The sequence below is a fragment of the Grus americana genome, chromosome 13 (assembly GCF_028858705.1).
Source record: "Grus americana isolate bGruAme1 chromosome 13, bGruAme1.mat, whole genome shotgun sequence".
NCBI lineage: Eukaryota > Metazoa > Chordata > Aves > Gruiformes > Gruidae > Grus > Grus americana.
Genome location: NC_072864.1, coordinates 20,233,237 through 20,373,028, shown reverse-complemented (window position 1 = coordinate 20,373,028; position 139,792 = coordinate 20,233,237). Strand labels below are relative to the sequence as shown.

Sequence of the window (139,792 nt, the reverse complement as noted above, 5' to 3'; positions counted from 1 at the left end):
TGTCATTTGTCATTTCAGAAATGATTTCAATCTTTGGGTGATATTCGTGCTGTAAAGGTAGAAAACGTAATCAAAAATAGATCATTCCAGATGCAAAAGCTTAAGAGATGGGTAAATATCTCCTGGATCCACATAACAGCTGTCAGCTTTGATGTGCTGTTCTCCCAAAATGCATGGAAGATGTGCTTCACCATAGCTCTGCTTCTTTGTGGATGAATCTTGGGCTAACTATTTCTCAGGCATTAGCAATGAACTGACCATAAACTGTTAACAGTTCATAAAAAGACCACCTATTTCAGCAATTCAGCAGAAATTCAGTGTGGGCTCAGTGCTATTACTTTACCTCCAAACAGAGGGACCCAACTAACATCTTCATCTGACTTAAGAACGGAACACCCTTCGGAACGTGAGAGCTGCTAATGCATACTCCTTCAATAATCCTCTTTGTTCCCTTCCCTTATCTTCTGATTAATTGGAGGTACTGTTGGCCAAGACATTTTGCAACACTGTTATGAGTCTGTGACCAAAAGAGCCCTGACTGTAGGAAAAAGTTGCATTACCTTGGAGGGACTTGTAAAAACACGTACTCTATCAGCCTCTGTCTCCAGCAAGGCAAGTATGAGTCAGCATCAGCACGAGAATCGAAGCTGTGCTTTTATTCTTTGAGGGTTTCTTTTTTCTCATTTCTGTTTATAGGCTTTTGCCTAGAAAATCAGTTTGAGCACAGCACAATGCTAACATTGGGGCTGGAACTACTTCGTATCTGACCGGCCCCAAGTTAGGCAGAGGAGTTCCAATCTCTCCGTGTTTTCAGTTGAAAAGTCTGATTTTATTCAGTAGCAGGCAGTTTGTCCTATGTATTCAGTCCTTTGCAGCATATTAGTACTGGTAAAGTATATTTTAAGAGTAATCTTCATTAAAACACTACCTGCTACTAAGAAATTTATCTTATTTAACTGTTGCATTACTTGATCTTAAGTTTTCATTCTCCTATTTTTGCAACACAGTAATATAAAAAATCAAATTAAAACAAGATTTTCAAGTGGATAGAGAAGATCTGCTGAAACATCCATTTTAGTTGACTAAATGCATAATTGATTGCATCTCCCAACCAGCATTGCACAACTTAGATTATCCTCATTTTGCAAAACATTTGTAAATGCGTTTAGGGAAGCTTCATCACTGGAATTAATAAGAATCTTTTACCTTTTGAACAAAGATTTCCTCTTCTGGGGTAAATTCATTTACATCTATATCTTCTAAATCAGGCAGTTCCTGAAGACAACCACAAGATCGTTAATCAGTGGGAAAGGCTACTGTAACCAATAAAACACGACATCGCTGTCTCATTGGTAACCATTGGCAATAACCTTAATGTCAGACTGAATGCCATTTTCTACTACGCTGTGTGATTATGAAGGGAAGAAGGATAACCAGCAAGGCATTAACAAGATTTTAAAAGCAAACGTGGGTTATGTCTATTAGCTGGTTCTCTTCTATTCAATAGAGTTAATCTCAACTGCGACCTGTCTTTATGGGTAAGAGCCAAATCAAGATCTGCAGTCTACCTGAAACTGTTTATCAGTAAGCGCTGTTAAGCTAAATGCATCTAATAAACACTACCTTACTGTGAATTAAGGATATAGAACTGCAAGCCTGCTAAGAATTGGTTTTCCTCAGACAGGTCCAATTATTTCAGCTTTCTGTTAGAAAATGTTATCCAAGACAGCTATCGCTTGCTGACATGAAAGCAAAAATAGAGGGTGGGAATACAAAATCATAGGTAGAAAGTAATACCTTTTTGCCCCCCCCCCCTTTTTTTTTGATGTGTGTAGGTCAATCCTGGTAAAAGCATATCCTTTTGTTTTGAGCTGTTTTTAGAGCTTACTGATTTTGTAGCAAGCTGCTTGGCATGGTAGCATCAGGAACATCTAATCTCTACTGTTGTGCGTGGTGGAGGTTATTACAGAATTAAAATCAACAAAGGAAATTTCTGTTTCCTGATATGGTTGTAGCTAGTGCAGTACATCCTGAAGTCACATAGTTTTATAATAGCATTAACAATGTACAAATTAAGATTTGAGACTAATGTTAGTGGGTAGAACATGGCTTCAATAGGCAAGTGAAAGAGCTGTTAGTCTTGTTCCCATCGGCAGGCTGCATTTGCAGATCAACCCAAAATTGCTTACTAAAAGTTATCCTGGTTTAGGTCCACAGAATACAGTTCAAACACCACCAAGGCATGTGCAGCAACATGGGCTTGTTTCTGCTTGACAGAGGGATGTCCTAACCACCGCATTACAAATCCTCCTCCGCTCTTCTCCCTTATATTACTACTGAGGCCATCTACTGACTCCAGGACATGAATAAAGACGACTGTGCTGCTCCCGAGCTTCTCACCATTGGCATCTTCACTGCCCTTCCCTGCTATGTCAGCACTAAGTCTCTCTGGAAAATCTGCAATAGCGTAAGTATTGGAGGTTGTTCTGAGGAGCTCTTTCCATTACTAAACGTCAGTTGGAGAACAAAATAGGGTAGAACACTGAAATGTGTATTAATGTGTGTTTTGGGTTTGTTTTTTCTTCTGTAGAATTAGAATAGTCACACTTCTTATGTGTCAGAAAAAACCCCAAGCATGTATGCTGAAGAGTTCCTTTTATACTATGTTAAAGTTTGTGCAAAGGAGCTTGCTATGGTGCCATATAGCACCAAGAAAAAAGCAAACACTGGATCTGTGAGATCTTCACATTGTGAGTACTTGCAGTATCGCTATTTATTTAAAGCTTTTATTTCAGACCCTGAAAGATCTGCTTATAAAAATAATGATGTATATGCTTGGAATTGCTGCCAGTTCTCTCCGCTATCCTTAAACCTATTATTAAAAACAGCCAAACAGGAGGGTGCAGCAGTGAGCCCTCTACTGAAGCAGTGAGTTGACCCCTTCGATAACAGGATGGAATTTCTTCCTGGGAAATTAAAAGCATGGAAAAGATATAAGAGACCTTTCTAAAACATTCCAGTAAGAATTTAATTAACTGTGGCAGTATAAGGGATCAAAGAGTATATTAAGTGCTCTGGGAAATCACAAGCTCAGAAGTTCGTCATAATCTGAAACTGTCAGTTTAGCAGCAGTGCGATAATTAGGACACAGTGAATAGTTCTCCTGTGAAGTGAGATTGTGTTTTTTCAGTGGTATCCATGTCCTCTTCATGGTTAAATGTGGTTATACATGTTTAAATGTTTGCATCATCAGACAGAGATCTTAGATAATAGAAGATCGCATTACAAATGTCAATCACTTGTTATATACCTGAATGATGCACATTCTACTTTTCTTGGAAATACACCTAGAAGTTATATTTTGAGAATTAATTTATAATATCTAATATTGCTAGCTAACATTTACAATGAGTGGGTGGCTATTTCTTCCTTATGCTTTTTCTCCAATACATTTTCAACTGCATATTTCATTTAAGTTTTGCCTAAGAGGACGCATGTATCCAATAGATTCTTTTTGTTGTGATTTCTATTTTTTAAATGAGAGCCCTCATTAACTTCTCCAGAGAAATCACAGAGATAGATGATCAACTTCACGTGACTTATGGCCAAAGGACAAAAGAAACTTTAGAAGCAGTGGTAAATTCTTTACACGTGCTACGCTGGAGAGAATGAATACCCCTACAACTTTATTTTTTGGGTTCGTTTCCTTCTTTCCTTTTGCTTTTCCTAATAGTTGACCTTTCTTGGAAACCTGCCCGTGTAGTTTTATTAGCCAGGATGTTACAAGAATTAATTTGGGAGCAGACAAATACCCAAATCTGAACTTCTCAAAATCTGAATCCAATACCTACGTCAAGATAAAGTTTCTCCGGTGTTTCCAGTTTCACCTGTTCAACTTCAGTATATTCATCCAGTTCAGGAAGCACGGCCTTTGCAGTCGCTGCCTTCTCTCCTGGTAGATCTAAAGAAAAATCAATACTCAGCTGCAGAGAACTAGCTGAATAAAAGACTTTCGATATTGCAACAGCAAGCACTGCAAAACCAAACTGCTTGGTGACCTGATGGCCATTCAGAATTCAAAGCTGAATCCAGTGCTTTGTCTTTCCATCAAATTCTTGGTCTCCCTTATATTGTATAAATTAATATTTCCATTTTGCAATAATGTATTCCACAAATCTACAAAAGCGTTCATGGTGTGTGAAGGCACAAAACCACCTCTAGAGTGATGTCCAGCTTCTGCTGGCAGACACACTGCACAATTTCTGTGGGAGCAAGGGAAGCCTGTAAGCTCTCCTGTCCTGCCGCTAACCCTGGCATGCATGAGAAGTGGAATTCCACCTTTATGAAGCAGAAGTTGCAGCTTGAGCTCTCAGAATTTTGTTTGTTTGTTGTATTTAAAGAATATTTTATCCAGTATTACTCGATTTTCAACTAGTCATTGTGTAAGTCTAATGGGATGCTCTTATCTATGAATCAGTTGGTTTGAGTCACAGCAGAGGCGGTGTTATACTAAGAGTTTGGCTCATCGTCTCTGCATCCTCAGTTTGGTTTGGTTCTTCACTGTGTACATTACCATCTGCCTTCTTGTTGAAGTTTGAGTGTTTGTAAGAGTTTGATTCTTGTGCATCCTCTTGCATTCTAGCAGGAATATTTCCAGATGGGAGATCTGTGTTATCGTCTCCCCTATTTGGTACAAGCGTTATCACTTCATCATGAGCATCAAAACTTTCATTTCTAAATTTCTCAGTCTTCTCTTGAGTTTCTTCATCTTCTGATATTTTTGAAATCTCTGATGTATTAGAATTTCCATCACTATCATGTGAATTTGCAGGTGCTCCTACAGAAGAAACAAGTTCATTAAAACTGCTGAGTTAATCTACCATTACTCGTTCTAAATATCCAAACTTTACTACGTGGTCTTAATAGTTTGGCCTAAAATATGCATCAATACTTTGTTTGAGCAGCTATTTGTGGATCAGTAGTCCTCCCAAGATTGCAGCGATGTTGTGGGTTTTCCCATCTCAACTTCCTAGCACACACAGTTCCCCAGCAAAAAACTCATTTAGAGAAAACACTATAGTAAATAATTGTCTGGTATCTACAGTTAACTTTGAAAAGACTCACAAATGACTATATATTTAAATATATGTCTGAGCAGTCCGATGGCTCGGTGACAAATGCTGAAGGTATCCTCTCCTTTATGCAATCTACCTGCTTGCAGAAAAAGTTTTGCTTGTTAGTCAACCATGTTTGATTTCAGAGCCTGTGAAACCCCAAACCATACCAGATCGATAAACACTCCTCTGCACTGCAGTACGGCCTTCTGATTTGGCTTCAGTCCTGTTTATCCTGGAACACGCACACTTCTCTAGAAAGGTTAGGTAGGGACCTATTACTGGCCGTAAACATATGCCTCCTTGAATAATGTGACAGGAGAATTTCTGGCATAAAAAAAGGCAGTGAGTGAAGCAAATGATCAAAGACCTTCCTCCCTCTGCCTGTGTTACTGCTACTGTAGGCTCTAGGCTGAAGCTTTTATTGCTAGTGAACACAGCAGTGGGAGAGGCGCCTGGGGACTGGAGCGGCGTTTGTCACTGGGTCTTACCAGAGCCCATGTGCCCCTGTTCTGCCTCTTGGGGAAATACCACTCTTGGGGTGTAACTGCCTGCCTCCACCCACAAATGCCTGCTGGAACCATTATTGCCCTGGCTAGCACCTGGTTGCTCTGGGGAAGAGCACAAAAGCTTGAAATGCCAGGACAGAAAGTAGTTTGTTGGTTTTTTGTTTCGTCAGCAGTGAGAAAGGTGATGATTCCTTAAAATCATTGTGGTTAATGCACCAAGGTTAATAAAGTATTTAGTATGGGAAAAGGAGATTCATAAATATATTCCAAAAATTGCATCAGCCTGCTTCTGAACATTTAGGAACTATTAATTTATTTTAAACATTCAAACTGAAGCAGACACAGACATCTTCCAAAACAGTAACCACAAACCTTCTCGGATGTCTGTTGTATCTCCATTTCCACATTCTGCTCTTGCACCTCTTTCTTCCATATACTTTTGCCTTTTCTTTTCCTCTGCTTTTTGCCTGATTGCTGCTAAAGCATCGATGCTATCTTGGATTTTTTTCCTCTCTCTGGTTTCCCATTTTTCCCTTTCTGCTTTCTCAGCTTCAAGGCCTCCAACAGCCCAGGCTTCTGCACAGGCTCTAATGAAAACACAAAAGGTCGCTGTAATACAGCTATAAAAGCCCATTTTTATATTGAGAGAGAGATTTAAAATAGCTTGCAACAGCATAAAATAGCTGCAAAAGTAAAAAAGCGTATAGGAGTGACAATCCCTTACGCAACAGGGATGCACGTATCTTGTATGTGGCACTGCAACAAAAGAAACAAAGATATCCAAATGCTGGTGAATATACCACCAGAGATCTGCCAGAAGCGCTGATGTTGGCTCTGTTTTTCCAGACACCTATTCAGTTTCTTTTGAAATCGGGATTTGTCTCTGGTCTACAGACTTGGCATAAAACAATTCTCTTCAAGAATTAATTCTCTTGTGAAAAAATACTTTTTTTTTTTTTTGTATGTTAGATGTAGAACTCCATAGTATAATAATCTTGTACTCAAAGTCACCCACCCTCAAAAAATTATACTGGTCAGTCTTCCTTTCCTTCCATGAGAATATTGGCAAAAAATGGATAAGTGAGCATTAGCACTTGAGCTTTATTGCTGTGTAAAGAAGATGGGTCTGTTTCTTACCTGTCCTTTGGGAACACTGGTCTGTCATCCAGATATGTTAGTACTTTTAGTTGAACAGTAAGTGTTTTTCTATAATTAGCAATTTTCTTTATCACTTGATTTCCCATCAAATTCAGCACATGCTAGAGAAACAAGGGAAACAGTTGAATAGCAAAAAACACCAAAAACCAAACAATCTGGATGTGCACTTTCCCTATCATTTCAAAAACAAGAAGTGAATAAAACATCCTGGGTGCTACAGGTAATCTACAAAAAACAAATAAAGTTTAATAACATTTTTTTTTAGACCACGACAGTGGACTACCCAAGAAAACCATTTAATGGCAACCACTTAACCCATACACATGATACAAACCTTCAATTATATTTGGCTTACCAAATTAGGCATGGTCTCCAGAATAGTTATAATACTTGGATCACTTAGATTGTTGTGGGAAAGATCGAGAACAGAAATACTTGGGCATTCTTGCAAGTGCTGTATGTCTTCCAATGTTTGTAACTTGTTGTGAGCAATCTGCAGGGTCTGCAGGGCTTTCAGACAAGCTGTCAAACAAGAAGAGTACAATGAAAGCAAAGGTCAGAGCCACTTTACTGCGGGTTTTCTGGAGCAAGTAGAAAACTGCATTGTCAAAATACTTGTTTATGTGGAATTGGGAGCTTTTTTCCTGGGGAAAAAAAAAAAATCTAGGCCTCCAAAGCTGCTTTCTTTACCCCAGGAAAAACAGTTGTTTGGTTTCAGGATGGTGGTTGGTTTTAATTCGCGTTTCAAACTAGTCAGTTACACAAAAGCAAGAGCTCGTGTTGCAAATTACTCCCAATGTACGCAAATGAAAATGTAGAGGAATTCTTTTATATTTTCTGCTGAAGATGGAATAAATCCTTTAATAGCCATAAAAGATTTGGTAATCGTGTCTGCAACTGCCAAAGAACATCTTAACTGTAAAGTAAATGGTGAAAACTGGATTGTCAGCCTGTCTGCGGCACAGATAAGTACTGGGATGTTATTAAGAAGTGAGGAAAAACTACTGAATTGTCCTAGGTATCCACATGAAAGTAATTACTATGTCTTTTCTGTTTTCTCATCTAGTTAAATTGCAAAACACATAGGTTTGACTCTTATAGAGAAGCTTTGTGGACTTTGGTATGGGAAATTGTGCAAAATTTTAACATGAATAACCCCCCCCTTGAAACTAGTGCCACTAATAATAGCTTAGCTTAGTCAAAGCTTAGGAATATGGGCTTGTTATAAGTTAAAACATGTTGCACCAACAGTTCTTACAGAGGTTCTCAATGGTCTTAATGTAGTTGTTGCTAATATTGAGGGAATCCAGCTTTTGTAAGGGATCAAGGTTTTCAATTTTGTTAATTAAATTGAGTTGCAAGTAGAGGCAACGCAACTCTGTCAGAGCCTCCAAATTCTCAATTTTCGTTAAGCCGTTGCATTCCAGCCATAAACACTTCAGTCCAGTATACTCTTCAAGATTCTCCAGGTGGTCAAATCCTGCAGAAATAGATGTTTTAAAATGAAGTTGCATTGGCTGAAAACAAGCCTTTGGAAGAGTAAATCTCATTAAACCAGTACGGCTGAAACAGCCTGTGAGAACACTTGTACTGCCAATATTTCCACGGAATTAATGGTACAGTACCTGGTTGATATAGGGCAAAACCACATAGGTACCTATTCTGGTCTATATCTCATGCAGCCCTTTAGATGCTCAAATAACACACATTGAGAAAACAGCATAACCAAGGCCAAACATAGAAGGTAGATTTAGCACGTCCTATTTATTTAAAACGATTCTTATGCTAACCTGAACTAGCTAACTGTATCATGCAAAAACCTGCTCGAAGATCACAAAAGGATGGTCCATGTTCATTCTAGCAACTTCTTTTTCTTTCAGTAGTATTTGAGAACATGCAGCAAGTCTTTACTGTTCATTGTCTTCCTGACCATTTTTATTTGGCAGTAAAAAAGTCCCCAAAGCTGGAAACCAGCTTCTTTATATAAGCACATTTAAGAAGAAACACATATATTTTCATCTGAATGCAACCCAGACCATTATTTTAAGACACTTCTTAGAGGCTACTGGTTTTGGGAAAAAAAAAAAAAATAAAGTGTCCCTTGATTCCTAGTGATCCTTTGAATGACTCCACAAAGTGAATTAGAGCTATAATCAGTTTACTTCTCTACCTTGACTCATTTTGTTTCACAAGTTCATTATTATATAAAATTGAATTATGTTTCTAATGTAAAAGAATTATTAGATGCTTTACTTCAGTAATTCTCTGCTAAAATGCAGAGAATTCTCTGCTAAATAGATTCTTAGCTAAAATGCTATTTAGAATGATAAATCTAAACAGTCAAGTCCACATCTTACCTTTATAATGCAAGTAAAGCGTATCATTTAAGTATGGGGTCATGTATAATTTCTGCTGTTTACAGATGTCTCGCAGAATCTTTTTTGTCATTCTGAAATAATAATGGGAAGCAGAAGCAAAACAAAAAATGGATTTCAGTGCACATTCTGAAATCTTTGGTTTTTTAACAGATTTCAATGCAACACAATTAATCGTTCTTTTATGCAAGAGAAATCACTACAGCCTTCAAGACTATACTCCAAATAAAAAACATTCCAATTAATTCCATTCATAAAATGTGTTCCTTCACTAATTACTTTATATGCAGTTATTGCTCTCTGCCATCATTCTTCCTAAGAACTTAATTCTGAAGTGTGCCAGGCTGGTTAGCCTGGGATAATGAAATTTTCTATGTAAGTACAGTCCAATCTGCCTCCTGATAACTCCGTGAAAGTCTGTCTCTTGACTTTAAAGGGCTGTAACTGTCTCTAATACAGCTATGTTAAAGTTAGCAGCAACATAAACTTTGGGAAGTTTCACCAACATGTAAACAGGTACAAGAGTGGAAGATAAATCTTCATTGTTCCTTATATATCATTCCATAACTAGCCCACGCAACCAGACTTCCAACATTATTAAATAGTAGCAAATATGGTTTTTAATTGTATTATTTGCTTGCAATGTGCTTAATCAGAGATAACAGCAGAATAATCCCATTTTACAACTATTAATGAACAGCCATTGCAGTGCATGCTGGTTTAGGCTGGACCAAAATTAGAGCCAGAGCTTATAAAGAAGGTTGTACTGGGTTTGCATGGCAAGGTTTTGGTAGCAGGGTGGCTACAGGGGTGGCTTCTGTAAGAAGCTGCCAGAAGCTTCCCCCACGTCTGACAGAGCCAATGCCAGCTGGCTCCAAGACGGGCCTGCCGCTGGCCAAGGCCGAGCCCATCAGTGATGGTGGCAGCATCTTTGGGATAAAAGAGTTAAGAAGGGGGGAAAAAAAACCAAACCCAACACGAAGAGCAATTGTAGTCCAAGAGAGGAGTGTGAAAGGAGGAGATGCTGCAGGCACCAGAGCAGAAATTCCCCTGCAGCCCGCAGAGGAGACCACGGTGAGGCAGGCTGTCCCCCTGCAGCCCATGGACATCCATGGTGGAGAAGATTAAACTAATTTCCCAAGTTGAGTCTGTTTTGCCCATGACGGTAACCAGTGAGTGATCTCTCCCTCTCCTTATCTTGACCCAGGAGCCTTTCGTTATATTTTCTCTCCCCTGCTAGGCTGAGGAGGGCAGTGACAGAGTAGCTTTAGGGGGCACCTGGCCTCCAGCCAGGGTCAGCCCACCACAGAGTTGTATCTTATTGTTAACCATCTGAGAAGATACCTCTGGATTTTCTCTGCTAAAATTATCTCAACAACTGTAATAGTTACATTGTGATGAATTAATACAATGCATTGTCTGAATTGATGCTGAGAAATGGTCAAATCTACTGACAAATGACTCCCACAAGAGTTTGCACCATTTTCTCCAGATCCATTAAATAGACGACATCATGTAGATAGAATGTAGTTTGCTACTGTGGCCATAAAAAAAAAAAAAAAAAGCTGTATAGATGCTGGAAATATCATTAATTCCTGATTTATTGATTATACTCAAGTTCATCTTCAAAATTGTTCTCCTGAATTAACATGCAGAATGCCAAAACTCCCTTTGACTTCAATGATGCCAAGATTTAAATAAAAACCATAAACGATGTATTACCTTACACAGCCCCTCTTTTCTTCTGTCCTTTGTCTGAATGAGTTGGTTACCGATTGGTGATCACCATCTGATTTTTGTTCATCCTGTTGATCTGCTCTGGACATACAGTTGATGGCTTTCTCTTGAGTTTTGACATCTTTGTAAGAAAACAAGTTGCAGTTTAACAGCACGAGTGGGGCAAAAGTGTCATGTGGCCAATTACTTTAGAGAAATACGGAAGAGCATTTGAATACGAATGTCAAGAAAAGAAGTGTTCTAACCAAGATTTTTGCTGACATTTTTAATGAAAGAAAACTTAGCTTTTTTAGAAGGCAAAGTAGTAAAATAAGTAGTTGCAAAATAAATTGTTCATATTTGCATTTTATTTTTTTTTTAGATCTGGAAGTCAGGTAGTACCCACTAGCCTTAAGATTATTATAACGTACAGTGACAATAAAGTACTGGCACCAATGTTCTTACGGTCTTAGACAGCTACTATATATTACATTTAATTATCAATAATAGTTTACTATAGTATATAATAATAGTTTAGTCTTTGCATGTAAAGAGATTGCAGTAATGGCCTATCTGAGTCATCTCAAGCACTGTTTGTTAGTCTAGCTCTTCTACAAATTTACCCTTTTGCACTCTTCGGAAGGTGTCTCCAGTGCTATGCTCACTCAAGCTGTCTTTAGACTGCCTTTGATTAATTGCATTTTTGATACTCTTCTCTTCAGATTCTTGCTCTGCACCTTCTAGTTGCACTTGTTGCCCATACACTTAAAAAGAGACAGTGCAAACAAGATGATTTTAGAGCTCATTTAATTATAATTAAAACATGTAGAGGTCAGGCTAGCTGTATAATTGCAACACAGGAAAAGGTATCTCTCCAGCAATAAGAAAATCAAAGAAACAGAATGTTGTGGTTTAACTCGGCTGGCAGCTAAAACAACCACACAGCCGTTCACTCACTCCCCCCGCAGTGCGATGAGGGAGAGAATCAAAAAGAAAGAAAGAAGGTAAAACTTGTGGGTTGAGATAAAGACAGTTTCATAGGACAGAAAAGGAAGACAATAATAACAATAATAATAATATACAAAAGAAGTGATGCACAGCACAACTGCTGACCAACCAAAGCTGACAGTCAGTTATCAAGCTGAACTGCCTCCGGGCCCACCACCCAGTTATATATGGAGCATGATGTCATATGGTATGGAACATGCCTACGGCCAGTTTGGGTCAGTTGTCCTGGTCGTGTCTCCTCCCAGCCTCCTGTGCACCTCCAGCCTCCTCGCTGGTGGGGTGGTATGTGAAGCTGAAAAGTCCTTGACTGCTTGGCAACAACTCCAGCATCAGTGTGTTATCAACATTATTCTGATATAAAATCCAAAACACAGCACTATACCAGCTACTAGAAAGAAAATTAATTCTATCTGAGCCAAAACTAGGACAGAGAAGGGAAAAAAAAAAGCACAAGAAGATAGCAATGGAGCAAGTCTCAGCCTCAGTTATGGAAAGATTTTCAGTGACTTCAGTGGGAGAAAGAATAAATGCGTATTGTGTCCAGATAAGTAATGACAGACGTGATTTCTAGGCTCTATGTTCACTAAAGTTCCCTAAATTCATCCCAGCGAACCAGCTGGAAGGGCTCACCTGTGCTGACAGAATTGCCTTCACTTTCTGTTTGGGTAGCTTCGTTTCTGGTGTCGTTCACAGACTCCCCTGACACCTCTTGTGCAGCAAGGCCTTTGTCCGAGTCTCCGTTTTGTGATTGCATTTTAAGATTTGTGATTTAGACAAACGTCCGCCAAGTTGGTATTTGACTTACAATCCAACTTCCAGCCTAAATGCGTAAAAGCTTTAGTAGGAGAACCTGTTACAGACAAAAAAACCATGTGAGTAAATTATCAAGCCTACACGGAGCTAGCAGCTTGGGGCCATTCACTGTGGAGATACCAAAAGGCAGGGAGAGTTTATTTTAAATCACGCCCACCACGGATCTCGCTCAGAGCAGAGGACCATGGCCAAAAAGCCCCCTAAAACCACAGCAAGTCACTTCTTTCCTCTCACAGCTGGCACACTGAGGGTGCCGCGATGGTGCTCCTTCGAGGCACAGCCTGCTCCTGCGTAACGTCCGCCTCCTGCCCCGCTGCAAGCCAGGTGGACTCCCGAGGGCAGCTTTAGTCTCCTCACGAGGACTGCGGACGCTGTTACGTTTCAGCCCTGCACTTTTCGCTGCCGCAGCCCGGGAGCTCTCTGGACGAGACTGGTGCGCTAGAGCACACCGCATTAGAACTCCAGCTCCCTTTACCTGACCCGGGTCCGCGGCTCACGGGGTCGACGGCCCCTTCTGGCCTCGCCGCGGCGCCTCCCAGGGAGCAGGAGACGAAAACCGCGAGGGACGGGACGGGATCGAGTGACCCTGTTCCCGCTCCCGCCGGAGGCCCCTGAGGTACGCGCAGCCGATCCCGCTCCAGCCGCCCCAACCGCCGCCGTCGCCATGGCGACGCCGCGCGCAGGCCCACAAGGCTCCGCGGCCGCTCCCGGCGGCCCCGCGTAGCGGCGCAGGTGGCGGTGGGCGAGGGGAGCGCGGTGCCGCCGGAGGGTCCGGCCCCGCGGCCGCGGGTGAGGCGCGCCCGGCGGGTAACAGCGCCTCGGGACGCCGGCTCTGCGCAGGGTTTCTCCCCGTTGGTCGCGGCTGGGGGGGCTGGTTTCCCTCCGTTACAGCCCGGCTGGGGCCAGGGAGGGCCCCGGGCAGGGTCCGGCAGGGCCGGGGCTGAGCGGGGCGGCGGGGCGGGCCGGGCCCGCTGGGGTCCCTCAGCAAGGCCGCGCCCGGAGCCTGCCCTCCCTCCCGGGAGCGGTGAGGCCTGCGGCCCGCAGTGCGCTTGGTCTCGCCAGGCGCGGGGAGGGCGGTGTGTAACGGCCGTAAGGCAAGCGGCGGTAAGCTGCCGGCACGGGTTGTAGATCGGGTGCTGCCGGGGGGGCGGGCGGGTGGCTTTTGTGCTCGTTTTAAAAAAAACCTATTCACGAGTCAAAACCTTGTGAGGCACAGCAAACTTTCTGCTGAAAGCCTGTGTGATGTGACGTTAACGCACGGCACTGTCCCGTGGTTCAGGGATTTTCAAACCATAAGGACATGGTAGATGCGGTGCATTTGCTGGGAAAGGGTTAGTGCTTTGTGATAACCGGGGGCTGAAGTTATACTTCTGATTCTGAGCTTGCAGTGGCTCTCGTGTAGCTTTCTGTGCTTGGAAGTTTCTTCTCTCTCCTGCCGATTATCCTTGCCTCTTTTGTAGGAGGATCTTAATCTTCGAAAAACTAGTTTTTACACGTTGAGCTTCCCTTATCAGCTTGGACTTTAATTGTTTTCTTTACAGTATCATTGATCAGTGTTATTGCAGTATAACTGATGAGTAGCTAAATTCTTGAACAATGAAAAATGGTGCTTAGACTGTAATGTGCTGAATCTCAAAGATTATCCATTCAGTCTGAAGTTTACATGGCCCAAGAGGTGATTGTAATTGCCTGTGTCTATTTTTTTCCAGGCTTGTGATCACCATGGCTGCAGTGGATCGTTTCTTCCTCTTGTACAGAGAGATCAGCCGTTCCTGCAATTTTTACATAGAGGCCCTGGCTATAGTTGGAGCTTGGTACACAGTGAGAAAATGTGTCTCTCTTGCATTTGACACTTACAGCATGCTTAGGTTGCATTTAATTCCGAAGCTGGGCGGTGAGATTGATCTTGTCAAGCGGTACGGAAAATGGGCCGTGGTCACTGGTAAGAGACTGAAACAGTATATTTGCTTATGTGTAGATAACATACCATGCCAGTACTGTAAAGCTTGCTAGCTTATACTGCTGGGTGAGCTTTATGTCACGAGCTGAGGCCTGTATTATCTCCAGTTGCAAGTTAATCTGCTGGAGCAGTGACAGTTGTTCACTGCCTTACTAAATTCAATTCCTGAGGAGATGGGCATGCTCAGTGTGTTGACTGACTGCTGGGAAAGAATCACAGAGCAATTTTCCCCCAAAATTGCAAGGTACACCCCAAACGCATACAGGTGTAGAGAGATGCAGACAAGGTCCTTCTTCTGCTACGGGCTTTTTGCATGTGCTCAAGTTCTTCAACAAGCTTTACATCATGTAGCCCTGATATCCTTGCCTTTCATTAAGGTTCTACACAAAGCTCTCTGTTGCGTCACAGAAAATATGAAACTTGTATGAGGTGGGATTGCAGAAGGTTGCTACTGACAACGTTGTCTTTATTGCTGTGGTTTTGAGATCACCATATTCAGTGCCAGGTGACCTTCAGAGAATGGAATAAAGCTGTAATTGAAAGAACTGGCAAAAGGGAAAGCTGGGGCTGCTCCAAATTTTACCTGTTTTTTTTCTTTTCTATTACAGGTAGCACAGATGGTATCGGGAAGGCGTATGCTGAAGAACTGGCAAAGCGTGGTATCAACATCATCTTAATCAGCCGAAACAAAGAGAAACTGGAGGCTGTATCTAGAAGCATATCTGAAACCTATAAAGTGGAAACAGATTTCATAGTAGCTGACTTCAGCAAGGGGCGTGAGCCTTATCCAGCCATTAAGGAGGCTCTGAAAGACAGAGAAATTGGCATTTTGGTGAATAATGTAGGATTGTTTTATCCCTACCCGGACTATTTTACCAACCTGTCTGAGGATATGCTGTGGGACATGATCAACATAAATATTGCTTCTGCTAACATGATGATGCATATTGTACTGCCGGGCATGGTAGAGAGGAAGAAAGGAGCAATTGTGAATGTTTCTTCTGCATCCTGTTGTCAGCCGACACCAATGTTGACAATCTATGGAGCCTCTAAAGTAAGTTGGGGTCTAATGTTTAATGGCATGCACTGAAAAGTGGATGCCTTATAGGTTGGTTGGTTGTAAACACATTCAGCAAGGCTATCAAAATATACCTGAAAGTTTTCTTGGAATTTGTTCAAATATCGGAGGTGAATGTTACGTGTAATATGCAGTAAGCTCTTTATCCTCACCAATCCTGGGCTGTGAACCAAAGTCTGTGCTGTTTGGATTGTGTGTGAACTGTGGCATAACGGTAGTTCTAGGAAAAATGTTATCTTCCTCAGAGGAATGATGTGCAAAGCGGCAGTTCTGTGACCCACTGAAAGGGTCAAGAATTTCACCTCTCTCTCCTTCAGCTGAACTGTGCAGATGTACCTCAAGCTATTTACACACTAGTACTTGGTAGCAAGATGGGCTATGCTCATGCTCAAGCCACCACTGTGACAAAGGTGGTGGCCAAATCAAGCCATTACTTCACCTAACACCAAGGGGCAGAAGGCTTCTTACACCGTTGTCTGTGCCATATTTGGGGAGAAGCAAAAAGAACTTTTCCCCCCCTGTAATTATTCTTCCTGAGGAGATCCAGTCAATAATGAATAGGATAGTGCAGCTGGGGGGTGCTGGAAATATGAATGTATGTGGGAATGTGGATTTACACTGGATGACTTCCTGTTGAATTCACAAAAGGAACTGAGATTGTAGAAGGATCTCATCTCAATCCAGTGTCTAAACAGTAGTAGCTATTGCTCCCAGCTGTCGGTGGCTGCCCTCTGCTGTAGCCTGACCCCCGTGCAGCCTGGCTCCTGGGATAGCGAGTACTTCCTTTTGCCTGGAGAAAAAACAGTTCTTATTACCCCAAGGTATAAAATTCCTTGCACATTTTCTTCAGTGTGGAGACTGGCTTAAGATTCCTGTTTCTGTTGCAGAGCATCTTCCACCTTGGTTATGCTAACTGTATGTAGAACTGCACTCTGAACTAAATCAATTAAAAGGCCTGAATGAAAAAGAACAGAACAAAAGCAAATGTACCAAAATTTCTTCCTTTAGCTGGCATTGTTAATCCAAATCCAAGATCAGCGATCCAGTTCAAAGCCTGGCCTCTGAAGAGTTATGTTTGCACAGCAGTGGGAACAAGCTGCTCTAGCATCCTCAGCCTCTTTGTGTGTTAACAGTGCAGGGTGTTTGAAGTGGTTGGCTTGTTTTCCTAAAGCAGGTGTAAGAGCATTTGTAGAAGATGCTCTCCCAACAGTTTGCTGGGAGTGAGGCTTTTGTGAGGCTGTTTGGGAGCAGAAACCCGTTCACTCACAAGCTGAGTCTAAAATGCTCTTTCTCGGGGGTAATTGGCTGTGCGGCCCAGCAGTAGCTTCAGCATGGCATCAGTGTTGCTGCCTTGATAAGACTGAGGAAGCCTTATTTTTCCCATCTGTTTGGTTCCAGCAATCCCAGTTATCAGGCTTGTGCTTTTTTATGTTATTCTGTAGTAGTAACATGACCTAAAGGAGATAATACAGATACACGTAAACAAGTGCATGCTGAATTTTGCACAAGGGAGTTGCAGGAAGTAATTAAGCTAACTTCTGGGGAAGATCAGTTGAGTATGAAATTCACCTGTAAATGTATTAAAGAATGAGCCTTCATTTTGTCCTTTTGACAACAGTACATACAGTTAGCTTTAGAACGTCCCCTGCAATGCCCCCAAACTAAACAAGGTGTTTGTTTTGGATGAAATAAATGTTGCTGTGTTGGTTTTAAGTAGAAATTATCAGATTGTTTGTTAAATTCACATCAGAGAGTTAAGCAGTCGCTTTCTCCTGTAAGTTACTGTACCGCTGCAGGTTTTTAGCAAACAAATAGCAACAAATAGAAATGTTGGCAATGCTCTAGAAAAGTGTATTTTTATACTATTCAAGGTTCTACTTTTTTAGCTGGTGTATAAAATATGCTACAACTTTTCTGTAATTTTAATGAAATTCTGCTCTGAGACTTGATTTTTTAAAAAAAAAAAATATAAAAAGATGTCTCTTTCTGCTTTTGTTTTTCTAGACCTACTTGGACTACTTCAGCAGAGCACTACATTATGAGTATGCCTCAAAAGGAATTTTTGTTCAGAGTTTAACGCCATTTGTAATTGCTACAAAAATGGTAGCGTGCAGCAGTGCTGCATCGAAGAGATCATTCTTTTTTCCTTCTGCTGAAGAATATGCAAGTCACGCTATTTCTACTCTTGGGTTATCCACAAGGACTACTGGTTACTGGAAACATGCAATAAAGGTAATGGAATTCATTAAAGTATTCGTGTTTGTCAATAGAAGTAAATAAGCTGTTTAATTTCTTAGGAGTCTGAATGAAAACTATGCTCATATTGTGAAAAAGTGCAGTATATATTGTAGGACTTAAAGGCATTGTGCCATATTTTCTCAGTAATTCTGCTTTCAAAAATTTTGTGCAGGCATGCTTATTTTTAGAATGAGAGAGTGAATCCAATTCCTACTGGAAATGTGCAGCAAAAAATGGGAAGGAGTCAACTTTTTATTCAAAAGTTGCTGACTGGGCAAGCGTTTCACTGTCTTCTATCAACAGAAGTATTTTTTTTCAATCTTAGTTTATTGAGTGTATTTCTACTTTCGGGAAGAGTGGGTAAGGAGAATGGAATAATAGCAGAAAAACAAAAAGCCCACATTTTTACTCTATGCTATCTGGAAGCAGGTCCTTTGTATGTTAGGTTTTCATTTTTGGGGGCAGACTGTAGGCTCCGAAGTAATTTTATGAACACTGGTCATATCTCATGTGTCCTACTCCATGGTTTTCTGTAGCATTAGGTCAAGTAGAAGGAACTGAAGAAGTGGGGATTAGTCTACAAGGAATAAAAGAGATGGAAGGATTCTGGCAAGATGTGGCAATTAAAGGAAGTGGGCAATGTTGCTGTTGCAAACTTGAGCAAACCACTTCAGGATTTACTTGCAGAACCTAACAGTTCAGCTGTGTGCACTACTTCAAAAATGTCTAAATATATTTACTTTCAGGGGGTTGAATTTAAGACTTAGTTGCTGATGTTTGAGCAGGTTTTACCCTGCTTTAGTGGTAATTTGAGAAACTGTTTGTTTAATGGAATATATCTTAATCCGTCCCTTCATTTCTTCTTTTTCTTTTCTCTTGTCTCCCTGCGCCTCTCCACAGTTCACGTTGGGCGAGCGCCTACCTGAATGGATCTGGGCATGGTTTGCAATGTATTTTTGCAGAATTGTACGCAAGGAAGCTTTAACATGCAAAGGGAAGTAAGAATATCCAGATGTCTTGCGTAATGACTACTATATCCTGATCAGAGTGCTGCAAAACTGTTTAGTGAACCTTGGTGGACTTACTGTAACTTATCCATACCTCGATAAACAAGCTACGTGTAATCTGCACATCACAAGTCTGGATCCTCTCTGTATCCTTGTATTAAATAGCTCCTCCATTGCTTTCCTCCATGACAAAGAGCCAATCTTGTTGAGGTTAATCTCTGTTCACTTCTTCAAGGTAATCGGGCAGGAGCAGGTATAGTTTTAATTCTGACAGTATATGACTGTCTCTTGCATAGTGCTACATGATGTCAACTTGTAAAGTTGACAGAATTTGAGAATTCTCCAAATCTGTCAGAAATGGGCCCCCTAAAATCACGCTGTTCAAAAAGACAATCCTAGTCAACTGTGTTTTCTTCAGTATGTAGTTCTGTGTAACGTTCCTGTCTTCTAAGGGCAGATGTTTGTGTGTTTTAAGTGCAAATGTTGTTGCTTTTGAATTACATTATTTAAGGAACTTCTCAAAATTAAGATGTATGGCAACGTAATATTGACTTGGAGGTTGTCTAAGTTACTGAAAAGGTCTTACAGAGCTGTAAAGGAATTTGGAGATAAGCCTGTTTGCTGTCTTGTTCCAAGTGTGAATGATCTTGATAATACTTTAAATATTCCTTCAGCAATCTGAAATAGGGCTGGAGAATTGCATAAAGAGTGTAAAAACACATTAGCTAAAGAAAAATACTGAAGAAATAATGTTTTGATTTAAAAATACTACTGGGTTTCGCAAGATAATTTAAAAAAACCCACCTTATTGCAGTTTTGATGCTGTATGATTTTGGTGCTTTTGTTTATAAAAATAAATATGTTTATGTACTTACTACGCTAGGAGGTCAGTATACTATGCTAGCTTGCTTCCTGAGATCCCTACTGGAGGATGTCCAGCAGTTGCACTGTGTTGCTGAATAAGGCAGTCGTGATTATGAAGTGGTTATCTTCAGTAACCTCTGGACTGTTAGAAACTTTTATCAGTAGGTTTTGTAGAGAATAATTTAGTATTCATCCCCATCCACTAAGAGACTGGGTACAAATGTGTTTGCAAATAACTGAGAACAACTCAGAACTAAGTTGTGTCATGTGAAAATGCTGATTAGAGCTCTTAAAAAAAAAAAAAACAAAAAACAAAAACCCACAACCAAAAAAACACTAAAAAACCAACCAACAAACAAAAAAACCCCGAAAAAAAATCCAAACAAACCTGCCCCCAGCTTTCATGACTGAATACTCTGCTTGGCCACATAGGATGATACTGATGCTTGAATTTGTTGTCCAGGTTGAAATTCAGGCTGTGATTTTTATAATGAAGGAGCTCCCTACCTTAGCGCTTGTTCCTGTTCTGTTGCTGCAGCCCTCTATTCTCAGTTCTTGGGGGCAGAAGGAGGGAGAAGACAGGGCCCAGTCAGGGTTTTGGGGCAGGGACTTGAGCTGTCTGCCGCTGACCTCCTCTTCACTGACCGGAGACCTGTTTGCTTCAACTGTACAGTGTAAAAGTATGTATTAGGTGTTGCGAATAACGACTTACCCTTGTTTGCAAATGAGATTTAAACAAATGCATTTATTTTTAGCAAGGGCTTAAATGAAGCTTGAGAGCTGTGAAGCTGTATAACGTTCTACTCCTGTGTCTCCCTCACGCTCCTCAGGCCCTGCCTGCCCGTCCCTGTCGGTAACCTCCACATCTCAAGTTTTCCTGGCAGGAGTTAGCCACATCTGAATAACCAGATTCTCACACAACTTTCTTCAGAAGGCGGCTGCGGCGCGGCCTCCTTACCGGCTCCAGCGGGAAGCCTTTCCGCAACGCTGCCCGTTACCACCAGCCTCAGGCCGCGCATGCGCGCTCCCGCACAGCCCCGCCGTGCGCATGCGCCCGCCCCCAGGCCGCTATGGGGCTCTCGCGAGAGCGCTGTGGTAAACAGTACACAAAATGGCGGTGGCAGGCCCGGCGGCGGCACGGTGAGCGCGGCGGGGCCGGGGGAGGAGAGTGGGATGGCGGCGCTGCTCTTTCCGCCGTGCCGCTTCTGTGCGCGGGCTGGGGGGGGGGAGTGCTGTGCTGTCAGGCTTTGGGGGGCGCGGAGCGGGGCGGGCAGCACCCGGGCCTGCAGCACCCGGTCGCCGTTCCCGGTGCTTGCTCGCTTTCCCCTCGTCTCTGGGGCTGCCTCGTCCGCCGCCGTGCTCCGGTCGGCTGCTACGCGGGGCCCTCCCCGCTCTCTGGCCGGCTGTCGCTTCCCCCGGCCGAGGGGGCGGGTTGGGAGCGGCGGCGCTGCCTCGCACGGCGCCCGGCTGCTCTGATTGGGGCGGCGCTGCCGCCCCGCGGTAACGGGCACGGAATAGATGAGTTTACCCGTTCGCTGGCTGTGGCGCGCTGGGCGGGAGCAGCGGCCCGCGTCCCCTTCTGTGGCACGGGAGGAGCTGCCTGGACGGACGGGCTGGCTCCTCCGCTGCCGATGGTCTCCGAGTCTCTCTCGGCCGGCCATCGCTGTGGGGTTCCCGTCGCTCGATCTGGGGTACCCTCACTTCAGAAAAACCGGGCAGTAACTCCAGGCGTAGCTGTTCTAGGAGATGGACAAGCTGGCAAGCTTAGGGTCCTGTCCATCCCCGCACGGTAAGGGTGTTAAACAGAATAAAAGTCGTGAGCCTGTTGTTCCTTTGCTCTTAGTTTCCATCGTATTTTAGCATTGTGCTTAAGTACAATCTGTTATCAACCATAAGAATGTTTATTTTACTCATTTGCGTAGCTGATTTTTTATTTTATTGCTATAGGGGTTATAAGCCAAGGAAGTGATAAGGTAGGCAGAACTCAACCAAGATCAGCAGTTGTATTGTAACTGTGTCTAGTTTAGGAATGAAGAGGAAACTTTGTAATCACAAAAGTTCAGTCTGTCATGCTGTTGTCAGCTAGAAATAGAGGGGAATTCTATCCCTATTACAAGGACACACTTGAGAATGATAAATAAAGTTAAATAAAAATGAAGTAACAGCTGTCACATGCGGACTTGATTCATTCTGTTGTTGTGTTGTGAAGTCAGCCCATCAGCCTCCTCAATAATGTGAATCCCCTAATAAGGCTCCTACTTTTCAGTCCTGGTCACTGCAGCAATGTAAAGTTCTGCTCTGCTTTTCCACGTGTTGTGGCAGACCAGATGAAAATGTTTCTTTTCACTCATCTCGTATGGCTTTTTAGCTATCAATTGCTAGTTAAATGTTTGGAATTTAAAAAAATACTAACACTGCAATTTTTTTTGAGTGCTTCCTCTACCTTGGAACATAAAGGGAAGAAGCTTCCCTTCCATGTGCAAAACACTTTCAACACTTTCCTTTAACTTCACATTATTACATCCGTAATCCTAGCCCTTATTTTCTCAGGTGTCCACATAACTCACATTCCACCTCAAGAAAATTTGAAAGAGTTTTTTCCTGCTGATTTTCTCTTACAAGTACAGGGACCGAAAGTTTGCTTCCTGCAGTGTCTCTTGTCCTTACCAGCCCTTGGCAGCGAGTTTGAATTTGATTCTCCCTGTGTAAAATGATGTACTATAGCTGAATTTCTATTCGCCACATTTCTGGAAAAAAGCCACCATGCTTTTTTATGTGTCTGTAGACACTTTTTATCATGCTCATATTTTATTTTGCACTTTTTCCTTGCTGTGGGACTGGCATGTCGTTTTGTTCTCTTTGCTCCCCTTACACGAAGGGTGGTAGATATTGGTTGTCACTGTTGCCCGATCTATTGTCAGGTTAATGCCTGAGTGTTCCACACGTGCTCTGGGCGAACAAGGAGGAGACTTGAGCGTTCATGAAAAATTACTAAACGAAACATTTGAACAACTTTTTCCATATTGCTTCTAACGCTAATTGCCAGAAGTGTCTATTTTTTGTGATTTTGAGGCTATGCATTTGCGCAAATGGAATCTTAATTATTTTCTATATTGCCCTGCCTTACAGGTTGGCTTGCGATCAGCTTTGCTAATTCATCTAGGGAGTTAACTTTGCCATCAAAAATGGAGTACAGGACTCAGCTACCACATCCTGAGTGACCGAATCCTTTAATACAAAATGGAGAAGAAACGTAGAAAGAAATGAGCCTGTTTATAAGGCTTTAACTCAAAAGACCATGAAATCTCTACTTATTTTGGACACAGCTTTAAGAATATCCAGTTGATCAGCACAGTGAAAGCAATGTTTACTGAAATAAAAATGAACTAGTTTATAAAGAAGAAAATTGAGATTTGAATATATGGAATTTTTGGAATGAAACCATTTTCTTCTATGACCATGAAGTTTGCAAACATCTGGTTTATTCTGGTTGTTATTTTACTCTGTGGCAAAAAACACTTCGGTACCAGACTAGGGAATTCCTCTCATGAGGCTCACGTATGTCCTGGATGTTCTCGCCTTACTTTGAAAGTGGAATTCACTTCAACAGTCGTGGAGCATGGTAATAAAGAGTTAAGCAGTAAAAAAATAATACCCCTGTGAAGTTCAAGTGTATGTTACTGATTTGTGGTGTTTGTGCAATTGTAACATTCAGAAAGTTTCTGTAGAAGTATATAATCTGCTAAATTCTGTGTATTGAAAAAGAGAAATGGAATTTTTTCAAAGGTTCTTGGTTTAACTGGAGGCAAGATTCAAAGAATGAGAGAAGGAAGAGGGGGAAATAACGAGGCTGTTAAAGTGGAGTGTGAAGGCTCAGGTGACCAAGTCTGGTCACTTCTCTGTGTTTAGTAGCTGTTTTGTTTTGACCTGGCCAGCGGTATAGTCAAGGCTCTTTTAGGAAGTATAACCACAAGTGGGCCTTGAAGGGGTGAGAAGGGCAAGAAATTTCTCTGGGTTTGTTCAAGAAAAAGTTTGGAAGTGATAATAGCCGTGTGGAAAAATTGCAAAGGTAATTGTGAAGGGAGTAGACGAAAGGCGAAGTGAGGCAGATATCACCGCTGAGATGGCAAAGGATAGCAGTAGGGCGCTGTGACCTTGCATCCACTTACTGCCTCAGGTACCCATAATGTTTCCACAGCAAAGCTGCGTGTGTGCCTGGGTGTCTGTAGCCATGTTTCTGTGCGTAATTAGCCAAGGACTTAGTGGTGAGTGTGGTGGTATGGGTGAGGTCCACTCACAAATCACTAATCCAGATCAAGGGACCAGCTTTGTTCTCTCTGCATGTTGTACTTGGTGTCAGTAATTTGCACTAAAACTCACTACCGTATAGAGGTTAGATATTTTTTAATCATACGTGTCAAGAAGCATATTGAATCAGCATATCAAGCAGTTGTTTGTACTGCTGGATGTAACAGTAAGTCTGTTACCTCTCCCTTGCTCCCCCTGCCATCGTTTCACCTTTCTGTAATATTTACAATTCTACCTTCCTTTCAAAGGCTTTTATTGCATTTTGCAGGTTTCCTGATGAAAAAAAAAAAGCATTATCTAGTGCAGAAATAAATTACAGATTTCTAAAAGGAACAAAAAAGTGCCTCAAATTATCATTATTTATTCTGGATAAAGAAAAAAAAAAAGACATATTTTGACCTTTGCAATGTGAATGCATGAGTAAGCTGCTTAAATATCAGTTCTGATAGGTTGTGATACTCTTGTTCCAGAGTATATTGTGGCTTTTAATGGATACTTCACAGCTAAAGCTAGAAGTAAATTTATTTCAAGTGCACTAAAAAGTAGTGATATTGAGAACTGGAGGATTGTACCTCGCAACAACCCGGCCAGCGACTATCCTAGTGATTTTGAAGTTATTCAGATCAATGAGAAACAGAAAGATGGAGTCCTGACACTGGAAGATCATCCAAACATCAAGCGTGTAACACCTCAGCGGAAGGTCTTCCGATCGCTCAAATATTCAGAGTGTAAGTAATTTTCTGTGTGGTTGCATGAGATCTGCTTTGGAAAAGTCTTCTCAGCCTTATTTCAGACCATCAGCTTAGCATTGCACCACTGAGAAGTACCCTACAGTTTTTCTTTTGCCTATAAAATTATCAGGGTCTCATCATACCTTTGCTAACGTGTGGCAACGATTCCAGCTGCAACGTAGAAACATTTCTTTTTGCAGCAGTCAGTTACCAGAGACTATGGACCACAATATCCATAGTAGATAAAACGGAAGCTTTTACTGATTTTGATCAGAGAAAATGGATACTTGTTCATCTAAAATTTTTCTTGTATAAAAAGCTAATCTTTCGTGGTTTTCCTCATACTCTATTTTCTTCATCCTCATTCTGCATAGCTGATCCAATGTTGCACTGCAATGAAACCAGATGGACTCAAAAATGGCAATCATCTCGTCCCTTGAGAAGAGCAAGTCTTTCTTTAGGTTCTGGCTTCTGGCATGCAACAGGTCGACACTCAAGCAGGCGTTTGCTGAGAGCTATCCCACGCCAAGTTGCTCAGACCCTGCAGGCAGACGTCCTTTGGCAGATGGGTTACACAGGTATGCTTTTGTCTGTTGGCTTAGAACAATTACCTTTTTTCATAAAAACAAGTGAAGTGTAAGCAAAAGCTAATTGGGTCCTATGTGTTAATCTCTCATTGGGTGCCAGTTCTAGAAAGATTGAGAAATACTTTGTTTTGAGATGCACTGTGTACTTACGGAGTACTCTTCTGTGTATGTGTGTGTACTTAAGAGAAATTGCTCATCTTTATGATCTATGGTTGAATTTCTGAATTGGAATATGTTTTCTTTAAGATCTGTAACTTACTGAGCTTCTAAATTGCATGCTACATTAAACATAAAAGTTTTCTTTGACTTGATAGAATAGATTTGCTATGAAGTTGAATCAGAAAAATCAATGCTTTTTATTGTAGGTGCTGGTGTAAGAGTAGCAGTGTTTGACACTGGTCTGAGTGAGAAACATCCACATTTCAAAAATGTAAAGGAGAGAACAAACTGGACTAACGAGAGAACCTTGGATGATGGTGAGTTACTGTGCACAATTGTCCGACTATTTCTGACACAGGCATGCTCTGTTTTCCATTGTAAAACTGCCATTGCTGCTGTGGTGCTAACATCTGTTGAAACTGCATATCTTGAGATTGTAAGCTTAATTTTGCAGTGTCTCAAGCACTTTGTACTCATACCAAATTCAACAAAGAGTATTAAGGTTCCAGGAGGGTATTGCGTAAGTCTCCTTTGAAACATATGTGGCATTTCATCATAGCATTTGAAAAATGTCAGGGTAAGAAGACATTATGCAGGCATAAATACATTGTCAAAGTAGGTGGAGGTGAGAGCAAACCCCACAAAGCTGTTTCTTTCCTATTCCTTTTGATATATTCTGCTGTTTCACAGTGCATACGTATTTCCATGCTTACGAGGGAGACCCTTTTCCTTCTTTATTGTGCAGTCCTAAACTAATTGGAGTTTTGGCACCTTCCTGTAAAGTTTTTTCTAATCTATATAGTTTTCATCAACAAACACTGTGCTGGCTCATGCCTATCAACGTTCCAAAGAACTTTTTATTTTCTGCGGTATGTTTGTGTTCCTTTTTCATATGTCGACCCTAACTTGCCCTGACTGTATGGTTTCACAGATTATTAACTTCATACAGTCTGGGTCAGTGAAGCAGTTGGCATTTTAATTCCTTTAGAGTTCAAGGTATATCTATATCTTGCTCAGTCTTGTGTACCTCCACAGTTTTATCCTGTGCGGTATTTCTTTGCATTGCAGCACCTGCTTTTTGTAGCACTTTCTATTCCGTGCCCCGATGGTTGCTAAACAGGCAGATTTGGAGCACAGAAATACAATGCACAAGGTCCCATAAAACAAAAGCTAAATTGTTTTTTGAGGGGAGGAAAAAAAGTGTTTTCTTGTCTTATTTTTCATCCTTAACAAAATATGATTATTGCAGAGTCAGAATAAGAATTTCTTAGGAAATTTACTTAAAAATACATTGACCTTGTGACATGCATTTTCCAAAATAACTTTTTTCTCTCATGATTGCTTTGTGTGGCTCTTGATTTCTTTGGTAGTGATCAGGAGTGGATAGACTGGAGACTGTATCTCTCAGAGTTTCATCAGCTGGTTGTCTGGCTGGACAGTGCTGGAAATTCTGGCCTCACTAAACATGGTAGCAAATTACAATGCAAGAAGACTAGGACTGAACCTAGTATTTGCAGGTTGTTGTAAAGTCTGTTAGATTGACATCGTATTTGGTATACGTGGTGTTTAACAGTACAACTCCTTGACAATGAAATGGTTTGTCTCCTAACATCTTATTTTGTTTCCTTCTCCCTGTGATAGGTTTAGGCCATGGGACTTTTGTAGCAGGTGTGATAGCCAGCATGAGAGAATGCCAGGGATTTGCTCCAAATGCAGAACTGCACATTTTTAGAGTGTTCACCAATAACCAGGTAGCTATTTTATATGTGTTTCAATTTCTGCCTTTCCAGATTAATGCTCCATTAATCCTTTTTTTGGGAATATTACAAGTACTTGTAAATGTTGATGTATTTTCTTTGATAAGTGAGAAGAATACACCTTTCTATTTAAGAGACTTACTACAAGATGTCTTACAGTTTCCAAATCTGGTATATTTTTCAGAAATAATGTGTGGAAGTCTGATCTGTATAGTGTTGGAGCAATCACTCAAATGTACTGAGCACTAGAAATACTAGGAGACTTTTGTGCTTTATTTTGGTGGTGTTTCTCCTCTCTGTCCAAAGTCTGTATTGTCATGGAATCACTGGATTTTCCAATGATAGCTTTTTCCCCCTTCTTTCTTACATAGGTCTCATATACATCTTGGTTTCTGGATGCCTTTAATTATGCAATTTTAAAGAAGATAGATGTATTGAATCTAAGTATTGGTGGGCCAGACTTCATGGATCATCCATTTGTTGACAAGGTTAGTACGAGGAAATAAAGTGGTCATGGTGTTTATATCTCTTGCACGAATGCTGGACTTGCAGAGCTTCTTGTTTGCCACAGCTACTGACAGTTTTTGTGGAGTGTCTCTGTTCATGAGAGAAATTTTCTACAGTGTACAGGCTTATAGGAATATATTTAAGGAATGGATTTAAAAAAACCAAACAAACACAGCCCACATATTCAGAGAGCTATGGAAGCATGCCCTTTTTCAAAATGCTGTATGTACTGCTAGGAAGCGTGATTCCCATGCAGGCAACTAAGTGGGCCCTTAATAGAAGAAGCGTAACTGAAATCCACCCTTGTTTTTTTGTTTTTTTGTTTTTTTAAACTCTGCATGGTTAATTTATTTCATGGTAAAAATATGTATCGCTTGAATTTAGCAGCAAATTGTTTAAGGACAAATAGTTAAAAAGTACAGGTAGCTGATTCAGCTTTGTCATAAGAGATTTGTTTCAGGATAAGATGGAGTTAGGTTTTTGTCTTTGTAAATGTCATGGTTCCCTGAATTGTCGATCTGGCCTTCAAAAGCACTATGTTTTAAAAAAGGATATCATCTTTCTTTGTAAAGGGTAATTAAGGGATTTGAGGCATAGAAATTCTTCCATATTTTTTTATGACAACCCACACTGAAATTTAGTTTGACAGTGACTTCACTACTCTCCCCAGAGTATTACTGGAGGGGATTCAGAATAACTTGACTTTGGCATCCGGAGTGCTTTGTTGTGGGCAAGAGTTTTTCCTTTGGTGTAACCTAAATACGTATTATCAGCAGTGTTGCTGTCGAGGCTGAGTTGTTGGTCACATAATCTTAAGAAAGTTTGGAGCTTAATGCTGAATATACCAGTGAGATGTATTTTATAAGTGTCAGTAGGAAAGAGGGGTTGGACTAATCATTCTCTTATGTCTGGCACCATGGAGTGTATGTTTGTTAGAAAAGTCTTTTCTGTGGCAGAGCCGTATTGTAAACATTATTTTTTTGTAGGTATGGGAACTGACAGCTAACAATGTCATCATGGTCTCTGCTATTGGCAATGATGGCCCTTTGTATGGGTAAGTTTCAATGACCGCTTCAAAGAAAAGCAAATATCTTGTTGTTATGTGTTTTTGAAAGTAGTTGTGCTTGGTCAGGAAGTTTTCCCTTCTTTTCACTGTAATCTGTTTATAGAAAGTGACTTAAGTTAAACTCCCTCTTTCCACGATCTTTATCACTTGCTGTAGTAGTACAGCAATTTGTGAAGTGCTTAGCTAAGTATTTTTTATCGAAACAGTGGAAAGTCAGTAAAAGAAGAGTGGCAGTACTTCCAGCTGACATTTCTCTATTAGTGTGAGCAGACATCTTTGGGCACTGGTCTTGGGCTTAAGGAATATAGAAGAGTTCAAGCCAGAATGAATTGTCATCTATTTCTAAAATAAATGCCTAAAAATAGATTTTGTTTTATCTTCGAGTTGGTAATTACTGAGTTAGTTACTGAGTTACTAACTGCATGAAAAGTTTCTCTCAGTGGTAAATATAACTGTATCAGGGAGGACCAAAATTTGTTTCTGTGGAGGTTAAAAAGAGTGTCTAATAAAAATCTGATGGCAGCATGTCCGTTATCAAGCTAAACTTACAACTGTGTCTTGTTTTTTGGTTTTTTTGGTCTTCCTATCTCCCAACTTGTTCTAGGACTCTGAATAACCCAGCTGACCAGATGGATGTGATTGGAGTAGGTGGCATTGACTTCGAGGATAATATAGCTCGCTTTTCGTCTAGGGGAATGACCACTTGGGTAAGATATTTTTGACTATGGCCAGCCACATCTGCAGCCAAAATAAGGGCCTTGGAAAAGGAGCCTTTTTTGAAGGGGTAATCCCATGCAGATGGTACATGTTGGAGTAACCAGTGATAAAAGTTTTCATCAAAGATCAGAATGATTAGAGACTGTAAGTCTTTAAGCAAGAAGCTTAATGTTCGTTGCAGGGTTTCTCATTAATCTTGACCACTATCGGCATTCTTGATGTAATTGTACAATGTTCGGTACCTTTTGATTTACGGTGAGGACTTGCCTGTGTGCCTGCAAAAATGAAGGACTGCTCTTGTCTTTCCTTTAGTTTAAAAACCCTAGGATTTCCAGATGCTACATGTAACGTTGCACTTATTTGCCTGTTGAACTGAGGTGACAGGTACTGCACACATAATTTCAGATGAGATGGCATTGTGATCATGATTAAGGGGACTGTAACATGTTTCTGTTTGCTCTGCATCTCATTCATTAGCCAGGTAGCAGTGTGGTTATTGTTTTGTCAGCAGTTTGATATTTAGCATAGATACTAGAGTAATGGCACTAAAGTTAACGTTGAGACATGGAGAACTTGTCATAAACAGCTTGAATCCTTCTTTAGGTGTTACGTGCTATTCTGTGATGCTGAACGTCCGCTAATTTAGTTGATAATTTTACTGCAGTTAGTTTAAATGCCCAAGTGAAGCAACCAGTGTTCATTGTGTATCAGGGCAATAATCCATCTGTTTTCTTTCACAGGAGCTGCCTGGAGGTTATGGTAGAGTGAAGCCTGATATTGTTACTTATGGCTCTGGAGTGAGAGGTTCTGGTATGAAAGGTGGATGCCGCTCGCTCTCTGGGACAAGTGTAGCATCTCCTGTGGTGGCAGGTGCTGTTACTTTGTTAGTGAGGTAAGTCTTAAATAAGAATCTCAAAAAAGATATTGACACAGGAAAGTCGCAGAAGGCCCGATAAAGGAACCCACCAAATAAAACTAAATTGTGTTAAGATGTAGAAAAAATTAATACGGAGAATAAAATCATGGTTCTTTTGCCTGAGACATAACCTTGTCTGACTAGCTCTAAATTTCCTGGGAAAAACTTGAGAACTGTTTTGAATAATAGTTATTAGGGGGAGAACAGTACTAGGGGGAGAACTAGGGAGAACAGTACTATGAAGTAATTTTTTCACATTTTTTAATCATTTTGAATTGCTGAGCTCCTGTCAGTTGTGTTGTAGAAGAGCAGCTGCTCAAAGTAGGCACCTGTAGCAGATAATTATCTATGTACTTGTAAATTTTATAGGATTTAGGGTTTTATGGCTGTTATCCGGTTGCGTAAGTCATCTCTTGCATGCTGAAGAACTTGAAAGAAAGGTGGGAGTTGCAAGTCTGTACTTTGTCATTGCTACTACATAAGGATGAGACAAATCTTTATTTGAGAAACACTTACACCAAAAATTCAAGGCATCATCATATTTCCTCCATAAAATGGTGTGTTTTTCTTTGAACAGTAAAGCTATTCTTCCATCTCCCGCCCCCCAGAAGAGTCATGTTGTGAAAGATCCCGAGAAGTTTCCAATTACAGAGGCTTTGATTTTCAGAGTATTTTATTTAGCATATAAAGATACTGCCCTCATAGTAATGACTACTGGCCATGGAGCACATTTTTAGGAGAAAAATTCATGTAATATTAGTTTTTAAGAGAAATGCGTCAGAAACTTGTCACTCTTCTGCAGTGTTCCAGATTACTATATCAAGTAATAATAGACAAATATGGACAGAAGATGTTACAGCAAACTCATTTTTGATTGCAATGTCTTTAAATCAAATGACTGTTAGGGCAGGATGGCAAATAAATGTCATTTATTGTTTCCTATTTCAGCACAGTTCAGAAGCGTGAAATGGTGAATCCAGCAAGTATGAAGCAGGCGCTTATTGCATCAGCGCGTAGACTTCCTGGAGTCAATATGTTTGAACAAGGACATGGCAAGTTGGATCTTCTGAGAGCTTATCAGATCCTCAACAGCTATAAACCACAGGCCAGGTTAATTTTAATCCTTAATTAATCAACAATACACTGTAATTTGCTGTATTTCTTTTAAGAGAGCAGGTAATGCATGTGTAACTCAGTTGAGCAATCTGTGCTTATGCAACAAAGAGAACTTGCACAGATCTTATGCAATCCTGAAGCATGAATTTTGACAGGAGAATGGATGAAAAGTCAAAGTATTTTCTGCCTAAGTTATAGCAGTGTAGGGGATGAAGTGTCTGAGAGCTAAATTTACTTTCTCTTCTAGCCTCAGATGTTATGAACAATGTAACCTAGAACGCAACAGAAAAGTACTTAAAATTTAACTTTAGAGAATAAGAACATTCTCACTGTGCTGAAAAGTTTCTTTTTTTAATGTGAAAATCCTTTCACAAAACTTAAAATTTAAAAAAGGGAGGGGGAGGGCAGAAGATTTTGAGGCAGATTTTGGAAGCGGGGTGAGAGCTTGATGGAGTAACTATGACTGGCATATTTTATCTGTAATATTTTCATAGTTACATGTAGTGGCATGTTCTTCTCTTTATTGATTTATTTCTTTTTTTTTTTTAATTTTACTTCCTCCATCCTGCTGCAGTTTGAGTCCAAGCTATATTGACTTGACAGAATGTCCCTACATGTGGCCCTATTGTTCTCAGCCCATATATTATGGAGGGATGCCAACCATTGTTAATGTTACTATCCTTAATGGTATGGGAGTCACTGGGAGAATTGTAGACAAGGTAAGACTTAACATTGTTCCAAGTCCTAGAACAAATCAGATTTCTTACTGCTGAGAGCAAGAGATGCAAAGTGTTTGATTTTAAAGGACGCACCCAGATTAGTAACGTTTGTCAACGTGAGCTGTCTACAAGTGTTCAAGCAATGCATTGGTTTCAGGGGTGTGTAGTGTTTTATCTTTGTAAAACCAGTTTGGATTGATGGGTACTTAGAGATTTCTTTGTATTCTCTGGTAGCATTTAAAATCTTCTGGGTAAACTTTCCTCATCTTTCTTTTTTTTGGTCCTCTTTTTTTTTTTTTTTTTTTTTTTTGTCTGGAGCACAAGCAATCTCAATAAAGAATCGCGACATTATAAATCATGTCTCTTCCATGGGTCAAAATGACCCAAATGTATTGACTTACCAAGGTCTGCTGGAAAACCTGTTCTTTTACACCAAAGATATTGAGCATGTTGGTTGACTAGGGAGGTTTTAATTTTTAATTTTTTTTAATTAAGCTTTAAGTAAATTTAAATGTAGGGCAGATTTGGGAATTGGTGCAAGTTAAATAAGGCACCTATCCCAAAACTCTAGCCAATGTAAATGAGTTTAATTTCAGCATTTTAGTGTGAATCCTGAGGTCTGTTTTAGATTTAAGCTTACATTAAAGGGCGTTGAAGCTCTTAACCAAAATCATTAGCTTCTGGTAATACTCAGCCACAGCTGGCTGATGTCATTTGCCTGCATCTGTTACAGCAATAGCTCTCTTGGTTACCGAAAGGAAATTTTGTGTTCTTCCCAATAAATTTTTGCACAGGAACCCAAAACATTAAAACAGGTGCACTTAGGCAGCATATTATTCAGATAGCTTCTTAAGAGAGTCCTGCCTCTTAAAAGCCAGTAGTCCAGATCGTTAAGGCTGTCACGATTAGGTTGATTCACTGACACACCACCAACCTTTTTGGTTTTGTAGATGTTTTTAAAGTTGACATAATCTTCAGAAAAGCTAGGATTTGTTGTTTCTTTGTGCAGAGGAAGAGGGCTATGTGTGCAAAACTTAGTGACTGCAAATACTGTTTGTATTCTTCATTTTACAGCCAGACTGGCAACCCTATCTCCCCCAAAATGGGGATAATATTGAAGTGGCTTTCTCCTATTCCCCTGTGTTGTGGCCTTGGTCTGGATACTTAGCAATTTCCATCTCTGTAGCAAAGAAAGCAGCATCTTGGGAAGGCATTGCTCAAGGTCATGTTATGATCACAGTATCATCCCCTGCAGAAAATGAAGTAAGTTCTGTGCATTTTGTTTTTTCTGTGTTAATAATTATTAAAACTGCTTTCTTTTTAAGGGGTCCTGTCATTTAAAGCATAAGTTAGATTGGGTCAGGAAATGGAAGAGTACAAATAATTATAGTTGAGAGCAGGATTAACCTGCAAATTGGATTTGCTTTAGAATCAGAAAACCTCTGTCTGAGACCAGCTTCATAATTTCATTTGTTTATTGTGAATTCTAAGTGATGTGTTTTGAAAAAGAGATTACTTAAGCATGGTTCTAGAAGAAATATATTTAGTTGTTCCTGAGAAGTTTTTAAAGTTTTGGACAATTGAATCAGATCACAGTTGTAACATATTTTTAAGTATTTTACATTCTGAGCATAAATACAAACTTTTGAGTGCAGAAAAAATACTACGGTCATTTAAGGCAAAGGTCATCTTTTTGTCTCCAGAGCTGGTACTGGTGACCACAGGTAGATTTGATACCTTCATTGTTTTGGTCTTTTACAATCCACAGTTAAATGGTGAATGAATGTTCCTGTGGGGAAAAAGGATTTCACTGTAGTTTGTTCTGTCCTTCAGTCTAAGAATGGTGCAGAGCAGACTTCAACGGTGAAGCTTCCAATAAAAGTGAAGATTATTCCTACTCCACCTCGTAGTAAGCGAGTCCTTTGGGATCAATATCATAATCTCCGTTATCCACCAGGATACTTCCCCAGGGATAATTTGAGGATGAAGAATGATCCGTTAGATTGGTATTTATCTCAGGTTCTATTAAATCAGTATTTCTTGATTGTGTGTTAATGATTCAGGATAATGTTATTGAATGCCGGAGAGCTCTGGCCTTTTTCAGTGTGGCATGGGATTATCTTTTCTAAGAAATCCATGAAAAGCACTTGGACTCTGCATACTTTTGGTGCAGGATTTTTTTTGTGCTCTATGATTTTATTCACATGAAATGAAACACTTTTAAAATGCGCATTTAAGACACTGAGATTTTTGTTTGGCTTTCAAAGTGTAGCATTTTTCTTTTCTGCCCCAGTTTCTCCCAGGAAGTTAAGGGGGGGGCACTTTAATAGCCACTTCAGCGTTCTTTTATCAAAAAAAACCATGAGAAATTTGAAAGACTGAATCCTAAAGCAGCAGCTCCTTGTCTATTGAGGGAGCCTGTCTTTGAAGCAGGGCGAGGCTCAGCTGACCTGTTGGCTTTCATAGATGGAGAGGGAAGCATCCAAAGGAAGAATTGCACAACAATGTCTAAGTGAGGATTATTTGGGTCAGTGACCAAGACGTAGGCTTTTGGAAAGCTACTTTGAGCATGCCAATATGGCAAATGGACAGGAACTCTCTGCTGAGTTTCAGCAATTATTTACAGATGGTCCTGTGTGTAGTTACAACTGCTCTTACTGGCTCTTTTGCAAGGAGGAAGTCCTGTGAAGAGCATGTGGTTTTAATGCAGCAGTGTTTCTCTATGGTGTGATGCAAATATGTAGAATTGTGCTTTATAAGGAAGATGCTCCATCTGTGGCATTGACTGTATAACTCTTGTCTGTAGCACTCGGAACAGGTCTCATTTGTGATGAATTTTGCAAAGAGGAGATGGTGCTTGGAAAAGTACACATTATCGTTTGAAAAAAAAATGGACCTTTTAGAAAGGCAACTAGGAAGTAATCTATAATTAGAGGATTGAAATCAGATTTCTGCATGCCAGATTTTAATGTCTTCAATACTTTTCTCTTTTCCCAAGGAATGGTGACCATATCCACACAAACTTCAGGGACATGTACCAGCACCTAAGGAGCATGGGGTACTTTGTTGAGGTTCTTGGTTCCCCATTTACGTGTTTTGATGCAAGTCAGTATGGTAAGCATGAGTTAATTGCCTTGTTCTCCATACTGTTAACTTTTTCCCAAAATGGCCTGGTTTTTGGAAGACCAAAATGTTGTGGGGACACAAATTAAAATTGTCCTGGTAGTAGAAAAATATTTTAACAGTGGGTGTATTTATTATTTATATCGTGATATTTAGTTGTGTAAAGTGTCACTGCAGAAGGTTACTTGGGAGTCTAGTGGAATTAGTGCAGTTTTCTATCCTTATCATGAAAATGTGAGAGGGAAAGCCCACTTTGAGTGGGTTAAAAGCCCCTCTGTATTCAGTCCCACAGAGCAGAACTGTATTTCCAAAAAGATTTTGGCACAGTTGAAATGAAGCATGATGTGAATAGTGGACTAAAATCAAGTGTGTCCATTCTGAGGGTTTTTTGTCTCAGCAGTGGCATTTTAAAACACTGATCTTTCTGGATAGGTAAAAGAATGGGGAAAGTATTCCATCCAACCGTATGCGACAGTGAAGCAGTATGAGGCTTGTTCCTTCTATGTTCATCAGGAAGGAGATTTGATAGATTTACTAGGCAGGGAACAAACCAAGCTGTTCGTGCTCTTTTCTGCTCCAGTATGCCCCTCTATTTAACCATGATATGCTCTAACAAGACCCTCTTCTCTTTTGGGCTGCTCTTCGGTGGACTGTAAAGTGAGGGTACATTCTCCTGACAATTTTCTAGTTCTGGAAATGTTGTCAGTAGTAATCTTTTGTTTATCTTGATTCTTCAGGAAATAGTGCACCATTGCTTTTTGAGTTCAGTGGATGTGCAACAGGATACAGAAATGGTAGCCCTTCAAAAAGTGACAAAATAATTTCTCTTCTGAGGCCGTCGGTAGGGAGCAGCATTAGGGGACTTCTCTCTCCTCTGGTTCACCATCATTTTGTTGGAGAAATGGGTGGAAAAACAGAACCGTTTTGCTCCTATGCAGTATCCCACAGAAATAGTCTAGGATGTTTACTTTATGTTGCACTAAGTGGAGAAGAGGATTGTGTACACTTGATTTTTCATCTCTTTTGGTAGTCCTCCTGTGGTTACTCCCAACAGCTTTCAGGTGTTCCCTGTGCAGCTGCCATGTTGGTGATGGTATGAGCCCAGTCTTAGATTGTACTTCATTTCATGAGCAGTTGGTTGGGCCTCCAGAATTTCCTCAATGGGAAGACGTGAGGGGTGGAAAATGCAGCAATCTGTGGTCCAACTTTTCCCTAGTTTGTATTGTCTGCAGACTTGGTGAGGGTGCACTCTGTCCCATCGTCCAAGTCATTAACATGGTTTCTACAGGATCTTTATCAGAAGGATTTCCAAACACAGACTGCCCAGAATTGTAGAATTGGCCTGGTTGCAAGGGACTGTGAGATATGGGGCCACCATCTGTGGTTGTTATTTAGGAGCAGTTTAAAAGCATAAACATCTTTTCAGCAAATAAAAATATATTTTTATGGTTGTGTTTTTCAGTGATGCAGAGAAGGTTGTGCTTGCTTGTTCACAGGAGTGGCAAAGGGTTATATGAAAGCGGCAATGGCACTTTAGTCAGGTTCCTAAAAGTAGTTTTCAAGGTCTGAATCAAACCAAGTTTCAGAGTAATTGGTGTTGTCTACCTGGCTGCAAATCTGCAGTAGTGAGTGGAGTACCTTTTAAAATTGGAGCTGTGAAAAACCTTCTTACTAGGGTGCATCTGCATTAGCACTTTAGTTTGGATCAGCGGTGAATCTCCTGATTGTCCTCTTTGGCTACAGTTTGGCTCAGTTTATGGAGCATTTGGGTGAGACCAAACTGCAAAATATACAGCTGATGTATGCGGGCATTCGGTTCATGAGACCATACAAGCACGAGTTGTAACTAACACCCTTAAAAAGCGTACTATGCTGCAAACTACTTTTTGGATGCATTTGTAAACTGATTGTCTTATATTTCCCTTCCTTAAATGTGACTTCTTCAGGTGAGCTGCCAGAACAGGGCACATGGACCAGATACTGTACAAAACACGCACTTGTGTTGACTTTTGCATGGGTTGTGCGAATAGCAATAATGTCACAGTGAACAGCCTGGTGAACTCTTGGTTTTGCTTTTACACGCAGGGACCTTACTGATGGTGGACAGTGAGGAAGAGTATTTTCCTGAAGAGATCACCAAGCTGAGGAGGGATGTTGACAACGGACTTTCACTTGTAGTGTTTAGCGACTGGTACAACACATCCGTGATGAGAAAAGTCAAGTTTTACGACGAAAACACAAGGTGACAGTTCTTTGGGAAATAAAATGCCATAGAATTGACGTTTTATGCACATATTACCCTAAAAATCCCAGATGTGATAAACTGTACTTCAGTGCTTGCATGCTGCCTGTGAGAAGGGACTACCTTAATTGGCATTAAGCTGCAGCTTAAGGAGAATAGCTACCTATTTATCGTAATTGCAAAGGTGCCCTTGGTAATGTAATCTTCTTTTAAAGCCCAGAAAAACATTTACAATGAAAAGAAGAAAGAAATTGGAGACTGACAAAGAAAAACGTATATTTTCCTTTTTAGGGAGCAGAATATAAAGAAAATGTGGGTTGCAAACAGAATTGCCAGGTTGTGCACCCATTATTGAAATCATTCCAGTGTATTGTATAAAGAGAAAATACGCTAATATCATGAATGGTGATAAAGACCCTCTTAACTACTGTAGTTGTCAGCCTGTTTTGTGTTACTGTTAAGCTAGAAAGATCTGTTCTGCAGTTTGTGAGCAAGTAACATTTTACTTCATTAGAAAAATGAGAAACAAATGACATGACCATCATTTTTGCCTCATCTTAGCCAAACAAAGAGCATAAGACTGAATTTCTTTCTAGCAAATTGAAGTTTTCCATGGAACTGGAACGCACTGAGAACTTTACGTTAGTATTACTTAACTTTTGCTCGAAAGTGTAGGCCTCAGAGACAACTGCTCACTTCCCTCTGGAGTTAAACAAGGCTTTTTTTTGTTCCTTATTTGAGTGACTTTGAAAAAGTCTAGGTGTTGGAAGATACCTGATTTTTCATTATACACACTCTAGGAGTATATTCTGTATACTAATGAACTGTATTATGCCATAATTTTTATAGGCAGTGGTGGATGCCAGATACTGGAGGTGCTAATATACCAGCTCTGAATGATCTGCTTTCTGTCTGGAATATGGCCTTTAGCGACGGGCTGTACGAAGGTGATTTTACCATGGCAAATCATGAAAGTGAGTACCGGAGTCCATTGCCTACACAGGCTACAGTGTGTTGTTTGGAAAATAGTTTTCTGTGAGAATGAAATTGAGTGAAAGTCAAGGGACCCACTCAAAATGAGTGAAAAGTGTCTCGTAAGTATCCTTAAATTATGACTTCCTTGGTAGACTGTATCTGAAAAATTTTCAGACCAGGTAATGAATGTCCTCAGTTTAGGATTGCATTCCAGGTGTCGATGCTTTGAAGAGTCTTTTTGGGGTGTGTCTCTATTTGTCTGGACAAATTAATTAATATTAATTGCCAAGCTGAAGCCTTTGGCTTACTTGTGCTTTTAATTTTGCAATTAAGTGGAAATGTGAAGTTTTGGAGGAAGAAAATCAATGGGGACTTTTTCCTTGCAATAAGCCAATTTAGACATGCATCACAACATCCTGAGATGCTTTGTAAATTCCTGTTCTTGTCGTCTTTTGCATTGTTCCCCCTGAAATAGCCTGGAATGAATATGTTTAACTGGTTTCAAGTTCAAATTTTGTGGTTAGGCCACAGGTCTGTGACCTTACTGTTTTCAGACTTTCTAGGTCTAGGCAGTCCTTTTTATCTGACCTAGTCACTTGATGTTTTCATGCTTTGTTTCCAAATCTGTCTTCTGACTAGTTCACTCAGAAAGCACATGTGAAAAGAGAAGGCACCAACGCTAAGGTCTCTCTATGCTCACCAGCATTGATTAAAGGAGACAGGTTCTCTCTAGTATAATTAATGACTGTTAGTGTGAAATACTGTGTTTCTAATGGCATTCGATTAAGCTTTTCACTTCAAAAAAGATAACATCTGTCTTCTAAATGGAAAGATTTGAAAGCTGTGCTTAGAAATACCTTCTCTGTGAATACACATATTGGTCAAAATAAGCAAGTTCAGAGCAATATTCCTGGATATGTTTTCTTCTGTGCTTGTTTTAACAGCTCACTAAGGTGGGAAGGGAGTGTCATTTTTAGTCTTTAAACTGCAATTTTGTGATGTCTTTCAGTGAATTATGCATCAGGATGCAGTATTGCAAAGTTTCCAGAAGATGGCATTGTCATTGCACAGACTTTTAAGGATCAAGGTATGCACTTCCTTGTCTTTTTTCTGTGTTTTAAGTAGAACTTTGGAGTCGGTGCATGGACACAGGTACAAAGTATAAAGGTGTAAAAACAATGGAATGAAAAACGCATCAACAGGGTAGGTATTTTTCCATTTTGCTTAGAAGATGTAGTTGGATGCCTAACAGGCAGCTGCAATATGACACTCTATGCAATATTTATATAGTACAGCAATATCCAAGTGTATATATGCAGTCTTTTATTGTGTTTGCTGTATGTAAACACATCTGCATGTACAGAGAGAGAGTCAGTTTGACAAGTAGCCTGCTGGACCTGCTTTCTCTGTTGAATCCTTTTCATTGCAATCATGAAGCAAAAGAGCTCTGTGTCTAAAGTAAAGGAGACTAAATACCGAGTTTGATGTTTGTCTTATTTTGGTTTTTGAAATGAGTGTTAGAGGCAGGAAACCTTTAACCTAAAACCAGCTTTCTACAGACTTAATTTTAGTTCCTTCATGAACTGGGGTGTTTTCCCTCCTGCTGCTTGTGAGAGCTTTCAGTTCACAGGAGACAAAATGATTGCATGGATTTGTAAGCTACAAATGGCAGGTTTATAGCCAGGTGTCCTCTGGGTTTTGCTGCATGTACCCATTCACACTGGGAAGGTTCCTGTGCTTGCTTTTTTCATCTTCTCTGTTCGTCAGTTATGTCAGTTATAATTGTAAATGTCTCGCAAGCATGTCTTTTAGGTTGCCAGTTTATTCCTCGAATACTTGCAGTGCTTTTGGAGGCAGGCTTTTAAATGATACTCCTTCAAAAATTGCTCTTTACAATATTGGTACAAGTGTTTCAGAAAAGGCTGAGAAGCAGACCTCTGAACTGTGACAGGGCTGGATGTAATGCAAAGTGGTCTCTACCTGCCAGTTCAAAGAGTGGCTGGGATGAGGAGGGAGTAAAATTTGCCCAAGGTTAAAGTGGAGGGGGAAGGTGGGAAAACTCCCCTGAGTTTCTTTTTTTGGGGGGAGGTGGTGGTTTTTTTCTTAGGTATCCTTACTAAACAATACCATTCTTTGTTCCTGAATTGAAGGCTGAACAGACAAAGCGCAAGGGTAACTAGTAACTGCAGAGTTGCAGAGAGATGCAGCCCAGCAGTCTTTAAAATGAGCTTCCCCTGAACGACTGCTTTAAATGAGTTAAATCAAAGCCTTTGTCTTGCAGCTGCTGCTTAGAGAGACAGATGTTGCATTTCATGGAATGTCTTTATTCTCTTTGCTTAGTTCCATAGTCAATTTTCTTGTAGGAGTAGATAGGCATGGCAGCAAAGTAAGTTGGGGAAGAGCAGTGTGCATTGTGATGGCTGATTTTAAGTTACTGTTTCCTGTAGAATTCTGCAGAAGGACTAAACATATAGTGATTTGTAAGGCAGATCATTTTGATTTTGAACCTGTTGAAAATAATAGCTTTTTTTGTTTGAGAATGTTGAAGATAATCCAGGTTGTAAGGTCTTATTCTGTTTCTCCACCAAAGAAAGAAAACCATTGATATCAACAGGAAACTTCACAATCAGAGACTTGGAGCAGTTCACTTTTATCATAACAACATGGGGTTTTTGAAAATACTTTGCATAAACATGTGACATGAATTGTGGCATAGCTGCATTTGTAAGTTTGCAATGTGGTCTGTATTGATTTACAGGTAAATTGAAGTTGATGCTTCGCAGGCTATGAAATTTATTTGTGCTTTGCTTTAGGTCTTGAAGTTTTAAAACAGGAGACTGCTGTAATTGAAAATGTCCCGATTTTGGGACTTTACCAAGTTCCTTCTGAAGGCGGTGGCAGAATTGTTTTGTACGGTGACTCTAATTGCTTGGATGACAGCCATCGACAGAAAGGTGTGTATGCTTTGACATGCAGGAAAAGTTATTATCTTAAGCTGCCAGCTGTCCTATGGGGTTCTTACAGTTCCCATCAGAAGTAGCTGTTTTCTAGGGAATCTCTAAATATTGCTAACTGGGGATTAATCTCAGTTCTGCAGAGCTCTACTGAAAATGCTATAAGGTGCAGTTACAACAAAAGAGCACCCCGCATTAAGTAGCACTCTGATAGGTAGGAGCATTCACTCCCCCGGCTTGCCTGTTTTCCCATTCCACAAGCTTTGGGGGCTGGTTTTGGGGTGGGATTTTTTGCAGGGCAGTAGTGGGAGTGTTGGTTGGTGGGGTTTTTTGCCTCTTTGGGGTGTTTTTGTTTCCAGAAAGCACTAGCAGTTACACATGCTTGATTTGACGTTGTGAAGAGGCCATGAGGGGATCCCTTCACTTTTTCCCCAGTTGCAATTTCAGAATGTTTATGTAGTACGACGGATTTTATCTTTTGAGTTTGCTCATCAGCGTGCCTTGTTCCCTTTGCAGTGATTCCTGTGAGGGTTTATGGTAATGTTCAACATTTCAGTTGTGCATTACTATTTTCGTGTTACTCTACTTTGACACAAACCAGCTGGTGTAAATATGTCCGGAAGTAGGAATTTCTGTTCGGGTTTGCAAAGCGCTTGTTTGCAGCTCTAGGTGGCAAGTGTGAGGGGGGGGGTGTGTGTGTGGTTTCTGTGACTCCCAGAGAAGCTGTTCTCTCTGCCTACACACTGTGGTTGGTCCTTATAAAACCTTTTTCTAGCACTCTATCTGATCTGACTTATAAAATTTTTAAGAGATTGATTGGATTTCTCCTGACATGTAAAGCGCAGGCTGGTAGATCTGTGCTTGAGCAGCTGAAGATAATTCAGTATGTGAATATTTTTCTGCATTTTCACTGAATGCGATGTTCAGCCTGAATTTTCCTTTTGGGATGAAAAGTATATTTATAATTTTTTAAGCTTTTGTCACCAACATTTTAAAATATTTGGTTATTTAATCCATCTCTTAACTAATTTATTTATTAAAGGAACTTACTGCCTAAGGGAGCTCTTCATCTTTAGCTCATTTCTCTCTTTCCCAAACTTTTTCTTTAAAAGTTGTCTGGCTTCTCCTTACCTGTCTTTGGGTGGCTTCCAGTGAGTTGCTGTAACACCAACGTATCGGTGCCTTATGTGCCTGCTGCAGGTTATTGAAAGCACATAGCATAAGAGAAGATACATAGCTTGAAGTAATAGAAAACGATGCTTTGTGACTTCCCTAATGCTGTTAAATTCAGTGTGAAGCAGGAAAAAGTGGAAAGCTCTAAATAAATACTTTAAAATTAGCTTTTAAGTTGTGAACCAGGAGCTGTGTCTCCTGCAGAGACATCGGTGGCTTTAACTGAGGTAAATTCCTAACATTTGTGAATATAAATCCTTAAAATCTGATTGACCTCTTTAAAAATCAAAGGTGAGGGTTTAAGGGACACCAGGATTATGAAGATTAATTCCTATTCCCAGCCAACTGTTCCTGGAGGAGGAGAAGTTCTGAGAAAACCAGTTTGCTGTGTGGTGGAAATAGCTGATAAGACGTTGTCCCGCTGTCGCAAATGGAAGCTTTAGAGAATTGTGATGTGGACTCTTTGTTCCTTAGGGGTAGCTCTGGATTAAAGCAGTAGTAATTTAGGAGACAATCAAAGCGGGGGTTCATGTGCTGTTGAAGTGCAAAGGAAAAGCACCATCAAGTATATTGTGGCATTGGTTCCCAGCCTGGTCAATACCACAGCTGCTGTAGGTAGCTGGGATTTAGCTAAAACCTTTCCCCTTCCTTTGTTTATCTTTTTTAAGCTTAGGAAAGCAAATGAGTTCTAACTTTCCACTGAAAACACTACCTTGTTCTTAATTTTCTTTGCAATGTATTTATTTTGTCCTTTCAAAAAATAGTTGGTTCTTTGTTTCCCTCTTAGAAATGATAGCGGAATCTCTGATCTTCCTGTGTTTCCACACTGAAAAACCTCGTAGTTTTTGCAGGGACTTGGACAGCCTCGCCCAACTTTGAATTCCCATATTTGAGATGTGTTATTTTATGTCCTCCTCACAAAAGAGCCTGATTTGGTACACAAGAGAAGATGATAGTTTTAAGACAGAACGGATTATTTTTGTGTTTGTGTATTGGGGAGGAGGGATTGAAAGTTGCATCTTTCTGAAATTGGAGAAGTCTCTTCAAATGGAGAAAAACAAGAGCCAGAAAAACTGATTGTACTTCTAAATGTTGTTGTATCCTTCTTAACAGACAGATAAGCTATTTGAAATGTGCCATAACGCATATTTTGTTTTGGGGCTATGAAATCCACAGATTGCTTTTGGCTCCTGGATTCCCTCCTGCAGTACACTTCTTATGGAGTGACGCCACCAAGTCTCAGCCATTCTGAAAACAGACAGCGACCACCGTCGGGAGCTGGCTACTCTCTCCCCGAGCGGATGGAAGGTGAGAGCCTTAATTACCAAACAGAGCCCACAACTGAGGGAGTGTCAGGAAGACCCAGGCTCTGTTTAGTCAGAGCCAAATGTCAATAACTCTTATCCTACCAGTCTTTTGGTAACCCAGTCTGTCTGTGCTGTGAGTTGCAGGTAACCATTTGCATCGATACTCAAAGGTGCTCGAGGCTCACTTGGGAGACCCTAAACCCCGGTCCCTTCCTGCTTGTCCTCACCTCTCCTGGGCCAAACCACAGCCTTTGAATGAAACTGCCCCCAGGTTAGTATACGTCTGTCTCATAGTTATACAATAAGTCTCCCTTTGAGTTCAGCTGAAAAATTACTTATTCCATCTGCTTTTCCAAGGGACAGCTGGAATGGCTTTCCTAGAGAAATAGCAGATTGCAAAGAGGAATTAATAATTAATGCCTCTTCAGTGAATAATTCTGACTCACCTTATAGCTACAGTATGAAACTGGAGGATTTTAAAAATAGCTTCACAAGTCAGTTCGTTGTTGTGATTGAGTGATCCCAACCTAGAGTGAATGGTCTTGCTTAAATTCATCGTCACTGCCTGCCTTTGAAATAGTTTTCTGAAGCAGCTTCTTGAACAGCTCACCTAGCTCTGCCTTCTTGGTGTATTGTCAGTCAGTCACTCGGAGGCAAATGCATCAGTATGTATATGCATCATACTTGTCTGCTGAGCTGCTAATGGTAACTTGTGATAGTCTGTGTGCAAGAAGAGTTGTTAGTAAATAGTTGCCAATCTAAGTGTGTCCCTGTGGCATCTGAATTTAACTTTGGAGGCCTGCAAGATGCAGAACCTAAAGAATGGATCAGATTGTCATTTGAGTCCAACCTAGGGAGGAATTTGTAGGTTTCAACTGTCACTTGCATTACTGAAGTAAGAAAGTCACCTCTGTCTTGAAATTTCTTCTAGCAACCTTTGGAAACATCAAAAGTTACTGTCAATTGACCTTGATAAAGTGGCTCTGCCCAGTTTTCGACAGAACCGACCCCAAGTGAGACCATTGTCCCCTGGAGAAAGCGGAGCATGGGACATTCCTGGAGGTAAATACTGAAAAGTGTCAAAGTGACTGTTTTGCTTTGCTTTTTGTATAAGCTTTGGAAAAAACCAAACCACCAAACAAATATGGCACAGCCAGAAGAGAGACCGTGTTTATTTTCAGTTGTGAAAAATATGCAAATAATAGTATGGCTGTGTTGTAAAAGGCTGACTGATGAAGCCGGAGAGAAATACTTTTGCATATGAATAGTTTATTCAGAAGAAAGCGTGTGTGGCATATCAGCAGGAAGATTTTTGGGTAGTCAAGGTTTGTTTTGGTGCTATTCAGACCAGGGTGTCAGCAGCAGTCTCCGTCCTTGGGAGCTGTGGCTAGATACCTCCTGCTAATTAAACTTCTGTGTGCGAACCGTTTCACTTACGGTGAAGCATTTGCACCTCTCTTCTAATGCAGAACAGAAGGTAGTTGTTGCAGGGGAAATCTGGGTTTATATTCACGTGCCCAAATAGGACAAGGTGGAAATGCTGGTGCATGTTAGCATCCTGTCTTATTTTCACTAGTCGGTCTGCAGTTGTTAATCTTCCTATCTGAAATGTAAGCTGATTAATAGCTATTTCATCTTTGAACAAGAATTACCGTCAGATCGTTTTGGTAGATAGCGTTAACGTTGCAAAGACATCATAGCTCATGCGGTCCTTAGTCGCTTCCAAACCTCTTTGCCTTTGCAGGTATAATGCCTGGCCGGTACAACCAGGATGTAGGACAGACTATTCCAGTCTTTGCTTTTCTTGGTGCCATGGTGGTTCTGGCATTCTTTGTGGTGCAGATCAACAAAGCGAAGAGCAGGCCAAAGAGACGGAAACCGCGAGTGAAACGACCGCAGCTTATGCAACAGGTTCATCCACCAAAGACGCCTTCTGTTTGAAAGCTTCGCTTGCCAAAGATAACCTCCTTTTACCGGTTGCTTTCCTGGGGGGATTGATCGGTTCCAGTGAACGTGCAGCGAATGTGGGCACTGATCGTACTGGTTATTTGCACCTGACATCATCTCATAGTCTTTGGTTTCTGGAGAGAAAAAAAAAAAAAGGACCTCAGCTGATTGTCTGTACATAAAACTGCAGCTTTAAGCAGCCGAAGCCACCAAAGACTTGAATACAGTTTAAATGGCTGCTTAGTCACTACATATCCCAAGAGGGGGAAAATGGACCTTTTTTTTAAGCTGACCAAACTAAAGTTTATTTGTTTAGAGGCTATTTTCTATATTTATTGTTGGGGAGGGCGGGGGGAAAAGTCACTTTAAGGACCTCTGCTAAGGAAAAACAAGTGCATTTTTTTGGACGGAATGCAATTTTCTAGAACGGTATTACGCTGAAGAGTATAACGTACACCATTAAAGGAGGGAGGGGGCCAGAGAGATCAGTACAAATCGGTGAGGCATACTCCTGCAGTTTATTTTTATAAAGCCAACTACCATGATGTTTTGTAATTTTTGGTCATGATTTCACCATTGTTGGTGAAGCAGATTTTCAATAAATATGTTATCTATATGAAGCTAAGACAATGTGCTAGATGGCTCTTCTTTCCGCTGCCAGTCAGAAAGAACAAGTAGTTGAGTAGAGAAAATTTCCAGATTTCCATATCTTTATCTTTCCCAGCAGCATCGCAACCCACAGACTTTCCTCTGGAGCAGTCGTACAAACGATGCTCGCCCCGAGTGTGAGCACAGAGTGCTGAAAACCTTCAAAACTGCAGAAGAAGTTAACAGAGAGCTCCTGAAGGGCAGCTAAGTGATGAGCTGTATAAGGCACTGCTGTGCGGATGGTACCTGACAGCACGGCGTGGTGTGTCACAAAGCCAAAACCCCATCTCCTTTGGTTTGTCCTGCCTGAAAGCCTACGACTTGTTACAGGCTTAAATAAGGACGCAGGTACAAGTTGCCCCTGACTGTGTAGTGTCTATTAATGTCACCGTTACTGAAATAGCTTCTCTCTTTTCTAGCGAAGCTGTGAGGTTTTCCCTGACAGCTGCTTTTTATCACTGCTCCAAATAAGAGTACCTTTTCCCAGAGGAGCAGGGAGCTGGTGGCTGGCTGTGTGGGTGAACAGCAGCAGTGCCAGGGCGGGGACGGAGGCTGTACGGGTGAACAGTCCTGGGTGGGCTCTGGGCAGCTCACTGGCTCCCACACAGCCCTGGGCACGGCCGGAGAGGGGAAGGTGCCAGGGACAGCCCTGCTGGGTGCTCCAACTGCACCTGCCCTCTTCGGGGCTTATGAGCATGGATGGCGGTGGTGGGGCTGGGGAAGGGCACTGCCTGGGGCAAACCTTCCACAATGTGGATGGGGTTTGGCAGTGCGAGTGTGCTGCAGAAAGGATTGGGCAAACCTGTTTTCCCTTATCAGGAGAGCAGTTGGCTTTCCCCCAGCCTGCCTCTTCCCCTCTGAAGATGAGGATGCACTGGAAGAGGCAGTGTCCTGTTGTGGTACCAGGGAAGGGACCGAGCTTTAGCTTGGGAGCCATTAGCGGAAGCTCATTGGGGCTGAGGAGATGGTCCTGAGGTTGGGCTGCTTGTGCCACCCCCGTGGGGCTGGGACCCGAGGTGCCCATTGCTCCTCCCTCTCCAAACACCCATGCCAACGGGGAGAGAATTTTGTACATCTCACCCATGGCATCAGTGTAGGACCAACCAGCAACAGCTCTACAAGTACTGGTTGCGAAAGACCTGTCACTGAGGGTGTAAAATCCTAAGGGCCAGAAGGAATTAATTGCAGGTAGCAAAGCGTAATTGTAGTCACTGTTTTCATTTGTCCAAAACAAGGACTGTCCATTTGCATCTTTGTACCTTTGCCTTCAAATGAAGGTAGCGGTGTGGAATACGTATCAGCAGTCCTTCTTCCATCAAAAAGAGGGCGGGAGGGCACTTGCCGAGGTGACACAGCAGCAGGTGAAGCTGCCAACCCACGGGGACCCTCGGGTTACAGCTCACAGTCTGGGGGCTGGAGCACGCAGATAAATGGGAGAAAAGGGGAAAAAATAGGAGGGAGGGAGCCAAGAGAAACCACCCAGGGCTGCTGCACCAGCATGGGAGGTGGGCTCTGTCCCTTTGATTTGAGGGGCTCCCTTCAGAGGGAGCCTGGAAAGCTTTGGTGCCACTGCTCCGGTTGGTGCTAATGAGGAGGCTCACTCCTCTCTTCACAGTGCTAATGAGAGATTACAGCTCTGCCGCAGCCTTGAAACCAGAGTCAAGCTGTATCAAAGCGCCAGTCCGAATTAAGAGCCTTTCCCGGTGGCTGGTATTTTACAGCCCAGTGGCCAATTTCTAAATCGTAGAGGCCAATTATTTCCAAAGCCTTTGGTGTGCAGCTAATGAAGGCCTGGAAGGGCCCTTTTAAATGGTTATAAGCCCCGTAGGCGGCAGAGATGTAATGAAGGTGGCAGGCACAATTAGCCATCCATAATTCCTCCTAGCAGCTGATTAAAGTCTCTTTATCCGTCTTACCAAGATCAGCAGGGCACATATTTGGGAAATCAAAAATGCATTAGGGGCTGTCAGCCAGCGTCGGGGGGCCCGTGCCCTGAGCCCCAAGGAGGTGGCATGTGCCAGGAGTGGCACAAAGCTGCTGTGTGTCCCCCCGGGTAGGAGATGGGCCCCTTGTCCCTGTGGGGTGCAGCCTTCTCTGTGGGGGTCCCCCACAGCATCAATCACCTCATCCTGTTATCCCGGCACCCTTTTTCCATGTGGAAAGGGATGGGGTGGCTCCTCGCTAAGGTCTCTGAGTGCAGGAGCACCCTGGTGGGCTTTTAGCTGCTGCAGAGACACCAAGGGGTGCTGGCCTCATCCTGCACCCAGCAGGTGGTGAAGCATCCACCAGCCAAATGGGCTGAAGGGCACTCGCTGCAGCCGCCTTCCCGCACCCTCCCTGCCCCAGGACGCTCTGAAATGCCCCGTGGTGGGACTTTCATGGATGGGACGAACCCAGACGGAACAGGGAGCCCCCAGCCTGCCCAGCCCCAGCCCCGTGCTGTTGGTTTCCTACGGTCAGTATTAGCTCTTTGAGACTTGGGGATGCCCACAGACAGCGGGACACGGACCGCGGGGCCCGACCTAGGGGGGTGCATGAACCGTGGTCCCCCCACACTGTCCGCGGGGGCTCGGGGACGATGCCCGCTCCCCTGTACCCGAGCCGGGGTGGGATCAGACGGGCCTTTCCTTGGGTGAGCTCGGGGCGGGGGGAGGATGGTTCCCACGGCCGGCTCCTGCCCCGGTCCCCCGCCGCCCCACTCCCCGGGAGGGCGGGTGGGTGGTCCGCGGAGCCCCCACGCTCATCCGCGCCCGCCCCCGCGGGGCCCGGCATGGGGGGGTGGGGGGGGGGGGGGTGCTGCGCTCCCCCTGCCCGCCCCGGCCCAGAGCCCTGCCGGGGAGGCGCCGGGATGGAGCGGGCGGCGGGCGAGGGCCGGCCCCTGCTGCCGGCGGCGGGGGGGCGCAGCGCCGGGCTCTCCTCCGCCGGAGCCGTCTTCATCATGCTGAAGTCCGCGCTGGGCGCGGGGCTGCTGAGCTTCCCCTGGGCCTTCAGCAGGGCCGGCGGGGCCGCCCCCGCGCTCCTGGTGGAGCTGGTAAGGGCGGGGGGGGACCGATCCGGGATGGGGCGCCGGGGGCGAGGGGCTGCGGGGGACTCGACCCCCCTTTGGGATGCTGAGGTACCTGCCGGCCCCGAGGGAAGGGGCGAAGGAAGGGTGAGGTTCGCCTGCCCCGGTGTTTGGGGGGGGCTGGCGGGGACCCTCCCCATCGCACGGTGCGCAGTGTCCGTGTCCCGACCCGGGCCGAAGGGAGACCAGCCAGGGCAGGGGGGCAAAACTGCTGCCGCCTTGGAGATGCTCTTTGCATCTGAAGCTGCGCTTTTAGCCGGCTTTTAGCAAAACGTAAAATAAAATCGGTGGCTGGTCCCCTACATGCCCAAAACCCCCAAATCTAAACCCAAAGTATTCACCTAGGGCTGTTTCTCCATCCTTTCGCTGCCCCGTGTTACCTGGGACCGCAAGGCAACCTGGCCGGTGACCTGGTCCCTGGCCGCGGCCTTGCTGGGTCCCCCCGGATCCGGGGGGGGGGGGGGTGACGGAGGGTCGGCGTGGTGCTTCTTGCCGGGTGCTGTCCCCGCAGGGCTCGCTGGTCTTCCTGGTGAGCGGGCTGGCCGTGCTGGGCTACGCGGCGGCCCTCAGCGCCCAGCCCACCTACCAGGGGGTCGTCCGGGCGGTGTGCGGGGCGGCGGCGGGGAAGCTCTGTGAGGTCTGCTTCCTCCTCAACCTCTTCATGATCTCCGTGGCCCTCCTCAGGGTGGTGGGTGACCAGCTGGAGAAACGTGAGTTGTGCGCCCCCCCCCCCCCCGCTCTGCTCAGGGCTCACTTGGGGCTGGCGACTCCCGGGACTGGGGGGAAGGTGTTCCTGTGTGGGCTGGGGGCAGCCCCGGGGTTTTCTTGGGACCCCCCCAAGGACACGAGGGTCCCTGACCCTGCCATGATATGATGCTCATGACCCCCTTGGGCCACCTTTTGGGGCACAGCTGAGCCCTGCTGTTCCCCCCCCCCCCCCCGCAGTGTGTGACTCTCTGTACCCCAACGGGACGCTGAGCGGGGTCCCCTCGCCACCCCCCTGGTACACGGACCAGCGCTTCACCCTGTCGGCTCTCTGTGTCCTCGTCATCTTCCCACTCTCTGTCCCCAGGGAGATCGGCTTCCAGAAGTATTCCAGGTACCACCTGGGCTACCCCCGTGGTGGCCCACCTCTGGGCACCCTGTGCCCCAGGCCACCTCCCCCCATGTCCCTGCGGGGCTGTGGGACCCCCACTCCCTCCCAGCTGCCGGGAGTCCGTGCACTGATGCTCTCCCCTGCCCTGGCAGCATCCTGGGCACGCTGGCTGCCTGCTACCTCACCCTGGTCATCGTCCTGAAGTACCACCTGCAGGCAGAGAGCCTGGGCTCGCCCACGCCCCCCCAGCCCTCCAGGTAGGGGGGGGGGTGTCAGCCCCACGTCCCTCCCACCCCATCCCCTGTGGCATCAGCAGTGGCATGGGGCAGGGCTGGAGCAGGAGGTGCCCCCGGGTGAGGGGGGGGGTAAGCTGGGGACAGCGCTGGCAGGGCACTGGGTGGGTGGCAGCCCCCAGCCCTAGCTTTCACCCCAGCAATCCCCCTCTTCTCCCAAAAATCACTGGATGGGGGTTCCCGTGGTGGCACGTGGGCTTCACAGCTGATGCCACCAAGGTCCCCCTCTGGACTTCCTCCCCCTGTGCTGCAGGGCCTCCTCCTGGGCCTCCATCTTCAGCGTCATCCCCACCATCTGCTTCGGCTTCCAGGTAGGTCACCCTGGCCACACTGTCCCCAGCTGCTGGGGTGGTGCTGGCAGCCTTCCGGGGTGTCCCGGACCCTGGGGACATCCTTTGCAGGGGGGCGGTTGTAGGGAAGGGGATCTGTGGCTGTCACCAGAGGTGGCTGCAGGGCAGGAGACAAGTCCCTGGGTAAAGGGCAGAGTGGGACAGGGCACCCATGGGTGGGAGAGAAGGGGGTTGTCCCTGCACAGGGCCCCAGCGCTGTCCCCCCCCGTGCCTTGCAGTGCCACGAGGCCTGCGTGGCCATCTACAGCAGCATGCGCAACCAGAGCTTCTCCCACTGGGTCACCGTCTCCGTGCTCTCCATGCTCATCTGTCTGCTCATCTACTCCCTCACGGGTAACCCCAGCAGCTGGAGCCTCCCCCCCGCTCTTTGCCCAGGATGTCCCCCGTCCCTGGGGCTCCTCCATCCTCCTCTGCGGCACGGCCACCCGCTCCCTGGAGGTTGCTGCCACCCACCCTCGCCTCCCTGTCGGCAGGGCTCTACGGCTACCTGACCTTCGGTGAGGCCGTGGCGGCCGATGTCCTGATGTCCTACCCAGGGAACGACCCGGTTGTCATCGTCGCCCGCCTGCTCTTCGGTGTCTCCATCATCACCATCTACCCCATCGTGGTGCTGCTGGGCAGGTGAGGGGGTGGTGGCGAGCTGGGTGTCTGCCCCCCCAGCTGGTGCGGCTCCGCCAGGTGCCGTCACCCCCCCCCCCCCTCCCCCCACTTACACCCTCCCCAGGTCGGTGGTGCGGGACGTATGGGCAACCCCCAAGCGCGGGGCCACGGCAGCGCCGGAGGTGCACGAGCGGCGGAGCCGGGTGGCACTGACGGTCGCCTGGATGGCCACCACACTCGCCATTGCCCTGTTTGTCCCCGACATCGGCAAGGTCATCGAGGTCATTGGGGGCATCAGTGCCTTCTTCATCTTCATCTTCCCAGGCAAGAGTGAGCAGTGGGAGGGAGGGAGGAAGGGGTCACCAGTGCCAAGAGCATCGCTGTGTGCAGGGGGCTGTGGTGGCGGGTGGCTCGTCCTGGTCCTGTTTTAGGGGTGCAGGGACATCCTTGTGGGGGACGCCGTGACGGGACCTGCGTGAGCAGTGCTGCAGCAGCAGTGCTGAGCCACTGTGTTGGCAGCAGGGCTGTGCCTGGTGTGCCTGACCAGGACCCGTGCCCTCGGGCCACGCAAAAAGTGAGTGTCTGCGGCTCGGTGGTGGGCAGGGGCAGGGGCAGGGTGCGGTATCCCAGGACCCATGGCCCGGGCAGGGTCCCCGAGGGGACACCCCAGCCGAGGTGGGAGCCCCGCAAGGAGGAGGATTTGGGATGGCTGTAGACACCGAAGCAGCAGCACTGACTGCAGGATATGGGGGTCTGTGCTGGGGCTGAAGGGTGAGTGTGGAGGGATGTGCCCAGAGATTGGGGATGTGCCCGTGTATCGGGGGTGTACCTGGGTGTCGGGATGAGCCCAGGCATCGCGGAGGTGCCCAGACGTGGGGATGTGCCTGGGTATCGGGGCTGGGGCTGGGTATCAGGGAGGAGCCCAGGCACCAGGGCGGTTCCTGGGTACCGGGCCCCTCTCAAGGCAGGGCGGCTGTAAAGGACGGAGCCTGCAGGGTTTGGTGGCGCTGGGGCACCCGGTGGGGACTGGGGTGGGGGATCAGGGTGGGGGTTGGAGTGGCACGGTGCCCCAACGTGGGCAGCTGTCAGGTGTTCAGCGGCTGTTGTGCCAGGGTGGTGCATCCCCATCACCACTCCCGGTTGGAGAGGCTGGGGCATGGCAGCAGCCCATGGTGGGGGGACTCAGTATGGTGCTGGTGAGTTTTGGGGTGAGCGTGTGCCAAAGCGTGTCTGTAGTGCCCATGGGGGGAGCAGCAGAGTCTGAGTGAGGGTAAAGGTGATGGCAGGGGTGGGGTGGCGTCCTGTTCTCCATGGTGGCTGAAGGGAGCGCGCCAGGACCTTGGGGTCTTGGCCGAGAGGGTGCCCGGGGGGGGGGGGGGGGGGGGGGGGGGGGGGGGGGGGGGGGAGGGCCCACAGCTGTCCAGGCATGGGGCGAGGGTGTCCCCACGGTGCCAAAGCGCTGGGGAGGGCCAAGGCCAAGGTGAGCAGGGGCACCCCGGTGGGTGACGAGGACCTGGAGCGGTCCCTTGGGGACACCCACCAGGGTGCGACCCCGGGAGTGCTGTCAGGAGGAGGGGGGACGACACGAGCCGGGGCGATGGGGACAGCCAGGGGACAGCCCCGGCCCGCCTGCAGCAGTTCGGGAAGGTGCTTGGTGCTGACGGCCCCATGACGGAGCGGCAGCGGGGTTTGGGGGTGAGTGCTGTGTCCCGGGGGCTCGGTGTCCGGCTGAGGCGGGGGGCTGTGTGCCCGGGGAGGGGGGGCAGTGGGGGTGCAGACCCACAGGTCGCAGGGCTGGGAATGGAGCCGGGGGGCGGCATGTGATGGTAGGGTGGGGGCTGGAGGGGTGTGGGAGCGGCCGTGCTGAGAACGGGGGGGGGATGTGGGTCTGTGTCCCCCACCCCCCGGCGGGGCCACCGGCACAGGCAGAACCGGGGACGGTCTCTTGGTGGCGGCTGCCGGGCGTTTGACCAGGTTTTGCGTGTCGTTGCAGCGGGCACCGGGGGGAGCCGGAGGGGCTGCCCGGGCTCTCCGGGCCGTCGGGCGGGAGCGATGCAGAGCAGCACGGCGCAGGAGGCCGGGACACCGCAGAGGGCCCCGCACCCGTGGGGGGCAGGGGGTGGCATGTTACTGGGGGGCGGCTGTGTCCCACCGGGCCCCTGCTCGTGTCCCCGCAGGGCTGCGCTCATCGCCTGGGGCGTCCTCTCCGTGCTCGGCGGCACCTTCGTCTGCGGGCAGAGCGCTGCCCTGGCTGTGCTGGGGCTGCTGCGCTGAGGGGCCATGGACACCACCCCCCCCCCATCGTGCCCCCACCATGCCCAGCCCACCATGCCCTCGCCAGCCCCATCGCCCCGGACACAGCTACACCGCTGCATCCCATCACGGTTTTATTTGGCGCTAATAAAGACAGGACAGGGTATCGGCAAGGGTCCTGCGCCACGCACCCCGAGGGACCCCTGGGCACGGGGGGCGGGGGGGAGGGGGGCAGGGCAGGCAGCAAGCGCTGCACACGCACAGACAGACAGACAGACGCACAGATGTACAGACCCTCCCCGGAATGGGGCGGGGGGCAGCCACCCCCACGCCTTGCAAGGCACCCGCTGCCACTGTGCACACGTGAAGGAAACCCCTCGGGACCACCCACACCCCGCAGGACTACGGGGCGCCCTGGGAACAGGGACACCCCCCTTTACCACCGCCCTGCCCCCCCCTCCCAGGGACACGGGACCCCTGTCCCTGCAGGCACACACACTGCGCTGGGCACGGCCTCCCCCCCCACCCCAGCCCCCTCCCCGGCTGGCACTGGGGACCAGCAGGGACCCCCACCTTATCCCCCCCCCGGGGGCTCCAGCCTCCCCCCTTCACCTGTGCCCCTCATCAACAGCTGCCTTGCCCCCTCCCCATCGCCCGGCTGCCTGGGGGCTGCCCCCCCTTCCCACACCCTGCCAGCCCCTCCCTGGCAGACCCCAGGGCCCCTCCCCCCCCTCCCGAGACCACCCCACGGAAAGGTGACCCAGGTGATGGGATAGCTGAGGGGGGGGCCCTATGGGGTGCTGGGGACAGACACGGGGGTTTCCTTCACTGCTGACAGGTCACACCGACAACTCCCGCCCCCCCCCCCCAAGCCATGTAGGGGGTCACGGCCCCCCCCGCAGCGGGGACGGGCGCTGGTGGGGCCCCCCCCGGCACCGGCGGTCACTCTCGGCTCAGGGTGCACCAGGCGGCTGTGGGGGAACCGCACCGGAGGGTCACCCCTGCCCGGTCCTGTACCCCCCCCCCACCGCCCCCAACCGCCCCCCCGTCCCACCCAGCCCACCGCGTGCCCCTGCCCACCCCTGCTCCCCAACAGTGCGAGGGGTGCTGGCCGCCCGGGGGTCCCTGTCCCCCACCCCGCGGGGCAGCCACCCTCCTACCTGGCACAGCCACGCTGGAGACGGTCTCGGGCTGGCTCAGCGTGTCCACCTTGACGTGCTGGAAGCCCTTGCAGGTGGCACTCTGCAGGTGCCTGCGCCCGGCAGGACAGGGTGGGTGACAACCTTCCCCCCCCCCCCCCCAAATCACCGGCCCGGCCCGCCGCAACGCTGTTGGCTCTGGCAGGGGCTGGGTGCCAGCAATCCCACTCACCCTCCCCTTGGGCAAAGGACAGCGAGACCTCCCATCCCCCATGTCCAAAGGCATCCCCAGTGGGAGATGCACAGAGACCTCCCAAGCCCCCTGTCCACTTTACAGTGACAGCCCCAGGACAGACAGACAGACAGATCCTTGCCCCTGCCATCGCACAGCGGACAGAGCTTGGGGCTCAGCAGCTCCAACACCCCTCCACGCCCGAGCACCCCACCCAAAAAAATGAGCTTTTTCCGCCCCTTCCCCTACCTCTTCCAGTCCTCTTCAGTCTCCCAGAACTCGTAGACGATGAAGGTGACCCCATCGGGCAGCTTCACTGCAGTGACACTGGTGAAAGCAGGGACAGGGGTGAGCCCCAAACCACGGGGCATCCCTCCCCCATCGGCAGCCACAGGCTGACCCCAGCCCCAGCAACCCAGGTGGGGGGAGGCCCCCCCCCCCCGCCCCCCAGCACTCCCCAGGCCATGCAAAAGGTGGCCGAGCATCCCCACACCCCAAATCCTGGCTGTTTGCCTCAGCCCTTCACTTGGTGGGGTGCCCCTTGGTGCATGGGCAGCTGGACACCCCCTGCCTCCCCGCCCCCCCGATGCGCGGCTGCCGGCGGTACCCACTGGAAGCAGTCCCGCTCCCCGGCCACGCTCTTCAGGTACTGCTTCAGGGAGCTGCAAAACTCGCCCAGGTGCTTGTGCGACACCGTCATCTCGTCCCGCACCAGGAGGAGGTACTGCCGGCCCCCCAAACACAGTGGCATGTGAGACCCGAAAAACAGGGTGACCCACCCCCCACCCCCACCCCCCAGTCCAATGCCACAGCGCAGGGACACCCCAGCACCCCGTGGGTGGTGGCTGGGTGCTCTCACCGTGCAAGCTGTGCTCTCGCTGTCCGACAGCCGCTGGTGCAGGTCAAACCAGAGAGTCTGGGAAAAGGGGGAGAAGCAGCAGGGGGGGGTGGGCTGGGGCTGCGTGTCCCTCCCAGGCCGATGGGTTTCTGTCCCCAGCACTTGGCATGCCAGGCTGCGTCCCCTACTCTGCAGGGGATGGTTCTGAGAGCCGTTTGCACCTTCGTGCCCTTCTGTCAGGACCCTCTGCAAAAGCTCCCCGTGCTCCCAGCGCAGCTGACATCCTCGACCCCATGTCCTCACGTCAGCCCCAAAACAGCGGACATCTTTTCCAGGTCCCTGTGCTGTCCCTGGGGCGGCAGGAGCAGGGGTACCCATCCCTCCTCAGCACCCACACGTGCAGCCCCAGCCCTGGGCACACTCTTATTTCCTCTGCAACCATGACAGACGTTTTTCTGCCCTCAATCTTCACGGCACCTCTCTGCCCTGACGTACAGCACCACCTTTCCCCTGTCCCCTTCTGCCCTGAAAGCACAAACCAGGAGGATTTCAGAAACATCTCTGGCACTGCAACATTTTCTCCTTCAGTCCCTAGATGGAGTAAGACTGCTTCTGCAAGAGATGTTGCCTTCTTCCTTAAGTTTTTTCTTGTTTAAATACATCCACAGTTAACAGTTCCACATTCAATACGTGCCACCAGCTCACAAAACATAAGCCCCTCCAATGCCACCACCCCAGCTCAGGCACAGGGATGGGCATGGCCACCTCTTGGTCACCTCCGTCCCAAGCAGGACAGGGAGGTGGTGGGGCTGCAGGGACACCCAAGGGACAGCCCCCACGCGTGGAAACGCTGGCCGTTACCTTGTCCTCCAGCCTGCCGATCAGCTCGGCCAGCCTGTTGATCTGCCCCTCCAGCCCCTCCGCCTTGGTGTCGGGGGAACCTGCACGGAGCCAGGAGGCAGCAATGGAGCAAGAGGCACCCCCGGGCACCCCAAAAGCCCCGCTGCCCTCCGGGGAAGTCGAGCATTGCCGCTGCGCTGCCGCCGGGACCGCAGCTCCCTCCCCTGAGCCACCCCCCGGCTGCCAGTGCGGCCACCACTCACCCATCTGGAAGCTCTTCCCGTGCTCCCTGGGGACCACCCGGCTGGTGGGCGAGTAGCTGGGCACGGGGCTGTCGTACCAGGCGTCCATCAGACCGTGGCCAGCCTTGCTGGGGCAGTGCCTGCAAGCAGAGAGCGTACAGGCCGTCAGGGAGGGCAGAGCCGGCCCCGGGAGCCGACATTGGGGCATCCTTTTGGGGAGCTCTGCCGCCGATGTCAGACCCTTTGGAGAGCAGCAGTGCCCGCACCGTGCCCAGGCAGCGCCAGCTTCCCTCCCGTACCGTCCTTCAGCGTCGCCGGGAGTGGGTCAGAATTAGAACATCAGTGGGCTGTTCCCAGCAGCCGTCACTTTTCTTTCCTGTTTATAAACCACTGCAGCAGCCCTCCCGGCATCTCCTGCAGCCCTCAGGGAATTTTTTTCTCCCCCAGACAGACACCCACAGCATTGGGCATTCAGGCGCTGGTAGCTGTGCCCAGCCGGCTGGCTGCACCTTCACGGGGCTGGTTGGGCAGTCGGATGGCTTTGGTGACTAACGCATGGGAGAAGTCGCTGTCACACGTGCAGCCCACAAGGTGCCCATGCCTGAATGGCTGCCTGAGAGCAGGGAACGCCTGCCGGCCTGGCCGTGTGTCCCACCAACAAGCTGCATCCACGGTTCTCCTGGAGAATGAAGACCCATCCACTGTAGCATCTCCTCCACCTTGCCTCTTCCTCTGGGACTGCAAAGCCCATTCGGTCTGGCTCAGAGAAAAGGAGAGAGTGTGTGTGCATGTGCGTACGCCTGAGACATCCATGACCATCCAGCCTCAGCTTCTCGGTGGCCCCCCCCGCCAGGCTGTCGTTCATTTGCAAGCTGGAGAGGACGCTAAGACCTGCCATCCCCACAAGGATTTGCAGCTGCCATCCATGTGCAGTGAGATGGGATGGGGTTTTGGGAAAGATGACCCTCTCTTTCCTTCCTCCTCCACCGATGGGAAGCCTGAGGCGCAGAGGGAGAGGCTGAGCTGCTCAAAGGGTTTCCAGCATTTCCTTCCAGCGAGAGCAGCTCTGGGCTTGCTGCCTGTTGACGGAGGTGCCCAGGAGCCCCAGATCCTCTTGGCATCTCTCGCCAGCTGGAGACAGCACGCTGAGAGCCGGGGAGCTGATGGGCACAACACTGGCCAGCATCATCCCTGCCCTCCTGTCCCTCCCCAGGCACCCGGCTCCCTCCAACGCGCAGCAGCCGGGTGCCCTCTCCACCCTCTCTGGCTATCCCAGGCAATTTCGGCTGGATCCTCCGGTGCCAAGGGAGCGATGTTCAGGCTGCTGTTGTCCCCCAAAATCAGCTGGTGTGGACCTGAACATGCACACAGGGACGTGATGAGCTGGTCCCAAAGAGCATCTCCAAGATTAGGAAGCGAGAACAGCGATAAAGGTGGCAGGAACATCCCCATCACTACAGGCTGTGTAATAATCCCACTGCCGGAGCTGAATAATCCCCCGTCAATAGGCAGGAAATTAGGCGAGAACAGACAGAGATTTCTTTTTAATCACAATTTAATGAGGTGTCTCAGGCTTGGAGCTCTGCTCTCCCGCTTCTTTTTTACAGCCCTTTATTTTGGTGCTTTTTAGGCCACCTCTTTGTCTCCATTTGCATGTGTGAGAGCATTTTTTTGTGGGGTTTTGGGTTGGGGTTTTTTTGGCTATTATCACCATGAGAAAACAACTACAGTACTTCTCATTATGAACTGGGCCCACGTGTCGGCAAATAAAAGCTGGCAAAGTCTTTCATGGGCTCTAATTGCTCCGTCTGATGTTGCGTTTGTTTCCTCATTGTTTCCCAGGAGCTCTTACTTTTTCCACGTGTTTTGTACAGGGTTTGCCACAGGCCAGCGGTTTCCTTCCAAAATGGGGAGAAGAAAGCGATGCGGAGTGATGAAACCCAGAGCATTCCTCCTAGGAAAGCTGGTGAGATGTCACCAGAGCTGCCCAGGGTCTCATTGTGTCGCAGGCAGCAACAGGTCCTGAGACCAGCCTGCTGCTGCCGGCGTGGACTGTTGCTGATGTTAAAACCCAAAACACCAAGACCTGGCTGCCACGAAGCGTTCGAGCACGTCAGCCCCTGCGGTGTCCCAGCAGGGAGCTGGGATGTTCACTCTCTGTGGTCCATATGCCTCGGTGCCCTCTGCCTGCCCATGGCTTGGGAAAGCCAAGGCATCCCTCCGAGCATCCCCTGGCCTCCTGGTTTGCAGGTATGGCAGGAGAGGGATTCGCTTCATGAGCATCTGATGAACAGTTTCCATGGCAACCTGTCCTGGTTACAGCCGGTGATGGCGGTACTCGGGGGAGGCAAGTGACACTGTGACACCCAGGGGGGCTGTGCTGAGCTTTGGGCTATGCTGCCCGGTACCCCTTATATTTTAGCCCTGGCAGCACTTGAGAAATCTTGAAACCATCTCCTCGGTCTTCTCCAAGCTTAGTAGGATGTGCCGGGCTGCTGGGATGGGGACGGTCCCCTCCACATGGGACCCGAAGATGGTGGTACCGGTCCCCAGTGCTTGAGCACCTTTTGCCTCTGCGGAAGATTTCACCCGCTGGGTGCCCAGGCAGGAGGGCGAGCATCCCCAGCACGGGAAGGTGCCCGCTGCGGGCTGTCCCCAGCACACCCCAGACACAGCCACCATGCCATGGTGCCCGTATCTCACCCTGGATGGGACCGGTGGCTTTGCTCGGAGAAGCAGCCCCACGTACCCAGCACCACCCAGCTCAGCCCTGGGGTGCTGCCCCCCCCGTTTTGCATCCCCCTCCCCACACCACCCGCAGGTGGAGGGGCTGGGCAGGACCCTTAGGGCTGCGGGAGACTCAGGGGCAGGGCGGAGTGGCGGAGGAAAGCCCCCCCCCCCCCCCGAGAGCTCTCGGGAAGGGAGGCAAAGAGAAGGGCAGCTGCTCACCTGGCTCCCCTTTGCTCCTGCACACCACCTGCTGAATTTTCCCTCGTCCCACAAAAGCATCCTCCTCCTCTCCCTCCACCCCCCCCCCGCACCAAAATCAATCAGGAAGCAGAGAGGAGGGCAGGAGGTGCTGCAGACCTGGCGGGGTTGGTTTGCTCGTCAATGGCGTCCACGGCGCTCTCCACAGAGCTCAGCAGTGACTGGGTCTGGTTTGCCGTCTCCTTCAGCAGGAAGCGGGTCACAAACTGGTCCACGTTGCTGCCGCTCTCGTACACCTGCCAGGGCAGACAGCGAGCGTGGTGAGACCCATCGCCGACCAGCCAGCGCCGGTGGGCACCTCAGCTGGTACAGCATCCATCCAACATCCCACGCACAAGCTGGACCGTAAGGGCCGCAGGAGGAATGAACATGTGCTGTCCCACCCCACGGGAAGCATATAGCCCCTCCAGCATCCATGGGTCACCCAGCATCATATAGCCCCTCCAGCATCCATGGGTCACCCAGCATCATATAGCCCCTCCAGCATCCATGGGTCACCCAGCATCATACAGCCCCTCCAGCATCCATGGGTCACCCAGCATCATATAGCCCCTCCAGCATCCAGCACCCCGGGACAGACCTGTAGGGCTGTGACAGGAGGCAGTGTAGGCAGCAAGGCACATCAGCACTGCTTCATTTATAGATAAATAAAAATACATAAAGAGGTGATTGCCCATAATTGCTGTCCGTGCCGTTATCTTAAATGACTTTACAATTGCCTTGCAGGGCACCAGCGGGTGCAGGTATGAAAAGTGGCCCCTCCTGTGCTTTGGAGATCCCAACTCCGAGAGCTTCAGCATAAAAGACATGGTTTAGTGTGGACTTGGCCGCGTTAGGTTTACAGTTGGACTCTATGATCTTAGAGGTCTTTTCCAACCTAAATGATTCTACGATTCTATGTTATTTAGTGCCTTAGTCCACCCGTTGGCCAGGTGTCTCCTTTAACGCTGTTAAACATCAAGCTCAATCTCTGCCTCGCAAGGAAAGACAGCCCCGGCCCTCTTTCCCTTCACCTCCTGACATTCACCAATTAAAACACGCTGAGATGAATCGGTGTCCCACCTTCCCATACCCCTGCCACGTGGAAAACCGGTACGGCCAACCCAGCGCCCAAGTAAAAGGGGTCTGGGGCGATTAACACGGCTCTCACCGGGGAGCTGCAAGCCGCAGATGCCTGCAAGCCAGCGGCAGAAAGCTCTGGCAGTGCCCACCCAGCCTCCCTCCTGTCCCGCGCTGTCAGACAAGACCCTCAGCATATTTTGGCATTAAGATTTTTTTTTTTTTCTGAAGAGGGAGAAGAGGAAAGGTCTGGTCGTTTGGGGCTGGAGGCAGGATGGAGACAGCCCGTGGAGCAGGAATGCCTTCAGCAGGAGGGCAGGGTGCTCCCAGGGAGCTTTGGTGGAGGAGGACGAGCTCCAGTGGCACAACATGAGTACCCCAAGCTCACCAAAGCAAATTATTCTTGTTTTATGGCAGAGCAGCTCCACAAGACCCCTGAGGGCCTTTATTTCCTATTTTAAATCATAAAAGAAGAATGAGCTGAAGAAAAACACTTCTGGGGAAACTGGTCACAGAGCTGATTTCTCACCCCTAATTTGGTAGGGGAGCATGAGTTTCTTGATGTCTTCTTGAGCAGCCAGCTAGCGCAGCTGTAAATGACTTTTCTCTAACACGAAAAACTTGCTCCCCTCCCCATCACGGCCGCGGTGCTTCTGGGGGACAGGCACGACAGGGTGAGCACGGCCGGACTGCCATGCAACGAGCCGTACTCTGATCTCCCGCAGCTGCTCGCTGTAGCACCGTCGGCCGGCAGGGAGGGAGGTGTAAGGAGAGCAGGGATGGATGTGCTGCGTTACTCCTTCCCCAGCACAGCCCAGCGCAGGACACTGGTCAAATGGGGACGGTACTGGCCCAAGGTGCTCGTGGGCTGCTACAGATCTGCATGAGGACCAAGCACCGGGATGCTCCTTGGGCTTGGGGGATGTACTCGGCAGCGTACCCGGGACCCTGCCACCTTTTGAGCCTTTCTCCAGGCAGGACCACGCTCCCCTCCGCAGCCCCGGCACTCCCCAGCACAGCCCAGTGTGCTCCAGCAGCACCACCAGTACCTGCCAGCCGTGTCAGAGGGAGCAAGGCCAGCATCAGTGTGGGCTATGGGGAGAGGCATCAAGGCCAGGCAGGAGAATGGGGGGGTTCTCCCCGGCTGGGGATCAGCAGAGCCTCAGAAACACAACCCTTAACACTGAGCAATAGCCTCTGAGTTATCTCCGTCCTCCACGGCCTGGTGATATTTGAAAACAAGGTCAGCCGGCTTAGAAAAACCCGCTCGCCTGGTGGTTGTTAACAGGGAGGCTCCTAACACCCTGACACCAAGCGCAGCCGGTGCTGCGCCACTCGCCCGTACGCGTGAGCGCAGGACGAGGAGTGCGATGGAGCAGTGTCCCCGTTGGAGCTGCTTCAAGACCGCCTCTGCCTCGCTGCGGGGAACCAAAGAGCGATGTCTCCCTTGCTCTCCCCTTCGGGATTTTGCCTTATTTTACCAGGGAGCGGAGCAGCGGGTGATGTGCCACGGGACCTCCCAGCCTCCCGGGGCTGGCTGCGCGTCCTTGCCTGCTACGGAGGGGATTGCTGCTGGGCTTTCTGGACCGGGACGCCAGTGCCGCCATGCTCAAACATCTCCTGCCAAGTCCAGCCCAGCTTTCCCTCGCCCTGTGCAGGCAGCGAGAGGGATGAACAGGCAGCCTGGGACCACGGATGCGGCAGCTGGTGGAGCACCCCACCAGGCCCCCTCCGTGGGAGGCACAGGCACCACCGTGAGACAAATAAACAGCAATAGAGCCAAGGGAGTGATGTGAAAACATTTGTTGAGCATTTGGATTGGGAAAAAAAAAAAAATTGAATGCAGTCACAAATATTCCTGGATAGCTGGACGATCTCTGTTCTCCCTAGAAAAATACTCACAACTTGCTCAGAACACGCAATATTCACCATATAGATACACGTGTATTCTTTCCAAGCATCACATTATACGTACACACGGACATACAAGTCCCATCTGAAGAAGTCCGTATAGAGCGTGTATTACATTCGCTGTCAAGGTACCTGACTCTCCATCTCCCTCCGCCGGCACGCTTCGGAAAGAGCCCCACACCGGGCCAAACGCACCCCTTCACCCAGGCATTTTATCATTTAATACATCTTCCACCGTCCACACTCCGGCTAAGGAGGGCGTATTAAATCAATAAATCTCCTTGGCAAAGACATATAATTGCATTTGGGATCTGAAACAATTTCTTTTGCGGGTTCCCCCCCTCCGCAGCTGCTCCCCCCGCCCCCCCGCACGCCCCTGCCTGCAACCAGCCGCCTGCCCGTAATGAAGGCGAAAATACATTAATCAGGCGCTCAAACAGGCTCTGCTATAATTACAGCTAGGTTTTGATTAACTCTCGCACCCAGCCCTGCTCTGATTGCCGGCACTGGGGATCTGATTGCCGCCTTGGCGGGGGGTGGCTGTTCCTGGGGGCTGGGGGCTCTGGCCCCCCTCGTGTTTAATATAGACCTGCAGGCCTCCAGGACCTGCCGCCGCCGCTAAACACAGAGCTGTGCACGCTCCTTCGAGTGGCTGATTGGGTTATTCTTTTAATTAAGAGCGATGGTTTTCTGGGACATGATTTGCCCTGCAAAGCGGGGCTGGCTCCGGGCTGGAGCTGGGGGGCTGCACCCGGGTCCCCGTGACCCGAGACCCCCACTGCTGCTCCAAGCACTACTGCACTGCAAAGACACAGTAATTCCCCATTAATGCCCTTTTCCAGCGAGATCTGCAATGCTCCTGCCTCGTCCTCTTGTCTGACAGTCGTCCAAACCACGGACCACCCCCCCCCGCCCAGGATGCTCCAAGCCCCTCGGCTGATTTCACACGCACTCCGTGCTGTTCATCCCACACCCAGTTGCCCTTCCGGAGGCGTGAAGAGTGCACCACTGCTTCTCCATTTCAATCCATCCATCAAATAAACGGGCTAACGTGCTGCTATTTACCTTCCGATCGCCCCTTCCTGCGCCTCGTGCGAACAGATCGCTCTCCCTAGCACGGGAGCCTGCTCCTTTCGGAAAATCGTATTTATGAAGGCGCAGGCTACGCCGAGTGTTGTCGGATCACACGGACTGGCTCCGGGTGCTAGAATAAGGCTGCGAGAGTATGCATAGCTAAAGGTTTGGATTTTGTTACTTTACTATAGCCTATAATCTTGGTTCGGCTTTAGGAAAAATCCTACAGGTGATTCCATGTCAATTTAAACCAGCCTGACTCCCTACACGGAGGGGCTCTGGATGGATGGATGGATGTTGGGTACAAAGCTACACCAACCACTGCAGAGGAATATTGGGGTGTCCGTGAAGATCTGATTTTTTTTGGCAGGCCAGTAAGTCCAATAGCTCTGAAATTAAAACAACAGTGGGGGTTTTTTTCCCCCCACTTAACCAGCTGTGGCCGTTGGCCAACCCAGCTGTGACATTTGCTCTCAGGAGCCGGGTCTGAAACGCGTGTGCTCAGAGGCTTTCCAGCGATCCCTCAGGCTCTCCTCTAGCAAATGTCTTACCTGGTGTTGCAAAAACAAGTCATTAAGACGACCAGCTCCAAAGGAATCCTTCCCACCATCTTATTAAAACATTTGTCAGTCTGTCCTAGGGAGATTTAATGAGGTTTGGTCTTATTAATTCCACCCTGAAGAGTTATTTCCTCCTTGCTTTTCTTGAGAAGTTAAAATATTTATGGAGATAATATAATAATTGCTGCTCAGTGAAGCTGCTCAGTGCCAGAAGCTCTTGGAGGGCTGCAACGCCAAGCCTGCTCTTTTCCATCCAGCTCATCCATTAGTTCAAGACTAGACAGACTTTGGAATCACAGATTCAACCCTGCTGCAGAGTGTTTTGCTGGCAAGCCTTGGTTGAGGAAGGAGCATGGTGGCCACCAAAGAAGCAGAGGAGGGTAAAAAAAAAGGCACCTCTCGCTTTGCTGCGTCCCCAGCCGGTTGGCCTTGAAATCTGCTGCTGCAAATGGGTAGCTGCGTGCGTCTGTGGTGAGGAGCAAAAGCAAAAGCATCATTTAAAGGGTGTCTTGAGATTTCTGCAGGGGATGGCTCTCAGGAGAGAGAGTTGCCATTTGATAGACCGGGGCAGGAGCCAGAGACATTGAAAAAATGAGAGAAGGAAAGAGTGGGGAAAGGACAACTTGCTTTAGCTACAGGTAACCGGGAAACATTTCCCAGTGCTGGGTCCTCTGGTCAGTCGGCTGAGGTCCAAAGGAAAACAAAAGGCAGCACCACGGGCTCTGTATAAAGAAGTGCCGGGCTGCGAAGCCGTCCCCCGGGACGAGGCGCCATGTCCCACGCACGGAAGCGTCTCCTCAGCCCAGCAACAGACCCCAGCAAACCAACCGGGGGCTGATGGCTCACACCCCTGTACCAAAACCGAAGGCTGAGACTAAAGCTGCTCCTTGTTTTGGCTTTTTTGCCTTTCCTCTGCTCTAAGACAACTGTTTTGCCAACGATGCCCACTCTGCATCTGGCCCCGTGCCCCAAATCCCACCCTGCTCTCCATGCTGCAGGCTTTTTGTGTGCCTGTAACGCACCTTCCCACGCTCGGGGGGGGGCACACGTGGGGCACAGGCTGCCCAAAGCCTCACCATGGTTCTTCCACCTTTCCATTTCCATATGCACCTGTCCCAAATTTACCCAAATTCCGGCACAGATTCCCTTGGGATGTGTTACCTGTGCAAATCCCAGCTGGGATTTTGGTGCCATTGAGTACTCGGACTTGCCAACATCGGCACGGAGCATCCCTCACCAGGCACTGCAAACCGATGCCTAAAACTGGGCTCTCATGGCTGCGCTGCCGTGCGTATCAGATGACTGAAAAAGGCGATTTTTTTCGATGTTGTCGAGCATCTCAAAGCTTTGTTGCTGGCATTTTTAAAGGTCACTATTTAGCTCGTTAAGACTACAGGATGTAAAATATAAATGATTCTGCATCACCCACAGACTCGGAGACCCCCCTGAGACACCCCCCACACCTTTGCCTTGCCGTGTTACAGCCCGACCAGCGAGGACTTCCAGCGCTGGTTCTCAGCGAGACTGGCCAAATTGGCTGACATTTCCCATGCTCGGGGACGTTGACGGCTTCTCCAATTTTTATTAACTCCAACCACCACTGAAGCACACCCACGGAGCGATGGCACCGAACCGAGGAGGCTTTTCAAATGGAAACCAAAGCCAATTCTGTTTCACCCACTCTTTTCCTGCAGTTAAAAAACCCCAACCCAATGACAAACCTATTGCCATGGCCATGAAACATCCCTGTCAAACCTCATCCCGGGATGACGGAGAGGTTATCTTCCACCCACTCACCTCTTTAAAAACCAGGCATGTGGCGCGATGTAACCTCCGAGTGTCTGATTTAAATTCATTGCTCATAATTGCCTGTTTTCTTCCAAGAGATATTTTCTTATAATTAGAATAACACTCAGACCTTTCTCTCGCTCCTTTCCCTCCCCTCGACTCTTAAATCCCTTCAAAAGCGGAGACCCAAAACTGATTGCCTGGCACATAATCGGCAGAAGAAACCTGAAGAGAACAGACACTTAAATAGTTGATAAATGAAAGCATTAACATATGAAAGACCCTCAGCTTTCCCAACACGGCTCTAAAAAACAAATGAGACACCTGTTCAGATAAAAAAAATGACGATGGCATCACATTGGTTTTAAAAGTCTTTTGCTGTAAAAAAATTTTGCTTTTATAAATCTCGGTGTTGGACCCTTCTCAGCTCATGTTTGCCTTGTCTGGTCCTGAAGGTCTCCTGCCATGGACCCTTCCCAAGCAATATATCACAGGACTTCCCTCTTCTCATTATTAGAAAAATCTCCTTGGCGCAATATAATCCTGTCGTTTCTCGTTGCAGCCACGTGGATGTGAAGGGCAGGTAACTGTTGGCCCATGCGCGCACTGTACAGCACCCCCCTCTGAGGTCACCTATGGATCGAGGCATATAGCACTTCTGCACCCTGGGTCACCTATGGATCGAGGCATATAGCACTTCTGCACCCTGTCCATTTGGGTAGCAGGCAAAGAACAGACTGGGAAACGAAGCGTGGCCTACTTCTGAACACCCTGGCTATAATTAGCCTTTCCCTTCACACAAGTTCCTAATTAGCTGAATTTAGTATCCACAAGACCTTCAATTAATACATACGTTATTTCAATTTTGCGAGGAAAGTACAGATTTTGTTTTCCAAACAGGACCTACTCAAGAGACCCCACAGACGTAATGGCGTGGGATGGTCAAGCTGCTGAAGGTTGTGCCAGCTGGTTATGTGTTGACTTGGTCCCTGCCTTTCCTTTTGGTGGCTCCTTTAAAGCTGCTCTCGGGTGATTTGGCAAGACCCCAGCATTGACGTCTGGTGGATTTGTTCCCTTCGCCATACAGTTTATCTAACCCCAGAAGCAATCGCCTTAAAATGGGAGGGAGGAAGAAGACGACCGTGTCCTCCATGAGAGCTGGAGCCAGGGCAGCACGAGCAGGACTTCCAGAGAAGACGCTCTTCTTTCTCACGGCAAGAGGAGGGACATGAATTTTGCAGCGAGAGACAAGCAGAAGAGCAGTGAATAAACATCTTCATCTAAAAATAAGCTCCAAGAGAGACCTTCTTAAGATTCATCTCCCTGGCAGCCCCGCTGTGCTCCCCAGCAGTCTGGCAGCATCTCACGCACAGCCCCGCGGGGCCGGCAGGGAAATCGCGCTGGATGGCATCGCACGGAGAATCAGTTTTCTGCTCTGGAGTCTGAACAGAAAAGTTGGGGAAAATTCAGTTCTTGCAGAACTAGAGTAGCACTTGCTGCTTTAATTTGCAGTGCAATGGTTTTTTACATTAATTTTGCAGAAATACTTTCTGAGGAGCTAAACAAATACGCCTTGTTTTCCTTTAGACTATTCTGAAATATAAAGTTCCATAACTTTTCCAGAAATCCATGTATTTTATTTTATTTTTTGCTATAGAAATTGATACTGAAATTGTTCAGGGTTTCTGACCAGAAATGTTTCATTCAAAATATATGGAAAGATGAGTCAGCCTTTACCGATTTGCTGCCCCATTCCCACTCCTTTCTTTTTTCAGACAAAACCATTCACCATGAATACACCTGTAATTGCATTATAAGAGTCTTTCAGAAAAATCACTCATCCAATAAAGGGGCAAAAAAGGAGCTAAGAATCCCTAAAACAATTTCCTCCCCCTCAGGGCACACCTCTCTGCTGCCACGGTGAGGATGGATGATGCTCTGAGTGCCCCCAGAAAAGGCAAACTCACCCCCAGCAAAGGGCCGCGCGAGCAAACGTCCTGACCCCTAGAGAACAGCCAAAGGCTTCCAAGGGGGGGGACCAGGACAAGGTGGGCAGGATCTCCTGGGGTTCAGCCAGGTACAGAGCACCAGGACATAAGCTGTTCCCACGTCCGGCGGTGGGGAAGCCGGGGTAGCGCTTTGCCGAAGGAGAGCCTGATGCGCGGTGGGGTCTGAACTCATCCAGGAGGAAAGATAAAACAACAGATTGGTACCCCGGGGGCGTCAAGCCCAGACGAGGAGACCTCAGCTGATGCTTGTGTAACCACCACGGCTCGGTGTGAGCCCGGTCAGGGCCACGTCGCGACATCGACGGGAAGCCCGGAGCAACTCACGCTGTTTGGGCTGGGCGCTACCCGGAGCTGCTACCACCGTGTTGCTGTTACACCCTGCCGTGGGCCAGCCTCCTGCTGCAGCAAACCACGGCTCCGGGGGCCTCGGACGACCTCGGTGTGAACACCAAGGCTGTTCAGCAGAGCAGGAGAAAACCCGCTCGAGTAGAATGAAAGGACGAGATAAAGGATTAGCTGGAGGGTGGGAGGAAAAGATTATTTTTAAGGATTATTGCTACTGACTATTTTATCTCGAGGTGTCATCATTCAAAAAAGAGCAATATCTTATTTGGCAAGCTTAATTTTGGCAGGTAAGAATGCAAATGAGAGCACTCTATATCGCTGTTCTGGACTCTGCTATAAAACAGAAAAAAAAAAAATCCCATCCATCATTTTTCGCATCCAAGACTGGTGGCAGATGGTGCTTGCTCTGGGGCTGTAACCGAGCTGCTCGAACAAGCGCTGCTTTGCAGCGTGCTGCTGGTGGCTGGAAGCTGGGGGAGACCCACGGCCACGCCGGCACCAGCAGTGCGGAGAGGAGGTCCACCACGGCGGCGGCTCCCGCCGAGCCCCAGGAGCCTGGCGTCTCCTATTCACAGTCATAAGGCAGAGACAAGAAGGGTGAATTGCAGCAGGAACAATTTAACTCACAAATAACGTATGCAAACTTATTCACCCGTATGTATGCACCTCTGAGCTCCCTAGCGCTGCCAGAGCAGCGGATATTGAAGGTCAGTACGCTCAGTTTTCCCTTTATGATTTACATATTCTCTCATGGAAATAATGATTCGCAGGGGAAAATGCATTTGCAGCTGCTTTGGGTGCAGTCCCTGTCCGTAAGACACACGTGTGGTGTTTGGCACCCCGACTCTCAGGGGGCGTGCGATGTGTCACTGCTTGGTCATATTTCCACTCCCGGCCCATTAAATGAGACAAAAAGGATTTTGGCAAGCGATAGACCGGCAATGGAGCTGGCAGCAAGCGAGCAAGGAGTAGAACATGAAGCTCCCTGAAGCCAGTTTCCAATTCCCCCCCCTAATTTCTCAGCACCCCCCTCCCCTGCTCTGCTCGCCCCGCTCCTGGCCCTCGCCCTGGCACAGCCTTTCCCTGCTCCGTGCCAACGAGCACCAGAGAGTTCGGCTCCGTTCCATTCCAGCATGCGCGTGAGGGAGTGTTGCAATTTTAGCTCCGATTTGGGGCGATTTTGCTTTCCAAGCACTCCCCTTCCAGCCGGGACAGGGCATGCACCAAGGATGGTTACCAGCGCTTCTTGGAGCCATCCGGTGCCCAACAGGGTCTTCTCCAGGAAGGAGCGATTTGACCTTAAATCTGAGCTGCTTCGTCCTTGAGGGTGTTCCTCACTCAGCGTTTTTGGGACTTCTTTGCAGCTTGCATTTTAAGGTTTGCCTCGCCGCTAAAGGTCGGCCATGCTAAGGTTTTCCATGCTCAGCGCTGCAAAATGCTTGTTCGGCAAAAGCGGGGAGCGGGAGCAAGCCCAGTGCGGCGGGCGGTGGAAGCTGTACCTGGCAGGAATGGGGCTAATTGAGCCTCTCGGGTTCGAAAACACAAAAAAAGGGCTTTTTTTTAACCGAGCTAAAGCACATTTCCCGGGGTGTCTGGGTGAGGGTGTTGTTGGGTGGTCAGCACCACCCCAACGCTGTCCCCCCGGCTCCCCGGGCACCGTCGCCCCGCTCCCCCGCCCCAGGCACCCCTCGAGGCTGGCAGGGATGGGGGCGGCACCGGCTGGGCACCGTCCCGCAGCGGGCAGCCCGAGGCAGGGGGTCAGGAACCGAACGTGAGGGACAGCTCAACCTGGCTCCGGTCCCCCAGCTCCCACCGATACCGGACACAGAAACCGCGTCCTTCCCGGTCACGTTGGTTTTACCGCACTGTAAAGCAGTAAATGAGAATTATATAAGAACATCTCCCACCGTCAGCTTTTTTTAGATCCTGAAAGTTCATTTCCTTTCTCTCCAATTTAACTTTGCGTTTCCCACCATCACCGGCAGTCATTTCAAAGCGGCACGGACATCACCGTATTGGAAAATAATTCCAATGACAGATTTTGTTTTGCTGCATGAGACCTTCCACTATTGAATCTAATTACTGCTGATACTTTATGAGCTCCTCCAGCACGAGATAATTGCTGCTTTCTCTTTTTATGAGCAAGAAATAATCAGTTGTCTTTTAAGGTGAGAAATAGAAACAGCAATTAAATACCACGGCTATCCAGCCCCTCTCGTCCACAGGCACCTCTCGTCAGAAAGCCAACACGGAAGGGTTCATTTATCGCTTGCACCGAACGCTTTTTTCAATGGAGGGGAGGGGGAGGGAACAAGGAACACCCTCAAATGAGCAATAGTTTTCTAGCTCACAAGCGGAGCGGTTTGCTGACGAGTCAGTGTGCTCAGGATCAGCACCAAGCCCTCCGCAGGATCCGGCCTCCGGGAAAAGCTGCAGAGACACAGCAATGGGCTCGAGCAGCGAAGGGCACAAACCCGCTCTCCTGCTTGCTTTGGCAGTCTTTTCCCTGATCCAGCGTTTCTAAAAATACATTTGCGTGTACGTATCTCCTACACACCCTGACATCAGCACGAGGCCCTTGGTTACAGCATCACACCTGGAGGAGATGGGGGGCACCCATCAGACCTCACACCGGCTTTTGCAGTCCTGGGATGGAGACTCTTCCCCCTGGGCTGAAGCCTTACCCTGCAGGTACGGTCCCAGCCCTGGAGGAAATAAAACCCCCCCGGTGACATCCCCCAGGCTGGGGTATGGAAATCATATGGGCTGGAACCGGGTGAGACGACTTCAGCCAGATTATTTTATCTGTTTGGATCCTAAGAAGCCTTCTTCTGACACTCTGTTTTGGCGATCCTGACACTCAAACCTAGTCTAGTCTAGCAATCCAGTAAACAAGTATCTTGGTTTTGGGTTTTTTTGAAAAATATAGAGTGAAAAAAATCTCAGATCTCAAAAGAAAAAAAAAAAGTACTAATGGTTTGCACTCAGGAAAAGCTTCTGATGCTGCCTGGAAGCCTGTCCTATCTGAACAGTGGAGATGAGTTTCTCTACCACCTACGACAGCTTATTTTCTCGTTTGTTTTGTGTTGGGCTTTTTTTTCCTTCCCTTCAGTTCTTTACCTGAACAAAGTGCCTGTGTTTGAATAATTTATTGATGAGGTTTGTACCACTTTGTTCACAAAATCACAGCAGGGAGACGATGTTTTTAATGAAATACTTCTTTGCCAGCTCCTCTCTGTGAAGGAGCCTTGCTCCATCTGCTCGCTCGCCAAAAGTCTGCAGGCGGCGAAGAGCAGTTCAGCTCACGGGCTGACAGAACGGGAGGTAACGGGGCAGCGCTCCCCTCGCCTGGCTTTAGTCATCCAGAAAGGAGATGGCTGCATTTGAGATCCTTCAGAATCACGGGAGGAAGGTGCCTCCAGCGCCTTGGATCTCCCTGGGTGCCTCCACGAGATCATGCTGGGGGTGACCAGCTCAGGTTTAGGTAAATCTCCTTTACCCATTGCAGTTAAGGCAGGTGAATCCTGCCACGAGCTGCTGAATCAAGGAGGGAGGAAGATGCTCTTCTTACAAAGGCAGTGGATTGGGATTATGAATAACACTCCTGCTTCTGCTGCAGGTTTCTTACGCAAGGTGATACCCACGTGCTCAGATGCCTCATTTATAAACAGGGAATAAGCCGTCCTCCTCTCGCAAAATACCGGGAAGAATTAATTATATTTATTAACCTCGCATTTGAAAAGCAATGGTGGAAGGCATCAGGGATGGCAAGTTGGAGTGAATTACTGAGATATCTATTAGCACGTTAACGTGTATTTAAAATATATAGTTGGCAAATCTGACTGCCAGAAAATTTGCTAATAATGAATATAAATGAGGCATGAACAGACTTAGCAACTTAATTAGAAAAAAAAAATGAACCATTACTGTGTCCCGATTTTTTTTACCCCCTCATAATATGTTGATAAAAAATTCACAGACACTTCAGATCAGTGCTTGGCCAGAAACTTTTGCCTTCAGTTTATTATGGCAAGACATCAACATGTAAAATATGTGGCTTCTCCTTCCACGCTGCCCTCCTCACATACATTAAAAACGATGGATTTGGATACGGCAAGGAAAGCGGGGTCTTTACTCAGCAACCAGAGGTGAGAGAAACTTGCAGTTTCCCATTCTAACTCCTGAAACTTCTTATCATTATCAAATCCTTAATGTGGAGCAATCCTTTAGCTTCAAAGGTAAATGGAAGGGAGATTTCAATTTGGATTACCCAGCGGAAGACCGGAGTTGAATCAGGAAGCCCCTACAGGTGCTTGGAAAAAGCGAGAACCTCCCTCCTCGGCTCCGTGCGCCGCGTTACTGCTCACCAGCCACGGGCAAGGCTACTCTGCTCTCGGCGTGGCACAAACCAACGATGCAAACACGGTTGAAGGTAGAAGTGGGAGAAGGATGATTATCCTGAGGTAATGAATATCACCGATACAGCCCCGGTGCTTTATTAAGTGGTATGGAACGGACAGGAGAATGGTTTCAAAGGAACAAGAGCTCTCTAAACACTTCTCTCGTCCTGGTAAGACACCAAATGAACGGGGCACCTCTCAGTGGGGATGTTTACCTCGTACATCAGCTCAGATTTTTCTAGATATTTGTAAATAAACTTCAGTATGCTTCTTGACCAGTGTCAGTGTCTAGTAGTCCATTATTAACAGTATCATTAAGGTACATGGTGGATTTTTTAAGAAGCCGGAGGTACCTTGCACATATAAAATAGAACGTTTCCCCTGCAGTCCTTCAAACACGCAGCCCTCTAGTTTCTGACACAGCAGCTGCGCACACAAATGACCGTACTTCTGGAACTCAGGAAGCCTTCCAACACACAAGCGGTATTTAACGGCAGTTTTACAATATGATGTTTCCAACAGCACTCCCGATGACGCAAACTCATGCATTCAAAATCCCACCCGAGAGACCCACGGGCCGTGTTGTCTGAAGACAACTGCAGCACCTTCGTGCTTCAGGCAACGCAGAACGTAAGCCGTGGCACAGCCAAGACCACCTGTCAGACTTAGAAAGGGTGCTGAGAAGGTACGGTGCTCTACCTCAGAGCCTCCACACCACCACATCGGCACCTTGGTTCACAATCTGGCCAAGATTTTCCAAGATTCATTTGCTGTTAACACAAAAAAAAAAAAAAAAATCCACTGTCATCCCGTTGCTGCGATGATCCGCTTACCGCACAAATGCAACCGCATGAGGAGACAACACCGCTGAACAGGATGATGACCTTGGGATTTAGATGCTCTGTCAACATTTGCACCGTTTGCTCCGTGTCCATGGAGCAGAAGGCGCAGTAAGGAGGACTCACCCGTTTGGTGTAGTCCATCGCCTTCAGGATGGAGAGGTTCAGCATCTCCAGTGAGGCCAAGACGTCTTCGTAGTCTCCCATATGGTCAGCAAAATAGTCTGGGAAAAGCAAGAGGGACATGATGGAAACCGTCGATGCAACTTAATGCTTCAAGGCTACATGACACGGCAAGGTCTATTTATTGGTGGGAAGAAAAAACTGAGAGGGTGGTTTCGGTGTATTTTTATGTTCTATACCCTGAGCCAAAGTCACAACTTGTCCTGCAGGGACGGGAAGCGGTGCAATGCCCGTGAGGTTTGGGACCCTTGTGAAAAAGAGATGTAAGGCACAGTACCTCCCAGGGAGAATAACTTGGCAGGTGCTTTACTTCCATACCCACTTCTGCATTCGGCCGCGTCTTGGCTTTCTCCCTCCTACTGACAACATGGAGGGAGAAGTCTCAGAAGTAACCCCCTTTCCATTCCTTTGACTGTCTTTACCACTCAAAGCATCCAAATACCTGCCAGGTCCACCCCAATTTATACAAGCTGAGATTGGCCTTACATCCTTCCCGACATTCCCATCACATTTGCACCTCAGCCCACAACCACAGCTTGCACAGACTTCCCAGAGCAAAATATGCCTCAAAAGGAAGAGAACAGAGCTGCGAGCTGGGCCTAAAACCGCGTGTTCTCCATGGAGAGGGCGTCCACGCTTTCTCCATGCCATCCTCACCCCTCCTGCGGATGGGAGGGACGACGATCCGCGCCAGCTCCAGCAGTGGCCGAACGCTAATCCCAGCCGCTCTTCACTGATGCAAAATACAGCCCAAACCGGCGTGTCCCCACGCGGCCGATGGCTTCACGACACATTTGAGCCCTGGATGTGGTTTCGTGCGTGAACTACGGAGTCCTGAGATTCGTCGTTCACAATGGGAACAGCGAGAAGCGAAGCACGGCGGGGAGGTGAGCCATGAGTTTGCAGCACAGACGTGAAGTTACCCGGTTCCTGGGTGACTGACACAGGCCACAGCTAAAACCTGCTCCTGAAAAACCACCCGCGCCGTTCCTTAGCGTTAGGACACGCGGCTTCACACCGAGGTGACATCTCTGCAGAATGCAACAAGACAGAAACTCCAGGAAACGATCCTACTAATTAGGTTCTCTTGGCTTAATCAGAAGCGCCTATAGCTATTTATGGCCTGAGAACATATCCGAGGGGAAGAAGATTTTGGCAGAAACTGGAATGTCACGGCATGATTGACAGCAGCTGTTTGCTGTACCACGGTAAGCCAAACAGCTTATTCTGACTGCCGCGTGTTTATTTGTGTTATTCTCCTTATTACTACTTTACTTGGGAAAGAAAACTGAGCGTATCTTAAAGGTAAAGGAAAGTCCTGAAATAAAAAGCTGGGCCCGCGATATTTCCGGAGAAATGAGCTGATGCGGGCAGAGCACAGCCCTCGAGACCAACCAAGGAGCACCTGGAAGGACAACTTAACCAAAGTATTCGATTCTACTGTTTTAGCCTTATTTATTCAAGGGAACATCTGAGATCAGCTCTTCCTATCCTACACGGTTCTCGCTCATGGCTCCCACACATCTGCGGGGGTCGATGCTCGGGAGACGAGCACCACCGCAGCCTGGGGCGGGTGTGGGAGGAGGTGGGTGCCCCCACCCGCCCCTCCCCAGCAAAGCTGTCGCCCGCCACCCCGGCAGTTTGCGAGGGGCCGATGCGCACGTCCCGTTTGCGGAGGACATCTCAGTTCTCTGGAGAGTTTGTGTCCCTGCCACCGACGTCTGCGTTTCATTTGAACTGAAGGGTGGCGGGTACAGTCCAGCAGCTGTATGTGCATTTTCTGGGCATATTAAGTGCTCCAAGTTATGAGCGCGGGTAAAAGCTACACAACCGCGTTTAAGGCAGTCTAGCTGCTGCTGAACGTTGCTTTTCTTGGCAGGAGAAAAGCCCAGAACTTTATAAGATGCTACCTGATACGGATTAAGCCATATCGAATTTCTCATATAAGCTGCGGGGATCAAGAAATCCCTTTGAAGATGCTCTCTACATCCTACAACACATAACCCATTACAAGAGAGAGACCATAGCTTCCATTTTGCCACAATTAAATTTTATATTTAAACTAACACTTAAAAGAGTAGGAAGCAAATAAGAAATTGCGGGCAAGGGCAGGTATTCAGCAGATAATGGATCCAGGCAGGATCTCGTGCTGATCGATCCTTCCTCCGGCATCCCGCGGGAGGTGATGGGTTTATCTCCCTCCTCTCCTGGCAGCTCCATCCCTGGGAGAGGCAGCAAGGTGGGATCACGCTGGGTGACAGCCGTGTGATTTTCTGATTTTATCAGACTGACGGAGAAAGCAGTGCGGGGTCAAGCAACCACGTTACTATCCCTGTATCTCCTGGCAAAGTCGATGGTACGAGCCGTGGGGTTTTGGTTTCTTGGGCCAGCTGGCAAGGAGACCTAACGCCATGAGGAAGGAGTGACGGGAACAAGCCCATCGTATCGTCGGCAAACCAAAAGGATTTTACGAAAGGCTTAGTTTTTTTTGCGTACGACAAGCGGGGATAACCGGCTGAAGCGTTGCTGCCTTTGCTGCAGGCTCGAATGCTCAAAATGCTGCGGGGCGCCGGGGTGAGAAGGGCGGGATGGCAGCAAGGGTTAAGTACACCGGGAGGAGAGGAACCCCACGCAACACCCCGGTGCAGGCAGACCCGCGGGCTGCGATGGACGGAGAGGTCTTAAAAGTATCGGGAGTTACAAGTAACTGCCCGACGCTGGCGCAGGTGCCCCGGCCAGCACCGTTCTGGCTGAGTAACCCGCTCTCAGCCAGACCTCTGAAGGCTGTAATTAGTGGCAAAGCGATGAAGGTAAACGGTGAGGACCTGCCAAGGTGGCTTCATATGTTATTCTGCATCCTGGCGCGGGAGGCGAGGAGAAGAGACGGATGAGCTCTCCGCAAGGCTACGCACCTCTGTCTCCCCATCTCCTCCCAAAAAGCTGGGGTGCAATAAATGTTTCCCAATACCAAGCGTCCGTGGAAAAATACGCCCGAATGAGCAGCAGGAGCCCCATGAACGAGTCATCTCACATCAAGGCAAAGCCCTTGAGAATTCCCGGCAGGAAATATTCCCTTCCTGGTCAAGGTGTGGGACAAAACATTATCAGAGATTTTCTTTTCAGCCTTTAATTTCTGCGAGCCGTGGGAGGTGCAGCAGCGGCGGTGTACTCCTTAGGCAGCCTGCTGGGAAGCAGGAGGGTTTGCCTAAGGAGAAACACGTTATGGGTATTGCAGAGGGATACTGCTTTATTGAACTTCAGAACGACACCGCCAGAAATTAAATTCCGGCTTGTTATTGAACGGGAGCCAGGTGCTCTGCCTCAGCTCTGACCCCATTTGCGTTGCAAGAAAACGAGGAAAAGTTTTGCCAGTTTTCCTGCGGAATAAGGGGCGAAGCAGCAGAACTGCTGAGACCCCCCCAGCTCCGCAGCCGCCACGGCACCCCGGCTTTGTAACAGGTTTCATGCATCCTTCAAAAGAACACGTGCAGGTAACAACTGCTTTTGCCCCGAGGGAGGGACCGCACTCACCGCACAGCTCCTTGGTGTCCACGTTGCTGGAAGAGGGGGAGGAGAAGGCAGGGGAGGAAGCAGGAAAAAAGAAAGAGAGAAACAAGATTTTAACGTAAAGGACAGATGAAGGATACAGGAAGGATTTCTTCAGGCTTAACCCCAGACACCCACCTGCAACCTCCCCCACCCCCTCAGCATCCCCCGGCCTCAGGAGAAGGCAAGAGCTGGTGCCACTCAGGGCACCCACACACCCCTGCATCTGCGGCATCTGTGCAGTTGGGATGGGCTCACGCGTTATTTTGGACATTCCCTGAGGGGGAAATGGGGACTCGTGCACCCCCCCCCGGGGTGGACCTGTGCCTACAGGGGGGGCTCCGTACCCACCCGGCACAGCAAGTCCTCTGCTTTCCTCCCAGATATCCACCCCGGTGAGGCACCCTGCGTGGCACAGGAACCTGTTTGTTCCCATTTGCTTGGAATAACATTTTTCACAATTTAATTTTCGAGATGGATCAGTTCTCCCGATTCTGCCCCCGCAAAGCATCGACGGGGCTGTGCACAGCTCCCACCCGGGACTCCCTCCGGACAAAATTGCACAATTACTTCTTAATACATGAACATTTAGTTTACGTAACGACATCTCAACAGACAACCTGCTTGGGAAATAAAGGTTGCCGCTAATATTCGTGCCTCAGATTCCCACACGGTTATTAGTGCCGCTCAAACATTGGAATGATCTCTTAATAGAATTATATTTTATCAATCCATTTATATCCTGGAAAGCTATTTCTTTAACTCAACTCATCCCCGCTCCGTCTGACCTGTCAACATAAGTGGATTAGGGAAAGAGATGTTTTCAATACCGCTTGCATTACCAGCAGCCTCCCCTGAATCCCAAAATCCCCCCGACCGCTCGCCCGTGCTCCCAGCCCGCGGGACCTGGGCTAAGATGTCCTCCTAGAGGGATGACGCACAGCGGGAAAGCGTTCATTTGGGATTGCCCTTCCTTACCCTACCCTACCATCGAGGATTCCTTTGCAGCAAGCTGAAGCACCCGGGAAAACCTCACCGCTGCTGAAACCTTTCGCAGTTTTGCCATCTTCTGCAGCGGGCTCAGACCTCGCGTGCGCAAAGCAAAACTGGGCCGTGCACGGCAGCAGGACAGGGCACAGGCTGCTTCTCCCGCTCAGATAGCATTATAAAGCATTCTCTGCTTTAGCAGAGAAACTAATTTAGGAGATTTTTGGTTTTTTCTTTCTCTTTTTGGCTCTGCCTGAGAAGATGCAGGTTCCTGCAGCTCGGGGACCCCACGGGCCTCTCACTAGGTGCATGTAATTCCCTAGGTAACCAGAAACACGTGTGCGCGCTGGCGAAACCTGGGCAGGAAATTCCCCAAATTCACGGTGCCGTCCGTGCCCGGGTTCTCCCCAAAAGCAGAGCCCCAAGTGATGGTGCTGAGGACCCCTTCACCACCACTCCTGACCTTTGGGACCCGCTGGCTGCTGGAGGCGAACACAAACACCTCGATCCCGCGAGACGCCGGCTGCCAGAAAGGCGCCACCCGCCCTGTCTCACGCCGTCAAAGCACGTGTTGCTGAATCACGCACCCTTCTGGGTAACCGGTGTCTGCCGTGCTATAAAAATGTCACCTCTCAGCTCAGACACCTGCAGGATACACGGCGTGGAAGCTGCTGGCAGCAAACGCGCCGGCACAAGCTTCAGACGGAGGTGCGGGCGGCACACGCGCACGTGTCTGCAAAATGAGCTTTCGCACTACTTTATCTCAATTCCCTCAGGGATTTATCGTCTTTTGCAAACCCTGGAATTACTTCACTGAATCCTACAAACACCCCCCCCGCCCCGGGGATGCTGCGAGCTCAACTTCCCTGACTTGACGTTCTCATGCCCAAATCCACTGAATTCTACCCAAAAGAGCCGACACCTGACCGAATAGTCCACAGCGCTTTGGCAGTGTGCGATTGCTAGCCCAGAGCCTCAGCAATCCACAGGCAGAGAAAATTCAGGTGGGGGAAGAAACCCAGAAGACACATTTCCACCGCTGGCTCAGTGCTGCGTCCGCCCAAGGACCACGGTCGGTCGTTCATCAACAGCTCTCGCCAACACAGAGCCTGAAAAGTCAACTGATTTCTCAGGCACGTGCACAGGAGTAGCCTTCCCATCAGCACCCCACCCACAAAGTGCTTAAATAATATTTTTTCAGAAGCCAGTTAGTGTTTATAAACATCTGCTGAAGTGGTTATGGGTTTGCAGCTAGGGCACGTTACTGAGGGGGGAAAAAAAAAGTATATCTATTATTGTATTCCACATGGTTTTGCATCATCATAATTGAGCTGCTGCTGCCAAAAACGGTCTTTTATTTCTTCACATCATATTATTAAACTTAATAGTGCTTGAATGTTAACTTGGCTGAGAAGCTGATTTTAATTTTAAACCATCTTGCATTAAGAATAAGCCCAATTAAAGAAATTACCAAAGTCATAAGATGACTTAATAAAAAATATGTTAATGTTCAGATGAAAATTTATACGGAGAAATCACTGGATACTTGAGCAGGACCCACGGCATTTCCTGGGATGTCTCCATCCCGCAGGAGTGTGCCCGTCGGGAACATTGCTGACACGCGGCCACGTCCCCGTCGGTGTCCCGGCGCGGGGGGGGTTTGCTGCCCGAATGCGAGCACCACACAACTGAACACGCAACGCAAGGGAAGTGCGCTACCCAGCTACAAAACGTTTTACAAGCTGCTCCGGTAGTTTAATGCTTTAGTAACTAACCACCCCATGGGTCATGCCGGTAGGATTTTTTCGTGATGGAAATAGTCAGGATCTGGGTTTCAAGCCTGGTGAAACGGGAGGTGGTGACTCCCCACGAATAACCCTGCAACCCAGCGCTGCCCTTCAGCAGAGATCTTTGGAGTGGGCACATATCACAAAGCCCTTCGAATTTAGATGCGCATTAGTTACCAATTTTTTTTTCAGCTGCCAAATATTCAGCCTTCCTGTAAACCACAATAAACTAAAAAGAAAAAAATTCCAACAACTTGTTCTTATTTTTGCAAGAAAAAAAAAATATATCTTTCAGCTACCAGAACACTTGGCTGTGAATTGGCTTTTAATTTTAAGCATTCTTACATTAATAGTATGACTAATTAAAGAACTTATTGAAGCCATAACCCATCTAACTAAGCAGAATATAATAATGTTCAAGTGAAACATTAAATTCAGATATCATTAAAGACTTCGGTGTTATACAGTTTTTTCTGCATAGTGGAGGCCACATCTATCTGATTCCTTTCCAAAACCAAAAGTCTTTCATCCAAGTAGAAAAATCAAGAAAATCCAAGTCTTTGGGGTTTCAGGCCTTTTTCTCTGTTTTCCAGCCAACGAAGCTGTAACGTGGAGCAGCAGAACCTGGGATCCCCAATCTTGCTGGGGACGTGCACCCTTTGAGATTACTTTCCAAGGCAGAGAGACGCTTTGGAGATCCTCCATTTGCCACTTGGGACCTAATTTCTCTGACAGAAATACAAGCCAAATGCGAGCGCTCAGCTTTCAACCTAGAGCATCTTCTGAAAAAAAAACCCCATCAGAGTCCAAGCCATAAATTAATTTGGCCGCAAGAAAAGGACTGTTTATTGCTCACCGCCCACCACCATTTAAATACACTGGGATAATTTGACCAGATCAACATATTTGCAATAGGGAAATAGTTTTCCCTGCTGGTTTACATCCAACTATTTCAAAGAAAAAGAAAAGTCCTCAAAGCGTGATACTCCTCCCTCGTACGTGGGAGTTTAAAGAGCAACAACCACGCTGCGAGACCGTCTCCTCAGTGGGCTTAATTAAGTGAATTTGCCCAGAGAGCAATTACTGCCGCACGACCAGCAAGAGGAGGCGGCTGCCCAGAGTAATCGCTCTGCCTCCTGCGTGCTCCAGGAAGAAATACATTTCTGCCCCCAAAACCCCACCCAACGTTAAAATGGAGTTTGATGAGTGCCGGAGCTAACGAGGAACCCCGGGAAGTCACCTCTCTGCCTCGCCGCGTCCCTGATTGCAGATTTTCCAGCGGATGGGCTTTTATAAGAGTTGTCCCTGTACTGATTTTCTGCTGCTTTTCCATCAGTTCGAAGCACTTTCAAGCTTTTTGTTTTTTCTCGTCTACCTGCCTTTCTTGAAACACGTTGCCGTTTTTGAGACTTTCCCCCGGAGAAAGGTGGGGTGGCAACACCAGACAGAGGGCACGATGTAGAAAGGTGTCCAACAGCCCAGGGATTACAAGCTCAAGCCAAGCACCCCGGCAGCCAGATCTCTGGGTGGGTGCTGGTATCCCACATAACCTCCAGGTCTGAGGTCAGAAGCTCCAGCTACATTGATCCAGATCTGCCCAACACTTTGAGTGAATCAGCATTTTCCAGAAGGACAAAAAAAAAAAAAAAAAAAAGGTATTTCTAGAAATTTCCCATGATTATTTGCTTTGGCTCTTAAGAAGCAAGCCCCGTGCAGCTTACCCAGAGGGCATCCCAGGAGGTCTTCAGGACTCAGCATGGCAAAGCCAGGGCAGTCCTGGTCCAGTGCTGGTGACAGTCCCACTACCAGGGGACTAGAGCCCTGCAGAGGTCCCTTCCAACCAAAACAGCCGTGAGTCTACTGTCCAGCATCTCTCCCTCTCTTTCCCAGCATCTCCCTGTCTCCCTAAGGCAAGGCCGATGGCCTCTGACTTGCTGTCGTTAACGCGTTTCTCCAGGCTTCTCTTTGATTATAGAGAGGAGCAGGGAAGTTACGAGAAGAACGGAAAGATAACGTGGAGGAGCGTAGCGTGAAATTCCCTTCTTCAGTTCCAGCCCAGGCTATCCCAGCGGGCAGTACAATCAAAAACATAATGGGAATTCAGAAGTTGCAAATACATCAAAGTCTCATCTTCACAGCATATTTCTCATGCAAATAGCTGCCTGGATGTGCTGCTCAAATGCCACTCAACACCTGATCAGCTTCAGCTGAAGATAATAACCCTTTCACTTGGGCAGATGAAAGGTTTGCATCAGCAGACGCACGGCTTAGTTGCTTCACCAGCACAGAAAATGGAGATTTTTCCAAAATCACGTTCTATTTCCATCTTCAACTCACAGCTTTGGGTTTGCTACAAGGCTTCAAACAAACATGGAAAGAAATTATGCTCTAGCATTAGCCACCTGCAAAACTAATTTTCATTCAGGAAAGACTAAAAAACAACACGTGCAGCTGCAAAGTATTATTATATCTGACGATACGCCTTCTACCCCGGCAGCAACAGCGCTGTGTTATCTCAACAGCTCAGAAGTGGAAGATGTACATCCAGATGCCTGCTAAGGGGTCACAGATGGTCATTCTTGATCATTAGTTTCTGAACTCAAAGACACATTTTTACACAAACGCCAGAGTGAGGGAAATTATTCCAGGCAGAGCAAGAGAAATACCAAGTGCTGGATGCCAGCCAGGAGCCGAATAACTTTAATTCTAAAGAACTAAGCAACTTTCCAAGCCCATCATCATACCCTTCTGGAGAACCCTGCTAAATCCTTCCCAAGACCTACCCAAGTACCTCCTTCACCTGCCCACTCGCTTTGTAACGCCCCACTCCGTACAGTATGAAGTAAAAAAGGACTTCTTAAATCGGAGACGCCGCATGCAAAGAAACAGCATAAACCATATGCCAAGGCTGTCCATGACGAGAAGTGCATCCAGCCACCTGCAGCTTTGAACGACATAGGTAGACAAGCATTCGTAACATATGCCAGTTCTGGCTTTAACGTCTTTAGCCGTGGCAAGCTGGCAGTCAGGGCTCTGGGGAACACCTGGCTCTCACTTTGAAGGATGGTCTTTATCTCCTGCCAAACGTCGCCGCTTCCTGCATGGAATAAATTCAAAATGTATTTTGCAATGCGCTTCAGCAGGAATAATTCAGAGATGCATATACTGGTGCGGGCACACTTGCCCTGCACACGATTCAGTACAGACAATAACTAAAGTGAGCAGCGAGTCTTCAATAACCCAGCAGGTATTTTTCATTCAGCTCCGTTTTTTCCAGCCAGTACCGGCTATTTAAATCCCCAGAGCGGACTGAGGACAGCCCATTTGCACGAGCTGATACAGGGTTCACCATTCACTCCAGACAGAGGTTTCCACCAAACATCCGTGTTATATGAAACAGGCGCGTGTTTGCAGAGTCCATACGGATCACCGCATAACTGGGATGTTTCCAGCACTGGAGCACGATGCTTTACATTAAAACACCTACGGGGAACAGCTCCCACGGGGGCTCCTGAAAGGGAGAGAAATGCTGCCTTCTCCAAAGCAAAACTAATAACTTTATTCTTCCCTTGACACGTGCTCCATCATCGAGCACTTGGGGAGCACAGTAAGGGGGTCCGAAAGCCCAGCAATGAATCACCATTTTCCCTGAAGTGCTGGTACCACAGAGAAGAAAAACAGGGACAAAGAATTGCCCAGAAACAGAGAGAAGCAAAAGGAGGATTTTGTATGAGAGTTTTCACGTGTAGATTCTGTATTACGAAAAGCCTCATCACCTATGGTGCATGATTTGGGATTACAACAGCTTCTAGGTACTCTGGGAGACAATCTCTTTCCTTCTACTCGCCCTCGCTATCAGCAGGACGTTCATTCACCCGTTGGTTTGAAGGCTGAAGGCTAGTATCCCCGAGGATGTTTTGGCCACCTAAACCCAGGGTGCGGCTCCTTCCCGCTCCCTGCGCAGCCCTCCTCTGGATTTAGGCACAGGGAGACCAAGGCAGGGGCAGTTCTGCTGCTTTTCTACAACGCGTGGCCACGGCGGTTAATGCCGCTCAGCAAAGGAGAAGACGAGCAGCGGCGGGGGCTGCGCAGCAGATCTGTATTTAGACCCATTGAATATTAATATTTTAATATTAATATTGTCATACGGCTTTCACTGCGGCTCCTTGCTTTCATAAGCCATCGGCATTCTCATTAATACAGACACTGCCCAGATCCTGTTTTCAAACCACAGGACTACATTCACTGGAAATGCGAGCGCACAAATTTGCGCACTAGGACAGCAGAGTCCTCGTTACAGGCCAGTAATCTGGAAAACACTGATTTTTCAAGGTAAACTGAGCTGACCTTCACTACAAACAAGCACAGTGAATCCGGCAGGCTCAGGATAAAACACACCTTCACTCACTGTGTTTCAAGGCTGTTCCCTCCCTACACAAGAAGTCCCCGTGAAGCTGCTGCAGGGGCACACGGGGAGGCCAGGATGGCTCTGCTCCGCCTGCAGAAACACAGAGAGAAACCACGGGGTCCTGGTTCCCTGCTGAGCACTGCAGGTAGGGCTCTCGCTGCCCAAACCAGACAAAAAGCGTCTCAGATATCCACATCTGTTCAGCATCACCAAAGAGTCCCCTTTAGGTGACCTTCTAGTATGATGGAGAAGATCAGCAGAAGATCAGCAGAAGATCTTCTCATCCTTCCCCTCCTCCTCCCCGATGTGGAAGCCCCTGGGCTGATCCATGAGCGTGGCCGGTGGCTCTCCCGGGGACAGTCACGCCCTCAGCAGAGTGCCACATCGCCTTACGGCCACCGCGCAGCCCAGGGTCTAGGGTTTACAGGTAGACCTGCTCACTGGCATCATTCCCACCATGCCAGAAGATACCGAGTTCAGCTTACAGTAGCTTTCATACCTCCGCGGTATGGTGTCTGCATTACAAAAGGCTATTCCAGCTCTGATTGCAAAGGAAAAGGAGGAAAAAAAAAAAGAAAAGAAAAAAAAAAAAAGGATGGTTAGCACTGAATACTAAGTCCTAATTGATTCATCGTGAAGCTGAATCCCACAGGTGGGCGACACACTTTGAGGGAGCAACAGGTCCAAAAAAGCCTGGACCTGCTCCAGAAAGCCCGCGACACCGGGTGCAGATGTCCTGCCTGGCAGCGTGGTGCAGACAGGCGGTTGCCATAGCGCTCGGTGTGAGCGGTAATTAGGGATGTGACGGGAAGATCTCTTCTCTAGCCAATGACCCGCAATGCAATCGCATTTTCCTTGTAGCAGCAATAAACCTCGTAAAAACGATGCGAAGAGGCTAGCAAACTTGCTGAACAGAATCGCTGAAGTCCAAGACCATCAAAGCTGAGGTACGGACGCAGCAGACGAAGGGATCTCTGCCTCCCCAAGACCCCGTCTCGGCTGCTGGTCTTCTCCCACGGGATCCGTCCCCACCACCCAGCAGAGCCCCTAACCTCTGCCGTGGTTTCATGCTCATCACCATCCCCGAGGAAGGCTTCTGGCATGGGTTTTCCTGAGTTTGGAAAAAGGAAAGCTCTTCTGCAACGATGGCTCGTGCTTCCTCGGAGGGTCCCGTGAGTGCGCCCGCCGTCCCCCACGTGCCCCGCTCCCGTCCCCGCAGCTGTGGGTGAGGACGGTGCACGGGGTGCGAGATAGGACGAGCCTGGTTTGGTGGTAACGCCTGCTAACAGCAATATTCCTGCTTTTGCTCGTGCAGGTGATAAAACCGACATGAGCACTTTGTCTGGGTGGGGAGGATTAAACGGCCCTCGTTTGTAATACGCTTCCAGCCGCACAGCTCTCAGAGTTTCCGTTTCCTTTCAGGGAATCGATATCTACCATAAAGACCATTACAACATAACGCGTTATTTGCTCAGTTTCTCATTTTTAAAGACTCCCACCTGCTACTATATTTCAAGGCCGGTTCGGCGCCTCACTCCCTTGGCACGCTGATTTATTCTGCGGTCACAGCCACTCACCAAGCACCGGGTCCTACACAATGCCGGCCCGTTTAAACCACCCCGCAACCTGATTTCCTACCTACAGCTGCAGGGACGGGTCAGAAAAAGCACGGTGAAGACCCCAGTTGCCTCTCCCACATCTTCAGAAAGTCCCAAGCTGCAAACCGTCCCTGATGCAGACCAGATGCTTTATTTCATCGGTGCTTTCAAGACAACCGAAATAACATTTTCCACGCAGTGAAATATTTGACGGAACAAAACACTCAGCTCTAATCATCAAGGGCACCAAGAAAAGAGGCTGAATATGGATAAAAATGAAACAAATGTTCTGGATGCTGTTGGAAAACATGCTCTAAGCTCTCGTTAGTTAAAAGAGAAATAAATGTCACTTTAAAAAAAGGCAGGGGCACTAAACTGGCACCTGCGGCGTACCAGACGTTCGTTTGTTCATTCATCACCAACCGCAATATGGCATTTCAGGCTGTCAGCTGGTGCTAGGCTGTCCTGCTTTGTCGCACGGCTCCGGAGCCGGGGTCCGGGTACCGCCGATGCGCCGGGCTCAGCATCGGTGAGGCTCTGCCCTTCCTGCCCTATCGCTTCTATAAATTAGCATTCTATAAATAATTATCAAAAAATGCAGCAGAAAGGTGCAATTTTCCACAAAGTGCCGATCAGGAATCCAAATCCCCAAACTGCCCTCCGCAAAGCACGGCACCTCACTGCCCGCAGCAGCACCGCGGGGTCGGGGACACCACAGCCTTCTGCAATGCAACTGTGGGCAATTTTTCTGCCCCCCCCCCCCCCCCCATATCCGATCAGGCCACCCAGGATCTGCACGTTAAGAGCAAAAATTGGTGGGGAAGAAAATTTGGGGTGATTAAGGCATGGTCCTCTTGCGTCTCTCTTTGTACCTTGTAAAACCATTTTACAGTACGTTAAAAATAATTAACATCTTCCTTCGCTGCTTTGTCACAGGTGGCCGGAACCTCTAACCACGCACTCGCAAAAGACAAATCTCTCGAAAAGCTCATAAAAACTCCAAACAAGATGACAACACAATAAAACGGCTGTTTACAGTACAACTGATATCCTGAAAAATATATCAATGCAGCACACTGATTTACTAAGCTTAATCCAGCAGTTGGTTTCTAAGCACAGTCATCACCTTAAATAAAACAGACATTTAGTACAGTACTAAAGATTTACAAGTCTCTGCGTGTGCCAAATCCCTAATATATTGCATCTAAACCCTCAACTTGGGGTTGGTTTTGGGTTTTTTTTTTTTGGATGGATGACTTGATCCTGAAAATATCACTCTGCCCGCAAGTACATCAAAGAAAAGAGAAGGCAGGTTTAACTGCAGCCTACAAAGCTTCTAGGAGAGATGGCACTTCCAAATTTATTAAGTTGTCGATTCTTATATACACACTTGGGTCCAGTGTGTACGTACGCTGCGTTATAGCAGCTCTCGTTTAATTTACCCCCAGACAGTGCCAGGCAAGACTGGGACTATAACCCTCGGCAGGACGGGCTGTACACGCCGCGGGCAGCGCAGAGGCAGACCCCTTTGCTCTCAGGGCATTTCCACCAGCTCTGCTTCGGAAACACAGCATGAATATTTGCGATATTTCCATCACCTTGCATTGAGAGAATTGATTATTTAATTTTGGCACCCTGGTCCCACGCAGAGCCGATACCTTCAGCCCGCGTCCTGCGGCACAGCCCACTTTAAACCAAGCCCTTCGTCTCGCGTACGTTGTTTCATGAACAGTAAGTCCAGCGATTGCATCTGAGTTAACAACGCATTAATTTTGCTGTCAGGCTTCTTCAGATTGATCAGCCTTAAGGCAGACTTTTAATTACCAGCTGTTTGTGATGCATTTGGACCGCTCTGTAATGTCAACTCTGTTACTGGGATAGTTACTGGAACTATTCCGGTTTTGTGTAACAGGGGTCCCATGTTTGCAGGAAAAGATATTAAAAAAAAAAAACAAACCCAAACAGGAAGGAAAAGAATAGTTTCAACCTATGATGCTCATTTATGAAATCATGACATAGCCCTCCTGTTGCGGAGTGCTCGATAAAGTGCTTTAAAACCCAAAGACATGGAAAGTTGTCCAGATGAGCTCCCATCCACCGCTCCGCCTTTGAACCCACAAGTGTTCTTCCAGTCTGGCCAGTTCAATGTATTTTCCCAGCCGCTTTGTCAAAAGCCAACGTCATCTCTGAGCACGTTAAATCAGCATTCAGCTAGGACTGCTTCACGCGTGCCCTGCACACAAGGAGCAATCCCATGGTGGAACATGCCAAAAACAAGAGCGGTGGCGATCTGAGCAGCTAGCAGGCACCGCTCGCTCGCACTTATGCGGCATCTCTTCTTCTCCGAGGCACGACGCTAAGCACGGTCAGGTCGTCGCCCCACCAAATACCACTGAGTGCCCTTGCAAAGTCAAGGCTGCTCTTCCGGTGACAGGGACATGAACACAACAGGCATGGGAAGGCGGTGATGAACCAGTTCTAAAGGTGGAAATTATTGACGCATTCGTAACAGGGACTGGAAATCCCTGCCCGGATTTCGGAGCGGTACCATGCTGGACCCTGCAGGCCTGAGTTACCCAGAGAAGAGCTATTTGCATCAGTTTGACTCAACGCCCTTGCGCCGCTGCGGTGCTGGGGACCTGGTCCTCCCCGGGCAAGAAAGCCAAGGGATGCTGTGACTCTTCTCCTTCACAGGGGCAGGTTAACGGCACGGATAACTCTCCGTGGCTTGCAGCAAAGCTGTACTTCAGCTGCTTTTCCTCATAAACTTCCCTCCACTTCTTGGCCCTCTCATTTCCATCAAAAGAAGTAATCGCTTACGCATGTTTGTAACCTCTCGTTACTTCTTTTAGCTCAATTTTCAAAGCAAACCATTAAAACAATGGAGTAGTCCTTCCTTTTTTTGGGAGGAGAGGATCTCTCGGGCATTTTTGCACAAACTGCCAGCAGTACGAGTCAGTCAGAAATGGCCTATTTTGATGAACGAACATTTAACATTTTGCCTATTTCTACTTGATACGGAAGCCAGGACTAACGTGATTTCTATTTGTAATGTCTGTAATAGTGAGCTGCAAAAGAGACGGGGAAAAAACTAATTGTTCTGAGCTCAGCTGAATGATGTGCTAATTGCCAGAAGCAAACGAGAGCATGAGTTAAAATTAAATCAGCTTCTTCCTCCTTTTAGATTTTGCAGGTATCTTGGTTATCACCAAAGTCGTACGTAGGAGAGGAAGAAATCAGAGCAACGAGGTTGGGATACGCGATCCTTGCACGCTGTTGCCTGTGTTTTCCCAATATCTTTTTTTACTCATGTATTCTCTTCTCCTGCCACTGAAAAATGATCTAAAAAACCCTCTCCCCAAATCCAGTCCCAAGGCAGACAGCTTGCTCTGCCTACCAAACAGCAGCCGGACACCTCTGCTGCTTGATCGTGATGCCCTACGTGCGCTTCTTCAGAAAAAAAAACCCATGGATAAATTTGTAAGACTGGAGCTTAAATCAAAACACTACAATCTCTTTGAATGCCTACATGACTTGAACACAAGCAGCTGATTAAATATCTTAGTCACTTTTATGATCTTAAAGCAAGATCTCGGTACCTTTCCATTCCCTAGAAAAGAAAAGCTCTGATGCAGAACAGCCCTGCGTGGTCTGGAAAATAAGCCGATGAGCCCCAGTCCCAGCTAGAAAACCCTCCAGTGTGATACTCCTCTGCTCTTGCTTGCACAGATAAACCCTCTCTGTTCCTCATCCTTCACAGTAAACACCAGCCTGCTGCTCCCAGCTCCAATTTGCCTTGCTGCCAGCATTACACAGGCTCCCTCCAGGGACCCCGCTGAGGGGCTGCCTGGGAAAACACCTGAAAAATACAATTAGAAATAGAAAAATGTTCTCAAATGTTTTTTTCAAACAAGTTTCTGTGCAGTTTTTCCAGCTTCCTGTTCTGCCCGATGCCCTTCCCAGTGAGTGATCTTTTTTAAAAGCCCATTTTCTTTGGTGAGCCTGAGATGTTTTGTAGCTCTATCAGCACGCAGCTGCTGAACACCGGCTTTGGCACCAAGTATTTCTTCACTTAAATGAAAAGCAGAGCAGAGTATAGCGTTAAGTGGCATGTCGGCACAGAGAAGAATTAGCTAAGACTCAAAAAACATCTTCCACATAAACAGAAAGAACAAAATCTACCAAATGTCCATACTCTTAAGAGCCAGAAATTAGAGCCAGACATATAATTTTTGTGCAATCATTTTGTCCCTTTCAGAAGAGACAAGAACTGTCTCTTCAATCAGTTAATCAAAATCTCAGCTGATTATACCATCCGTAGTTTGTTTCCCAGAGAGCTAATTGAGAACATTCAATATTCAAAAATTAAGTTGGTTTCAATGGGCACATCCATCTCCGTAGCGTGGGCTTCGGCTCCCAGACAAATCCGGCACTCCACTGAATCAGGTTTGCAATGCAAATAGCCAAGATTAGGGAGGGGGAGTAAAAACAGGAAAAAAATACTCAATCATAATCATCATTGTTCCTCGCCCAAGAAGTGGAAGTCCTTTCTCTTCAAATTAGAGAGGACTGGACTGCAGAAACCTGGAGAAAAGCACGGGCAGCAGAGCACTGCTGCTAAAATCTCCCCGCCCACAGTGGCCTCTATCAGATGGACTCTCCTCCCACCACAGGACACCAGACCTGATGCAGGTTGTGGGAAGGCAAAGCATCTCAGAGGGTATGCCTGGGGGGACTGTGGTATCCCACCAAAGCGGTAACAACTGACCTTTTCCGCCAGAGGAAAATAATTACCGGAGCAGGAGGACAGAAGGCTGCCGCATGAAGGAAGCATGAAGGCGTCGAGGTCCGGAGCAGGGCTGTGTGCTGGCAGGAGGGTGTCGAGAACCTCACGTTCACTTGTGATGATGTGAAGCTCCATTTCTGCCCAGGTTATCAGCTGGACCACAAGGTGCAGCTTTAGCTTGCACACATCAAGCTTCCTTGCAAGCTACCTGCTCTTGGCTTGGGAACAGATTCTGAGCTCCTTTGCCTTTGTCTCTGACCCCTCCAGAACGCCACGTCGCTCTTATGCAACGCCAGCCCAGGAGTTTGCAGAGCTCAGAGTACCACTGAGCCAGAGAGCTGCAGGGTTGCTACCGAGACGTCTTCCTTTGGCTCCTCTCGGGGGGAACGGCATCAGTCCAGACTCCCAGCTACACCGGCAGCACCTTGCCAGCATCTCTTCCCACTCTGGATGCTGCATTAAGCTCTGCAGCCATGGGCACTGAGTATTATGTGTTTGCACAGGGTCTAATGTAAAACAATTCTGACTTCTGAGTATCATTGCAATCAGAGTTACAGAGAAGTAAAATTCACCCATGCAAGCTATCAGCCCAATTTTGGGAGTTTCTGAGCCTTGCAAATGCTCTGCTGATGTTTGCAGAGGGCAGAAATCAGACACGACCTGGGGGGGGGATTTTTCCTAGGTGAGTTAGAGGAGGAAGAGGAGTGGGGAGGCCAGGGAGGAGGAACACACACTGCCGTGCTCCCTCCCTCTCCTTAGAGGCCTTTGCACTGGCACTGATGCTCTGCACGCCCGTCTCCAGCTCTAAAATGTACACCATAACCAGCAAGCCACAACTGCAGGAGGCAACTTGCTCCTGCTCATATCCCTCATTAGCACTAACACGATCTTCACAGCTTCTCCTGTGCAATTAACAGCCAGTGAAATATAGACTTGTCCCTCCTCGTTTGCTCTGCTTCCATTAACCTTAAGCGAGCCGCGCTCACAGCCCGGCCCTGAGGAGCAGCTGTCCCAGCCGTGACCGCCCGGGGCTGGACGCACTTCAGCCAGCTTTGCTTTGCAGATCGCTCCCACCAGCAGCTACGCTCGGGACTGCAGCTGCTTCAACACCCCGCGCAGGGCCAGGTACGCCCCCGCTCCCTGCAGAAGCTCCCACCCAAAGCTCCCACCCTGCCTGCACCGGCACTGCGGGTCTCTCGAAATGCTCGTGCTGGAAGCGGCACGGACGTGCCAGCGCATCGCTCTCCGGGCTGACACGCTCCGCTTCGCCGCGCGGTAAATTAGTGCAGGCAGAGAAGTTCATCAGCATTGTTGCATGGTGGCCCTGCGCAGCTCTGCCTCCCCCCGCTCTGGGGTTGAACACGGCACTCGGGTTGGTGGCTGCCCTGACTGCACCCCGCCGCATCCCTGCGCCCCAAAGCGCCCCCGAATTATCTCTGATTTATAGCACGAGTCCCTGTGGTATCTGGGCGGCTGAGGGGACAGGAAGGAAGGTGGCTCCACGTTTCCAGGAAGGGTGTTGTTCAGCATCCGGGGGCTGATGTTCTCCCATCCAGCCCCCACCATTGCCCCTCCGAGCACAGCCCTGCGTAACCGCCACCAAGGGCGGGAGGCGGCTCGCTGCCGAATGCAGCGCGGGCTGGAGAACCCGATCGTCTTCGGCTCTCCGTTTGTCACAACCCTCCAGCAGAAGTGACAGTCTGGGGAAGCTGTGAAGGGCTTCTGAGAAGAGACGCCGCTTCTGTTAATTATCCTACATGCACACTCCAACCTTTTCTAGTGTTTGCCACTGGAGAGAAGAGCTCATTTAGAGAGAGGGGGGAAAAAAATTAAAGCAATTAAAAGAATAGCTATCAGCCTAGCGAAGAGATAACAAACGTCAGAGCAGCAGAATGCTAATGTCATGTTCTTGGCTCCTTGTGAATGGACCTGTACAGCTCATCGGAGAAGTCCTGCTCCAGCGACTGGATCTCTCCCCAAAGGATTGTCCTCTGCAGCTATGAAAAATGTACGAGACAGAAAAGGAATTTTTAAAATCCCCTGCCAGGACTAAATTAGTTTGGTCAACAGCCGTGGCTGACCTCCCCCTGCTTTCACAAGGACTGAGAGCTGCTCCTTCCCTCCGAGGGGACGCAGAGCCGGTGTAAGCGCTGGCCCAGGGAGCTGGAAGGAGGTGGGAACCGTGGGTCAGACAAAGCAAGTTCCGTCCAGTAGCAAAGGAACATTTTGAGAGGGTTTCATCTGGTCGTTTGTGACCCTAAAACTGTTGGACTTTCCATTTGTAATGATTTTTTCCTTTTAAAACTGATACATGTCGTTAGAAAAGGTAAGAAAGGGTAGAGATAATTCTGCAAATATAACAGGATTTCCCAGGTGAACATCAATCGGATGTTTTATAAAGCCCTGATCTGCCATGAAACCAAATATATATATTTAAATATGTGTGTGTACATATCATGCACCTAATCTGTGCAATTCCAGTAGCACTGATATTAATAGTAACGTATCCTTACGTCCCCATTAATCTTCAGGCAGCTCCCCATAAAGCACTGCTGAAACCTCCTGAAATAGCAACTAAAGCCAATAATGAAAAACCACCTAGCAACATCTTGCTTTTGCCTCCTGCTCTGGTTGGGAGGAGGGAAGGAGGGCAGCCAGCGCGAGCAATGCAGAGAAAAAACGCCATTTGATCATCGTTTTTATGCAACAGCAGGTTTACAAATTTTTTTTTTTCCCCCCAAAAAAAGGATTGAAATACGTGACACGTCCCTGCTGCCAGATGAAATAACCAGCCACGAGGGGACTTAGAGCGCAGTCCTCGCACCCTGCACGGACGGCAGGTTCTCTTAGGGAGATACCTGGTAATAAAACCCCGGGGCGGGTGTTTGGAGCCCATGCCCTCCACGCCACATCCTAGAGACTCTTCCCAAGCAGTCAAGAAGAAAGAATTAATGCCCCTGGGCTCTTCTAGGGTATCTCATTTCAGTTAAGCATCCTCCTAACCACACCGTGCTGGCGAGGAGGTGTTTTACGGGAGGACTGCGATTGCGGAGACAGAAGCCCACCTCCCAGCCGCAGCGCATTGCGAATGACTCCCCGCAGCAGAACAGCTACTCCTCCATCATTAACCAACCTCGTCTTCCCACTCATCTGCCCAGCTGCCCTCCTTCCCACCGTCTCCCCAACTAAAGCAAGTCGAGAAAACGATACAGACATTCATTTTGGCTATTCTAGTAAGGCAGCTCCCTGCTCCTAAAAATACTCCAGGAAATTGAATCAACATTTTGTAATTTGGCTGGTAACAGCAATTACTAATAATCAGCAGGAACACAATTTTCTTCATTTTCTACTCTAGCTGTAATGTAATTTCAATAGCAAACTTTGTTTGGCACGCTAAACAAACATGATCGGCAATATGAGAAAACCAGAGATAAAACGGAGTATCAAAAAACAGCTCTAAAAATAAACAAACTTCTATTAAATAGCAAATAATTGCCATTCAAGCAGCCTTTTGGAAAGATAAAGTTAATATTGTCCCTATGTTCCCCTGTAAAATGGAAAAATGAAAGCTCCACTCCTCTTGCTCAGTGGCAGCAGCACTCGAAACTGCAACCCTAACGCTCGGGCATGCCGGCGGCTGGAGGCAGCACCCTTCCTGCCCGACCTCCCACAGACCCGCCGATTTACTGCGCGGGGAACAGAAGACAGGGCAAGGTGAAGAGCACGCACACGACTTGAAGGACTGTACTAGATGCAAGACTGCAGTCAAGCGAACTACTCGTTTCATAGTGAGAAGCACTTTTGCACAAGGAGGCCCGGCTCTGAAATAGGTTTTCTGGAGCCTGAGACAGCTCTTGCAGATAAAAAACAATGAATATTTTCTTTCCCCAACGTGATCAATTTGCTGTAGGTGTCTATGCTTTCCAAATCAATACGCAAGTGCTAATGTGATGCAAGGATTTAACTTGGAAGGGTGACCAACTCCTTGTTTTCCCTTTCAGCCAAGAACAGCAGATGCTACACCGCTCTGTGCAAGTATCGGTCCCTACCGGGTATTGATGACTGCATCAAGCCAGCTTGGCAAAAAAAAACCAAACCAGAAACTACTGAATTGTGGGAACTCTTTGCCACGCTCAGGTGTTGTTCACAGCAAGACCGCTCTTGCCGGCAGCACTGTTGCACGACATGGAGCAATGGCACATTTCCTCTCTGTCCACTGTAGAAGACATCCCCTACTAAGGCTCGGAGCAAGCTGCGGGTTCTCTACAAGCCCCAAGCAAAAACCGGACTGCAATCCAGCTTCCCATTTCAAGAAGGGCAGGAGAAACATCCACACGCTAAACCTCGTACACCTCGGTTTACACCTCAGCTGTCTGCATCCTTTCACAGGCCAGATGAAAACTGATAGGTCAGGCAACGCTGCGACTTATTTCAGAATAGAGGCAGGCGAGCACCCGAGTCCCGGAGCCTACAGACGGCCCACCCGGGAGCATTGCCTGGAGCTCAATAATTAGACCCACAAAGCTTAAGGCGGCATATTTCATTTCCTTTTGAGAGTTCAGCTTGGTAAAAGCCTGTACTTTTTATTCCCAGGACTTCCACATTATTTTATTTTAACCCCAAGGCGTCCAACCACTTTAAAACTAAATAAATTTTTAAAAAATCTCAGCAGATACCCAAAGTATTTCAGTACTTCCACTTCCATCAGGTTGTACCACATGCTGAAAAAATGGTGATGATTTCAGGACAGAAAAAAAAAGTTTAAACTAGCTTGAAGTTTTGGAATAAAGCGCAATGACTGTTTCAACAATCCTGGAGCAACTTCATGCAGCCCCAGTGTTTAATGAAAGCTAATTAATGTGATGGCACAAACGAAGGGGGTAGGAATACACAAAATCCTCTCTCCTCCCAGCATCTGGGCTCCATCGTGCTCTGCTCTGCAGGACTGGCGTCCTACGCTCTGCAAATAACACTGCAGACTTGCAGCAATCACGTAGCGTCTACCAAAGAGGAACCATTAGAAGGGACGGATCATTCCCCGCTCACCGTAGTTACAAGATCACTAAGTTCCTTTGATTAATTATTCAGTGAATAGTACATAGCAAGCCGGTCTTTGGCATTTCCGATCTTGGAATAAACTTTGGAAAGTGCACACCTCGGAAAGACGGGATTTTGAGAAACCTCACTTTTCCTTTGCTCTCGGAAACGCCTTCAGCAGCAGCCCCTGTACCGGGCTGAGGAATTTTACATCTGCGGCTTGGGTGCCAGCGCACTCCAGAGCAATCACTGCTTTCCAGGGGATATTTGGGCTGGGTGGCGAAGCACGCACCACTCACACAGGCAAGACTTGATCCACCTGCTGTCAGAAAGCTTTATAATTAACCAGACTATTATTTTTTAAAGCGCTTACAGTAAGACTTCTCATTTGAAATTGGATTCTCTTTTCATCCGCCTTTTGGACAGATTTTTTCCTCTCTAGAGGAATGAGAGTCACACTGGAATATGACTCAAAGCTGGCTTTCGTTTTTATCCCCAAACAGCCTAAACCACTCAGGCTCTTGAAGACGGGTTCCTCTTGGAAAGAGGAAACCCCCCGGGGGGCTGCGTCCTTTGTGCCGGTGCCCAGAGCCGTCGCTAGCTGCTGGCGGGGGGGTCCCACAGACCCCCACGGGTTCATGCCAATCCCGAACGCTGCCGGTGCCAGGCGCTTGTCGGGGGCTCGCAAACATCTCAGACCCCGCCAGCGGCAAGGGCGGTCAGAGGGGGCACTGAGGGAGAGGAGGGCAAAGGGGCTGCTAACGAGCGTGTCACCTTAATTTGATAGCTCGGTGCAGCCTGCGAAAGCTTGATCTCAGCGAGAGCAGTCAGGTGCCGTATTTAGTGTCAACTTTGATGCAACATAAAACTAAAGCACACCGAGAGCCCTCCTCTGCCATCATTTTCCCCTGCTGTTACTGCAGCGGCGATGCAGAGCGCGGGGCCGCCCGCGGACCCGTCCTCTTGCCCCCGCCGCCTTGCGCGGGCTGCGTACGGACAGAAGTACAGCCACATCTCGCTGCTTGGATCGGAGCAGAGGCAAAGCGGCTGCAGGGCTTGGGCTGGCCTCCGCGCAGCCAAACTCCACCTTGAAGCGAAGAGGGCTTGTTTGTGTTAAGTGCTAGAGCGATCACGGCACCAGGGGATATTCTGGACGGGAGGCAAAGCAGGCATGGTCCACGCGCAGGGGATACAGAGAGGTCACGAGACGCACAGATCGTTCCGGTTTGCTGTGCGTAAAACAGCTGGATAGGACACCGCTTACAGAGAGTCACGCCGTTACCTTTCACAGCACAGCGAAGCTTTTCGAGAAAGTGGAAAAGCTGAAGAGCCATTTAAATGCCCTTACGGGTAAAACTAAGCAACGTTTCAGATGCCGTAAAGATCAGGTTGCACTAAAGAAAACGGACTGAAAAAAACCACCAAGACAGAAGAAATCATAGTGGCCATCACGATGAGACACAAACCAAGCAGAAATGGAGATTTTGCAAAGTTTTGTAAAGCGAGCTGCCCCCCCGCAGCCTCCGTGGTGCTTAGCTCTCCAGAGCAGCGCCGCCCCTGCACGCTAATGCCACGACCCGAAGGCTCTGAAACAGGGAAGCATCAGCGCGGGGAACTTACTTGGTGTTGTCCGAATCAATGGTATGAAAGAGCTTCTCAAGTTCTTCTTCATTGAGTGTCCCGTCAGAAAAAAAGGCCTGGAACTCTTCCAGGGACAGCTTCCCATCATCTGCAAACAGCAACACAGCCATCGTTAGGGACCGGGCAAAGCAAGCGGCGCAACAACTGAAAATCAAGAGTTACGTTCAGATTTAAATATTCAGATCAAAAATTATCTCCAAGTGCTTCTGCAGAGCTGGCCCCATAACCGATGCACTGCTCACAGGGTGGGACCTGGCAGCTCTGGCAGCACCGGAGCCAAGCGAAGCTTCATTGTTCCCGGGTATGGATGCACTGGCCATTAGCAGCTAATTAGGCTATTAACACACAGCATGACTCCAGTCTAACGAGGACAAGCCTGCAAGTTTCATCCTAAAACTGAATTACATTTAAGAAATTATGGAGCGTTTGTCTACCGTACGTTCAAATGATGCAGGATGCTCGTTAATGGATGTATAATAAACAGGCAAAGACCCAGGGCTGGAATTAATGACAGACCCGCCAGTATCTTCTGCCATCTCCACCCAGCTGCATCTTCACCAACACGGTGCATCTCCCAGCTCTGGACAGCAACGCAAAACAGCAGCTACCAAACAAAACAAGACGCATCTTGCTTCGGTTGTCAACTGTTTAGAGACACAAGGACTGTGTCACCTTAATGTTGTGCCTTTACTTCTAAAGGGACCCGATGACGCACAGAATCCATCTGCCCGGCCATACGGGCTACAGCTCGCTGGGTGCCTTTTGGCAAACCTACCAGCACCCGGAGGAGTCACAAGACACAGAGGTTTATTAATGTTCTCCTGGGCACCCAGAGAGGAATTTGCTGTAATTTCAGCAGCAAGCTCCAAGCTCATCCTTGAACGTTTGGTTTGATACCGGCGCTGGCCAGAAGCGCACGGGCATTTTGGCAGCCTCTCCTCCGGCTGGATGAAGTGGCCCTGCAGAGTCGGTGCTTGGTGGAAAGCGTCTCTGGACTCAACTCAGATTTAAAATTAAAATCCGGATTTGAAAATCTGGCCATACACTTTGCATATTAATTTATATATTGGCCCCAGCATTAATTTAATACTGGGCTTACTACAGCCTACTTAAATGATCAAGAAAGAAAAAAAATTATCAGATCCATGTACAAAGGGATATAAGGAGGACTCCTTTTCAACTTTTGCTGATTAGGTGACAAAGACCTGCACCCAACTGTTAAATCTGGAGCCTTTCTCCGCGTGCTGCGGACAGGTACAGCACATCTCTAAAGGCACAGCTGGAAGCGAGAAGGTCTGGAGAAAGTTCCTATGAAGAGATTCGGCAAGAAAGCAATGGGAGAGAGACAAAAGAAACTTTAAAGAAACTTGAATTTACCTCAAGTTTCTCGTTCAAGCAGCTGACACTGCTCTGGTGTGCAGCAGTGCCTGGGGGAATAACTACCCCCGGTCTCGTGCTATTTAGAGTCTCTCCATTCATAGCCACAGAAGATTCATAGACTGGAAACGCTGCCTACTTCGCAGTAGGAGAATGTATCATTTATTATTTAATCAAATCAATTATAAACCCTGTTGCTTCTCTTTCAGGAAATGATGCTAGAGGACAAAATTAGCCACCTTACCACATATACATCAATATTTCTTCCCCAAACTAAATAAGTCTGCTGCTCCTAAAACATACCTGCAGTGCCAAATGCTAACCCAGTTTCCCTTGCCTGACACAGACAAATTTAGACCGGTGATAAACTGAGTCCAAGATATTTACTTAATTGGCAATTACGAAGGGAACACAGCAGGAGAACAAAAATCTACACCACCACGGGGTGAAAAGGGTATCATTTTCAGAGCACCACAGCGGCTATAGAGAATACCCAGCTGCATATATTGTTTCTCGGCGCTACTCCCCCAAAACATGACCTCTTTGCAGCAGGCAGGGTGCAGAATACCGATGCACAGCTCAGAGGATGGCTCCCAAATTTGCCGTCTGCTTCTGATTACGGAAAACTAAAGCATCTGGCAGGGGGGAAACACTTCAACGAGTACCAATTGCTTGAAGCATCCCACCCGTGTCACCTGGAGGTTAAACCAGTGGTGACATTCTCTAGCTCCAGCAGATAAAAGACCGTGCCCAGAGCAAGAGCCCCATCCGCCCCGTCCTTCTCCGCCTCTGCATATGGCACGACTGGATGCGAAGCTTCGCGTCCACAGTGCTCCTGTTTATGCGGTATCCGAGCCAAGATCAAGGTTTGGTTTCTTCTGATCCTGACTGCCAATGAACATACGTTTTCAAGCATCAAGATCAAAAGGATAACGGCGTTTCTATCCCACGAGGGCTAAATGGTTCTTTATATACGGCATGCCTTTCCTGTAAACCTTAAATCGGTGCTTGCTCACCTCAAAATTGTCCTTCCACACAGAGGGCAGGCAGAATTAAATTCCCAGGAAAGGCACATAAATCAACTTACTGGGAAAGAGAAACTGTAAAATGAAGTGATTTTTTTTTTCAGGAGAGTACTTTCATCTGAATTTACAGTTTGCTCACCTCTGAAAGGTAGAAAGGTGTTTCTAAGTTTAAGGAAGAAAAAAAATCTTTTTCCTTTACCTAGTTTATATCTTATAACTCTTTCATGTTACTCTTGCTTGATAATTTTTTTTTTTTTTGAGTAATGCATTCCAGGCTGCATTTTTGCTACAGCCTCTGAAACATCGGTGTTTAAAATCTGTGCCAAAATGCTGCTCTGATTCCCGCCTTGCAGCCCCTGGAGTCGCAGGTGAGAAGAGGGAGGCAGGTACCAACACGTGCCAAAGTTTTGGTGGCATTTCACAGCCCAAAGCAACACGGGATGGGTGAAGGATCTAGAGGAAGGAGGAGGAGACAGTAAATTTTATTTTCGTTGAACCACAGAACTGGTTGGCCCCTGGCAGGAATTTGACTAAAAGTACAAATTTTACTCATAATAAACAGTGCTCGAGACTTTCACCCCCCAACAAATACCACCACAAAGTACCAGTCAGCTTAAAGCCAATCGTTTAATACAAGCCGGAATACTTGTCTGCAAACACACAGAGCAAAAGCCTTCCAGCGCAACAAGATAATACTTGAGCTGCGTATCTATAATTGTGAAACACCCCGAAAGCCGCGGGTTCCTGGAGCCCAGCCGGCAAGGAGGGCTTTGGGGAACGCAGGTGATAAGAGGAAGCAGACCAGGCTGGGATTTGGCAGTTAAAATTAAACGGGTAGAAAATCCTGGGCAAGGAGGATTGCCCATGACGTTACCGACGGCAGGTCCACCACCCGCCGGCGGGTGCCGTGATAAGAGCTGATGGAGATGCTGTGCTCCAGGAGCAGCCTTATCAGGAAAGACACAGAAAAGCAATCTTTTTCCGCAAGTGGAAGTGGCTGTGCTCTCCAAAGGATGGATAAGACTTCCAGAAACTTGCTTTCTACTGAAAGCTCCTGGGCGCGAGAGATACAAATTCTCCAAATGAACTGCCAGGCGTCGTACCAGAGCGGCGACGTCAATCGTGCGCTTCAACCTCACCCGTGCCGTGCCCTGTGGCAGCTCCTCCGGGGACGCTTCAGTCCTAGGTCGCTACTTTTGATAGGAAGGGTAACAGAAAAATTGAGATTCCACACCAAATCTCACTAAAATAAAGCTTCCACCGCTTTTAAGATCTAGAGAAGTCTTTGTGACTTTTCCATCTGGACGGCCACATCAAAGGCAGGCAACCTACTTTCACCTACTCACCCCCCTCCCCTTTAAACCCAGTACTTGAAGTCAACGCCTAAACTGGCGGCGAGGACAAATGCCACCAACTAGAAACCACCCACATTGGTGCTGATCGGCCGAGAAAAGAGAGAATCGGGCCACAGCTATTCTGCTGTCATTTCTTCCCCCCCGAGACAGTAATATTTATTTTGCTCTAGCTTTTCAAAATAATTCAACCACAGGCAAAGACTAAAGCAAATTACGGGCCAGAGCTATCAAAGTTAAAAGTAACTGAAGAGAGGAGGATGTAATAGAGAACATCTGAAAGCCCCCACTGGGATTTTATTATTGCTCCATTTGCCATCGTGAAAATCTGAGAAGTCTAGAGGCGGCTTTTACGCCTTCTAACTTGCACTATCAGGCCGTTCTCACTCCCTAATGCAGCTAGGGGAAAAATCAAACCAAGATCATAAATTGTCCAAAATATAGGAAAACTGATGGCTGACGTTTTGGAAATTCACTCAGCGATACAAATAGCTGAGAGCATCTACAAAATAAGGTCACTGCTCCGAGCCTGAGTTTGCTAAATCCTTTTTCAATTATATCAGGTTGAGACTGCTCATGTATTTTCTAGCTATATTATGAATATATTTCATTACTTATTTTTATTACTCTATGAGTTCTAAAATGCTTTAAGCCCTGCTTAGCGTGCAAGCACCAGCAGAGCTACGGGTAAGCAAATTGGATTTTTATTGTGGCCCGTGAAGAAAAATGACAACTGCATATTTTTCTTCTCTCTTGGGAGCATGTGGTGCAGATGCATGAGCCAGTGAGAACATGGACTGGTTTCTACCCTGGAAACTTCATCCAGCCCCCTTGGAAGTCAGCGGGAGGAGCTTTATTCATTTAAATGAAGCTGGATATAGACTTGAGTTTTCAGTCGTGGGCTGTTAGGATAAATTACCTCCAGGTCCACAGATGCGATCTGTGATGGATCTGAAAGATGCCGACTGGACAGTAAATGTGAGACCTCAAAATATTCCTTTTAACAGAGTTTTTAGGCTGCAAAACCTGCCTCAAAAGCTGGATGTTCTCCACGTTCAGGCAGCTGGACCCGTTTTGGGACTTCTGCAGCAAGACCGCATCGCTGGGGATGTCCTGGGCAGGCAGCCCGTCGCTTATCACCCCGTTTCCCTGTGCCGTGTCTCCGACTGCGACACAGATACACCCGGAGGTACCAGGAACCGCACCCCGAGGGTCAGCTGCAAGGGGAAGTCATACTGAACGGGGGAAAGGATCATGAAGCAAGTAGGCTCCTAAGCCTGGAAAAAGCCATTTCATCTGCCATTTTCAGAAGAATTCAGTGTGGGGTTTTTTAGACCATTTATTTTTACCTAGATACTGTCCTGATGAGTGTCTTGATGTCCTCCAACATCTTACTCTTTGCATATTCAGAGCCCTTCATGGGCACTGATACAGCAGGACCGAGGCTCCTTTTTGTGCCAGGGTTAACCTTTTCATCGCCATTAAAAAAAGGGGGAAAAGTGACTTTCGTTTCAAAATGACCATATCAGTCAGCATAAGATGCCGGGGAATGACTTAAAGCCTGGTTCGTGTTTAGGATGATGAGCGCGCATGCACCAAGCAGATGATGGCGGCACCCTTCCCTGTAGGATTCAGCCTGGGGAAAAGTGGGATTTCCACTGCAGTCAGAAACCTGCCCCTCGTTCTCACCAGAAATAGCCTGGGCATCCAGCACTGTCCATTAACACGCCAGAAATTTCCCCAAGCTGCTCAGCTTTTATCATCAAATCAAGCCTTTTGTCATCCTAGAATTAGAAGTAATTGTGAAATTATTTTTAATAGCAGCTACAGATGGATATCAAATGTAGGCCGGTAGGCAGGGAGACATGCAGGAGCGATACAGCACATTTTCTCCCACTGTCTTTTGTGAAGACTACTTTTTTTTTTTTTCCCCAGTTTCTCAGATAATCCTCACCCTGCTGTAACGAGCTGATTTAAATGGGGTTTTTTCTGCACTAAGCCAATATACATTGACTTTGGATGTTTTATCATAGCAATTTAGGAATATCTTCCAAAGAAATTCCTACTCTTTTACAAATTAAATGCTGGCATCAGACTTTCCTAGGGTGCAAATAGCCTGGCCTGGTTCAATGCAATTGCTGCCTAATAGAGGTTATAACAAAAATTACCCAAACATTTAGGAGAGGATTCAGATTGAGATGCCAGTAGCCCACAAAGTTTTCTTAACCCACCATTTTCGTATGGAAAACAGGAGGTAACCTGTTTCGGTTTCCCTCTCGCTAATTAAATTTCTTTTCTTTCAATTTAAAAAGACAATGAATGGCAACAGCTGATTTCAATACATTTGCTTCAACATCTGTAGCGGCACAAGAAAAGACTGGGAGTCAGCCCCTCCACGTGCTGCTGCTCTGCAATCGTTTGTGAAAACCGCAGGCGATCTGGCCCCCGGGACGCTTTGTACACGGACACGTTGGTCTAGCTCAGGGTGCACCAGCACACAGGAGACCCCAGGGCTCCTCTGGGCTAAATACCATAAATATATTATATAGAATAAATAAATACAAAGATATTGGGGACCTACCTTCCCCCCCCTTTCCTTCACTCTCCCCCCTCAGGACATGTCCATTTCCAAGCCGTTGCAGCCATCAGCAGACCCAGCTTAGCTCCAGACATCCAACTGCCACTGCCTCCAAGTTATTTTTCATCTTAAGTGGCCTCAGCCTGTCTCCTTTATATTGGGTGCTATTAAACGGCTGACTGACTCTGAACAACTGTAGCTTCTTAGCACCTTTGATTTATTTGCCCGTTACAAAGCGTTTCCCCGCAAGTCACACCAGCACAAGCCTCCCCGGCAAAGCAGCAGATCCCTGTGCAGAGCTCGCGGCCTCCTGACCCAAACGGCCCGATTCTTTCTCCCAAAGGCTTCGATTCCCCACGTATTCAAACATCTGCCTTCCTCTCTCCAACGTTACTCAGCCCTATATTTCTTTGTCATCCCGAACGCTGTCTTCTTGCTCCACTAAAGCGCCTTCAGCATCTTCCCTCCCTACCTTCCTCTCCTTTTTCAGCTCTTGGACGTAACATGCAATGACTTAGATACAGTTGTACAAAACGAGAATTTCCGTTTGAGAGAAGATTGTACGGAGAGAAGTGGCTGAAACATCATCAACCTTTGATCCCTGCCACGCGGATCCCCAAAATTTCTGTTTACTGCCCAGGCAGCCTTGTTGCAAAGCTCTTCTTCAGTCACGCTCCTGAAAAGTTGCATTTCTAACACACCAGCGAGCTCTCCACCCCCGGCCAAAGCACGCAAGCTACTGACAGCCTCTCTAAACGTTCGATCTAAAGGGGAAATAAAACACAAAGGCAGCACAGCTTGTCACTAATACGGGACCACTCCGTGCTCCGGCGATCCCAAAGCTGTAAATCCTGACTTGGAAACTTCCTCCTCCCATTAAGGCAAAATTCTCCCAAGGAGACCTTGCTGAAAGAGAACAGAACCTGCCTCCTACAGCGCCCTAAAAATGACTATTCTGCACGGGAAGTACTACAAACCATGAAAAATACACTAAAATAAATAGTGGGAGAAAATTTGATATTCGGATACGTATATTAAAATATTAAATAGGAAAACAGCAGCTATACTACGTAACAAATAGTTTCTTTCTATGCACAAGCAAACCACGGTGTTATATGTAATTCCCTGCAAGGTTAAGTATTTCTTTGTATGCACAATAGAGGTGGCCCGGGAACCAGAGACGCATTTAAATCTGCTACTGAGCTCTGCCACCACCAAAGCAGAGGAGTGCATTTATTTGGGAGATTTTTTTTTTTTTTTTTTTTTTTTTTGCAGTTCCTCCCACGCACATTGAAAGCTACACATGGTTTCGGTCTGTTGTAAGGCTCTTACTCCTGCCGTGCCATGGTCCTCCTCCAGATGCATCACGCTGGATACTTGGAAAGGCAGAAAGCTCAGGGTGATGGGCAGAGACAAAAAACCGTGGCAGCACTCACCAGCCTTCACGTCTCCTACCACTCAAGTTTGCTCTTCTCACGGACATCTCTCCGAACGACCAAACCCATGCCAAGCAAATGCTCTGAGCCGTAACATAAAGAAGTAAAGCCTGTAGAGACTTCTTCCACCCTTCATCCCCCATACACAATCGAAAAAGGAAGCTTTTCAGGCCAACCACCTCTCCCAGTACGGAACCACTGCCTTGCACGCAAGCAGCGCGTGAGGAAGGCTGCATTATAGATGTTGAATTGAGGAATTAAATGAAATTTAAAAAACCGATTGAATGTCAACAGATAGCTGTAAATAGGGGAGATGCATGATCCGAGCTGCTGGAAGGTGTGTGCCTTGCTGCTGACTGAGAGCACGCGACTCCCACGTCTAACACACCCGCCGGGCCACGCTGCGTTCAGCCTCCCGAGAAAGCGGCAGCAGATGCATGCTTTGCCAAAGACCAGGGTGAACAGGAAAGAGAGAAGGAAGAAGATTTTAGATAGCAGGCTCTTCATCTTAAACAAAGTCAACTCATGCGGGGAAACACCATCGCTTACTGGCAGCAACTTCTCACACATTCCTGAAACGCATCTCACCCCCAAAAGAGCAACAAAACAGGCAGGCCTCTGACGAGGGAGGGGAAAGGACCACGTCTGCCATACCTGCAGCAGAGCAGAAGATAGCAGAGCCCAGTCGCTGGGGCTGCAGACCCGCAGCAGCCTTGCCCAGCGAGCGGGTACACAGTCACTTTTCTAAGACTCCGATATTGTCCAAATTAGGGTGTTTACTTCACCGAAAGAGCAAGAAGAGAAGATCTTGGCATCATACTGACCTCCTCTGCCAAATTAATGTCCCCACTTCTGACTGGGGACAGCTCAGAAAACAGATTTCCCAAGGCAATGTATGTAACTTCGTGCCGTGCCCCAGCCGGGAACGCGTTGGCTGAAAATTTCAGGAGCTATCAGCTCCAGGCAGCCGGCCAGCACAGGAGTTTGCAAACTTGATCATTAAACTTTGGCATAAACATCAAAAAAAGTGAACCTGGGATGACACATCAGGAAGTTTCAATGAACCCGAAGCAGAGGCCAATGTTACCAACTCCAATGCGCTACCACTCTACAACGGCCTATTAAATCCAGATTTCTTAGAAAGCTCAAAACCAGGCACAAAACAGCCCTAACCCCCCTCTGCTCCTCATTAAGCAGCCATTCTCACTCGCTTTTTCCTCTCTAAGGCGCAGATGAATATTTCAGACGGCCAGGGTAGGGTTTACACTGTCTTCAGCTCATTACACTCAGCTTCAAAAAACTGAAGAGGCAAGCGCGTGAGCAAAAGAGGAAAAATTTATGAAAATGCACGGTGTTGCCCCTCAAAACTGCAGTCCTGGTGTGGCCAGGGCGAGGAGGGGAGAGGACCTTGCAGCACCACGTTCGATCGGGATGCAGGAGGGTTTCACACAGAGCTGGTGTGGCAGGGACGGCCGCTGCCGTGCCGCGGCGCTGGCCTCTCCCCAGGCAACCTGGGCAGGAGCCGCGGGAGGCGTTTCAGCTGCTGCCCCTCCCGGGGAAGCAGAGCGCTCACTTGAAAAAATTGCGACGAATGCAGCTATAACATCTCGTTTGATTTCCTGATCTGTGATAGCAGAAGTTACATTTCGACCTAACCAAAGGATTTACCCAAAGAGTCAGAACCAGCTCCCGGGTGCGACGGCTGCACGGGGTACCCTTGGGATGGAGGGGTCTCCCTGTGTCAGGAATGAGCCGCCCAGCCACGGGCAAGTCCGAAACCTCGTCTGGTTTCTGTCACGGGCAGCAGCTACATCACGACTTTGTTTTCCCCCTTGTAAAATAAGCATTATTCTGTGCTTAGCGAAACGCAGCGGGTGAAAAGCGCTGCTATAAATGACCTTTTACTGCCACCGATGAGAGGAAAGCAGCGGCATCCTGGCTGCTTTGCTGCGGTAGCCACTGGAGTTGTTGACTGTTGACAAATTAGCGGCAAATTACCGCAGATTAGAGCGCTACAAACTCATTGCCTTCTGCAGTCCCATGAAACAATATCCAGATTGCATTGGCAGCGTCAACAGTTTTCCATTCAGCTAACAAGCTGCGCGGAGATGAAGACAGCAAATTAAACTAACCCGAAAAGCAGATACCTCATTTGCGTACTCAGGAGGCAGAAAAAGTTATCCTAACTGCATTAGCATTTGCAGCATGTAGGACATTGCGCCAGGACTGACAAGAAGTTATCTGAATGGCAAATCAGAACGTGCATAATTAATAACTTGCTTCCTTATCCCAACTCCTGGACTGTGAAGTCCAGGCACAAGCCTACGACGCTGATCTCTTGCAACACGAACATTTTGTTTCTTGAAACACAATGGTCTCAAAATTCCCGTTGAAGAAGTTTCTCAAGCTCTAAACCAAACTACTGCTCACGTTCGATGGTCCCTCTCTGAGGAACTCCCTTACCAATGACCAAATCTCCTCCACGAACTTCTTTTTTTGGGGTAATCTTTGCTTCAGGACTGGGCACGAACAAGAACCAGAGCGGTCCCTCCCCGTGGGATGCTCCTGCGGGTCTCCAGCGCCGCCCGTCCCGGCTCCCCGCGGGTTGCATGGGGAGAGCAGCTGAGCGAAGCCTCCCTGAATCCAGCACGGTTGCTCTTAATTTTATGCTCCCGCTTAATAAGCTTCTGCATTTCTCATTTATTTTCACAGAATAAAAAAAATAAGCCCTGTGCTCAGTGTCTCCAGCTATCTGTCCAGGGCAGGACGGGTGTCTTAGCCCCGTCAGAGATATTTAACATCTCGAAAGCAAACGATGCAGATCTTTTCCACGCTCTTTCTTTCATCTGTTCGCTTCAGCAAACCAGCTGAGCGGCACAGCAGCAGAGCAGTCCTGCAGGGAAGGCGCATCTGCTCTGAAAAGATTGCGAAGAAAAAAAAAAAAAATCCTAAATATGTTTTTCTGCTCCAGCGAATTAAACGAGCACATCTTTAATCACATCCTTCTGCAACTAGCTTTTAACAAAACTGCAGCATTAATCTCTTTTCTGTTTATTTTTTGTAGTTGTTCGTTTCAAAAGTAGGTTGGAAAAAAAGAACACGGCTCTTATCAGGCTTTTCAGCTTTATGGGAGGGGAAAGATATTTCGCTGTGTTTTCCACAACGCCCCATGTTGTAGCGAATAAAGTACAAATGACACAATAAAAATTTAAAACGAATAGCGAATGAAATAAGAACAAGAGCCACCGCAGCATCGAGCCGCACGAGGAAACCCTACCCCCCGACCCACGCCAAACCAGCGCTGGTTTAACAAGTAGGTCACGGCGCAGCACTGCGAAAGGCTGAGGCAGAGCATCCCCAAAGCGCCCGCTCGATACGCTCCACTCGAGATTTAATTGCAAAAGCAGCCAAAGCCCATTAATACCGGCATGAAAGGCAGAGGGGAAAGTTGTGTACCAACCCAAGGCTCTCGTTTTAAAGCACCCCCCAACCCTCCCTGTCTCAGCATCTCCCCAGTCGACTCCGGCATCCCAGCCACTGGCTCTGGGGCTCTGCGGTTCAGCCCGGCCCACTTTAATTTGGTTAAACTAAAGTGAGGAAAAAAAGGTATTTGAAGGACAAAGCCATTGGAAAAATGCCCGCAAGTTATTTTTTCCAGGGGAAAATGGGGTCACCTGGCTTCTCTTCTTAGAGAAAGCATTCAAAGGAACAGCTAACAAGCCCAGACCCAAAGTGGTGCAGTTTAATCCTAACATTTTCCCTTGAATACCGACCACAGCCTCTCAATTTTTATTTTACTTTTCCACAGCAAACCTGAATAAGTTTCCACTGAGTTCCTAAGACAGTGTGAAAAGAAGAGGAAAAACCCTCTGGTAGAGCTTTCCGTTGGAAATCGAGAACCATGAATGCAGAAACCGATGAGGGTGACCAATGCACGGGGGGTTATTTCCTAACCCAGCGCTGGGGAAGGGTCCCCCCGCTCTCTCACCCAGCCCTGCTGCAGCTCATTAAAACGCTTCTCCGGGAGAGCGGGTTTCAGAAAAGCCTTTGTGAATTTTTAATGCCGTGTGCTACTTAGCTTTTGCTGAATCCACATTTTCTCCACGCCATCTCGGCAGCGCCCGCAGCAGCTACGCGACCTGCAGCAGCAGCACGTGCAGCCTTTCCCGGCGTCACCGATAACCCGGGCTCAGCCACATCGCACGGGGACGGCGCACGGGCAGCACGGGGAGATGCTGCCAGACCCTGCTGCAAACCTCTGCGATGCAAAACTCCTCGCGCCACCATCCAGGTTTAACCCATATTCAAGTGACGCACCCACGGGAACGCACAGCAACGGTGCTGGTATCGGCACGCCCAAACCCACGGGCACGGCACTGTTTGCAGCCTCTGCACAGGAGAACGCTGCTCTCTTCCCTTCTTTTAAGGTCTTGCGAAGCATGAAGGCGATGGCTGGAGAGCAGAGGGGGAAACGGTGGAGGCTGGCACGAGCACTCAGCCTGGAAACCGATGCATTGTGCCGAACGAGGAGGGAAAGGGGAACGCGGACCGCAAAAGTCAAGATACACGACTTGTTTGACGTACGGGTGAAGCCTGAGCCCCCTTCTGCTTTTGGCAGAACCAAATTAACACAGGAGAGTGGCAGCACTGAGGGCCCTCCAGCACTTAGGGCGATGCTCAAGAGTTTACAAGATAAAGCACACTAGTTTGAGCTTTCGTCTCCTTCCCCAAGCTCTGGTAGCAAAGTCATTGGAATCCTCTTGTAGCTTAAAAAAACCCAACCAACCAACCAAAAATATCCCACCAAAACCCAGCAGCATCTAGATTTCACAAAAGCGCCATCCCAGGAAACTTCATCCAGGCTATTCTTAGGAAATCCAAATTGCTGACATTTTTTTCCCAAAGCTGGGGAGCCCCAAGATGGAGAGCACAGCCCCGCTCCGTTCTGCTGGAGACTCGCAACAGGAGTAAAGAGAACCAAGCAACCAAGAAAGAAAAATCAGGAGTCACTACGCACGCAGAGATTTCACTTCGGGTTGCCTGGCTTGGCAATAGAAACACTTGAGGGAACACTGTTTTCTTTGAAATATTCAAGATTATGAGCTTTAGCTAATGGAATAGAAAATGTTGGGTTTAGCCCTCGATGCAATCTCCTGTGATGTTAGATCAAACCCTCCTCGTGTGGAGGAGGTGATTTATTAGCAGAGATTGGACCCACGTGAAGCAATAAGCATCCTGGTACAGGAGAAGGCTCATCTAAAAGCATCATCAAAGGAACAGTTTAGAGAGGTTTGCTGTCTCCCAGCGCTAACAGCTCACATGTCACTGCCAAACCTGTCATGAAAAAGCTTTTCAGAAAGCAGACAAACGTCATTGCAGCCTCGGAGGAGCACGGCTCTCTCCGGGCTCTCTTTCCCTGCAGGAAACCCACTACATCTACCCGCACTTCCAAACTATCAGCACAAGCTGGATTTCTAGACCAGTTCAATGCACAAAGGTATAGGTGAAGTTCACAGGACTTCTAAGCCACCCCCTGTCCTTAGTGACCTGTTTGCCTCATGGCACACACGTGAACTTGACATGTCCGTGTCTTATTTACGTGCAAAAAAAAAAAAAAAAGGGACACGGGAAACAAAACACAGTCTTTACGAAAGCGTCGGTGTTGCTGCGGGTCATGGTGCTGCTCAGAGCTACTGCAAAGCCTCAAGCAGATGGAGGTACTGCTCGCCAAGCAGACCGCAGGTCCCAGCAAGCCCCGCTGAGCACCCTAGCAAACCTCCCAGCTAAGAGGAGAGGCAAGCCAAAGCCTGGCCAAGGAAGCCGAGGGCGACTGCAGAGTTTGGGGCCGTGCATTCGTAGGAAACCTCGGGCCGAGATGGCATTTGCCATGGGACATAACAAAACATTTGCTGTTGCCTGCTATTTCCACCCTAATTAAAGAGAAGCTAATTCCACACCTCATCCGTCTGTCTCACGGAGCACGCGAGATCCGGGCACTTGCAGATGGTCGGCTCGGTGATTTCCTACCTGCCGAGGTCCCGTGGGATGTTTGTGCTACCGAACGACTCGGCTCCCACCGCAAGATCAGCCTGTACGCCAAGCGCTGCAATAGCTGTACCCTGAAAAGCCTTTAATCCTCATTCGTGTTTTATATAAGGATCAAAATGCTCAGCGGGTTGGTAATTTAAACGTTTAGCAGTCCCAACATCCAAGTATCAGAGCAAACAAATACATGCTGCAGGTTTAAAACCTGAATTCCAAAACTGTAGAATACAGGAGGTAAAAGGGAAAAAACCCCTACTCGTGCTATGCTGTTCTGTAGTGATTTATGAATATAAGAAAACCACTTGCTTTTATGTTGCCTTGGTTATTCGGTTGCTCGCTGTATGAATACGTTTGCTCAGTTCAGCGCGGGGCGCTCAGGAAAATCACACGGGAAGGAAGCGAGCGGCTCCAGCGACCCACAGTTTCAGGTTCTTGCTATTTCAAAAAAACCAAAAAACCAAAAACCCCAGGCAGATCTGTTCGCCCAGCTAACCTTTCCTCCGGCTGGGTTTTGCGCTGAAGAGCCCGAGCCTTGGGCCAAGGGAGGCTGCGGCTGGGGAAGGCTGGCCCCGCCAGGACGGGGCAGGGACACGCCGAGGTGGCCACGGGACACATCACCCCACGGCCTGTCAGCAAAGCAGGGGTCGCGCGTGGAGCCGGCGCGTTCGCTCCCCTCCGCTCCCACCCTGCTGTTCACTGCCGCCTCGGTCTGCAGAGAGGCGCCCCGGGCCAACGGACACCTTCTGCTGCCATCTCCTCTGCCCTCAAGCGCCCGTGAGATCTCTCTTTACCCGCTTCCCCCTTATTCGCTCTCCTAGAGGGAGGAGAAATAGGAAAACTATCAGGCATCCTCGCTCGTTTGGGTACCTGCATTCTGCAAATCTGTCTTTTCGGGAGGCGCACGTGCTTAACAGGGGTCACCCTCTGCCTGGCTGCCGACCTTTAAAATGCCAGGCGACTCATTTAGAAAGCAACAACTGGTTTTGAACAGTTTTAAGTGTCCGTGTCCTGCTCCAGCCACGTTTGCGGATGAAACTTTGCAAGAACATCTCCCACCGCTCGGTTTTCTTTTTCCCCCCTCATCTCCCCAGGATCTCAGCATTTATCACCTCATCTGCTCACAGTGCTCTTGCTAGGGATGATTTTAATATTCCTTACTATGTCCCACTTTTATAACTTACTTTCAGTTAACTCTTCTTCCAATTAAATGCTAAAAAACCCCCAACTTTCCCCTCTAGTTTCCAACTTAGAAATTCCTTTTATAAGATCTAAACTCTGTTTTCCATAACTGGATTATGAGGTGCGGGGCAGAGGAAACAAGTCTGGCTCCTTTCTTTGAAAAATATAAATATTTCATCTTGTTTCTACAGCGTCGTGCAAGGACTTCCAATGACAGTACACACTTATAAACATATGCCAGGCATATTAATTAATACCACTATCACTCCAGCTACAAGAGTATTACAAGACCATTTTGAGTTTGCATATAACCAAGGCCTGAACCCCAAAAAGCCCAGGGATCCCCCATCCCCTAACTCCCGGTCTCTAGTCAGAAGGCAAGCCGTGCCTTCCCATCGCTCCGTTTTTCCCAGGCAGAAGCACGTAAAATTCCCGCGTGGTCCCTTCCCGCTCCTCCATCCTCCCTTTCCCCCGCCGCCGCCCCACGGGGAAGTCGCAGGAGTTGGGGAGCGTTGCACGTTTGCTATCTGCAGCTGGTGCGGGCGCCGAGGAAGCCGGCAGCGTGGTGCCACGGGCAGGGCTGCGGCTGCTCCCGCCTGCCACGAGCGCGGGTTGCCCCTTTTCTGTCCCGCGGAGCCAAAAGTAATCCCTCCGTGCTCTATGAGGAATAACAAACCACTGAGCGATGTGGGCTTTAATTCCTAACAGGTGTATCTCTTACGGGTTAAGCAAGCCAAAAGCGTGTTATACCGTGAGGAGCCTATTAATGTAAATAGTCCAAGATTAACCGAAATCGGTGTATTTGCCAATATTAATTCAACCTTCGTTAGAAACCGGGGAGGAAGACGTGAGGAAACAAAGCAAGCAACTGATGGTACTACGAAGGTGGGGAAGGAAAAGCAGCTTTGCTTAACAGAGCGCAGCATGTTTGAAAGCAAACCAGCCAGCTGGAAAAGCAACATCTCCGGGATGAACAGCAAACCCTTTGGAAAGGAAAACAAGTCTCAGCGTGCTGATTTGTATTAGCGGACCAGGTGCAAACCGGCGACCCAGTGCTGGCACGGCAGAGCAACACGTAACCAAACCACCGTATGCTAAAAGCAAACGCAGACTCTGCGGGCCCCTGGAGTCAATTATTTTGGCTTAAGGAAAATAAATCTCACGTTTATGTGCCCAGCACCAGAAGTGCCTGAAAGCCACCCTCTCTGATCATTACCGACAGCAGCACCCCAAAATCTGGCCCCTCTCACAGACTGAGGTTAGGAAACGATGAATAACAAGAGGGCTGACACCACTCGCGCCTGCGCTGTGTCGGGCTGGGTGCCTCAACGCCGGTATCTAATTAGGGCAGAGACTTGGCAGCAGGATCTGATCGCAGATCCAAACCCAAAGCCCGGGCTGAATCGTTTCTTGAACGCGAGCCCAGCGTGTACCAGCCCTTTAATGTTCCACGGGAGCGCGGCCAGAGCATCTTCCCTCGCAGCTGAGCTCTGCCTGGGACTCGGCCGAAGCGCAGACAGGTTTCCCTCTCCACACCGAGGCTGCAGCAGGGTCACAGAAGAGAGAAATTTCCCTTCTAAAAATAATTTTAAATTATCTCCACCTGTAAAACTTTCTGAAAGCACGGCAGGCTTTTTCCAGAGCGACACGCTACCTTCCCACTGTGCAAAAAACCAAGCGTAAAACCAAAGACACTCAGGCTCTCGTGTCCATGAACATCTGTTTTACACAAATCCTCCTAGGGAAAAAAAAAGTTAGCTATTCCCATCCCCCAGGTTGTCCTTGCTGGGAGTTACAGATCGGGATGTATCACTGTTTTAGCTTCAGACATTTCTTTCCTCACCGTAAGTCAGTAAGATAATTATTCCCCTCTCTCCAATGTATATTATCTGGTAACCCGTAGATTTTACAAGAGCAAGAAAGATAATAGGAAGAAACAGATACATGTGATTTATAGCTGTTCCTGGCCAATTGCCTGAACGCAGGCTGCCAGAATATATTTTCTCACAATTGTCTGGCAAAAATTACTAGTGAATTATAAGGATTACTTGCAGCAGTGTATTTGTTCTGGATTCAATTTTTGCCTTATTTAATTTTAACAGCTATAATAAACCATCTTCAACAAATACAGCTGATCTGCAGAAGATACCTAATTAAAAGCGATGCCAGAGCCCGGTGCTGCCCCTCGCTCCCACGCTGCTGAGAGCGGAGGACGGCACTCAGGCACCGGGGCAGGAGGCAAAAGCAGTGATTTGCCTCCACGCTGCCCCTGAGGGAACTTCCCAGGGATTAAACCGCAAGGCAAACATAAGAAAGTCCTGCTACCAAGAGAGAAGTAGTGATGGAAGCCACGAGATTTAGGTGGAGTGGCAAGAGAAATAATAGAAACTGGGGGTCACACGAGATGCCTGGGGTGGCAGAGGCACTGATGCAGTTTAAAGCAAGTGAAAACGTCCAGGCTGGAACACCTCTCCACCAAAGGCAGCATCGTGCATAAGCGCTTCCAAGGGAAATTCACTGAACGCTAACGAGAAGCTTTGCATAAAGTCATCTCACAGCCACCCCGAGCCTTTGAATGCGGCTTGGGAAATGCTTCCAGCGGTGGCACCCTCCCACCAAGGGAGGAGGATAAAACCAAGCCCTTTTTTTAAGATCCGTTATGCGGGGCTCAGATCTTGCAAGGACAATTTCAGGGCAGGGAGATGCAGAGTGCACCGTGGGCTGCGGTGCCTGGCGCGGTCCTCGCTGCCCTGTATGACATCCCCCTGTTAAGGGACACGTACGGGCAGCGAGGATGGTAATACAGAGCAGGGAACAGCAGCTGAGATCCTTCAGGCTAATATCTAGCAGTGAAACGAGCTATCGCAAGGATTAATTAAGAGGCTCAAACCAGAGCCACACCTAGCTTTGATGCACAAGAAAGCAGCGGGCTCTTGGCTGTCCCGCGTGAGAGCGGAGCGCGTTACCTGCTGAAGAACAGAGCCACGCGAGGCAGTTGGAGCCCCGCACTTCATAGGGTTCAATTCCCAACACTCAAAATGCAAATGCCCACCCCAGGAGCTCGTCCCTGCACCCGAGCCGTGTCCCACGGTCACTGCTACACATCAGCCCAGTTCCCAAAGCCGGCGGTCAGCTGCACCCGTTTAATTTGCCAGACTGCTACAGCCAGCCAAGTTGCAAAAGTCCTTTCCAAGCGCTTTAAAATTTCATCTCTGCCAAAAAACAACATGAAGAATTTAGCAGGAGGAATATTGATTTGCTGGATCTACTTTGAAAAGCTTCCCAGATACAGCAACATGAGATATTAATGAGACAGATCAAAAAGCACCGTAGGTGTTAAGCCCTCAACGTCCATCAGTTCCCTGGCTTGCCGATATAACCGGAGCCTTCGCTTTGCCTCACGCTGCCATTTCCACGCAGAAAAGACCTTCCTGTAGATACTCTCCTCCCCTGAAACCGGAGCGCGGCATTACGGTAAGGTTGGGAAAATGCACGCAGCAACATCCCCACGAGCTCACGGCTTCGCTGCCCCGGGGGAAGTTTCCCTCTCCCCACCAAACCTGTGCTATTTGTCTCCCCGTCTGCCAGTATCGAGTGCCCCTGGTGCAGCCAAATCCCAGCAGAACCATGAAGTACTCACAGCTATCACCTCTCGAGGACGCCCTGCTAATTTGGCTTCCTCTGCCCTTTGACGTTTGCTGCTCGCTAAGGCAAGCGCTGCGGGTGAGCCAGACCACGGCGACATTCCCAGTACCGGACCCGGACAAGGAGCCTGGAGTCAGTTTGGGGTTTGTGTTGTGAGCTCAGCGGGGAGAGACGGCAGGGTGCTTCTGCACAGAGACCGACCCATCGGCAAGGAAAATATATGAATATAACATTTCAACTGAAACGGCCTTCACGATGGCCAAAGCCACAGCACCCCGGGCCAGCTGGCAGCATCCAGCGATTTCCATGCTCCAGGAAAACAGGGCAAGAACCACCACTTTTAAGGCAGTACCAATAAAGCTGACTTTTTTTTTTTTGGCTAGGGATCACAAGTAGATAATAGCTCTGTAAATGTTTTATAGTGCCCTTTTCTGGCTGTCGTCATGCCATGTAGACACATTTGCTGTGCAGCCCCCAATTAAATCTCTCAACTTTGGCTCCAGAAAGAAATGTCTTTAAAAATCCTCTCGGCTAATTGAGCAGCTTTTCAAAGCCTCCTTGGGAAACCACGAGCCCTTATTCCCACCCTCCACAACTTGTGACATGGCCGTTAAATCTGTCACCATAATATACTCCATTCACCCCTGTCTAGCCTGAAGCCTCTAACGAGGGCTGGGGAAGAAAACCCGCAGAAAGAAGAAGAAAATAAACCCCGTCTTCTTCGGGTTACGTCGTATGTCAAGCCTTAATTGGCGCCCTTCAAAGCAAACCGGGAGCGTTTGGAAGTGCTGCCCTCCGGCTCAAACGTTCAGCCTCAAATTGCTGGGCTAAAGCAGTAACCCCTGCTCGATGTCCCCTCCCCGCATTTCTTGGGGACACCGAAGCGCTGCTGTTTGTCTCCCGCTCTCTGTATTATCGGAACTGAAAGGAGGAGCCAAGCGAGAGGAGGGATACAGCAGAAAAAGAGCATTGCCTACAGAGACGCTCAGGCTCCGCTCCATGCCCCCCCCCAAACCCACCTGAAAGGCTGCCCCGCTTCCCAGTGCAACACGAGTGCATTAATTAGCGGGAGCCCCAACGCAGAGGTTTCTTTGCTCTGCCAGATCAGCACTCGCTAAGCACAGGGAGCAACGTTTCCTGAGAGCGAGAGGTTGGATGAACCGCAGGAAGATGCCCATGGGCAGGCAGGTCTCAGACCACCCCGAACCTCTAACAGTGATAAATGCAGTCAGCAAGAAGGCTCAAATTGATGGGTCAGGCTGGAAAACCAGGCACTGGGGCAGACTGGTAGGTGGTTTCCAATGCAAAAGCTGTGATCTAGCCTGCTCCTCCACATCCGACCGCTCCGAGCGAGGTCCAGCAGAGAGCAGGGTCAGCGACGGCCCAAGGGCTGATACTTCTGCTCAGACAGCACTGGTAGGAAGACAACCCTTTGGGCCAGCATCACCACCGGAGTTTTTGATGGACTGAGGAACAGCCTAATAAGTAAAACATGAAGGTGTAAAAGGCCGTGTGTTCGCGTATCTGACTGTCTTTGAGGTGCAAGTCCATTTATCATCAACACAGAACTGTCAGGAAGCCTTCAAGGGTACAGCAGTTATTGGCTTCTACCGTGGGTTTTGCTCAGCAGCTGAATTTTTGAGGGAGGGTGGCAAGGAAGAGTCTGCAGCCACAAGAAGGGAAGGTGCTGGGCAGAGAGGGCAGCAAGGAGCTGCCAGCACAGCCCCGGCGTGGACCAACATGCAAATATGCTTTACAGCCACAAGGCAGCAAGCACCGCGGGCTGGCAAGCGTGCCTGAAGAAGGCCAAATATTAGGTGATGCTGATTTTATTTTTTTCTTTAAGGCTGGCTTGATATTCTAACTGCAGGTTTTACAGCAAAAAGGCAAGGACATAGGTGACGGCCCCCAGCACTGCAACAATTTGTACCTTGAATAACAAGGAAAGGGCATTCTGCATGATACCAGCCAGGCACCTGAGCTATCAGATATCAACTGAAGTGTCAGCAAGCCCTTTGCATGGAAGGCCAAGCACTCGGTTTAAACAGAGCGGTTTTCCCAGCTGTGGATGACCCCCCAATCCCATTCCCTGCACACCACCACGTGCAGGTCACGCTCAGACCATTAGTGCCTCCGTCGCCTGCCGTCCACGCGGGTTTTCATGGTGGCCTGCTCTCTCAGCAGGGAAAAGCTTTAGGAACAGGACAAGAATAATGATTTCAGAGAGCGATGGGCCATAAATTGATGTCATGCAGATACAGGTGGGATATGGACATTTCTGTTGTGGAAATTAAAGCTCATGTGCTTGCCACGTCATTGGCTTGAGTTATTGGGGGGGGGGCAGTCTGGGCTGGATCTAAACCTTGCCCAGCTCAAACCTACTCTGGGCTAAGTCTTGCACTAGGCAAACCACACACGGGCTCAGATCAAAGCCAAACTGCTGCATAACTCTCAGCCTGCAGCACACGTGGATGCAGCAGTTAATGAAGTCCTAACCCTATGCACCCAATTCAAGGTCTGCTTTGCAGAATTAAGGTGGTCCAGCAAAAAAAAGAGAGTATAAAAAAACCCACCCCTTGATCTTAACATGCATTTGTTAATGAGAGGTGGCATGAGAAAAAACAAGTCCTAAAAAAAAAAATCTCGGCTCTTCAATTCTGCTGCACACAGCGTGCACCAGATACCTTCATATCTTTGTTGAAAGAAAAAAGCAGCCCCGAAAGGGCACAAGCAGCTGAGAAGTGTCCTTTCAAGCCAGTCAACGATGAAAATCAAATCCTAAGGTTGTAAAGTTAAAGGATGGCCAGAAGTACTGGACACATCCAGTGACAGCCTGTAAAGCAATGGCCAGCAACCACCTTTCACCATTTCTACATTATCTCAAAATTCATCATGTGGTCGATAGGTTTGTTTATTATTTTGGGAACAGCACGTCCTGATTTAAACAGATGTCATCTCTTCAAAACCACGTGCTGTGAACTTTGCAAGGACTTGGAAGGATAACTGAATATACAATGGAGCGAGCCAGGAAATTATACAGGAGTCCAAATAACTGAAAACAGATCCAAACTTTCTCCTGGTAAATAAATGTCATTATACAGTTTTACAAGGTGCTTTTTGATTGTCATGTGAAATCTAGGCTATCTAAATGCAAATTTTTTTTAACTTATTTTTTTAAAAAGATAAATACATTTAGACTGGTCATCTGGTCACGGAAGAACCTACCAGATTTATCCATACTTAGAAAACCTGATTCATCACTGCATTTTTCCACTTATATGTGGGCGGTTGCTAATACTGTTTTTCTTATGCAAGAATTATAAATATTCTTACTTAGAACTAATGATTTAATTTGGACGCAGCAGCGAGATATGAATAGCTTCGAGGTTTTCCCTGTGCGTGAGGAGCAGCAGCCACGCAGAAGGTACTTACCCAAGTCTGGAGGATAAGTGGCTCTTGATGAGTGGTAGCCCGTTACAGCAGGGACTGCGAGGCTCCTGGGAGCTCACAGTAAAAGCAGAATTTCAAGACAGGTGCAGAGTTGTGGCTGTGGGAGGAAGAGATGTGTTGCAACAGGAGGCTTATTAGGTGTTAGGGTTGGTGGGTTTTTTTTAATCTGATATATAACATGGAGGTATCGCAGCCCTAGCCTGGCATCTTTTTAAGATTTGATAAAAGCACCCAAGGCTACAACGTCCTCGTTTTTCTTCTGCGATGCTTTGGGTGCCGTATTATTGAAGTCCCAGCTGCTTACCACCATTCAAGTTTGGTGGAAATGTCTTTTCCTAAAGGGCCTCAAAACTGATGGGGGGAAGCGAGGAGATGAAGTACTTCAAGTCTTAAGACCACCTTGTGGACAATTACCATGCTAAATTCCAATCAAGTAGTTTTCTAAAAATGTTTCCATAAATTAACAAGGTAATTAATAATAGATGCTTGCTATTTTTAAACTCAGAACAACTCCAGAATGAAAGTTTTTTGCTTAGCAATCAGATACCATTAAAAAAAAAAAAGCGAGCAAGCTGAACAGTGACATCTTGGGTTTCTGAAACAAGGGAAGGACTAAGGTACAACCACCACTGCAGGCGGGACACCAAGCAAGCATTACGTGACATCCAGCACATGTTGCAATAGCAGCGCTGTACTCGGACCGTAATCCCATTTTCCTGACCCTGAAGTGACTCCTCTGACCTGCAGCCCCGCAGATGAGGGGTCCACAAGGACATAAAGCATTGAAAGCGAACGCTAAAAATGGGGTCTTCGGACCAAATACCCACCAGCGCCAGTTGTCTCCTTCCCTCTCTCCTGCATTTCCCTGTGGCTCCCAGATTGCCAGATCTGGAAAGCCATTTTCACTTCTTTTTGCCCCAGTTTCTGTATTAACAGCTCAAGCTCAGCGAGGGACGCTCTCGGCGTGAGAGGGGGGAAAAGGAAATTATTTGGGTCCAGTTGCTGTGAATCTGGGCCCTAAGCACATCCACAGACTAACACCCCTTTCCTCCTGTTCTGGGCTCACTAAAGGTGATCAAAATCACTTCTCCAAGGTGGGGGGGGCTGGAGAGCGCGGGTGAGACACTGCGAGCTGTTACCATTAACAACCCTGCACATTTCCCAGATCCCCAAAGTCCTTAGAGGAACAGTCTCTGCCTACAAACAAGACACGGAGGACAGGCACAGAGCACTTGGGAAGGGCTGGAAATTGCTGGAGCTTCACCCACACGCTCTTTTGGAGACCCACCACACTAGGACTCGTTCAGCCTTCTCTCTCTGCTGAAGGCTCAGAGCTTTCCCTGCTCTCCCACCACCACCCCTTAATCAAGAAACCCAATCCATGGAAGAACCTCAAGCCTCAGTCTCTTTGCGTACTGGTGAGTAACAAGTCTGATTTCTGCTTAGGCAATGCTTATGACATGCCTCAGTTCTTTAATATATCAAGCTGGGGCTGAGAGATGTGCCTGAAGCTTGTTGTTCACTTGGTTTTCTTTTTCTGCCTTTTTCCACCTTTTGAAGCCTGTGGGCTCCACAGACCAAGAGGACGGTGGTGGCACGGGGCATTACCAGCACAAAGCCCTCAGGCAGAGCAGCGCTGCTGGCTTATACGTAAAAAGCGGAGCTTGCTCCACCCCCGAGGGCACAACCCCTCTGCCAGCTGACCAGGCTCCTTAGCCGGTTTGTTACGATGCTGATGTCCAAAGACATTTATGTTCCCCGCTCAGCAGCAGCACTACGTGCCCCCCATCGTTTGCGGTGCAATTTGCTACGAGGCTCACGACGCTGGGATAGGCAGACCCTTACTTACAAAGAATAACAGCATAAACCTCCTTTAAGGGACTCTAAGAGATATCTGTGCGCAACCATTTAAAGGACAAGCCCTGCCGGGGTAGGAATGGGCACAGCTCCATTGCCCTCAATGGCTCTTAACCAAGAAGCCCCTTCCCACCACCTGCTGCTGCTGCGTTCATGCTTCTTTTTGCCTTTATTAGTTCTGCTACGTCCTCTACAGGCCTTCAGCTGATCACCCAGATGAACTAAAAACTGAAAATTCCTCTCAGCATTTGCACTCCAGATGTCTATGTTAAGTTTATAAATTAAATTAGTTTAGTCCATGTTCACATTTCATTGTATTTCATTTTTGATAACAGCAGAAGCTATCCAAGACGGCACGCGTTGAATGGCTTCGTTCCCATCCACACCTTCCCTAGATATGACAAATTCAAGGGAAAAGCACAACAGTTTGGGCCAGCTCTTGGTGCAAATGTCACAAAGACAGCAGCAATAGGAAGGTGCCAGCTTGACTGAATCACGATACTAATTCATCCCTGGTCACTGTTAAGTGAAATACTCACCACCGCCAGCTCCTCCTGCCATTTTCTGTGGGCGTTTTATAACCATATGCCGAGTTTTTGGCACGTTTTCCTTTGCATCTCTCCTCTTCCATGGCAGAGGTCCAGAGGAATCACCTAACCCCCAGTGCCCGGCGAGCCAGCCCCACGGATGGGACAGACTGACGGCCGTTTTCACGAAAAAGATCTAATAACGATGGCAAAACCCACCGAACTAAACCACAAGATTAAAGCTGGACGCAGTTCACGTTTAGTTACCCTCAAGACATGGGAGTTGGGTAGTTGCAGTGACTACAGAGATTTCAAGATAATAAACCTCCGGCTTTTGGCAAGCACCATTTCATTCTATAATGAATCGTTAGCAATTAGGCTGTTCTGTCAAAACAAAACAGTCTTAATCTTTCAAAGAGAATCCTGGGCTATTTAACTTATAATTGATTAACAGCTTTCTAATGAGAGGATTAAAGTACACAGTAGATAACTCAGATGATTGGCAGCTCTGCTTCGCCAGCCTAAAACAAGATGCCTCCGTTTTCCTACCACATGCCAATTAAACGATTAAGTATTGTTTACTGGGACTGGGAGGATTACAAGACAGTAGGTGGATTTATTAGCAGAGAAAGGAAAAACACTCCTACACAGAAGAAAAAGATTATTTTGAATGACTAACAGCCATGCCCCTGCAAAGCATGACTAGAGCTAGCTGAATTATTCGCTGCCAGAAGGTTTCACCCCAGCCCTTCTCCCTTTTTTTCAGACCGTTTGCCAGTTTATCCAGACATCTCCAGTGCGTTCACCGTTTCAGGGTGTGCTATCCAGACCGTTTGCCCAGTTTATCATACAGATAGCTGTAAGCCCAGCTGCTCGGACTCGAGGGAGGAAAGGCTGGGGATTTAACTCGCATTAGAGACGGACTCTGACTTCTCTGGGGCAGGACACCACGGCATCTTTTAACAAGCAAGAGCAGTCTCTTAGTACTTGTAGGCACTGAATCAAATCACCTTGATATAAGTACCCGAACACGGCAGGAACAATAACGTGTTTTAGCATCTTGCACCAATGACATCCAATTTTACGTGAATCAACAATTTATGCCGAGGAGCTTTGGAAGGAAGGGGAGGAGGGAGAAGCTCTTGAATTCACACGATCAGGCTCCATAGTTACCGTGTCTGAACCAGCCACGTTGTTTTAACACAATACATGCCATTTTTACCAGGGTGGGAGAAAAAAAGAAATAAAAATCAAGATACTGAAAAGATTTCCAAATTTATGACCCCTTGACTGTAGGAAGCTGCACATTAAATAAGACAATTCCTTAAACTTACAATGCCCCCTTTATCTTTTAGGTGACCCTTTAATCATCTCATTTCCGGATGGCAAAAATTAAATGAGATATTCTAGTTAAACGAGACAGCAAGAGCTGAAGTTTTCTCCAGATTTCCCTCCCCTGTTTCTGTAGGGCTCCCACACAGGTCTAGAAGAGTGGAAAGGAAGAGCTGCCAGCTCTGGGTAGAGCTGCGGGTGCTCCCTGCCCTGGGAGCTCTCTCTCCCCCAGTATGCCACCATCACACAGCGCCAGATGATTCATCTCAGCCGGTTAATTAAAAAAGAGCAAAGTCCCTGCCAGACAAGAACCTCTGCAGGTGTGGAGACAGCAGAAGCGTGTTAACAGAGTAAAATATTTTGGGAACCTGTGAGCTTGTGTTTTCAGCAGCCTGTCCAGGGCTCAGGGCCCCTTCCCGGGATTCTGACAAAAATCGAGAAGTGCAAGGTTTTCCTTTTTCAGTGGAGGGCTACGTACGGCACGCAGCCCACCTGCGGTGAGACGTGAAAGCGGCAGGCTGGTGCTTCCCCTGTTCCTTGGAGCTGTACCAGGTAAAGCCAGGGAGAGATTGAACTTCAACAAATCAATAAATTAAAGGCCAGAATGTCAAAGAGAAAATGGTGAAAGAGAGATCCCTACGGATATTAAATACAAAGATATTCCCTCTGGCTCTGAAAACCTCTGAGCCGAGGGAAATATTCCTGCACGTCCCCTGCCGCGGCTGCTGTGAGCCGCAGGGGCTGGAGGGGTGGCTGTGGGACGCCTTGACCCCAAAAGGCTGCGGAGGAACATACTGAGATAATTATGAAGAGCAACAAACTGTTATCAAGAGTTAAGCAAATACAAACGGCTGGTGAAGCCGGTCACCACGACTGACAGACGTTGTCTCAGGAGAAAAGCAGCACCTGGAAAAGCATAGGGAAAACCAACGCAGGACGTACAGTCCTTGAGAAGACAGCCCCAAGATCACAGAGACAGCCCTGCCGGTGGGACTGGAAAGCAGCCACGTGCTCGGCCACCTCGTGCTGCAGGAACCAGCACCGGGATAGAGCTGCCACTGAACTCCACACCGCTTTGTGACAGCCCGTCATCCAGGCCACAAAAAGGAAAAAGCAGCGTCCCGTTTGCCTGGCAGCGTTAGTCCCACGGAGAGCACCGTGGTGTGTTGTCTCAACAACGTAGTTGTAGGTCAACCGCATCGCGAGCAATGAGTGGAAGCAGAGATGGAGATAACTCTTTCGTCAGAGAACATTTGGCCTCTGTTAACAGAGCCAGCTGTTCCCCCCTGCAGCGCCCATCCAGGGTGAGGAAAAGGCAGGACAAATTCCTGAAGAGCAATTGCAGCCAGCAGCCTCGCCAGGGCTGGGGGGGCACCTTTTCTTTTCTGCCTGTGCTCAGAGGCATTGGTCTCCTCACCCCGCTGCAAGCCTAGCGCTCAGACCTGCTGCACCCCGGCAGTGACCGCTCTCATCCTTAGCGGTTCAAATTCCTGCCCAGCACCATCCTTGGCAATGAACCACCAATTTAACCACCAGACATCGGGACCGGACTTGTCCCGCTGGTGCCTGTTCACACCACCCCAAGCCGATTCTGGGTCCTGACAAGTCGGCCCATCACCTTTACACCCAACGCATTAGCAGCTACCGGGTGGCAGACACGTCACTGGCAATCCACATTCATTTTCACATTTTGTGACCTAGACAAGAAGAGCTGCAGTTCTTCCGATCTGTAACCACCCCTGTTTGAGTTCTAATTGGGATATTACTGGTTAAGATGGAATAAAGATGTTCAGACAAACAGCATCTAGGGGAATACCTGCAAAGGGGTGAACACCTTTTCATATCTGCACAGCACGGCCAACCAAAGAGACCGCTCATCCATGAGCGATGCTTCCAATGGGCGTTATGTTCCAGGGTACCTGGAGGGTACGTCTGCTGGGCAGGACAGCAGCTCTGTGGAGAGGAGCTTGGGTGCCCAGGGTGGCTGATGGACGCCCCGAGGTCAGCTCTGGGGTATTAATCCGTGCTTCTTTGCTAAAATCCAAATTCCCCTTGGTCGGATGAGCAGGACAAGAAAATGCTTTTAAGTGGCACGCTGTACCCGAGCCGCTCGCTGTCTTCCTGTCCACACGTAGTGGAGTGATCCCGCCTGTTATCCGCATGGATCACTTGCTCAAGCCTTACAAAGGGAGGAACATCCAGGGAGCAGAGCATGGAGGAGCTGCACGGATTTTTCCCAGGGTGAGAGGCAGAGGTAAAACCAACAGGTTTGCTCTTGCTGTTAGTGTCTCGTTTGGCCTTTACCTGTTATTCATGCTAAAACACCGAAGGAGTGTTTGCCCATCAGTAGTAACAGAGTATAAGGTTGCAAAACCAGGAGAATTGGATAGGTTTCAACAACAGCAAGAGTCACCAGCTTTCCAAAGGTAGTCTTTCTTCTCAGAGACCCCTCACCTGAGCAGACTAAGCAGGTCCATCATTTCTCCAAAACCGCAACACACGGATTCATGGCTTGCCACTGGCTCCTACCAAATACACCAAGACCGCTGTCCCTGTGGTGAGAGCTGCACTAAAATTTAACCCCCCGTGACCTTGTGACGTGGTAAAACCACCAAAATGACAGCTTTGCCCTCTTGGCTGGGTTGGAAAGACGTGTCTGTCTGCCCCTGGCAGGCAGCAGCTCCTTCCAGCGTGCTGCAGCGAGCAGGGAATAGCAAAGCTTCAAGGGCAACTTCCCAGCTGCTCCACTCACCCATCCTAGGAAAAGCCTTAATATTGGCACAACAGCCAGGACAAGATTTTGTACTCTGAGTTCCGATTCTTCAGCCCCATCGCAGCTGTTAGAAATTTAATTGAGACCGAAACAAAAGCGCAGCGTCATTTGGCAGAGCTCAAAAAGCAGTCACTGGAAATAACTACATCAAGACCGGTCCGCTAAAGTGCATCCTTCTGAGCTTTGTTTAACAGAGTAACATTTGTTATTGAAAAGAAAAAAAAAAAAAAAAAAAATCACTGCTTTTGATTTAAGCTGCCCTATACAGAGGCTGTCCTGGAAGTTGGAAGGAGGCTCCGGCAGGAGGGAGGCTAAACACGAGCTTAGCAAGGAACAGTTTAACAGGTCGGAGTTTGGAGTGGCATTTCCAACTTCAAACTGAGATGGGAATGACTAAGCACAGATTTTAGCCCGGTATCTGCATGCAACAAAGACATTGACAATTGTAGTCCAAAAACCTCACCAGGCTTCTCCCGATGGAGAGCAAGTGGGAGGCAAGACTTCATTACAAGCTGGCAACCCCGGGGCTCGGCTCCATGGGGGCAGGCACGCCAGCCAGCAGAAAGCAAGCAGGCAGCATCTCGTATTTCCTCAGACAAAACCTCCAGGTCTCCAATTATGCAACAATTAAGTGCTCAGGAGGCCGTGAAGTACAACAGCCCGGGTGTCAAGAGCACAAATCCATTCTTCCCCGTGAGCGACACTTGGAGCGCTCTCCCCCCACGCCAGCGCCCCGACGCTCCCCTTCCATCACACGACTGCTCAGCTTATCCAAGCAACAAATTTCAATGTCTTACTGCTGTGCCAGCTATTATAAGCAAATGCCCACGGTAACAGGGCATTTACTGCTATACGCCAGCCAGCTCCCTGCATCCTTCACTGCCTTACCTGGGGACAGCGATCATACGTCTCTACAAGCTCTTGCAGAAATCAGGTATCTCCCTTTTCAATCCGGTAGGGAAAAAACCCAAACCTTCCCCTGTCTTCCCCTACACAACCCTCCCACGTGTCCCTCTGCAAACACACACATTTTGATGCATATTTCATTTTCTTCTTGTACAACAGGGAAAGACTAGAGACTAGCTCTTGGGATTTTAGCTAGGAGCTAAAATTAACTTGCATTTCAGGGTGGAGAGAGATCCTGGGACTGGACCCTTTGCCTCTTTTTCCCATAACTGCATTACCTCACGGCAGAGCAGCTCGCTCAGGATCCTGAGTCATTGAACGAAGACATCTCCATGTTATTCCCCATCTAAGGACAAGATTAGGCTCAGCAGAGCTGTTCGGCTTTTTACAGGCACAGACCGAAAACACGCATCAATACATGTTGCTCCTTGATGTGCGTGTCCAGTCCTTCAGGAACCAAACTACCAGTATTCACAGATTAGGCCTGTTTTGCAAAGCTATTCCAAGATTGCCGAGAGGTGGATCCTCACTTATCACTTAGCTGCGATTTATTTTTATGTTCTTTTGTATGAAATTGCCCCAAATCTGGTGGATCTTGCCAGGCCGTCTTGCACACCAGTATCACGTCTGCTCTAAGAACATCTCAGCCAAAGAAAGAACAAAACCTTTTCTGATGCTTAGACTGTGTCAGCGCCAGACCCAGTAAACTGAAAGACATTCAAGCAGTTAGAAGTTACTATGAGGAGAAATGGCAATGCCGACCCAAGTTCAGTCAAGAAACGTGAAATATGAATGTACAGACTTACCATTTTTGTCAGCTCTTCTGAAAATCTAGAATTGAAAGAGAGAGAGAGAAACATTTTACTGCGTTGTTCGACTGGAAAGGATGAAGTCCTTAGCACCAGGACCATGCTCAACCCCACGCGCAGGGCAGGACCACGCGCTCCAGTAACCAAGAGCTAATTCGGGTGCTTTACGGAGCTCACCCTTCCCAAGGCTCAGCCCATCACCCCCAGACCCACACGACAGAAAACCACTGCCAGGGTAGTTTATCAACACGATCGCCTTTAGAATAACTGGCGGAAAAGGAGCTAGCTAACCAAATAAAGAGAACACAAAACGCTTCCAGCAGTTCCAGCGTCTCCCTCGCAGAAGAAAGCCAAAAAGATGGATCCAATGCAAGAAAAACACCCATTAAAAAAAAAAAAAATTACTACAACCGTGCAGCCAGCCCAGCCAATTTCTCTAGCATCAATAATATCTCTTAAACCAAGTTTCACAGCTCTGCACTTCTGCAACAAATTATTTACAATTTTTTTTTTTTAAAAGCAAGTTTTCTGCGTGGGAAGGAGATTATATTTAGACTTAAAACTACAGTGTGGAGGAAGAGCCCACAGAGAGGAATCAGATAGCCCTTTCAGAAGAAAAAAAATTGCTATAATTTGTCGTACTCTAGAATTTGCCAGGGAGAAAGCAGAAAGAACTGCTATTTTTCTGACTAGTCTCATTTTAGGAATAGTGCCCTGACACAATGCAGTTAATAGCAAAAGCCCTGTGCAAGGTTTAAAATCTTATAGGATCCTGACAAAAAAGGCTGCTAGCACAGGTTTGGCCGTAAATTACCAAAAAATTAACATGCTCATAAACTGGGCAGCAAAGGGAAAACATCTTATCTCTTCAGACCTGACCCTATTAATTTGAGCAAGAGCAGAGATTTTGGCTGTACAAAGAGATTTCCCTGCAGAGGGAATAAAAGCACCAGCAGGACAGATCACAGTCAGCCGCAAAATGGAATCTCTTATTTTCTGGGTCATAAAATCATTAAAAAAAAAAATCAAAAGAGAAACTGCTGCACAAAACAAGAAACCCACGAGACAAATTGAATTGCAGAATGTGCTATTTAAGTGAATATGGCTTAATTAAGGAACATTAATCATTCTTTTGCCCAAAGTTCTTCCTAGGCTGCATAGGGCAAAGTCAAAGCTGGACTTTCTGGTGTACTTCAGCAGAGGAAAACAGGAAAACACCCTCTGCTTAAGCCAAACCCAAATGATGGGAGTCACTGAGTCCCAGCTTCAAGAGAGGGTCATAAAAACCCTACACGGATCGGATCAAGGATCACAGCTTGTGACCACCAGAGAAACGAGAGCAATTTTTTTTTTTTTTTTAGAGCAATTAGACATTTTGGGGGAAAATCCTACCTGTCTCCATACTGATGGACTTCATTGACATTAAATATGGGTTTTGAAGGGCCAGCCAGTCCTGGCTTGTCCATGGGATGGAAGAATAAAGCCAGGCAGGACAAGCGGGACCCTAGCAAGCCCCATGGCTTTGGCACACATCACCCAGGTGTGCACAATATGCCCCTACCCAGAGCATGAAATATTCTTCTTTTCCTGGCTTGGACAGCTCAACTTCTCACTCCCCATGAGCACCTCCAGTTGAGGCACTTTTCTTTCTAGATGCTGATTATTTCTGGGGTTTTTTTTATTTCATCACCACATCCTTCTATTCCCGTTCCCATTGCTTTGAAACAAAGACATCACATCAAGTCTGACACAGAAGCAGCGATGTCTATTTTAAGGTCCTGTGGGAGATCACCACCCCGCTAAGCACAACTGGCAGAGGGAGAACGGGAAGGCAAAAACAATAGGTAAAATGTAGCTTAAAGTGGGAGAAAGGCTCAATCTGTAGCGCTCTGCTCCGTGGAACCACCAACCTTGCAATGAACTCGCAGAGCAAGAGGAAAAAAAAAAATAAAGAAATGAAAGAAATTTAAGTATTTACATCCAGCTTCACTAAGTGACCTTTTTAGGGCTTTAACTCCCCCAGATGCTCCTAGAAAGTATGACTATTTGTAGAAGAGCGCATTGATGGAAGACCACATCAGCTGTGTTACCCGCCGAGGTTTATTCTACAGGACCAAGCTGTTTAGTTTTTATTGCTAATGAGCAAGATTTATTCTGCCAGCTTAATTGGACCACCTCAAATTTGCACACACGCAAAAATTTAAAACAGGACACCTGGAGGGAAAGCAATTTAAGATAAAGTCATCTGTCAGCATAGGCAGGCGGTACAGCAAGGTACGAACACTGGAACGAGTATCAGGAGGCTGATAAAGACACAATACACTCCGTGATAGCTTGGTAACGCTGCCAAAAACGCTGTTTCTGCGAAGACCCAGGATTTACGCTCTAGCTCAGCACACAAGAGTGCCCTCCCACACACAACCTGAAGATGCCCTCCATTCGTGTCTTGAATTAATCGTTCCACTACGGGAAGGATGTGGCGTGCTTTCGGTAAGGGGAAGGTGTGAGATTTGGTGACTGAAGGGAAACTGCGGCCCCCCACACCTCCCCTACGGACCAGCGGGTAAAACTCCTGAGGGCAGCTCAGTGCCGGGTTCCCAGGGAGCTCGGGGAAAGGAAAGCTCCAACCAGCTCCAGGAAGGAGGGAATACAAGTAAGGATGCTGCGTCACCTCCAACACAGAGGACGCAAAGCCAGCTCGCCCCCCAGTTACTCCCTGCAGGCTTGCAGTAACTCCATCGCCGCTATTCTCGCTCAGCAGCAAAGTCACTTAGACTTAGTCAAGCCCTGCAGGTCAGCCAGAGTGGAGGCGATGAAATATTGATGGAGAAACGCCCTGGCCTGCCAGGCCCTCGGCAGCGATTGGCTTCCCGCACCTCCACGCTGGCCGAGGACCGTCCCCAGCGGGCGAGGGCTTTGCGAAACAGGAGCCGGCAGCACCACGCTGCCTGACGAGGGATGCTCTTTCCACTCCGTCACCCCCAGTTCTCCAACCGGCAAGGCAACGCGCCACTTTCAGACGGTAAATGAGAAATTATCCAGTCCAAAACGTACTACGGCATCCATCTCCCCCGTCAGCTACGCTTTAAACCTATTAAGCAAGTCTCCTGAAGCACAAGGTAATTGCACGGCGAGCCCACAGGATGCCCACAATACGGGCGAGATTAGCCCGTTTTATAGGATTTACACAGGCAATGCACGCAGTTTACGGTCTGCAGCATCCTTCTTCCATTTACCAGGTGTTTAGATGAATATAAACGCTATCATATTTAGAGCGAGGAACCTCTGTCAAGATTTCAAGCAGCTTTTTTTTAAAAATGTATGTTTTTGCTGTACTCTCAAATGGCTACTACAGATATTCGTCTGACAGAAGCAAGCAATTCAAAACACTAGTGGTAATAATAAACTTGAAAAAAAATTGATGGTTTCAAATTTAAACATTCAGCTCTGCCTTCTCAAAGCTCCTGGATGAGAATGTGTGACACTGGAGGCTGCTTAACAGAGGTTTTCTCGGCAATTTTATTAAATTCACACAAGCACTCCCCTAACAAGTCTAAAAATTATTATAGGGTTTGTAGAGTTTATTATCCCTTCAGCAGGTTAATATGATGTTGATTTAAAATAGAGTGCAACAGAGGTAGAATTTTGTTTTCCATCATAACCTTGGTGCAGAATCGAGGACAAACAACATTTAAGTCTCCTGGGTGAGGAAAGTCTATGGATGAGAAAGCATCCAGACACACAAAAACCCAATTAGTCTGTTCGCAATGTTCCTGCATTCCTACTCTTTCTTTCTGTTCCTCTCCCTACAAGTCTTGACACCTCACCTGGAGCTGAGACAGGGTTTGTATCAGGTATGGCCCTTAGCTCTCTAACCCGAGGTACCGGTAGAAATTTCCTCTCCTGCAGCCTATGTTGCCCTTTCCAGTACTAATGCAAGAAAATAATGACACAAAGCTTTGTCGCTTTGGACTACATCGTTAGACATCATCAGACTAACGACCTTTCCCCATGCAGGGGAAAGGTTTGATTTTGGTGTTTCAGTAAGAAATACACCATTGGTGTGGAAATACTGTCCCATTCGGAGTGGCTCCCCTTCCAAAGCAAGGCTGCTACAGAGCTCCACGTCTCAGGGTATCCTTCCCACTCCAAATCTCCTTTTTTTAATTTTATGTCTCTCTCCCCAAGAGATGAGCAGTTAACACCATACCCTAGCCTCTCCTTTCACTCCTACCTTCTCCTTAGACCTTACCTAGCTGCCCTAAACAAAAGCTCCATGAGACAAGCAAGAGTTGCATTAGATGTTACCACGTTCACTGCACTAGAAGTTACTTTTCCATCAACACCAGCCCTGGGTGCAGCTCCATTTCCAGTGCCTGCTTACAAAGCCCTGAAAAGCAGAAGAGAAAGGATGAACTTCTCTCATTATGTACTTGGCAGCGAGCAATCCCCAATGCACACAGCCCGGCCGGCCCCTGTCCCTGCTTTCCAGCCGTGCTCTGCTGGCGTGACTTGAAAACAAAGCTTTTAGAGCCTTCCCGTTTCGCTTGGAGAAGCAAGAAGGTAAACGAGGACACAAGAAGGGGAGTGAATCAACCTTAAAAAGAAAGCAGAAGGAAAAAGGTCAAAGCAGGAGGGGGTTGAGAAGGGGTTCCTGTGGCTGTGACAGCTTTGTTAGTTAGGGCTGCACTGGCAATCGCACCATCGACAAAACTCTGCCAGTCCTCAGATCTACGTTTGGAAATGCACCCTTGGCACAAAACAAATTCACTGTACCTTCTGTCCAAACACCTCACTCGATCCCTTGGGGCTGAAGCATAAATGAGATTTGGCCACGTAAGAGAGGGTGCAAGATGAGCCAGAAGCAGGAGAGCAGGATTTGAAGTGATCTTTCTGACCCTCTTGAAGAAGGAAAGAGAAAGATAAGGGTCAAAATCAGTTCTCAGCAAAAGACAGGGCAGATCACAGAGCTTCACCTGACCTGAAATGAATGGCACTGCTTTCTTCAGGGGCTTTTAAAGTAAAGCCAAAAAGCAATGCATTGAGTCACTACTGGCAAAGCCAGAAAGGAGGCAGGGATGCCACCGCCCCTTGGAGCCCACAGTCTGGTCATAGGGATGCTCACTCATACCCAAGGCTGACCCTTATTTTAGATACCAAGTGGGAGACGAGCTCCTTCAACGGGCTCTCCCTGGTGTAAACCACACGGGGCACCTCTGCCTGCAGCCGCTGTGCCCGACCAGGTCTTGCTCTCGCTGGAGTTCACACTCCTGCTGTCAACGTGGGTTTTTCACGGCGACACAAAGGCAGGAAGAGATGAGTAAGGACAGTCGGTAAATCAGCACCACAGTACTCCCACACGGAGCAACTCCTGTCTAGACATCTCCCATGCCTTGGGAGCCATCCACCTTAGCTCTGCGTTGCACGTGGACTCGTTCACACTCAGCAAATACGATCTGATACAGGCTTACCCCCACACACACACTGTATTCTCCTTTTCATAAGTCCTGTGACATCTGCGGATTTGTCCTGGGCTGGAAATGCCACCACCCCCACACGTGGATTTGAGCAGCACCGTGGCCATTTCAGCTTCCTTTTAATAAAGGGGTTTTGTCCTCGTGGGTGCAAAGAGAAGCTCAGAGCCTTTGGAGGGCATCTTCAAGCAGCCCAGAGGGCAGATAGAGAATGTAGCATTGCCGAAATCTCACATCCTAAGCTGTGATAGACACTAGTTATCTACAGCAGATGACACACACTGCCAACCCTGAGGGTTTGGCTCTCGCAGACGGAGCACCCCTGTGCTCAGACCCACAGAGCAAAGACCCAGAGGCAAATACCTGAGGGTGAGCGCGGGATGAGTACAGACCCTTTGCTCAACCCCAGCCCCTTCTGGGGCATTGTAAGAGCTGACATTAAATGCAAAGTGAGGTATTCCAGGTTCCCAGAGTGACACATCACCTCCATTTGCTCTCCTTCCACCACGGAAAAGCATCTGTCGCTCCCTACTTTTACTTGCTGCCTATTTTAGGAAATGCTTAGGACTTAACTATCTTCTTCATTAGTTTTGTTTAGCTACTTTTTACACTTGGAAACCTATGATTTTTTTAACTGAACCAGTAATCATTATTCACCTTTTTTTAAATCCTTTACCTAAAAGGACACAAGCAAAATAAAGGAAAAAAACTGAAAACAGCCCCAAGTTAAGATTCATCCTCCAAGCGGCAAGTAGCCAGGTTGATGGCAGAAGATGTCTAACCCCCTTGTTGTATTTTGCTCTGCCTCAGCCCTGTTTTGCCCCATAACACCACGGTTTCGTTTCTCTGGTGGAAAGGGCATCGGCAACTTCATACTGACCCACCTGCCACCCTCACGGTCTGGAGGAGTCAGAACAAGCATGTTGGGGATGGTTGAGTCGAAAGAAAGCCAGAATAGAAAAGGAAGAAAAAGTGACTGAGGTACCATTAGCATCAGAGCCACCTCATCTAATTCATAGCCAAAACCAAGCTTAACCCTCCTTCCCCAGCCCCTGGTGAACTGCCTGCGTAGCGCACCAGCTCACGCGACCGCGGTAGTTAAATATAAAATCTTACAGGTCTTTCGCTTCGTCCCCACCCAGCGAGGAGCAGCACTGCTACGTGGCTGGGGCTCGCTGCTTCCCCATCACATCCGCATAACGCAAGGATGCGGATGAGTTAATTGGAAAATATGTCCTTATCCCCGAGGGTTCAGTGGGATCTTTGTTACTTTCCTGCTACTGGGTGAAAATTAACCTAAATGAGTGTTCCCTCATTTAAACTCTGTGTGTGAAAGGAGGGGTGTCTCTGTGCACTTGAAGAGCCTGTTACAGTAAAGCCACAGCTTCAGTTGACATTTCTATTGTAAATGGAGAAAAAGGAGAGAAGCAAGTTCTAAGGGAGCAGGGGGGGGGAGAAACCAAAACCCAACCTCAAACCTTACATTTCCAGCATCCATTTCTACTTTCAGCAGGCAAGAAAGGGCTCCCAGACCCATTGTGAAAGGGAAAAAGGATCGGGAGCTGCACACCCAGCTCTATTGTATTTCCCACCGGTTAAACCATTCTGAAAGTTCATGGCTCATTTTCTCGGCTCAAACCTCAAAGTGGAAAAAAAAGAATTATTTAAAGATGGTAAAGTTGAAGAGATTCCACCATTTTGGTGGAAAAATAGTCCTAACTCAAAAACCTCTTTTATAAACTCAACATTGCTTCCCAATTGCATTTATACTCTGAAGCCCAGATTCCAGATTTTTGTAAAGTTTTGTTTGTTTCAGGGAAGGTTGGGAAAAAAAAAAAAAAAAAGACATAAGGGTATTACTTGCACAAGTCCTTTCAGTTTTCCCACCAAACAGCATCTCCTACAGCCCGCAGCTGCCCACCTGCCAGCCCATTTCACCGGGCACGACCATCCACCAAGCGCTCTGCTCTTCTAAGCTGCTTTTGGCAGCTCAATAGACACAGGGGAACTGGTTCATTCAGGGAACTGAAATGCCTATCAGCCAGGGCACTCAGAGATGCCAGCCCATGCCAATGCCTACCAGGGACAGGGGAGAAGATTCAGCAATTAGTTAGAAAATGCAGGGTCCCGCCTGGAAGAGCTACTACTGCCTATCTCCAAGGAGGCTGGAGGAGAGCGTGAGTTATCCTTTACTACAGCCAATGCCTCAGTAGCTTATTTTTGCATTCACTACATTTTTTTTTAAAGCTAGGAGATAGCAAAGCTGAGGATCTATGTGTTTAATTACTAGATGCTGCAGAAAGACTGTGTAATTACACCGTTTGCACTCCCGTTGATTCCACCCCATTCTCCCAATTCATTTCAGTGCAAATAGCCTCATTAGCCCCCTAATCAGGAAGTCTATAAATACCACAGCCGAGGCACTAAGCACACCCCTGCCTGTTCCCCCCACCCCCCCCAAACCTGGGTAAGGGAGCCCCAGGTCCCACGCACTGGCAGGCACCCAGCACCGTGCTCCCGCTGCACAGACCCTCATAGCCGCAGCCCTTCAGGGACTGGGGTCCAGGATTTGGGATGGATGCAGGACCCTATGCCCAGCTAACCTGGCACAACCCATGCTGCAAGACTGGAGGGTTTGCAGGACCTGGAGTTCTGCATCTCTATCCAGTCAAGCTAATACGAGCATCAAGGACCAAGGATGCACCTGCTGGTCCAAGGGTCCTGGTGCAGGACCTGGGAAAGGGGCTGCAGGAGCTGGGGTGCACCCCCATGCCCAGCAAGCCCAGGGGTGCAGGATCCTAGCAAGGGGATAAAGGATACAGGCTGCATCCCCATGCCCAACCAGTAAAAAAAAAAAAAAAAAAAAAAAAAAAGCAGGACCCAGGCAGCACCCTCATGCTCAGTCATTTTGGGGTCGCAGGGAGATGCAGGACCAAGGTGCACCTTATTCCCAACTGTCCCAAGGTGTGCAGGGCAAGTGGGTGCAGGACCCCGGCTGCAACCCCACGCTCGGCCAGCCCAGGGGCACAGGATCTGGGGTGCACTCCCACGCCCAGCCAGTCCGGGAGATGCAGGACCTGAGCTGCACCCCATCCCCAACCGGCTGGGGATGCAGGATCCGAGGAATAACCCCGATGCCAAGCCGGTCGGGGGGCGGGCGCAGGATCCGGCAACGAGGGTGCAGGAACCGCGGTGCACTTCCGTGCCCGTGCTGCCTGCGGTTGCAGGATTCGGGGTGCAGGATCCGGGGTTCACCCCGTCCCCAACCGGTCCGGTGGGCGCAGGACCGGAGGAATCGCCCCGATCCCGAGCCGGTGCAGGCTCCGCGCAGGGAAAAGGAGGGAAGCAGGATCCGGCGTGCCGCCCGTGCCCGCCGGCCCCGGGGGTGCTGGACGCGACGGGGACCACTCACATCGAGGATGACGGAGGTGCCCTTCCTCTGCGCGGCAGCGGCGCCCGGGGTGAGCAGCTCCCGCTCGCCGACGCCCTTGTCGCTCATCCTGGCCACCACCCAGCGCAGCAGCCCGTCCAGCCCGCGGAGCGCCGGCGGTGGCTTGCGCAGCAGCCTCTGCACGCCGGCCCGGCAGTAGCGCGCTGCCTGCTCGCACATCGCTCAGCCCGGCCTCATACCGGAGCTGGGGACTCCCTCCTCCTCCTCCCCCTCCTCCTCCTCCTCCTCCTCCACCGCCACACGGCGGGCAGCGGGCAGGGGCGGGCCCGCGGCGGGGGGGGGGGGACGGGGACGACACCCCGGAGGCCGGGGGGCTCCTGGCCGAAGAGTAATTGGGGGGTGTGGGGTGTGGGTGTGATTTTTGGGGTGGAGGGTGGGCCACCCCGGAGCAGCCCCGGTGGGTGCTGCCTGTGTGCTCCCACCCCCAAACGGCCCCCCTGCTCCAACACAAAGCATCCTTTTAGGCATTTTCTATCTCAAAAGAGTATTTCTATGGCATGTCCTCACCCTTCTGCAGCCTCCCTACCCCCACAACAGATTTTAGGGGCTCTTTGTAAGGACAGCAGAGAACAAATTTATTGCTAGGAAATAAAACTTGTCCCTGACCCACTACCTCTACTCCAACAAGCCCCTGTACGATAAATAGCCACTGATTCCAGCTGGGGCATTGCAGCATTCATGGCTACAGAGCTAACGACAGCGCTCATCTGGACAAGCATTTCTAATCCTGTAACTCTGTATCACAAGGATATTCCTTTGTGATACTCCTGTGCTCACCTACACAGGTCAAGATCTGCACTTGCAGTAGGGAGGATAAGTCTTCTGGTCAAAATGACACTCATTTCATCTTCCCCTCCCCACTTGAGGAGATGGTCCCAGTTTGAGTTCAGACCCAGAAAGGCACCAAAGCCAGAAGAGCTCTGACCCAGACCATCTCGAAGGGTTCCCCAGAGTGCTGGAGCGGCCACAGGTCCCAAATGGCCTTTCCCCCTGCCCACTCGTGACAGCCAGACCCTCTCACAGGCAGTTCTAGAGGACTTCACGTCCCACCGGAGTCACATCCCCAGATTTGTACATCTCTGACACAGGAGCCAGCAAGCCCAGCACCCTTGTGCAAGCATTACACACTTCCCATGCCGAGCCCATGCCTGATCTTCAATTGAGGAACAGCACGGCTGCTCCAAAAGGCCTGACCAGCTGCTGCTTTAAGAGGAAAATAATCAGCAACAAATGATTTCTTCAAACAGAGCTCACATTCTGCAGCGCGCCGGAGACCAGACCCCCCAGCAAAGCCTACCCAGAGGTATTATTTAGCCTCTTCTTCTAACCACTCATCTTCATTCAGGTAAATTAGGGTGAAACTTCTGTGTTTGAGGTGAAAGGTGGGGCAATGCACATTTTTCTCTCAGCTGCTGCTCAGAGAAAAGCAAGTGGGAGCCTGGTTCTCTCTGCTGGAGTACACGGACAATGGCTGGAGGCTCTTGAAAGGCTCTTAAATAGATGGGGCACCCGTAGGCTGAGCTCTCACCTTTCAGGGTTTCCTTCTCCAGCAATACAAAATTAATGGGGAGAAACGGAGGAACTTCAGGGGGTTTACATTGGCTCATGGGAGCTGCGTGGAGCACTCGAACGGCTCTGCGTTCATTTACGGGGATGCTCGGAGCAGGCTGGTGCGCAACCCGGCCGGCGCTCAATCCCCGCTTGCATCTCGCGGCAAAGATAATCTGAGGTAAGACACGTCTCATCGTCCTTGCCAGGGGCTTAGGTGGGCTGGATCCCTACGCGCCAGCCACTGGTGCCAATCGGCCCGTACCCCTCACGGCCTGAATTATCGCGCTCTTTTGTACTTTTACAATCCTCAGATTATTCATATGCTTCTTTCTCCTTTAGA

General features: G+C 48.0%; 5 protein-coding genes across 14 annotated transcripts in view; 3 read left to right on the top strand and 2 right to left on the bottom strand.

The window, feature by feature from the left end:
- The window catches only part of DNAAF1 (dynein axonemal assembly factor 1), a 14,497-nt gene extending 1,208 nt beyond the window's left edge, over nt 1-13,289 (bottom strand). Inside the window, exons 1-13 of one of the 4 annotated variants that reach the window (XM_054840409.1) lie at nt 13,169-13,289; nt 12,511-12,730; nt 11,496-11,636; nt 10,879-11,014; nt 9,139-9,230; nt 8,040-8,261; nt 7,137-7,303; nt 6,761-6,882; nt 5,996-6,210; nt 4,574-4,837; nt 3,852-3,961; nt 1,207-1,275; nt 1-49 (exon numbers count right to left, since the gene is read on the bottom strand). The exon at nt 1-49 is cut by the window's left edge and continues 324 nt beyond it. In XM_054840409.1, coding sequence (XP_054696384.1) covers nt 1-49; nt 1,207-1,275; nt 3,852-3,961; nt 4,574-4,837; nt 5,996-6,210; nt 6,761-6,882; nt 7,137-7,303; nt 8,040-8,261; nt 9,139-9,230; nt 10,879-11,014; nt 11,496-11,636; nt 12,511-12,634 — 1,711 coding nt within the window. In that variant the 5' untranslated portion in view covers nt 12,635-12,730; nt 13,169-13,289. Of the gene's footprint in view, nt 50-1,206; nt 1,276-3,851; nt 3,962-4,573; nt 4,838-5,995; nt 6,211-6,760; nt 6,883-7,136; nt 7,304-8,039; nt 8,262-9,138; nt 9,231-10,878; nt 11,015-11,495; nt 11,637-12,510; nt 13,021-13,168 lie in introns of those variants that run through there. The other 3 variants (XM_054840408.1, XM_054840411.1, XM_054840410.1) reach the window with 3 other exon arrangements.
- On the top strand, nt 13,177-19,853 carry HSDL1 (hydroxysteroid dehydrogenase like 1). Of its 4 annotated transcripts, none has more exons than XM_054840415.1 (5): nt 13,177-13,309; nt 14,403-14,635; nt 15,262-15,707; nt 17,736-17,963; nt 18,870-19,853. In XM_054840415.1, the coding sequence occupies exons 2-5, from the start codon at nt 14,416-14,418 to the stop codon at nt 18,969-18,971; spliced, it is 996 nt and encodes a 331-aa protein (XP_054696390.1). In that variant the 5' UTR covers nt 13,177-13,309; nt 14,403-14,415; the 3' UTR covers nt 18,972-19,853. The 4 variants fall into 4 exon arrangements, with proteins under 4 accessions (XP_054696390.1, XP_054696387.1, XP_054696388.1 ...); XM_054840412.1 differs by lacking the exon at nt 13,177-13,309 and adding an exon at nt 13,372-13,482; XM_054840413.1 differs by lacking the exon at nt 13,177-13,309 and adding an exon at nt 13,390-13,500.
- Nucleotides 19,854-20,902: 1,049 nt separating this feature from the next.
- MBTPS1 (membrane bound transcription factor peptidase, site 1) lies at nt 20,903-46,769 on the top strand. Of its 2 annotated transcripts, none has more exons than XM_054840405.1 (23): nt 20,903-20,980; nt 22,970-23,462; nt 24,619-24,876; nt 25,254-25,457; nt 25,832-25,942; nt 27,267-27,376; nt 27,754-27,870; nt 28,876-28,943; nt 29,560-29,662; nt 30,413-30,564; nt 31,537-31,698; nt 32,279-32,423; nt 33,498-33,686; nt 34,257-34,429; nt 35,422-35,537; nt 37,632-37,788; nt 38,638-38,762; nt 39,773-39,850; nt 41,577-41,717; nt 44,067-44,198; nt 44,342-44,468; nt 45,129-45,259; nt 45,942-46,769. In XM_054840405.1, exons 2-23 carry the CDS (start codon nt 23,276-23,278, stop codon nt 46,136-46,138), a joined length of 3,183 nt encoding a protein of 1,060 aa, XP_054696380.1. In that variant the 5' UTR covers nt 20,903-20,980; nt 22,970-23,275; the 3' UTR covers nt 46,139-46,769. The 2 variants fall into 2 exon arrangements, with proteins under 2 accessions (XP_054696380.1, XP_054696382.1); XM_054840407.1 differs by lacking the exon at nt 20,903-20,980 and adding an exon at nt 21,453-21,629.
- Nucleotides 46,770-49,640: 2,871 nt separating this feature from the next.
- On the top strand, nt 49,641-54,475 carry SLC38A8 (solute carrier family 38 member 8). Its single transcript, XM_054840752.1, has 10 exons — nt 49,641-49,823; nt 50,368-50,566; nt 50,802-50,955; nt 51,105-51,209; nt 51,499-51,556; nt 51,814-51,928; nt 52,069-52,216; nt 52,320-52,519; nt 52,718-52,769; nt 54,373-54,475. The coding sequence occupies exons 1-10, from the start codon at nt 49,641-49,643 to the stop codon at nt 54,467-54,469; spliced, it is 1,311 nt and encodes a 436-aa protein (XP_054696727.1). The 3' UTR covers nt 54,470-54,475.
- A 776-nt stretch (nt 54,476-55,251) lies between these two features.
- NECAB2 (N-terminal EF-hand calcium binding protein 2) lies at nt 55,252-138,094 on the bottom strand. Of its 3 annotated transcripts, none has more exons than XM_054840557.1 (14): nt 137,863-137,943; nt 128,974-128,998; nt 120,755-120,869; nt 98,665-98,773; nt 74,839-74,936; nt 74,707-74,757; nt 60,827-60,963; nt 57,761-57,879; nt 57,519-57,598; nt 56,679-56,735; nt 56,431-56,543; nt 56,069-56,146; nt 55,609-55,700; nt 55,252-55,419 (listed from the first exon to the last, which is right to left on the bottom strand). In XM_054840557.1, the coding sequence occupies exons 4-14, from the start codon at nt 98,771-98,773 to the stop codon at nt 55,391-55,393; spliced, it is 963 nt and encodes a 320-aa protein (XP_054696532.1). In that variant the 5' UTR covers nt 120,755-120,869; nt 128,974-128,998; nt 137,863-137,943; the 3' UTR covers nt 55,252-55,390. The 3 variants fall into 3 exon arrangements, with proteins under 3 accessions (XP_054696532.1, XP_054696530.1, XP_054696531.1); XM_054840555.1 differs by lacking the exon at nt 120,755-120,869 and adding an exon at nt 78,427-78,452 and having other exon boundaries at nt 55,258-55,419; nt 137,863-138,094; XM_054840556.1 differs by lacking the exons at nt 74,707-74,757; nt 120,755-120,869 and adding an exon at nt 78,427-78,452 and having other exon boundaries at nt 55,270-55,419; nt 137,863-138,094.
- Nucleotides 138,095-139,792: the final 1,698 nt, after the last annotated feature.

Bases quoted from the DNA above. Each gene is read 5' to 3' on its own strand.
- HSDL1 (XM_054840415.1), top strand. From the start codon at position 14,416: ATGGCTGCAGTGGATCGTTTCTTCCTCTTGTACAGAGAGATCAGCCGT. The intron at 14,636-15,261 runs GTAAGAGACTGA...TTTCTATTACAG, and splicing joins AAAATGGGCCGTGGTCACTG to GTAGCACAGATGGTATCGGG. The intron at 17,964-18,869 runs GTAATGGAATTC...GCCTCTCCACAG, and splicing joins ACTGGAAACATGCAATAAAG to TTCACGTTGGGCGAGCGCCT.
- MBTPS1 (XM_054840405.1), top strand. From the start codon at position 23,276: ATGAAACCATTTTCTTCTATGACCATGAAGTTTGCAAACATCTGGTTT. The intron at 27,871-28,875 runs GTTAGTACGAGG...ATTTTTTTGTAG, and splicing joins ATCATCCATTTGTTGACAAG to GTATGGGAACTGACAGCTAA. The intron at 44,199-44,341 runs GTGAGAGCCTTA...TGTGAGTTGCAG, and splicing joins TCTCCCCGAGCGGATGGAAG to GTAACCATTTGCATCGATAC.
- SLC38A8 (XM_054840752.1), top strand. From the start codon at position 49,641: ATGGAGCGGGCGGCGGGCGAGGGCCGGCCCCTGCTGCCGGCGGCGGGG. The intron at 49,824-50,367 runs GTAAGGGCGGGG...CTGTCCCCGCAG, and splicing joins CCGCGCTCCTGGTGGAGCTG to GGCTCGCTGGTCTTCCTGGT. The intron at 52,520-52,717 runs GCAAGAGTGAGC...TGTTGGCAGCAG, and splicing joins CTTCATCTTCATCTTCCCAG to GGCTGTGCCTGGTGTGCCTG.
- NECAB2 (XM_054840555.1), bottom strand. From the start codon at position 138,060: ATGTGCGAGCAGGCAGCGCGCTACTGCCGGGCCGGCGTGCAGAGGCTG. The intron at 98,774-128,973 runs GTAAGTCTGTAC...TGCTGTTTGCAG, and splicing joins CAGAAGAGCTGACAAAAATG to ATGATGGGAAGCTGTCCCTG. The intron at 56,736-57,518 runs GTAACGGCCAGC...CCCTTTTCCCAG, and splicing joins TCGGCAGGCTGGAGGACAAG to ACTCTCTGGTTTGACCTGCA.